This window comes from Bombus pascuorum, chromosome 8 (genome assembly GCF_905332965.1).
Source record: "Bombus pascuorum chromosome 8, iyBomPasc1.1, whole genome shotgun sequence".
In the NCBI taxonomy this organism is placed as follows: domain Eukaryota; kingdom Metazoa; phylum Arthropoda; class Insecta; order Hymenoptera; family Apidae; genus Bombus; species Bombus pascuorum.
In genome coordinates, this window is record NC_083495.1 from 16297335 (window position 1) to 16407544 (window position 110210).

At 33.5% G+C, this 110210-nt stretch overlaps 7 protein-coding genes and 1 long non-coding RNA gene across 15 annotated transcripts; 5 read left to right on the forward strand and 3 right to left on the reverse strand.

The window, feature by feature from the left end:
• Window positions 1-28565: 28565 nt before the first annotated feature.
• On the reverse strand, window positions 28566-40416 carry LOC132910168 (uncharacterized). Of its 3 annotated transcripts, none has more exons than XM_060965679.1 (4): window positions 40283-40416; window positions 32152-32674; window positions 29952-30257; window positions 28566-29566 (listed from the first exon to the last, which is right to left on the reverse strand). In XM_060965679.1, exons 2-4 carry the CDS (start codon window positions 32671-32673, stop codon window positions 29165-29167), a joined length of 1230 nt encoding a protein of 409 aa, XP_060821662.1. In that variant the 5' UTR covers window position 32674; window positions 40283-40416; the 3' UTR covers window positions 28566-29164. The 3 variants fall into 3 exon arrangements, with proteins under 3 accessions (XP_060821662.1, XP_060821661.1, XP_060821660.1); XM_060965678.1 differs by lacking the exon at window positions 40283-40416 and adding an exon at window positions 34386-34393; XM_060965677.1 differs by lacking the exon at window positions 40283-40416 and adding an exon at window positions 33176-33299.
• Window positions 40417-48533: 8117 nt separating this feature from the next.
• Window positions 48534-49957, forward strand: LOC132910084 (peroxiredoxin-5, mitochondrial-like). Its single transcript, XM_060965526.1, has 4 exons — window positions 48534-48818; window positions 48970-49104; window positions 49428-49559; window positions 49640-49957. Exons 1-4 carry the CDS (start codon window positions 48717-48719, stop codon window positions 49829-49831), a joined length of 561 nt encoding a protein of 186 aa, XP_060821509.1. The 5' UTR covers window positions 48534-48716; the 3' UTR covers window positions 49832-49957.
• A 416-nt stretch (window positions 49958-50373) lies between these two features.
• LOC132910083 (structural maintenance of chromosomes protein 1A) lies at window positions 50374-58607 on the forward strand. The gene is made up of 20 exons (XM_060965525.1): window positions 50374-50600; window positions 50687-50807; window positions 52219-52318; window positions 52403-52581; window positions 53049-53187; window positions 53296-53760; window positions 53958-54386; window positions 54504-54715; window positions 54920-55088; window positions 55156-55278; window positions 55364-55495; window positions 55603-55668; window positions 55742-55899; window positions 56084-56181; window positions 56289-56593; window positions 56679-56954; window positions 57364-57543; window positions 57604-57782; window positions 57940-58117; window positions 58188-58607. The coding sequence occupies exons 1-20, from the start codon at window positions 50489-50491 to the stop codon at window positions 58254-58256; spliced, it is 3690 nt and encodes a 1229-aa protein (XP_060821508.1). The 5' UTR covers window positions 50374-50488; the 3' UTR covers window positions 58257-58607.
• Window positions 58608-58818: 211 nt separating this feature from the next.
• On the forward strand, window positions 58819-61930 carry LOC132910085 (uncharacterized). The gene is made up of 2 exons (XR_009658681.1): window positions 58819-59940; window positions 60283-61930. It is a non-coding gene; the product is annotated as an uncharacterized LOC132910085 (long non-coding RNA).
• Window positions 61931-63857: 1927 nt separating this feature from the next.
• On the forward strand, window positions 63858-75700 carry LOC132909869 (collagen alpha-1(I) chain-like). Its single transcript, XM_060965022.1, has 28 exons — window positions 63858-64463; window positions 66561-66617; window positions 66875-66973; window positions 67345-67394; window positions 67471-67536; window positions 67713-67826; window positions 68042-68180; window positions 68268-68392; window positions 68457-68663; window positions 68776-68874; window positions 69417-69525; window positions 69752-69939; window positions 70045-70261; window positions 70477-70565; window positions 70887-71048; window positions 71140-71301; window positions 71600-71797; window positions 71938-72082; window positions 72156-72416; window positions 72504-72637; window positions 72784-73053; window positions 73156-73371; window positions 73497-73586; window positions 73733-74114; window positions 74241-74459; window positions 74566-74738; window positions 74835-75056; window positions 75148-75700. The coding sequence occupies exons 1-28, from the start codon at window positions 64277-64279 to the stop codon at window positions 75292-75294; spliced, it is 4527 nt and encodes a 1508-aa protein (XP_060821005.1). The 5' UTR covers window positions 63858-64276; the 3' UTR covers window positions 75295-75700.
• A 1076-nt stretch (window positions 75701-76776) lies between these two features.
• Window positions 76777-92680, forward strand: LOC132909899 (sialin-like). Of its 4 annotated transcripts, XM_060965119.1 has the most exons (12): window positions 76777-77166; window positions 78339-78500; window positions 78594-78692; window positions 86039-86241; window positions 87748-87878; window positions 87989-88094; window positions 88962-89046; window positions 89117-89337; window positions 89465-89611; window positions 89687-89819; window positions 89898-90139; window positions 90277-92680. In XM_060965119.1, the coding sequence occupies exons 3-12, from the start codon at window positions 78668-78670 to the stop codon at window positions 90502-90504; spliced, it is 1521 nt and encodes a 506-aa protein (XP_060821102.1). In that variant the 5' UTR covers window positions 76777-77166; window positions 78339-78500; window positions 78594-78667; the 3' UTR covers window positions 90505-92680. The 4 variants fall into 4 exon arrangements, with proteins under 4 accessions (XP_060821102.1, XP_060821100.1, XP_060821099.1 ...); XM_060965117.1 differs by having other exon boundaries at window positions 76777-77169; window positions 78355-78692; XM_060965116.1 differs by having other exon boundaries at window positions 78339-78692.
• Window positions 92442-97263, reverse strand: LOC132909917 (uncharacterized). Its single transcript, XM_060965146.1, has 7 exons — window positions 96923-97263; window positions 96716-96816; window positions 95936-96347; window positions 94208-94996; window positions 93404-93841; window positions 93275-93337; window positions 92442-93195 (listed from the first exon to the last, which is right to left on the reverse strand). Exons 3-7 carry the CDS (start codon window positions 96345-96347, stop codon window positions 92762-92764), a joined length of 2136 nt encoding a protein of 711 aa, XP_060821129.1. The 5' UTR covers window positions 96716-96816; window positions 96923-97263; the 3' UTR covers window positions 92442-92761.
• A 400-nt stretch (window positions 97264-97663) lies between these two features.
• On the reverse strand, window positions 97664-108465 carry LOC132909872 (lysosomal alpha-mannosidase). 3 transcript variants are annotated; one of them, XM_060965033.1, is made up of 17 exons: window positions 108299-108465; window positions 106197-106303; window positions 105841-105918; window positions 105550-105735; window positions 105145-105350; window positions 104903-105039; window positions 103388-103521; window positions 102315-102528; window positions 101652-101848; window positions 101238-101434; window positions 100182-100378; window positions 99470-99683; window positions 99283-99400; window positions 98875-99151; window positions 98431-98676; window positions 98180-98329; window positions 97664-98040 (listed from the first exon to the last, which is right to left on the reverse strand). In XM_060965033.1, the coding sequence occupies exons 1-17, from the start codon at window positions 108404-108406 to the stop codon at window positions 97810-97812; spliced, it is 2997 nt and encodes a 998-aa protein (XP_060821016.1). In that variant the 5' UTR covers window positions 108407-108465; the 3' UTR covers window positions 97664-97809. The 3 variants fall into 3 exon arrangements, with proteins under 3 accessions (XP_060821016.1, XP_060821017.1, XP_060821018.1); XM_060965034.1 differs by lacking the exon at window positions 103388-103521 and adding an exon at window positions 103653-103786; XM_060965035.1 differs by lacking the exons at window positions 105841-105918; window positions 108299-108465 and having other exon boundaries at window positions 106201-106305.
• Window positions 108466-110210: the final 1745 nt, after the last annotated feature.

The window sequence follows — 110210 nt, forward strand, 5'->3', positions numbered from 1 at the left end:
CGTAACTTTTAACACTTTGACTGCTACGTCGGCCATATACGATCGGACACGGTTCTTCCTGTGACGTCACGGTGCTCATTGGTGACGTCACCGCCGCGCTTCAACTTCTTACGATTGTAAAAATTGTCTGAAAATTGACAGTTAGGGCATTTGGAATATAACCGATAAATAGAAGATACTTTAAAATAAAAAATGCCCCATTGAACGATTAAACATTTTTATTAGAACATCGATAAAAAAAACGAGAACGAATTTTGCATCTAACGGTGCACCGTGTTTGCATCCATATCTTCGAGGGGTAATCTACGAATATTATCGCGAACACAGCTTAGAAAATAATCGTGAATGCTGCTTTATAATCGTATAATTGAATTTAGAAGTGTGCACATACCTTACTATTATATATAGAATGAGCAAATACCGTTTATTAATATCTTCTACACGTTTCAACGATATATTCTGCACGTTTTGCTTGCGACGAAACAACGAACGCGAATGGTTTGTTGAAATAAACGAAGCCTCGTTTTAATATGTCGCTATCGACTGTTACCAAGGCGTCACGGTGGTCAGCCGTGACCACCAATAAGATAAACGGTCCATTGTGGAAGAACGTTGTCTTACATCATGGATTTATTATTATTTTGCCATTATATGCTTCGAATAATAAAAATACTCCCGTGGCGACCTCAGCGAAACATGTGATTTCGACGTGGCAGTCAAAGTGTTAACGTCGATAAAAATTCCCGTTTATGATTTTATTACAGCTTCTACGATATTTTTTGTACGATGATATTGATAATATTTTTGTACAAATACCATTATGTCACACTGATCTTCTTGCCTTGCGATTACGATTACATCTTCTACGTATATTCTGAAACGTTTGAGGAGAACTTCTGTACAACTATCTAATTGTATATCTTTAAAAGCAAGTAAATAATTTCTACATATATATATATATATATACGCATCCTTGCACGTTGAAGATGTCGAAATCGTTAATGTAACCAAGTCGGTACATAAATTTTTACACACGATAAAACTTCTGGACAGTGTTCGTTGATAAATACGTAAATTATCGCAAAGACAGGAACGATAAAACACGCATGTTTATTCGATATTTAGTAGAAAAATTTAGTAAACTGTGAAACCGGAGGCACTCCTATTGTAGTAACTAAAAATAAGTTTAGCAAATTCGTTCTAGTTTCAATACGTTTTGCCAAAGCTCGTCTCTAAGGAAATGATCGAATTACAGACAAAGATCCATTGTATTCGTAATATGAAGAAAAGCAGAACTGTATCTTCTGAGAGATATCATCTATCGTTTGTACATGCCGTATCGAATTACGAGGTTGTCTGGATTTTTTGGTAGTTAGTTACGAAAATACTATTTATATATCGATGCGACGGCCAACATTTTACATTCATTTCTCATTCAGCGATCATTTTAATCGGAAAGAATTTCAATCGTATAATAGGGTTGTTAGTAGTTGACTTCGAATAATTGTTCGCGTAAGTGTCTTTTCCTACTGTAACGAGACAGACGAAACTATCGAATTTAATCTTATAAATTTTACGTCACGATTATCAGCATACGCGATATCATGAATTTTTTTACAAGATACGCGAAAATATGAATTTCGTACGTCTTGTACCAAACGCGAAAGGAATTCTAACCACAAAGAAATCATTCTTTTCTAAGGTAGTCTAAATTCTTCGTCGTACTCGTTACGCTATCGAAGAATTCATGACCTTGAGGTTATCGTTAATGATAATTTCCCCATCTTATATAGCACAAGTACATATTACACGTGCTACGTGTCGAAGCTCACCTTCGTTTCTCGAAAAACGTAACAAGAAATAACAAATTCGAGCCCGCTACAAAATTCCCATTCGCCGCAAAAAGCGTTTAAGCTCTTCTCTCTCGCTCGCACCAAATGTTAGGTTGTCCGAAATGTGTCTTTCTTTTACAAACATGAAACCTAATCTGTCAAACGTTGTAATCTTCATCCTGATACAACAAAACTGATCGTAATTCAATAAAATAATACAAAACGAAAAATATTGTGCATTCGAGCCCGCTACAAAATTCCCATTCGCCGCAAAAAGCGTTTAAGCTCTTCTCTCTCGCTCGTACCAAATGTTAGGTTGTCCGAAAAGTGTCTTTCTTTTACAAACATGAAACCTAATCTGTCGAACGTTGTAATCTTCATCCTGATACAACAAAATTGATCGTAATTCGATAAAATAATACAAAACGAAAAATACTGTGCATTCGAGCCCGCTACAAAATTCCCATTCGCAACAAGAAGCGTTTAAGCTCTTCTCTCTCGTTCATACCAAATACTAGGTTGTCCGAAAAGTGTCTTTCTTTTACAAACATGAAACCTAATCTGTCGAACGTTGTAATCTTCATCCTGATACAACAAAATTGATCGTAATTCGATAAAGTAATACAAAACGAAAAATATTGTGCATTCGAGCCCGCTACAAAATTCCCATTCGCAACAAGAAGCGTTTAAGCTCTTCTCTCTCGCTCGTATCAAATACTAGATTGTCCGAAAAGTGTCTTTCCTTTACAAACATGAAACCTAATCTGTCGAACGTTGTAATTTTCATCCTGATACAACAAAATTGATCAGACGTAATTCGATAAAATAATACAAAACGAAAAATATTGTGCATCTATTATTTCCTTATAAAACGAAAGAAACTTTGCGAATGATCTAATACTTGTAATTTTGGAAAACAACGTTGATTCAATGTACCTACTGCAAATATCGTACGCGTATACCTACGTATATTTGCGACTCGATAAATAGCATCCGTGTGACCAACCAATTTTTCGATCACGCGATAATTTATCGGGTTAGAAATTTGGTCTCACAAACGTAATAGCTCAAAGACTACCGATAGATCAGCCAAGTGGTAAATAAAACTACATTCACGCTATTCCGTCGAAGGAAAATTGGATTAAATTGTCAATAAAGCAACGTTTTCCTGTAACTCGTGCACAAAGGAGGGCATTCAGATGAGGATTAAGAGAAAGTCAACTGTATAGGTCATCTGTATACTGTATACTATATAGGTCAACCGTGTAACTGTCATCAATTGCATAGGAAGTAGAATGTAACATCTATAAAACAGCTGTAACATCTATAACAATACGTATTTTACAATGTAGTTGAAAATGATTCGTCGTTATTTCCTTTCTTACCATACTCGTCGCGTGATAAGTCGAAAATAAAACGAATTATGTTCGGATTTAGCGTCTACTATGGAGTAACACTTTGAAATTAGGCAGTCGCTTTACGAGCGCATTCTCTTGCGCTGTTCCCATTAGGCGAACGGCTACGGAATAGATCGGAGAAGTCGTGGAAAGAAGGGCATGTCATCGAAAGAATATACATACTTGCAGAGGCGTGAATACCGAGATGATTGGATAAAGAGGAAGCGTCCGCTAAGGTTTTTGTACGAGTCTCGGCTTCTGAAGTTACCGAACGAGCCGCCACAATGACCCACTCGGCGAATACATTGGATACACACGCGCCCTGCTGCGGATTTTACGAAAAAGAGACGCGGTCGCGCGTCTTTTTCAGCTAGAATAGCCGGCTCGCTTTCAATAGGAAATCGAGTAACCTCGTGGACAGCAATGGAAATGACAACCGAAGATGAAGTCGTTAAATTCGTAGCTGACGCGCGTGTACGGAACTCCCTCCCTGTTTCGACCCCATGGGTGTCCGGAGCAGGAAGCGGTCGCCACAACAGCAAAAGTCGTTCGATTTTATTCTTCACTCTTTTGTTAGTCGTAGCGCGAATAATCTTCTAGGAACGTCTGTTTTAATACATCTTTCTAACAAATGTGTTTCCTTTAGGAACAGAACGTAAACTTTCCTCTACATTCGGCATTTCACCGAAATCTATCTATTTTCTATCGTTATACGCGCATTACTTTTGTAGATTTCAATTAGAGCGTTGATTTTATCGATATAACTTTCTCTCTACAAAAGGGGATAATGAAAAAGTGGCAAGTTTGTACCTCTCCGTCCTACAATTCGCCCAGTTTTATCGTTATTAATTAACAATTTGCGCGATATGTTTTTACATGTTACACATAGAAGCATAGATTTCCTTTTACGAAATAGCCTCTGAATTTGCACATCACGCGCATTCATTTCCAAGTTACGATCATTCGTGAGAAAGTCATCGAGCGACAAAGTTTCAATTCGCTTCGTAGCGCACCGTCGATTTCGTCTACGTTTCTTACAACTTCCGTGTCGTATTTACTATAAACGGTTGCTGCTTAAAACCTCTAGGACAAGCCTTATAAGAACTTGAAGTACCCGAAGGAATGCAAATATTACACCATCCCCCTTTCAATCGCACCATAATAAATCGATATATTTTTTTGACAAGATGCGTTTGACAAAATTACACGAACAAATAGTAACTGGTATAAAGAAATTACTTTCCACGCTTTTTACATTTCCGACAAATATAATTTTTCAAATCAAAATTACACGTTTACGAAATGCGATGAAAATTAATCTTTTCGCGAATTTAGATGTTTTTCAAATAATATAAAACTTTTAATAGCAGGATACGTATTATCGCGGAATCGCTTTTATCGCGTTACGTACGGTACAAGTTTTGATAGTCGGCAACGATACTTGCTTCTTTCTGTTTATAAATGTTCCCTGGTAATAGGATAATGAATGGATGAATCAACTAATCATCTCGTGAACGCATCACTCCATTTGCAACTCCAGTTCTAATCTCGTTAAACAAGATTTACGTCCGTCGACTCGGCAGTTCTACGAAATCTGCTTCAAGTAACAATCGGAGACTATCATTTTACGGGCTAGGGTACTTTAAAGCAACAACGTGTAAATAAACCATAGACACTGGTTTATTTGATCAAACGTTTTGCTTACAAGAAACTAAATGGAATGGTTAGCGTCGTTTCGAAGGGACGCTTGCTAAAGCATTTATGTATCGTTAATCGAGTAGTTTTTCCTACGTAAACAGCGTTGTAAGTATCCGTTGGTGGCTACATTTTCCAGGTTTCGAAAATTTTTTCCTCAAAACTACAAATTTTACGATGGACGTAAAACTACAAATTTTACGATAGACTGCAATTTTGTCCTATAGCCTGATGGATCTTCTCTCTTAATCCAGCGTTCGTGTAAACGTTTTACTATTCGAACGGTATCAAATTACTACTTCAAAATGAAACTACCAAACAAGTATCGAAATACTTGATATTAACGAATAAAAACATGCTTCTCGAATTCGCTATGTATGTTTTGCCAGCGTGCAACTTTAGTTTGCAAACGTTAAACTATCGAAGTTACACAAGCGGCAGAAATGTCGCAATAAATGAGAAATGATCGATTCGATCGATAAGATATTTCGATCAGACGAGTAGAAAGCGACAACAAAAAAGAAAAAAACGACCAAAATTGCGAGATATTTCCCCAACTGTCTAAACGTTATTATTAGGTTGTCCGAGAAGTTTCTTTCGTTTTATCAGGAAATAATAGACACACGACGTTTTTTGTTTTATATTATTTCGTCTAACTACGATCCATTTTGTTCTGTCGAGATAAACACCGCGACATTTCACAGACTTACGTTACATTAGACTCAGCTAGAATCAATAATTTACTTATAATTTACTTATAATTCTCAATGAGAATTTATTGTAAAAAGTCTACAAAATAAAAATAAAAGAAATTCTTCAACGATTCCAATCAAAAACTCTAAGGGCCTTGATAGATGCACCTTGGAATGTTGGCAACGAAACGATACATCACGACCTTAAGATACTTATAGTTAAAGAAAAAATATCCAAATTCAGTAACAGATATAACATCAGAATTAACAATCACCAAAACCCACTAGTTACTCGATTACTTGACGCGACGAATCAGATCCGCAGACTAAAAAGACTTGTACCCTGTAGATTTAAACCAAACATACGATAATCATTTATTATTCGCGTTATAGTACCACAAGAATAATTTACTTATAATTTTCAGTGAGAATTGGTCGTAAAAAGTCTACCAAATAAAAATAAAAGTAAGAAATTCTTCAACGATTCCAATCAAAAACTCTAAGATCCTTGATAAATGGTATGTTGGCAACGAAACAATACATCGCGACCTTAAAATACTTATAGTTAAAGAAAAAATATTCAAATTCAGTAACAAATATAACATCAGAATTAACAACCACCAAAACCCACTAGTTACTCGATTACTTGACGCGACGAATCAGATCCGCAGACTAAAAAGACTTGTACCCTGTAGATTTAAACATACGATAATCATTTATTATTCGCGTTATAGTACCACAAGAATAATTTACTTATAATTCTCAATGAGAATTGATCGTAAAAAGTCTACAAAATAAAAATAAAAGAAATTCTTCAACGATTCCAATCGAAAACTCCAAGATCCTTGATAGATGCTCTTTGGTATGTTGGCAACGAAACGATACATAGCGACCTTAAGAGACCTATAATTAAAGAAAAATGTTCAAATTCAGTAACAGATATAACATCAGAATTAACAACCACCAAAACCCACTAGTTACTCGATTACTTGACGCGACGAATCAGATCCGCAGACTAAAAAGACCTGTACCCTGTAGATTTAAACCAAACATACGATAATCATTTATTATTCGCGTTATAGTACCACAAGAATAATTTACTTATAATTCTCAATGAGAATTTATTGTAAAAAGTCTACAAAATAAAAATAAAAGAAATTCTTCAACGATTCCAATCAAAAACTCTAAGATCCTTGATAGATGCACCTTGGTACGTTACCAATGAAACGATACATCGCGACCTTAAGACACCTATAATTAAAGAAAAAATATCCAAATTCAGTAACAGACATAACATAAGAGTTAACAACCACCAAAACCCATTAGTTGGCAGGCTATCATAAAAAGACATCACCCTGTAGATTTAAACGTTAGATTCAGCTAGAACCAAACATACGATAATCATTTATTGTTCACGTTATAGTACCATGCCAGAATTATTTACTTATAATTGTCAATGAGAATTGATCGTAAAAAGTCAATCAAATAAAAAAGAAAAAGGAAATTCTTCAACGATTCCAATCGAAAACTCCGAGATCCTTGATAGATGCACCTTGGAATGTTGGCAACGAAACGATACATCGCGACCTTAAAATACTTATAGTTAAAGAAAAAATATTCAAATTCAGTAAGAAATATAACATCAGAATTAACAACCACCAAAACCCACTAGTTACTCGATTACTTGACGCGACGAATCAGATCCGCAGACTAAAAAGACTTGGACCCTGTAGATTTAAACCAAACATACGATAATCATTTATTATTCGCGCTATAGTACCACGCCAGAATAATTAATTTACTTATAATTCTCGATGAGAATTGATTGTAAACTACTTCCAAATAAAAAAAAATTTGAAAGTTTCACACTGTTGTAAAAGACACGTTTGCGAAAAAAAGACACTTTCCGGACAACCTAATATTAACGCGTCGTGTCAATCGATTCCTAATTCGCTAAAATAAACGCGCACAGAAATATTATCCCCAATGATAATAACTCTATTGGTGGATGTTCTCCTTGTATAAATTGATCTAAAAGCATGATCGATCGAAGAAGTGTAAAAAAAAAGGAGCGAAGGGGAGAAGGGAGACCGGCAACAGAAGCTTATTTGTCTGTGGAATCTCGCGCACAGACAAGCGAGGGAAAACGTTGAGAAGGGCGATCTCGCGCACTCGAGACACAGTATACCGAAAAAATGTTCTCAACGAAGAAGAGACGAGAAGGTTTATATTGGTGGTTCGCGGTTGGTGGCGGTGCTTCAAAGCGATCGCGTGTTTTGCTAACATCTCCGAAAACAAAGTGTAAACTAACTAGACGTCCACTTGATGTTTACTCAGCACCGAGAATCCCGCCGCGGGAGAGCCGAGTCGTTCTCCATGCAATAACAACCGTGCTTGCATCTTTTTATCGTGACTCGTGGAACGTCTCGCCGCCGAACGTCACCGTGTCCTCCGAATTTCTTAACCTGTCGTGTAATACGATCCTACTTGTCGACTTTCGAGCCGTAACGAGCACTCGAAAATAACTTGTCGCCATTTTAATTGTCTTTTTCAACTTATCCAGTAGATATCGTTGAAATATTCTAACGAGAAATTCACGCATATTTCATCGGCTACCTATATCGAGATGCAAATAAATTTCGTTGATTTTATTTTAATAATACCTGATACATTGACTTTATTTTATATCATTTGGTTAAATAAAATTTGCTACGTATTCTTTAGACGCGAGTACGTTTGCCTGGTTAACTGGTGATCATACGTTAACGTAGTGATTTAGACGTGATATTCTTCTTTCGTTTAGCCAATTCTCACGATGGTTATGAAAGGCAATTCTAAGAAAATTCCCTAATTTCTTCATCGCAAGTTTTCTTCCTTCGCACAGATGCTACAATCTTACGAAGTACGAAGAAATTTTCGCATTCATAGCACTACTGCATACACTTCCCTTGAACCATGGAGACATCTTATTAGATTAAATTTTCGTACAACTTTACCCTTTTATATTAGGTCGTTGGAAAAGTTTCTTTCGTTTTATAAGGAAATAATGCATGCACAAGGCTTTCCGTTTTATATTATTTTATCGAATTACGTACGATTCAATTCGTTCTATCAAGATAAAGATATCAACGTTGGACAAATTAGGTTTCATGTTTGTATAAAGATAAAACGACGTGTCCGTAAAAGGAAGCTTTTCGGACAACCTAATTTAATTATAAGAACGCATCTGGTTTATCAACTAAGAGAATGCAATGGTCATTCTGCGTGTAAGTTTTGAACGTAAGCGATAAAACGTTCTCGAATGCCGGTAATGTTTCAGCCGGAAGATTTAGAATGGAAACATCTACGAAATGTACGATTTAAAGCTAAACGAAAATACTTAGAAGTTTGGAGGAAAAAACACGACAAAGCTCCCCCGGAAGAGGAGGGCTGGTGCGTGTCAGTTGGTAGGCCGATCAGAGAGGCGAACAGCTTCTAGGAAACTCGACCAGCGCTATTGGATCGGATGAATTCTTGACAAGAAAAAAGGAAATGATCGAGCAGGCCGCACAACCGCCACGCCGACGATAAACAAACTACTTCGAGGGGGCAGCTTCTCTGAATCTTTGAAGATCCGCCGTTGATTAATTCCAGTAGGCAAGAGCAACCAGTCGAGTCGTCGATATCCGCTTTGAAACACAATTAGAACGAGAATCAATTCCAGGGATACGTATTAACACCGACTACTCTGTCCTCGTGCAAATTCCATCATTTTTCGTTAAATACTTTTTCTTATAGAAGCTCCCATACGGGATTTCTTCCTCGAATTTTAATATTTGACATAGAATTGAGGTTGTATAGAAATTCTTACTTATTTTGTACACAACGGTGGATAAATGTACCTAAATAACAAATAATGGGATAGGTATTTAAGATATTTAAGATAAATAAGTTTAATGAATGTGGTACTATTGATACGTATTTCAGATTCACTTATCGTATATCCTTATTTCTATTTGTCCAAAACCAATATTTACATCTTTGTAGAAGGTAACCAGATTTAACGAAGCTTCGTCATTAAATCCACATTACATAAAAGATATAACTTAGAAAAAACGAAGCTGGCACCCCGCTGGGGGTAGCCACCCACATGCTATATTTATTTTTTATTTTTTTTTTATTTTATTTTTTTTTTCTTCGCCAACAAGATATAACACTTTACCAAATGTCCATAAGGACAAATTGTAAAATAACCAAAATAAAAAAAAAAAAAAAAAAAAATCCACATTCACATTTGCTCCCAGATTACTCTCGATAAACTTAACTACGTTTGCATATAACCGAAATAGTAAACAAACACTTTATAGATAGTAACGATCCATGATCCGAAAAATTTATCAGAATTATTTCTAATCCTTGGTAATCTATCATAATTTCTTTTATTTCTGTGAAAATTCTGTGAAAATTAAGAAAAATGAGAAACGAACGAAAAATACGATATACCTACTCGCTGAAGGTATAAACGTGAACGAAGATGTTTTTAAGCAAGAATTACGCTATGCCAGAATGTAATAATATCATCGGTTCCATGAAAGAATTTCGAAAGCTCGGCTCAAAGTTATCATCGATCGGTCGTTCCGCAGCAATTTCTGGTAATAGAGCGGCCAATTGTGCCGAAGAAGGAGGATCACGCTGTGCGACATCACCAGGATCTCTCGAGCATTGTCCCGGCGACACGCTCTCTTAACACGGCCACGTTTTCCGTGTCCGTTTTGGTCAAACGATGAATCTTCTTTTGCTATTTCGAGCGACGCCGTTGACCATTGCTTCTGATTCTTCGTCCATTATCCTTTGGGACACTTTGCTGTTTCGTAAAGGGACACAGAAATGTCGCGTAAGGTCTGCTAACGGTGCAGTAATTACAAATACGCGTAAATTCCTCGTACGACTACCGCGGATTCTATGACTCGAAACGAAATCATGAAAAATGAAACAGTTGCGTGGGAAATTTTGGAAAAAATCGAGTTTCAAAACTTATCGGTATATATATTTTGGTTCATTGTTTACTGGAAACAAACGAAAAATGGGCAACGAGTCATTCTTTGTTTAGAGCTTAGCTTTTGAAAAAATATAACAGTATATGTACACTAATATAAATCTTTTAAGTATAGAACTTAAATTGTCATTATAGGATTTTCACCAAATATTAATGACACATTTCAAATAAATTCGATATTTACTGATTTTAATTAATACTGTGGGGAATTGACCTTTACATTCACATCAAAGGCATTGTTTAGCGTCCTCAGTGTAGCTACTTCCAAGAAGGTACAGAGAAAGAGTAGCAACACGTTCGAACCGACTAGCAGCGGAAACGAACAACGCAACAAACATTGTAAGAAGACTAAAAAGGAAACACCCAAAAGATATAACCTAGCATTAGTGTAGCTAACGTAAATCGAAATAAAAATGCCATTATATCGTAGAGCAATGTATTACACAGTTGCCCGTAAACGTTTCTTTCGTTAATAGCGTTAAAATTACGGCGAACTCTGAATTTGGGCCATGGGTGTTCCGCTGCGAATAAAGATTTCTGACCTTGTCGATTTTCGCTTGGTCTCTCAGCAGGAAAAGGGAACAGGGTGCAACTAACGCAGAAACGTTTAGGATGGTTATTGTAGGTTGGCGCGAGAGCGCTCATGTACCCTGAAATCGCATATAACACGAAGTCCGGAGATTGACCATTTTTTCGCTTGCTTTACGAGCAGCGGTCTTGGTCCCCACAGCTTCTGGCACAGCAGGATCGCGTAGGACGAGCGACTAGCTGAGATACGAACGCCCCTTCTTGTCGACAGCTTGATCATAGCACTTTGACACGTGCTTCCTGTTTTGTTCTTTCGATCTAATTAATTATCCGATTAAATAAACTCGTTTAATTAAATAAATCGTAAAAAGGTACTGTTTAACGACGATGCTAAATATTAAATACTTTTAACTTAATGAAATAACAAAGAAAGGATGATAATGTGCGTGTACGAATGTAATTATTATTTGAAAAGTAGAATGAGAAGGAAAATACAATAGAAACGTCGTAGATTAAAATATAACTACCGTAGTATCGTATTGTAGTTATCGTGCGAATTATAAACAAGCGGTTTTTTGAGCATGTGCGTGGTGGGGCTAAGACAAAAGACAAGGGGTTGCAAGGGACATAAACGAATTAACAGCAGTATGAGTCGAAAAGCCAGAGAGTGTGGATTATGTTGTCGAGATAGTGTTGTTAGCGTTATCTTAATTATCTTAATTATAATACGTTGTTGTGATTAATTCGTGTTTAATAACCATCGTTTCCTGTTTCATCCGTTTATTATAAATAAACTAATCGTAATAGTACACAATACTACATTACCATTATACGGATCTAGGATATACAAAAATATAATAACAATGCGTATAAATTGTATGAAAAGGTATGCGGTTTTTCCTCGTACGATCAATCTCGTCTGCAAAAATGAAAAGAATGAAATTTGTTCGAAAGAGAGCAGCCTGAAAATTTGTAGCGTAAAGTCGACTGTATACGTGACGATATTTCGAAAATGTCACCGGTAGCAAGAGAATCTTCCCAGGGAGGATATTCTTCGATTCAAAGGCAATCACATAGTATTCACGGTAGAGTCGCATGCAAATCACTCTCACAAAGTCTTTTCTCTCCTTCGCGATGTCCCTTCCAGTCTTCTATGCGTCATTCGATGATCCATCATTTTGTATCCAGGAAGCTTCAGAGTCGCGTTCTCGTGACCGAAATTTGCTTCCCACAGTTCCGCTTCCAATTTCACTTTTTTGATATTTCACGTTATTCCATTGCAATACGCGTACGTAATTCTTTTGCCATAAAAAGTACCATATTTTAAGTTAAATTTTTAATTCTATTTGTAACCAATTTGACATTTATTCTTTAAACGGACCTATCGTACGACAAATGGTAAAAGCTACCGAACATGTTACGTTCTGTGACATGGGTAACAAGATTCACGACGAACAAAATTCGACCTAACGTTGAGAGTAAGTTGAACCGGAACCGATATATAACAAGCGCTTCTCAAATGTGCTTCACATTTCGTCGGCAACTCGACAAATCCCTCAGATGTACGACTGAGTCGTAACTGGGACATTTTCCACCTTGTACGAAAAACGAAACGCCCGCTTGCTTCCACGCAAGTTTTTACAAATAACCTTCCTAGCAGACGGTTATACATCAAGACGGTTAATCCTTCCAGGAGGAACGCATGGCCACAGTTTCCCTTTCTAGAATTTCCCTAACTCTTCCCTCTAAATCCCCAATTTCCTATTATTAGATCCCGTACTATCGTAATGCAATTGTTTCCCAAAATTATATCACTTTCCAAGGTTACTTTTAGAATACAAGCTTACTTTTCTCGTTTCGTTATACAGTTTCACTTCGTCATACGATAGCACGATACTAATTAACTCGTTAAGCACGAATAAAGATTTCGTTAAGACAACATTTCGTTACGATTCCTTTCCAGTCAATCAACGCGTTTGAATAGTATTCGTTAACGCTGTGTTAATTAAGAAAAAATCTTGGAATTCTTAAAGAAAAAAAATCTTTACTCGTTTACTTTGCTTCTCTTTTCATTTAAATCCTACGATTTCTTGCAAAGAATAAGTCGAATTTATAGACTCGTGGCACGACGATGGAAAATTCTTTTGTATCTCTGATTCGCATAGCCTCTGTAATGCGTTTAGTGTTCTAGTGTATTTTCTTTACGTTGGCGAAACAATATGTAAATGATCTTATTTACATCCTTCGATAATGTATAACGTTATCGTATTGCCTTGTTCCTAGTTACGAAGAATAAGATCATGCTAATAGGATACTAGGTAGAATTTCTGGAAGCTATCACGCTGCACTTTTAAAAATCAAATAAAACATTACGATGAATGTGTCATATTCGTGTTATTATATGTTACGCTGCATGTTATATAACCAACATGTTACAAGATTATTGCAAAACTTTAAAGAGCTCATTGAATTTAAAAGATCACGTAAAATGGTAACGAACGCGTCACGAGGTATACATATGTACGTTATACATATCGCACACATATCAATCATTAGACCGCGAATGTTTATATATCTATAGTAAAGATATTTTTATTTTACTTTTTAATGTCTCTTACATATCATACCATCGTAATAAATCGAACTAATTTCGAAAGGTGAAAGCAAGGTAACTTCGACCTTAAGAAGCAAGATACGCGTGCATATACGTAACTGCTACGTAACAGAAGTTTCGAAGGCAAAGATCCTATTAATTTTTACATACTCGTGACAGTTACCAAATATCTGTTATTGTATCCCATTGTCTCGTATCTTTGTATTAAGATTTTTCGTCGATTTGCAAATAATCTCAAACCACTTGATACTTAACGACACCCATTGTAATTTTAAAATCATAAAAAACGCTCATCTTGCGAAAAGCTTATCTTCCTTTACTGTATATAAATATTTTGATATCGATAATTTTTATTTTAGATACGAGCTATTCGTACCGTTCGTAAGCGAACTAAACGTTCCAATCGAGATAGCAAAAATTGTATTAACTTCTGCGTGACACGTAAATGCCATTTTACATAAATAACGTCATGGCCTTGCTTCTACAAAACGCAAAAAGAAAGAGAAAACTAACAAGAAGGAAGGCGAACCTGACTCGTTTCACGCGTGTGTTTCGATATAACTATTCCAACCTTTGACAAAACACCTATAATTAGTTTATACAAGTCAGTTCCAATGAACAGAAACGTATCATGCGACGCGTCGTTCAATGCGTTCGCTTACATATTTTTTTTCGCTTAATTACCATATGACATCAATCTCCAAAAACGATCTCGTTTGTTAACTCGTTTTGCCCAGAGCACATTTATCGCGTTACACGTTCATACGACCTACAGTATACGTTTGAAGTATCCCCATTACGTACCGAAGCTACCGATGTTGAAATAAATTGAAAATATACAAGGTGTCCCATTTTAATTCATCCACCCAATCATCTGCAAAAGTATTCGCTATATTTCAAACAGAATTTATTCTGCTTTGATATACGTAAATTTTATCTACGTAGAGACGCGTCCTTGGTTCCCAAGGTGACCTTTGTTTGTTTTTTTTTAGATGAAACTACGTTTTCGTTTGATCTTTTTCCGAGATGAATTCGTTAAGCTGTTAATACGTTGATTTACGAAAATCGTTCATTGCCATTCAAAACTTGCTTTCGTTAAACGTTCTTGAAATTATTCTTATCTCCGTGTAGTCGAAAAGACTCCGATATCGAAGATATACTTAATATGATGGTTGTTAGCGCAGATCAGGAGCAATATCGTATAACGTACACGTTTTCAGACAATTTTCGGACAACCGTTCCGTGGTACAAAATTGGGAAGAAAAGGAAATTTGATTTCATTGTTAATTAGAGCACTATTTTTTTTTTTTTTTTTTTTTTATTTTATTTTGGTTATTTTACAATTTGTCCTTGCGGACATTTGGTAAAGTGTTATATCTTGTTGGTGAAGAAAAAAAAAATATAAATAAAAAATAATATAGCATGTGGGTGGCTACCCCCAGCGGGGTGCCAGCTTCGTTTTTTTCTAAGTTATATCTTTTATGATTTAGAGCACTATGTCCGAACTTTTGAATTCTACTCTTGTCGTTTTATGTTCGTTCTGAAGGCATTTGGTAAACGCAATTCTGTTTGCAAAATTTGTTTCATAAATGAGAACCTTAAGCGCGCCGTTTTCCGTTTAGTCGGTGTAAAAGGCGTGGAATATGAAAAGAGCAAAAATTGCAAGTTACAGTGAAACCGAAGGTTTCCTTTCAAGTATGGAAAAAAAACGTAAACCCATAAGGGCGAAGGAGAGCCATTGAAACGGTGTTTTTGAGAAAGTTGGAGAAATAACGACTCGGTGGTCGGTGTTGGTGTCGCGTGCTCGCGTTTCTCGTGCAGACCACGCGTTGAGCTTACACCCTCGCCGCATAATGCAAGCATCGGCCTCGTTAGGGGGATCTGCAGCGACGTATTGTCGACGCTAACAAGCGCTAAATAGAGTACCGGGTGAAATCGTGTGGACACTTGGTACCTTCGTACCTCCGCATACAGATATCTATGAATTGTCGCCAGACAAACGACGAATTTAACGGGCAACTCTTTACAAGCACCAAATACTGTACTTCTGTGCACGTAGCACCGCAAGAAACATTTGGACATTCGAGTCTTATTATGAATTAGAATGGAATATGCGTTTGCCGTGTAAAGCTTATTAAATAGGAAGTAACACACGGAGTGCAATTGACAAAAACCACCAACGTGTCTCCACGAAGGATTGTAAGAAACATGAGTCTCGTCTATCTTTCTCTTTTAATTCAGAGAAGTGAGATTCCTGTTGAATATGTTTCCATTTCTTAAAATAATATATTATATTCGTTGTACCATCTCATTTCTATGAGTATATCTGTAATTGTACCGCAGGAAAATTTCATCCGATTAAATCACGAAGTTGTGACGAAAAGTTTTTGTAGAACAAATTGATCTTCGCTATACAACAAGTCAGAATACAGTATTAGGTTGTCCGAAAAGATCCTTTCGTTTTATGAGGAAATAATAGACGCACAACGTCTTTTGTTTTATATTATTTCGTCGAATTACGTAGGATTCATTTTGCTCTGTTGAGATAAACACCGTGACATTTCACACACTTGATTTCACGTTTGCATGAAAAAAAAAAAAAAAAAAAAAAAAAAAAAAAAAAAACGTTTGCATGAAGGTGCGCTGTTGTAAGAAACACGTCTGCGAAAGAAAGACACTTTTCGGACATCGATACTTTGCGAATCTTTTGTTCTTCTTAATATTATATAATATTAATATAATATTTTTATTATAATATTAATATTTTTGGAAACCTAAGTGGTTCGCAAAAATTGGATGTACCTAAATAATAAAACTTACAAGTAGTTGTTTATGATTCATTCCGACTATGTTTACCCGAAATTCGTGACAATGGGCTTGGGCTCGAAGTGACACAACTGGTCGCTGAACGTAGCCACGATCACGGAATGGACGTTTTTACCTAACACAGGTATGGAGCAGTTTGTACAGTTCTGCTTAGAAAATATAGTTGTAGCCGTACATGGGCTCGAGGACAAATCAAGCCATGTGCGGTTTACCTCAGAAGTGCCAATATTATGAGACAAACGTTGTATTAACAATCAAACCCCGGGCAGAAACAAAGACGCAGGACTGCCTGACAATCCTGGTATCTTCGACCAATAAACAACAAACGAACGCGGTCGTAAAGAGAGGAAAGTTTTCATCAAACGTTACTTTGTGGTTTAAAAATGTTCTACGTTTAACAAAGAGTTACCTCGTTGACCGTAGATTCGTTATTGAACCTGTCATTGTCATTAACACCTCGAGTGTCTAATTACCACGGTTATTTGTCAAATTCTGTAAATATCACATTAATGCCAGTAAATCTCTATTGTAATCTCTATTGTACAACAACGATGTCTAGTTCAAATAAAGATTCGTTACACGCCCTTAATCCTAACTCAACATAAATATATGTAAACTCCTTAGAATTCACGCGTAATAGGGACTCTCTCTGTTTACCAATACCACGACTTTCTTTGTTTTACGGACAAACATTTTGAGAGAAACTCATTTCCCAAACGGGAGCATTTCCCATAGAGCAACATCAGACAAGATGACAGAATAATTATTTGAAACATTAAAGATTGACGAAGAAAGATCGGTAGCTCAGGATTCTCGATTTTCAGGTAGACATTGCACAGAACTTGTTATTTATTGTTCACTGTTATAGATTGTATTAATTGCTCTTTACTCCTGTATTTCGTTTAAGCATTTTCACGATAAACTCGATTTTCAGACTTCAGAACCGATCGCCTGAATGATCCCGAGATTTACGACATTACATATATATACATATACATGCATGCTTCCGATACATTTACACGTTTCTCCTATCAACCTACTTTTGCATTAATCTGGCAATTAGCCTAGCTATTATTCTTGCTACTAGTTGTTTAACTCCTAATGTTTAACTGTCATCTAACCAAACAATGAAATATTATATCCAATAGCAAAAGAAAATTGACGAGATGAACGATTTAATTTAATTAGACCGTTACCATTACGCGATTTAATGGCTTTTCGAAGAAACGTTTCGCTTCTCCTCCAGTGTGTGATCAACAATACGTTTACTCGTTAATTTATCACACATCTGTTCCTCGTACGAATATAGCGAATGTAGAAATTGATATAGAGGCAACGAGGACTGACAGTACGCGTGAAAAAGGTCGAAAGAGACCTTTGGTAGGTCCAGAAAGTCACGTACGATCGACTCGCCGAAAATGATATTCTCCGCGTGGAAGGACGGTCGTTTCAAAGGCTCGTTAACGATGGGTTTACCGATGGGGGTTGTTGTCGGACGGGCAGGTGAAAAACTTCCATGCAGCCGGTGTAAAAGTCCGTTTGTTACAGATCGCTCAAAGCCCGAACAGATTTGCGTTACCTTCGTATAATGGGGCGTGCGTTCGCGCGTCCATTCTTACAACCCTCCCACCGTCGTTGCTCCTTTCCTCTCTTCTCTTCCTCTCTTCATCTTTCTTACGAAGCGTGCCCGCTATTGCCCGTTGCCTCGAATAGAAAACGCAAAGGATCAGCAGGAAGTTTTTAACACCATTCGGCAAACGACGTCTTAATAAACGGAACCAGGTGATGCGCTTTTCGCGTCTCTTTCAATCTTGTTCGACCATTTCCTTTAGGCAACGATCTTTACAAATTCAAGTATCTATCTAAGAGTTATGTGAGTCTATTTAAAAACGTTTAAATTACTGATCCTGATACAGGTAATACAGGTAAATTCATTTACTCCGAGATTTATATAAACAAATAAACGCGAAAATGAAACGTCCCCAAAAACGGACACCTTTTGCAGCTGAAACGATGTAAAATCTTGATCTCTGCTTATAGCGGTATAACGAGAAATAGAACGCGAAAGGAAGTAGTTCCAATCTTCGATTTGTTAAACTTATAATCGAGAAGTTGTACGCGTCCTGTGCACCGATTACGAGGATCGCCTGGATAAGGTGAAACTAAATTTCGAAATGTGAAAATACAAACGTATGGAGGGGTGAAGTTGGGTATTTAGACGGTGAATTCACGTGGCGAGGCATCTGTCGGACAACTTAACAACCACCCTCCCTTTGTCAACCCTCCTTCCATCCCCCTTTTATACTGTAGCTCTGCGGGATGATACACGCCTGAGACGCCCCGTGGCTTTTTCTTTTGCTTTTTCTCGCTTTATACTTCTCTTTTTGCCGACAAATAAGGGCTACTGTACGAGTATATTATGCGCGTAACGAGCAGTACACACACGACGCAATTAGATAACATGGAAATTGTACGATTCCGTTCGAAACTGTGCGAAACTATACCACCATCAACAATCTCTCCCTAAACGTATATTACCATCGATCTTATAAATATATAAATATTATGCCATGATTTTAGACGCAAGTTACACGAAGTAATAACATTCAAAGAGATTAAAGTTATTTCTTGAAAAATATTGTTTTCCACGATTTCTTCCAGAGGAAAAGGGAGAAGAATTGCCTTTGATACTATTCTTTGGAATAGTGAAAATCTTATAACACTGCGTAAGTAGGGCGACGTAACGCTTATACCGCTATAAGAAGAGGAATAAAGAAGTTGAATTTCGTGACACACGTTTCGTTTTGTGGGCTTCCGCGAACATGACGACCGTTTTCGAATTTTGGATCAAATTTTACGATCGATTTCCTGCTACGTTAAAACCAACTGGTCCGATGTTGATTCATCGCAGTCGTAGGACTGCTTAAAATAGCTCGTAAATGACCAAGAAAGTCATAGAAAACAAGTCGTAAATGGTGAAAGATTGACACATTGTGCTTTGCTGCTCGTATTTCTTAGTAAACGTGTAAATGTCTCGTGAATTTTTACATCTTCCTAAGGAATTATTTACGAATTTGGCGACGGTTTGATAAAAATTAATCCAAACGTTCATAAACATCGTATACATTTATTTGTATTATAATATAACTATACGTGTATCTTTTATGTGTATTCATTTACAAACAATTCGTATCTCTGTCGCAGCGTTTGACGTCTTAGCACGCGGATAAATATTAGAAGAATCGGTTATAAATACAATATTTATTCCACACTCTGTAGGATATTTTCATAATATACTCTCATTGTATATTTATGAAACGATAGTACGCCATAAACGATGCAGGTTCACAAATTTTTCCGAACGATCTTGAAGGGTTAATAAAATAAGAGACCGTTTCACGCTCTACTTAAGTTAAAAAGTCGTTCGAAATGAGCTATAAAATTCCCATTTAAATGTGTCTATTATCAAAGACTGGTCGAGCGAACGATCGTAAAAGTAACCCGAGAAAATCTCCGTATATCTTACGTCGGACAAACTTGGAAATTTTCTAACGTCGACAGGTTTTAGTCGCGTTTCCTCAACGACGATGCTTACAAACAGTTCTGTTTCTTTAGTCGCGACCATAAAAATGTCAGTCTGCATAAAAATTCGTATTCTATCGACGAGTATCGATAACATACGCGCTATATTAAAATCAAAGACAAGCAAATTTCACGTCTAGTACTATTTTTTCCAGAACAATTAACAGGATTATCGTCATGGTTTGTCGGACCGTGATAAAGGAAAGTGTGTAAGCCGGATGGGATTGTTTTTAATACAAAAATAAGGGGGTACTGTTGGACGCTAACGACTTGGACAAGCACGCATCATTAGCTCGCATCCTCCACCCGTGCTACTTGGTTTGTCTACCTATTTTAACCGATGTAAGAGCCGCGTGTCTCTCGTCCATCTTTTTACTGTTTTAACCACGGGGGACCGGAACGTTCCTACGTCGGGCACGTGTCACCTTTTTCAAATTAATACCGCTGAAACATTGCTGACCGATTGGCAACAACAAATTTGATTTGCTGAATCACGCTTCGCAAAATCCAATTTTACAAAAGCTTAGAAACAGTCGGAACAAATGGTCCGTCGATCGTTAGTGGTTGTATATTTAGGTATCTTTATCGAAAGCCTCAGTACGATATAAATTCGAATTTTATTCGAAGAGTGAAACGATGACATTTACTTGATTACAAAGTAAAACGTAATCACGTTGAATTCTGCTATCTTAACATTTTCATCTTAAATCGTACGACTTGCAAGTGACATGGAGCGGCACGTTGAAAAGATATCCTGGCAACGTTGAAGAAAATCGTTTATGAAAATGAAACATTTTTAATCTTAAATGTAGAGGGACATGTATCGGTAGATACTTATGTACCTTGTTTTCTTATTCGCGTGATTCATCCTTTTCTCAAAACTTTGTAGAATCCTATCTCTCTGTCTCTCTCTGTCTCTCTCTCTTTCTCTTTCTCACTCTACCATGTATCTACATCGATAACGTAAGATGGGTCGTCGGATGAAATTTTATTTTTGCGCCGCAAATGTATGACATTTCGAGAAGATACGTCGCGAAAATCACGGTTTTCATATAGCGATAGTTTACGGCGAGAGCTGCAACAAGTTAAACTATTTTATCGCGGTTTCTTTTACTTTGAACCAGACAGATTTCCAATACGTAATTTGAGATATCGTTTGAGACGCAATTTACTACGAGATTGTAACGATAGAGAAATAATAGTCACGCGCAGCGTAAGAGAAAATAGCGTGGCGCGATAGAAAAGGTAACGGAAGTAAATTTCGTAGTATGGCAGGCGTGGATACATCAAAATAAAGGAGAGGGAGAAACTTCTCCTGACATTCACGTGTCCAACGTGGACGCCGACGATGTCATTAAACTCCTCGTTACGGGGAGCCGAAGCTAAACCAACTCGTACCGGGTGTAGCTGAACTAACGCCGGGGGTACGCGACCCAACACGGACCCGGTACCAGCTTTATAGCCAGACAGATTCACCTCGGTGATTGGTTACATTACCGATACGCGCGTCTCTCATCACGGCGATGCTGTTACAGCAATCGCGGTGAAACTCTCTGCCATGTCCTTTCCTCGGCGAAAACAACGTCATAGAAACCGTCTACAAGGAACGCTGTGTCCTTCTTCTTTCCTTCGTTCTTTCTTCCTCTTCCTCTTTATTCGTCTTCTGATATTTTTATCCTCCGTGCGCTTCTTACTTATCACAGAATAGACGGAGAAGATTATAAATATTCTTTTTTATTTAAAAAAAAAAAGTACTACGCGTGTAATATCGTTGACATGCTTGTTGCGAGTCGTTTGGAAAGTAAATTCTGTAAATATAGTCGAGAAAGGTAAATATAATACAAGTAAAAGCACGAAAGCATAACGCGCATAACGATTAAAATTGGAACGTATTTTATAAGAGTTGATATAAGTCTACAACGTATTTCAACCAATCAAACGCCGGTTCTACGCGTGAAGCAACAAAATTTCGTACAAGCATGTGTTAGATATAAATTGTAAAACTTGTTCGATGATGCTAGGGTCGCCTTGCCGTCGTATATTTGCTACGTCACTGTAATACGTCTATGTTGTTATATATATTCGTATTTTTATACGACAGAAATTCGCTGCTGATTTGGATTCCGCCTCGAGAAGATACGTAAAGTTGCGCTATGAAAAATGGAGAAATGAGAACTCTGCGGGGGGTAAATGGGTTAGACCATGTCCTCGGAAATCTTGGGAATTGATCAGTCCGGATGTCACATTTTGTCCGTGCGGCATGTTCTCACCCTTGTTGTTGGGGTTTCGTGCCCCGTTTGCACCCGATACACGCGTAACAGACGCACGTGCGTCAAACATACACAGTTCCCTTTCCAGCACCCCATCTTCCAACCTCCTCTCTTTCCCTTCAATTTTCTCTGCTCTCCTATGGATTTCGACTCTGTTTCATCGAGCCATTCGTCATTCGCCTCTGCGGTTTTCTATTCAAAGTTACGACTTCATCCGCGTACGTATAATCGCCGCTTCTCATCTACCGCCATACTTCGATATCGACGAAGACGACTCGCTTGCATTTACGATGATATCGTAATATCGTCAATCGAATATTTTAAATAACTTTTGATAGATCAAAGTTTAGACGCTGGATAAGAATAATAAAAGAGGAAGCGTGTTGGTTAACGCGTGTGAGGTAACGCGTAGCGCGTAGAGCTATCGTAATTCACTGCGCTTTACTGTAAAGTTTATTAAAAATGATCGTTTTCGAAGCATATGTAAATGATAGGTGGTAGGTTGCTCGTGTTTACGCGTATCAACCGGCACAGCTCTGCGGTAATTCTTTCGAGAGGTAGTCGGAGTAATAGTCAGAGAATTTTTGTTCAGCCAGAATCTGAACGGACCGAGCCAAGAGTTCCTCGATCGCAGCTTTTGTGAAACAGCTGTTTCTACGGTTGTCGCGCCTCGTTACCGGCCTTTTTTCTCCTCCCTGAAACAAGAAGCTGGCATCAGGACGTCGTTATAACGCGAGGCGTCCACTTTTCCACGCTCCTATATGGGCTTCATCCTCTTACCCACCCCGTCACCCTCGAGCCGTCGCTGTCGTTCGTGGTCCTTGTGTGCTGCAAATAAAGCTCTCCTCGAAACAAACAGGGACAAACTGGACTTCCACCGGACAAATTGACACCCCTAACAGACACGTATGTACGACGTCAGGGACTCTCCTGTTTTCACGATTCGACCGTGTTGATCCACTTTGTACGCTTGTTTAAGGACCAAATAGTATACGCTACAACTGTTGTACTTCGCACAACGTATGGCAACTTTTGTCCGGACTATTTAATTCGCGAACCATCATTAGCGTAATAAATGTGAACGCCGAAGAGGATGAAAATTGCCCTGCTTACATCGAAATACCGAAAAAGAAGATGAGCTATCGAGCGAGTTCGACGGAAACTCGACGTTCAGCATGCCGCTTACTGAACGTTGTGCGATAGATATATTTATAAAGTGATAGTCACGTGGCAGACAGTGATACAATATCAGGATACGATTCGCCACGTGTCGCTCAACGTGAGTTCTATAACAGCACTTTCGCTTTATTATAATACACCCCTGTCCGTGTCCCCGGTGATCATAATCGCATTTGGCTTCTGCCTTTCGCACAGAAATCACGTCCAAACAGACATCATGTTATGTACTCGTTTCTACATGATAGAGCGGTATAACAGAGTCTGTTAGAAAGGACACTGTTCGTAATTATTTCCATCGTTGTTGTTCTATCGTTATTCGATTTCAATAAATTACAAAGTGGCCGTATTTTCAATAATATCAAAGAGTAGTTTATTGTGCCACTAATATTGGTGCGAACCTTATTTTTTCAATGGAATTATTTAAAGAAGAGTAAACGTAAATGTTAGCACAAGGCTTTCTAAACAATTTACGAGAGGCTTTTGTGGAATATGGTTCTTGGATCGTTGAGGCGAAAATGTAGTGACAGGGATGTGAAAGAAGAACCAGCGAGAAGAAAGTGTCGAATGGCTAGCTATACCTTTCAGCCGCACAAAACTCACCCATAAATCTGTTACATGATTTATAGTCCTTACAAACAAACCGGACGAATATTTGACGGGAATACTCGTCAACGTTCAATGTTAATGTGGTCGCAGATTTTCAAAACATCGTAGAACCAAATTGACGTAGCGTCGATATTCGTTTAAATATATAGCAAGTTTACGGTCGGACTCTTACGGTTACTTCCACCAGTCGTCATAAAGTTTTGCTAATTTTAACCAAACCTTTACGACGATCTTGCTACACCGTTCAATCGATTCCTGCGCAAGGACACAAACTTCTCTGTTTATAAATATTCGATATAAAAATAAACACACTGTATACTATTAATAATAAATGTAATGACATTTAACGAGAAGAAAATACATCTGATCGATTTGGCTATTCCGAGACACCCGTACCCCTTTTGACGACAAAACAAAAGCATCGATAGCTAATATTCCCTTTCCACTTTCTTTCGTTTCGTAAAGCTTGCGATAAATTGTTTTTCAATCTCAAACGTTACTTCATATTGTATCCGCGATATAATATGATTATCGCGACACCATATCTCGCCTGTAATATAAAAGAAACGATTAAACTTTTAAATTAGCAACAATGGAATAAAATGTTCTTATTCCTTAAAATTTTCAACAAGTCATTACCACGTCTATATTACGAATACCTATTTTGTAAATTGACATTTTCGATGTTTTACTTTCCTATCGTTCTTCGATGCGTGCAATGCGAAGCAAAAATTATACTTTTTAGGCTCGTTGAGGAATTCGTTTAGAGGCAGCTGCGACGAAGAGACATCGAAAAATGCTGCAAACAGGAAAAGAAAAAGGTTGTTCGTTCAACGTACGAGAAACGTTGATACAATTTTTATAAGAATGTTCACTGTTTGTTTTGCTCGTCGATGATTAAGAAGATTCTGTTCCACATTCTAGTATTTCGAAAGGGTCGTCGCCGCCGAAAGATCCCACGACCACCCGAACGAGGCCCGCATCTTGACATCCGCTGGTACACCATTTAGCGATAATTTACTCGACGTCGCGTCGTCACGGAACACCATCGAAAAATTCAGAATAGTGTGGTCGTTGACACCGGGGATCAAGCTTTGGATCCCACGGGTATATTGTTGTCCAATGACACGTCTGTATTTACACGTCGTATGCCAAAATTGCATGCCCCGACAGTGTAAATACGCCCCTATGAATCTCGAAATTCAGGGATAATATTGATAAGTAGATTTTCTCTTTTTATCGTCCTTCGTACAATCTCATTCGTATCCGTATAAATACTTTTCATTGAATAAACGTTTCATCGAATAAGACCGTGTTTGCTTCTTGGTTCGATAGATCAAATTTGCATCCCCTGCAAAGGAATCACTTTTGGAAAATAAATCCATTTTTTCTATACAATTTGAATATTTTTATATTTAACGCGTTATGAAGATATACATATCTAGATATACATTGACAAATTATAATATTTTTGGTAATTACGATAGTATTCTTCGTAGATAAACAGAATTTTCTTCGGCCATCTTCAATGAAACGAAACTATCTTTATAAAAGCGTCGGGTTATTAAAAAATGCATACGTAAGAAGCATATGTGTAAACTCCCTAGAGTTCACGAGTGTTACAGACTCTCTCTGTTTACGGACAGCACGACTTTCTTTGTTTCACAGACAAAGCGATTTTCTTTTGTTTTACGGACAACTATTTTGAGAGACACTCATTTCCCAAACGGACGTACAGAGAGCAACATCAGAGATAGACAAGATGACAGGACAATTACTTAAAACATTGAAGATTGATGGAGAAAGATCGGTAGCTCAGGACGATGTCAAACATTGCACAGAACTTGTTATTTATTGTTCACTGTTATAGATTGGTATTAATTGTTGTTTACTCCTATATTTCATTTAAGTATTCTCACGATAAGCTCGATCTTCAGAGATTAGTATCGATCACCTGAATTACTCCGAGATTTACGACATTACATATATATATATATATAGTGCATAATTAAAATATACGAAATTTGTTTATATTATTAATAATATTTCTTAACTAGATTTGAACATTTTTCAAAGAGGTGCGAAAACGAAGGTCGCATGATGATGTAATAATAGAAGGATTAGGCGGTAGATGTTAAGAGGATCAATATTCTCCGTTCGACTGTGTTATTCAATACCGTCAAAAGATTTTTTTCCATTTCTTCCCTCTTTTCCTTTCCATTTTTTAAGAGTATTAAACCCTTTGTGTCGATGGAAAATCACATTTATCTCGTTGCACAATTCGGGCTTCTAAAAAAATTTTTAAGTTCGAAATTCATCAATCGCGGCTCACAAATTCCAAAGGTATTCCCAGGGTTGACACCATTTTCTTTTACAAGACAAATAAGAAACAGGCGTTATTCAGGAAAGGGACGTTGACAAATCAGTTGTCCGACGCGTAGTTAAATGGAACACCTGAAAAATTGGGGGATTAGTAACCCACGAGAATTTCGAGCGATTTCTTATATCCTTTCAGACTAACACCTTTTATCGTCGCCGCGTGGTGTTTTATCTTACGGTTAGAATAATCGATAACAATTGTAATTTAGGATCGCAATAACGTGATAATTTTTTTTCATCCAGACACAACGCAAATTCGATAGGAAAAAGTTTCACGGAGAATTCGATGTAAGTCGATATAAAAATCGCGTTATAGGCACATAAGTACCTTTGTTCACAAGATCTTTCTTTTCGAGCAAGATAAGTTTGCAAATTTATCACGCACGTGTACCAGGTAAGCTCTTAACTAAACAACTTCAGACTCTGTTTACCTGAAAATAAGGACCCACAGTTTGCTTTGATTTACATATTTCGCGTGTAGAATAACGTTGATAATTTAGTCGTACCTAGTCGTTGATCGGTGAAGGTTAAGCATACCTGCCTGATTAATTGCTAAACGCGATCTTCTCGAAACCGAATGCATATGTTCGACTTGTTTTTATCGCGAAGAATCGCCCTATCGCGCCTATTGTACCACGAAAGAGACAATTATCGAAATTATAATTTTTCCGCAATTTATTTTACTTTTTGGATAAACAGGGAAACTCCCGACAAGATTCCCTCGATAATAAACTTTCGCACGGTATTTACGAAGTAAGATACTTTTTTGTGCCAAGTCGAGATCGACCGGAAAATGCGAAAGTAAGAAGATCGCAAAGTTTCTACTGTAACGTAATTCCCGAACCGATTCGGAACTAATCGCGGCCAGCTACCGGAATTTTCTGCCACTGACGACCGAATAACCTGAATACCTCACGGGCGTCTAGTTTTTCCATTATGTCTTATTTTCACCCTCTGCGCTGCATCTTCGCTCCAACTTTCTCATACCTCGTGCGGAGAACCGAAAATCGACTACCGATTTTTCCAATTCGCCTTTCCACTATGATTTACGAATGTCTCGAGGCTCTCGGTCCACTGCGTACATTTTTCAGGTCAATACAAACAAGAAAGGTAGACAGGTCGTTGGCCAACTAGACTAAAAAGGAGAAACAATGACGAATGTTGCAAAAAGACCTCTCTCGTGCAGATGACTTCTGTTCCATCGCGGATTTCTCTTTCTTGCACGGTAGTGCAGATTCTGCTCGAGTCAAAGGCCACCCCATCGAGGCTTGCCACAACAATTTCTCTGTTCACGATGTAGGTTACCAAGACGATGCTTTCAGAGACCTTTTAGCCTACTGCTTTACTGCCCTACAATAAATCAATTGCTACCGGCTGACCGCCAAGGTCGCACGCTTGCCCTCCAAGAATCTTTTCGAAAGTACATCGAGTGTGTCCAATGGTTGGTGCAATTTTTTCTTCGCTGGATCTCGTGACGAATTTGCAGCCTGGATCTACACTGGCCATTATCTTCTTCATTGATCGAGATTTACCATTTCAACCCTTTTAATCGTTAATCGAAGAAACTGATCGTCTTTCGATGGTTCTATGAAAAATGGAAGGGAAAAATGGTTCCGAGCAACGAGATGCGATGCGATATTTCGTAGATATTCGGTTAAAAGCGTTTAGGGATTTCATTTATTATCGGGGATTACACGTCTATGTTTTAATGTCGTGTATTTAATTATTCTCGTACAAATTTCATATACATCGATATTCTCCTGGAGATTACAATTCTTATTCAATTTCTTCAACGTTGAAGATAAACTTGATATACTCGACTTCGAGCAGCGTTATATGGTATATTGAAAGTTCCTGACTTTACTTTTAACATAATAATAATATATTGCAGGATTACAAGAACGAAAAAAGAATTAATTTAGTAAAAATGTTGGAATTTTATAGCATGTTTTATTCTTATGTACGATAGTAGCTGAGAAAAATATTCGAACTCTCCTAGGAATCATTCCCTATCTTTTATTTCTTTATTATACAAAACATTTTGAAATCTCGCTAGCACTGTAACTACCTGAGACTATTGCCATTACGCATACTGGTAAAGCTCGAAACGAATCTTTAAACGTAAATAGAAGTTAAGGGTACTGTCACAGACAGTAACAAAGTAGATACTTGAGTATTCTATTATTCGTTATCTTAATAAGCTACAATATGTAGCGAGAGCATCTTTGCGTCGTTCAACGTACATTTCAGATTTCTATCCACGCTGTATACTTATTTTTCGCAAAGTGTATGTTTACAACGAACGAGCCGTGTCATTGCGGACAGAATTTCAAAATGTTTTCTATAATGCACGTAATATATTCATATAAGAGATTACGTGATAAATAATTTCGCGGGACACTGTATTTCTAACCACGTTTTACAAGATACGACGACAAAATATATACGCATAATAACGTTACGAAATAACGCTGAATGCGATCGAAAATAAATAATATTCCCTTATTCTAATAACTAAAACAAATTGTTTTAGTCGAAGTAACCTCTTTCGTTCATAATTGGGATCATTTTACGCGCCAGTTTCACCGCGTCTGGATTTCTGAAAACGTCCATTTTAGTTTCACCTAACAACTTGGTCAATAATTCCTCGAAATCTTCGGTATCCTCTTTACTTCCCATCATTCGTAAATAAAGCACGACTCCAGAAAAAACAGCGTATATTCTTCTTTTATGTAGCGCTTCTTTTAACTGTTCCATAGTGGGTGGCTTTCTCTTGCAAGCGATATTTTTCATAGTTTCTTCCAAAGTATGCAAATAAAGTTTTAGAAAATCATCATCGTTATCGTACTTTACGTCAAATTCTGGACAAATGTTCAAAAAGTATAACAGATCGATAACTGGAGACGTGTAAACAGCCATCTGATAATCCACCTGGAAAATACTTTATGGTAAAACCAAAGGAAAACAAAGAACGTGATCCGGTGGCTTAGTTTTCATACGATAGAAGATCGTTTATCTTAAAATATTCTAAAATATTTATTTTCCAAATTTCTATATCGACTTGACTATGACTAAGATAAGACGAACGTGTCATATAAAACGCCACAGAAATTTTCATCGTCGCCCTCTTAATTTTTCCCGATACATTTTTTTTATAATAGATTTATTTATCGTTAGTTGATAACTAAATAAAACGTATCGGCAACTTCTCGATCCTACGTTTCTTATATGTTTTATATCTCCGTCGTAACTATGCTAGAATCCCATTTTTTTACAAGAGAGTATAACACTGTATATGTAAAAGAACGCGTATTACCAATAAGACTTCGATAGGTTGGCCTGTCTCGTTTTCTCGAAACATCAGATTATTTATCCAACAATCTCCGTGATTTAGTACGCAGAATTCATCCAGGTCGTAATTATACGCTTCGATACAACGGATTCCGATAGTTTGTGACAACTTAATCAGCTTATTCGCCGCACTCGCGTATTTTTCGCTCGGCCACTTTTGTATTTCGTTAGCTATTCGCAAAAGGCTTACTTCCATCATTCGTATAAAAGCTTTCGGACATTTGGTCGATACAATGCCGGTATCTATAAAAGATTCGATTATCTGTGGATCCTGAAAAATTAATTCGAATTAATATCACTTAAAAATTTACAAGATTTCGGACATACAGGAGAAACAACTTATCAAAGATGTAATCATTAGTTACGATAAGTAACTGAGGAGAGTAATAACAAAATATACTAATTTACTGCTATTGACGGTTAAAATAAAATTATTTCGCGTGATCCACCCTGAAGTTAAACGGCGGACGATTTTTGTACGTAGCTACCAGGAATAGTTATAAACGCGAAGACTTGTAATTTTAAATGGCGGTAGAAATATGATCTAACGTAACAGATAATACTAATCGCCTCGCTTAAGAATTTGAAATACGATAAACAAATTTAAGAAGTCTAATTGGATTAAACTGAAAGTTTAGTAGGAGCGCGTTGGTCCTTTCCTCCCTCGCTCTTTCTTTGTTCGCATGATCGAAGATATTTCCATATAACTGGATTTTGCTATTCGTTTGTTTGAATACAAGGTTTCGGTAAAACTAACGAGAGAAGCTTCAAAGAAACATTAGCAGAACATAAACAAACAAGTCTTTCCTTGCCCTTTATACCATAAGTTCAACAACGTTAAAATTGAAATATCATTGATATTATCTTATCTTCAAAATTGATTGTTCATAGATAGAACTACAGATATGTTTATTTCGCATATAAAGCAACCGCCACGTTAAATTTCATTGAAATCCGCGAGTCATAGAAGATATAACTTAGAAAACACGAAGTTGGCACACCGCTGGGGGTAGCCACTCACATGCTATATTTATTTTTTTATTACCAATGAGATATAACACTTTACCACATGTCCTTCAGGACAAATTGTAAAAACCAAAACAAACTATAAAAAAAAAAAAGAATCCGCGAGAACCAGGTCTGAAGCTTCCTTTGTAAGTTCAACGAGCTGAGATTTGTAAAGACTAAGCCGAAAACGTTAATTCGTACGAGCGTTGTTAGGTCACACGTATAAAGTAGAATTGGCTAATAGGCGTTCAGGAACGCACAGATTGTCGGTAAACTATAATACTGTAATGACATTAGTTAGGATCAACGAGGTTCTACCGTTTTCCATGTATGTAAAAAGATGTGTATAAAAAGTAAATATAAAAAACACCGTAGCCTGACTCTACACCTGCGGGTCGGTGGGGATTCGTAAAAAGAAGTTCGTGGAAAGTTGCTCTCGAACGTTATAACTTCAATGTCACATTTCTTTCTATTCATCGTGTCGTAAACTACTCATCGCGAGAATAAAAAGTCTCAAAGGAACAAAGTCGACTCCGTACCAATTGACGTAAAGAAGAACAAGCTAATTATAGTTTCTACTCTCCTGCCTATTCAACACTGTCGGAGTAACATAAAAATAGTTCGCTGCAACGCGCTTGTTGAAACGTGTGTTATTTACAAGTGGAAGCGGTTTCTCGAGTAGTATCATCCTCGATCGACGAAATAACGGAATTTGAGCTGTCAGAAGTCCGCAAGAGAGATTTGATAGAAGAGGCTCGGCAATTAACGCGTGGGCAGGAATTACTGGAAACCATATCACCGGCCTCGTTTATTTGCTTACGCCGATAACAAGTGCAACGCATTTACAATTTTTACGCTCTCGTCTCTCAGACGAAATTAATGATGCGTAAATTCCATCTCACCATAGTCGGCCGAATCGCCAATTTTTGAATCTTGGATCACCGTGAATAGGACGCGGATGAGCTCCGCACACGTGACGCCAGTGAATGTAGAAAATTTTAATAACCTTGTAAATCATGCTCGAAGCGAATCGCGCACGAACATTTCTGTACGGATCTCCATAGATCCAGATACCCGGAATCACGCTACGGTGATCTTTACGCTTAATCTATACGCAACGTTTAGATATATCTCAAAATATAATGTGCGATTCGTACCTTTTCGAGAACTGCGACAGATCCAGCGTGTAATCTCGCAAGTTGTTCTATAACTAAGCGACAGTGTTCAAACGACAATCCTTTCTGACGATCCTTCATAACGAATCCTCTGTTTATTAAGTTTTCCATAATAAGAATGCGAGGATCGTCAAAACTGCATAACAAATTTGGACCGAGTTGATGATAAACAAATTCCTTCATCTTGGGTAGAACGTCGCGCAGAACTTTCAATTCGATCAAAAACAGATTTTGTTGACGAACGATGTCGCGTGACAGTTTCCTCAGAGGTTCGGCTTTAATAACCAAACTGATTGATCTTTCCGACTTCGTTTCCTCTTTCTTTTTGGTAGAAGAAGCTGTATATCTGATGTGCGCTTTATACAGATCACTAAGGAAGTTTAATCCTTTTTCCGACATACAGTTTAGCTGAATCTCCAAAACTCTGACAGTTTCATCCGATAACTTGTTTCGAAGGGCTTTCTCGATGATGGTTTCATCGATTTTCAACTGACTTACTTCCATTCTGAAAATATTTTTATAATATATTATACAATATATATATTTCTTCTCGAATGTACTGTTGAATTCAATAAAATGCTACGTCAATACCGGGCTACCTGCGTTTTACTTTTGTAAAATACCAAATAACGTTTATCGCGACACTATCGAAATTATATTTGCTATTGCATCTGATACAATATTTAGAAGAGATTTCCGCGATCTTATTTACTTTACTTATCTTTTTATTATGTTCCTCCTGCATTTATCGCGTGTCTTTGAAACGCTACGTTATACGATGCTCCCTTCTCTACACTCTACAATCTCCTTTCTCTTTAACGAGAGACACAATCATCGCAAGCGTATCGTTCACAAGCGTCGTGTTTTCCACGACTCAGGCATCGCTTACCATCTCTATTACAATTAATAATCGTACAAAACTCTTAATTTAACTTTGTAAAGATGTACCGAACCCATCGCCTTTTACTATTTTTACTTTTTTATTATAAAATACAACTCGACATACCTGGCGTTATATTAAGAACTCTTTCTACGAAGCTTTTCTTAATATTTCTTATGGTGTAGTAACAGAAACTATATCATCGAGATATCAGTCAAAGAACCAATGATAAATATAAACAAAAAAAAAAAAAATACAATTTCAAATAAAGAGGAGACACTGTAAGAACGCAGGTTACTCAGAAACTAAACAGCTGCAGAAGAGAGCTGATACTTTTATACCTAAAAGGAATGGAGTGTATGCCAACGCTTGTGTCTGTGTATATGTTTAATAATGAGAAATGAGATATACATATAGGTTGAAGTCAATAATGTATGCCAGTGACGAGTTTGGAAATCAAATCATCTGCTAAGAGGCGAACAAAAGATCGCTTGAAGTTCATGTATAGCGAGCAATAAAAAATATTCGAGCAGTAGTTTGTTTCTCTTGCTGACGCACAATTTTTCCACGAACCTCTACCATGGATATTATTTATCCATAAAATTCTTTGACATATTTGCGCAAGTATCTTTTTTTTTTTGTTAAATTTCGTAGCAACTATCTTCAGTTTCTATCGAATCTTATCGAGTTTGTTAGTTTCTGTCGAATCTTGTCGAGTTCGGTGGCGATTCTTGGCTATTTAACCGTACAAGGAATGGCAAATATCAATAAAAATCGGATCTATCGGAAATTTAATAAAATATGCGTCGAGTTTTTCGATAGAAACTATTAAAGATGAAATACCGTGTCAGATGTAAGAGCACATAATCGCACAAAACTCGCGCTCGATGCCGAACAATCGTTCCTTTTATGTTCGCATAAACCTTCTTACACCAACTTCTAACCTTTCGTCTCGTTATTTCTGCACTGTATATTTTTTATTTTCTGCGAGTATTTTGGTTTAATGTTACCTTAAGTTTATAAACATTCGGTACACTTTCGCTCCATGTTTACTGTTTCATATAGAATTATTCTCCTCGAACAAATACTTTACACCGTTTGTTATAAAAATACACATGTAACTTACATGTAGGAACATAGTATTCGACCGAATTATTCACTTTGAAAAGAAGTTGCAAAATGTTCTTGTAACGTTAACGAAATACCAAGCACGAAAACACCAATGAAAGATTAATTAACACCTTCTAACGATCCTTGTTTGTTTTTTCAAATTTAAAATACACTTTACGTTAACTCGACGTTACAAATTTTTGTTTTTTAACTATTCTCTCTGGACAGCGACGTTCCAAAGCGAAAGCAATTGCTGAATCGCAACAGCGACTGTCTAATACGTAGCTTTCAAGTCCTTGAACTGCAATAATGGCCAACACTCTACGTTTGATCTCTTGTAGGTTCAACGTACGAATGATACGTACACGTTACAAATATGACATAGCTACCATTTTTCTCCAATCGCCCACGATCATCAAGAATGATACGACAGCTTGAAACTATGTACGAATTTAATTATCTACATACACATAGAGTTTCCACCAATTCACGCTGTATAAAAGTGTAGGAATTAGTTGCTTATTAAATGATTCTTTATGACTCAACAGGGCAAAGGCCATACTTAAACGATCATAAGTGATTGATATTCGACCTGCTGCGCTTTATTTGTTCTAATACGAAAGTACAGTAGGATGCTGCATAGCGCGATTTTGGAAGTAATAACGAAAGTGAAACCTCTTGAGGAAACAGTATCGAAGAAAGCATTTGCAATCGAAGAACGTACAAATTCTGAGATTGAAAGAATTCAACAGAGAAAGAAATTGTATCGGTTCCCGAAAAACAATTCGCCGACACTTAATTTTTAGCCATTGTAAAATGTATACGTTTTACGTTAATTTATGTTTCTCCACTGTACAATCGAATCGCGTTTAACTATAACGATTTTTTAAGCTACATATTCGCTTATTGCGTATCCTTGTGTCGTAACTGATGTAAATTCGTATCCTATGTCAGCAGTTTTTATTTTATATATACAAATTGATATTACACGCTCTTTTTATACCTCTACACATTTTTAGGTGGAGAAAGAATTAATTCTGGAAACTATTACATACTCTTTCCTTTTTACGGAAGACGAAGGAACGAAGGAAAAACTATGGTTAGGTCCGATCAGAGCAGCTTCACAAATCATTCTCAATGCCAAATCTTTCAAACCTTGCAGCAGTTCAGGTCCTATCGTATAACTTTTATAGAGGGCCACAAAACAGCTACCGTATCTCTCATCCTGCCATCGCTTTTTTTCTTTTTCCTTCGTTTCCATCAAATTTTTGGGAACCCAAAACTTTTATGGCACATGCGGTAAGCCAAGAATTGTTTCCTTGGTTACCGCATTTCTACGGCCAGAAAACTTTTCCATATACCTCGAAAAATTTGGAAACCTCTACAAAAATAATAAATCATTTTCACTTCTTTTTTTCGTACCTTGTTTTCATTTTTTACGAGCGTCTACACCGTTCAAACAACCACCAGCCGGTTATGACTTCAAATCGGAACCAAACCTCCGAGGATGCAGTATATGTTGAAAAAGTCAACATTTTTCGTTCTCTTTCAACATTTTCTTTTATCTTATTTGCTTTTATTTGTCGTTTATTTGCTTGCTATCGCACGTTTGTTTGGATATTCTTCCAAACGTCGCGTCGATTTGTTTACTCTCTCATTAATATGTATATTATTATAGTATGTAACCTTTTCCTCGTTAAACATTGAAAAAATAACGATATAATTAACAAGAGCGAAAAAGTAAAATAGGTGTAAGAAATATGTTTTATAAAGTACACTTGCGACGTACTGGAAACGAAATTATAAGTATAATAATAAATAAGCGTAGCGTAGCGGGTGCACGAACGTTTCAAGTTTTACGTATATATTAAATAGCGTATACGTGAGTATTCGTGAAAAACACGCGTTGAAAGATCATTCATTTTTAAAAGATAATTGTCGATCGAAAGTCTTACAGAACAAAATCGTGTTTCATGTAACACCAAAGGTAGTTTCATACCTATTGTACACATATTTCGCGTCGTCCTCTATGAACGAATGTGGTAGCCAACAGAAGTTCGAAGAAACGATAATACCTTGCTCGTATTATAAATTTATTTCATTTAAATAAATTTCTCTTATACTAATAACGTCTCGTTCGATCGAATGTTTCTTCTGTTGGATATTGATACGTTCGTTATTTTTATCTGTTTTCAGTTATTCGAATAACATTTTTTCCAAAGAGCTAAAGTAAAGTAAGAGTCAAAGCGAAGTAAGAGCCGAAGAACCAGCCTGATGGGAAAAGCGTTTTCACCGGTGTCATCGATTACTATCGCCTACTAATAGCGATATACAGTAGAAGAGTATGGAGATGCGAAGTTGTCAAACTTTCACCAATGGTGGTGGCAAAGCAATAGACAGAAACGAAGGGAAGAAAAGAAGAGAAAGGAGGAAAAGGGAAGAGAGAATAAGATGCGCGTTCGTGGCATGCTGTGAGGCAGTACGAGGTAGTCCAGCGCGATGCTGTTGGCGTGGTGCGACGCGATATGGCACGGCGCGGAGTGGCATGGCATGCGCGCTCGCGCGCGCGTCCTACCCCCTGTGACTTGGTGGCACCCCTACCTCGCGAGGACCGTTTGTTCGGTTCGGTTCGAGTTTACGATCCTGCTGGGCCACAAAATTTACGGTTCCCTCTTAAAAACGATCCAAACACGTACCGGTTCATTCGGAATACCATTTAGAAATGTGGCATACTTTGCCACGCGTATTGCCTCCGTGATCTAGGCTACCCTTCGATTCTCTCTTCTTCTTCCTCAGCCTCTTTTGCCTTTATTTCCTTGCTACGCCTGTATTTTTCCCTTTTGTGAGGTATTTGTTCTCTGCCTCCAACGACAAGATCACGTTCATCTGTGTAAACTTGTACGTTTTCGATGAAACTTTATGTTACTTTTCTCAATCTAGCTGTCTCGAATAACAAAGAAAGAATTGCGAAAAATCATTGATCAAATAATGCGGTAAACCGTCGATCGAAACAATCGAATGAGAAATATATTAAATGAATTTTGTGAAAATCTTCTCTATCTCACTATCTATCTATCTATCTATCTATTTATCTATCTGGCACACGACGAAGAAGAATGTTATTCATTCTTGAAAGAAAAATAAAGATTTAATTAGACTCTTAAAAAATGTGTGCTCTGAATACAGCTTCGAAGCTCGAAGGGCGTTGTATTATTCAATCAGCTAGCGCGATGAGAGACCTCTCATGTGCCGAGCTTCTTGTGTGTAATCAAGTTAAAAATTTATATAAAACACTGCCGGATGATTGCGAACGATGCCTGGGTAGAGTGACATAAACTCGGTTACATAAAACAAATGCAGGAACACGCGAAAGGGAAGCCCCTTTTGTATCTCTGGAGCCAGTGTGCTACAGAAGAAACCCTTTCGAAGAATCTTTACATATGCATGGACCACCAATGATACCATAGAAAATCGTCACCCCCCTACGTCGTCCAGCACCGCTCATTATGCTTTTCGTATGTCATAACATGATAAAATTTAAAGGAATATCGAGCTAGCCGTTTTTTCTCTTATAAAATTGTATCTACGCGAAGCTATTAACATTAATTCAAACATTTAGCCCACGAATTAATCTCGTCCCTGTTTCTCCGATCACGTTACGTCCATAAAGAGATAGTATTTCAGGATTATAACAGAAATCTTTTGTAAACGACACTTATTTCGGAAATCTTTATCACGAAACTCATCAGGTCATGAAAATTTCCCACAAGTTTTGACAAACTGCGTAAACGCGCATAATAAAATCTAACGATTTCTGTAAACGTTTCGGCAAAAGGAAATATGACGAAGGACAGTAAACGGGAAAACGAAGGGCTTTCACCTTAAAAGTTTCTTGAAGAGGAACAACCTAATCTGTCCATAAGCCTGCGAAGAAACAAAATCAACGTGGAATTTATTGAATTTCCTGGATTTCCTTCGAGTAATGATGGTCGTTGTCTTTACGTACAAATAATCGCAAAACGAAACAAAGAAGCTAGCCTCAATATTTTGTTTGGAAACTACCATTGTTTCCTGTGGAAAGTGAAAATTTGCCACAATCACTCCTAAACTAACACCTCTTAACCTAACATCTCCTAACATAACATTTCCTAACCTTTTCTAACTTAACGCTATAACCACTCAGCAACATTGTATATTGTGAACCGAATCACGATATTTGTCGACAAACTATTCATCACGTTATATCGCATGGGTTTTCTATTAGTATGGGTAATACTAATTACGTTACAGTCGTAGAGCTTCTGCATATAAATATGGTATAATGATTACTTAAACATAATCACGGTTTGAAGTATTATATTGTAGCTTAATAGTGTAGCCATTGGATATGAGAAAGGATACAGACCATAAATTTCGTTCGTCTCTACACGTTTGTCAAAATCAATGTTCTATTTTCACTTATACTCGCAGTCGGCTTTAAATTTCGGCATATACAAGATGTTCCATTATGTTCCACGATCCATTTCAAAAGCGGCCAGGAAACGCAAAAACTACAAAGATCTTGTTTCAAAGTTATAGCCACTCTTGCGTTATAACAATCATCGACACCTTTAACTTCGTAGAAGACACTCGAAATGACCACTCTCGGTTTCTATACAAATTTGCAGTCATTGTGTTAAACGAATTTGCAATCTTTTCAGAATCTACTTAAATATCTAAATCTACTTCAAATACACTGCCTTCGTTGTCGACCCATGTTTTCCATTATACCCTTGCTCGCGTAAGAGTCAAGTGCGAAAAATTAGTCATCGACCAACCGTATGAGTTTGACTCGATACGTCCCAAAATCACTATGGTCGAATTTATGGAAAGAAATAAAAATTCTTCTTTTTAATCTTTTCTCGCGTAACTCTCCCTCGGTAGACTCTGACGAGAAATAAGTTAATTGATACACAACTTGAATATCTTATCGAGATACGTTGCACGATACAATTTCCTATAACGTATCTTGTCAACTATCTGTAATAGAGAATAGTGGGGTTTAGCTCACTCGCTAAAATTAGCTTCCATACGAACAACAAGGGCATCGAGACAATTCTCTTTATCTACATCGATCAGAAAACTCGTCAAAGTTAATACCGCTGTCACGAAAATAACGCCAGATAACGTGAAATCTTTTGCATGAATATAATAATTTCATTTTAGAAGGTAAAAATCATATGGAAAAAAAGAAACAAATGTAACGACGAAACGTAAGATTTTAATGTACGTGCCACGTGTGTAATATTCTCGACAGAAACCTTTTCATCCCTTCGACACTTGCGCATAGGGAGTTAAGTATACGTATTACATAATAAACGGGAGTAAAATCGCGATCATAATCTGTACGACTGAATAGCACAGTGGGTTTCTGGTACCCTTTAATAGACTCGTATTTGTATTCACTGTGCTTTATGCCAAGTAAACAAAAACTAAATGCTACAATGCCATATCTAATCGTTTTACCGATGATATTAGATTCGTGCATATGAAATGTTATGTTTCAATTCTGAAATTAACACGGATACGTGTTCTAAATTTTGTTACGTAATTGTCGCACATCACGTTAAATAAGAAGAAGCAAATTACGGTTATTCGACGCCACAGAACTTAATGGTTTTTATAGATGTAGAAAAATAAAATTGAATAATTTTTGGAAATAATAAAATCAACGTGCGTATATGTAGATACTAGCTTAATATCAAGATAATTAAGATCACGTTAAAATCATATTTCCAGATGTTTTTTAAAATATATAATTATCAAGCATTTTGGTTGTATCTTTATTAAAATACATCTGTTTCTAAACAGAAGCTTCGAATTTTATTTTAAATGAAAATCTTCTGCGAAAATTGGCAACCTTCGAAAGTTAAAAAAAAAGAGAAAATTTCTTATTTCCTCCATTCCAAAAAGCTAGAAGATCGTCGATTGCCGCGTTTGAACGAGGTTACCAGGCATTTTAAACAAATTATAATAAAAGGACAAAATTAAGAATTACAATAGAGAAATCGATGAAATTAAACTTCGATATCGGGTGGCTTAAAATTAATGTTTTAAAGGTAGGTTTTATAGTTTCATAAATACTTGTAAGAGCAGCGAGTAAACGTTGAAATCGTCGTTGAAGTTGAAACAGTGCAGTATCACGTGAAACTGTCAATTAGGAATCCGTCGGTCGATTTCAATATCTGCTGAATCGATCCTTTCCAGCCGTTCATAGGTTGTCACAAGTAATTGTTCCGAAATTTGCTTACCTGTACTTACGACAAACAATTTCTCTAAAACATACATTTATCAAATTATTACAGATACAACGAATAAATTGGAAAACTTATACATAAATCTTACGATATATAATTAGATTTATTGGACGTTATTTATTTTATCAACGCTTAATTTCGCGGTACCTACGAACAGTACGCTGTTTTAACAGTCTTTTTGCATACGAGACGATCAAACATCACTACGAACACATTTTTTTACGTTACTCTCAACAAACAACAATTTTACCTTTGATACGAGATAATAAAAATACAATGAAAAATATTTGTAGCGCGATTTAGAGCAAAATTCTGCCGGATACTCCTTATCATATTCTTTGTTGTACATACAGTCGGTCGTATTAAGAATAACATCTTTAGAAAAGAATTTCTTTAGATTTGTAGATTTTAGAAAGAAATTTTTACTTCATTTTTATTGGGATTGAATGGTAAAAAAGAAAAAGGTCTTTAGTTTGAAGTGTTTCGTTATTAGGTACTTTATTAGGTTCTTTCTAGAATTCTTATATTTTAAATTTGTTTTTATTAAAAAATTAGTAGCATACAAAGGACATATTCGGACACACTTTAAAACAAAAATAAGTTTTCTGAAATTGGACCTGACGAGTTTTCTCGAGCAGTTAGAGGATTAATTTACTAAATGTTAAATGTTAAGTTAATTTACTAATGAATTGTAAAGAAATTGTAATCGTTAGGAGTTGCGAAGGAAACAATAAACATCACCTCTTACAACTTTTTTATCCGAACTTGTAAGAACCTTTAAGAAGTTCTTTCAAAAAAAGCAATATCATTTATCCATAATAATAAATAATAATAATAATAAAATAAAATAAAATAATAATAATAAATAATAATAATAATAAAATAATAATAATAATAAAATAATAATAATAATAATAATAATAATAATAATAAAATAAAATAATAATAATAAATAAATCTATTCCGTAAATTAAAAATGACGAAGATACCGTAGCTTTTAATTTACCGGAAATAGGTTCTCGTAATTTCTCCGAAAATAACAATTCCTTCTCTGTTGTACAGCACTCGATACTGAAACTATACCAGAATCGGACGATATCGTTAGTAACAATACGCACTTGGGATGACTCAAACAATGCGGTTGTCGATGACAAGTCGTCAGAAATTTTGATACGAATGTCAAATCTGTCGTAAAATACAAGGATTTCGCGATGGATTGCGCCGTGTGTAACACCCTCGAGAGTTAACAATAAAGAGGAAACATTTCTGATGCGAGCTCTGTTATATGCCTCGTACAAGCGCATATCTAAGTTATTATATCAACGTCGGAAATCATAGAATTACGCCAACTGTAAATTGGTAGTAAGAGATATAGCTTTGTCAAGTTGAAACATTGCGCTACTACGTACATATTTAACTGTAAGATAATTAACATCGTGGAAAGAAAGGCAGATACAGCAATTATTTGTTTATAATCGATAAGCTAACTTCAACGGTCAAGTTTCAGCAGGAATAAATCTTTTTCTCTGTAATAAATATAAAAATTGTCTTATTAAATATTCTATGTATTATTAATGTAAAGAATATTCTCTATTTCAACAATTGTTTATCACAAATATGCTTGAGATCGATTCGAAAATTGAAACAAATAATACAATTTAACGATATCGGTAATACTCGAGACAAAATGAAAATAATGCTTTTTCTTATTAAAAAAAAATTTATTCAAAACTATATTCATCGACAGTATATATTCTTGTTAATACATAAGTACACGCATGTGAAAGTAGAGACAAGTAGAGTAATAAAGGGTAATATTAAGAGAAATTAAAATAACGAATATAAAATAATTAATCTATCTCATTGCGTTCCTCTCATAGTATAGTATTACGGTACAATAATAAAAAATAATAAAAAATTCTTTCCATTCTTATAAATAACTTCAATAAGTTTACTAGTCAACAAATCTATATTTATATTTTTCGTGGCATCTGTAATTTGATAAATCCGTTTTAAATCGACAGAGTACGTCGCTATCGGATATTAAATTTTACGAAATTTTCAAGATCTTTCCTGTTGCATCTGCTGTTGTATCCGTGTCGTAAATGGACTGGTATTTAAGCAGAATCGCATGCACGCAGATGAAATAAGAGATACTTTCGCAATCTTGTATCCGAGTAGCGATGATATTATTTAACAAACAAGCCGGATGGGAGACTTATCAGAGTAGTGTTACCGCTAATCTTTGCAACGACTTTAACATGTTGCACGCCTGCATGCAAACTTACTCTTTAGTAATTAAGAGATTAAACTCTGTTGTATGACGCTGACTTACAACGTTCTCCTCTTATCCCTTCGTTCCTTTTCAATTTGCACTTTTATTAGATTACATATTTATGTAAATGATAACGATCAATCTATCAAATTACGTATCTATTATCTCGTTCACCTTGCTCGTTTTATATTTTACGTAACGAAATACATTACTTACTTGTACTTGTAAGTTCACTACACGTTCGCTTTCTTCGGCTGTTATTTTCCTTTTTTTTTTTTGTTTCTAAATAATAATTCGAATAAACAGTAATCGATACTCGGAAGATTGAAAAAATTATTACAAAAGTACTTGACAATGCACGATCGCACAACTACATAAACGAGTGGGTTTTCCATCTGCTTAACGCTAAAACTGCCACAGCAGTCAAAATGATCGGTTCTACAATTTTATAAATTTTTCAAACCTCGTTTAGGGATCATAGTCCCAGATGGATTAATAATATCAAAAATGTATTGCGTAACATGGAATTCCTTCTCTAGGAAAGTAATGAATCAATAAATAAAAAAATATTCTATTACTACGTATTATTTAAAGATCGATCGTTTTGACCAGCTTTGGTGGAAATAGCTTCGTGTTAACTATCGGTAGTTCTAGTGTTAATAATTGCTAAGTCGTATCTCGTCGCTTTAGGTGATCTACGATTGTATCATGACGTTTACTATGAACGCTAGAATGTTGTCAGAGAAGTACGTCTCGAAACATGTATTGTCACGGATTCTATGTATACAATCGTAACGACATTTTCAAACAACGTTGCGACTGTTGTTCTTATTTTCTCGAAAGGCAGACAGAGAAATAAAGAGGAAGAAAAATAGAGGAGGAGAGAGAGGAGGAAAGAAATAATTGTTCAAAGTCCAGCAGGTCCAGCAATTCCGAAGGCGAACCATCGTGTCGGCTTCGTCTCGATTGGTACGGACATACGAGCACGCACGTATTCGCGGTACAAGACTGAAAGGACACGTCTCGAATATTTTACCCCGGGAGTTTTTCCTCTTTAATTGATTCAATCGGCGAAAAACACGGCAGGACCGCTTCACCCTCCGGGAATTTTCACCCGCCGCCTGCCTCACGCCACCTCCGCGTCATCCACGCTTTCAGCAACCAACCGCTGTAACGAGACGCTGGAACTAACCTTCCTTTTCGATGAAAACGCCAACTCCTCTTCGCGGTTACTCCCTTCCATATTCCCTCGTCCCTCCTTCCCGTCTCTTTGTCTTCCCTACAAACTTTATTTTCTCTTTATTATTATTTTCAGTTTCTCCGAATATAAATTTCTTTCTTATTTCTCTAATCCACCTTCGTAATTTTTCACTCGCCCCCTCCTACAGTTCCTTTCATCGACTTTATTTATATTCCTCTACTCGACACGGTACAGAGAATCCACATCTCCACCCTTTTTCCTATTGCCCTTCGTTTACGAATTTTTCGTCTCTCCTTTTCTCCTTTATTTACGCCAGCTGCATTTATATTCGTTGTACGTCGTTACGTTTTATAGACACTTCACGTAAGAACGGAATATCGATGTCTCTTACGTCGAGGTAATTCTACGAAATAATATGGAAACATTTATATACAGACACTAGAACCAAAGCGGTACCGCTATTTCCGTGGGGGTCGTTTGCCTGTAGCAAAGCGCGCCGGTGGGAGTACACTGGAAACAGAACTTTCCATAAATGATGGAAACTCGCAAATTTTCCGTTTGTTATTTTAATTAGAGCCTTCAGGCCATACTTAACGAGAATCTGGCTGTCTGCGTTTATATTGTGTACCTCTACAAAACGACAATGGAGCGTGGAGTATCGGTTTCTACATGACGCCCTGTAATCCGCGCCCCAATCGCGAAACAGAAAATTTCCACGCCGTGTATATTTCTTATTCGACTACTTTCTTCGCTTTGTAATTGTCCTCGCGAAAGATTATTAAGAATATTGCAATTTTTCTTTATCTCTTTATCTTGTTGCTAAAAATCTACGGTTACGTGATATTAAAATATCACGAGGGAACATACAGTGGCGAACAAAAGTATCGTCCCACGCTTTGAAACGGAATTAATTTTTCTTTTTTTTTAATTGAACCAAACGATTTGAATTTTTCTGCGAATGATGCGTAAAAAGTTTGTGAAAAAATTGCATTTTCCTTGTTTCCGCATCGATATATTTTGTGGAAATTTACCACTTAAATTTTCATTGGAAGCCTAAAAGAGGAAGGATAAAAAGATCGTAAAAAATTATCTTTACTATATCCTTCGCGACTCCGACCAACAGTGTTTCCGAAAATTTTTTACGTGCCACCGGGTAAATTGGTCCTGGTAATTCTTTAAAAAAATTCAAGCTGTTTGGTTCAATTCTAAAAAACAGTTATTCCGTTTTAAAAATTCTAACCATATTTTTGCTGCTGATTGTACACGTATATAAACGCAGGAAGTGACTAGTAAAACGGTACTGTTAAATTTATTTTCCGTAAAAAGGATTTTTAGTTCGAAAAGTGTCGCGATAGAAAGGAATGCCGTAAAGAAAAAAAAGTCTCGGTTATTTTTTATCATTCTTTTAGAGTCAGTCGTAAAAATTTTTAGTCAGTCTTACTGGCTAAAAGTGGCACAGTTTTTTTTTTCCGTTACTTCGAAAAGGATAGTGGAACTAGTTTTTTGCCGTTAGAAAGAACTGTTAAAAAAGCAGCGGAGAAATAATTTACAGTGGTAACTTTTTATACTTGGTCGCTTCAAGAAAGAAGATAAAACAGGAACCTTCCTGTCAGCCAAATTTGTTTGCCTATCATGTAAAAAATATACGCGACGATACAATCGTTTCAAACATTAAATTCAATGTTTTCTCGAAAACAGACGGCCCTGCTAGAAACTTGGAAAAATTCATTACTTAGGAAGCTGACTTTTCGACTTCCTTTTTTCTCCAAGTAACGTTTTTTGCTCTTTAAGAATACGCATGCAAACAATTTTTAAAAAGTGCTGCTAGAATTTACGACATTTTTTTACTTTAAAAACCTTAGTGGATTTTTTTCACGAAATACATCCTCTTGCTGAAAAAATACTTGCAATATTTTCCAACTTTTATGAACTCTATGTTATAACTTTGAATTCGTTCGTACTACTATACAATTACGATTATACCAAGTGATTCCATGTTTCTCGAAGTTGAAACTAATTCTCTAGGCTAATATGAAATATTACTCGTAAGTATATCTACCTATATCTTGCGGGTACTTTGCTTTCTATAAAATCTCAAATTATACCAATGTTCGTACTTCTTAGATAATCGTCGAAACGTCCTATTAACCTTACTTCTAAAAATAATATTACGCGATTGATGTTATCGACACTCGGTACAATGTCAATATATAAAATTTGTTGTATGATAATTAACTAATACAGGATCGAAAAATCTATTATAACGGTCGCAAAAAATAGGCCGACACAAAGCCCGAGCAAGACGCAGATGGAGCCAATATTGATTAAATAGTACGTGGAATATTTTGAAATCTGATATTTTAATTTGTAAATAGAGCATATTATTCCCAGTGCAATGCATTGTGATGGCGGTGTCTGTAGGGTTCAGAAGGACCGCTTTTAATGACCCGGACGTGCGTGTATAGTTCCACCTAGCACTGTCGTATTCGATTACAACCTCTATGCTGTATACTCCATGCTCTCCGTAAACTCAAAGTAATTCTCTTTCCAATTCTTCCACTCCTTTCACCCTTTTCAAGTTCGGATCACGTTACCATACCGATAGACTCGCGTTGATTTCTTCGATTACTCGCACGTATTTGCTCGCCTATGCTCCTTCAAATCACTTACCAATTATCCCGATGTACCGCTCGCGACTTTTTTTTCATCGTAACAAGTGCGTTTATTTCTCCAATTCTACCTACTGATATTCATAAATGTTGTATAATTATAATCTGCTATGTAATCCGTAACTATTATGGTGAAACGGTTATACGTTAATTCTCTGTTGTTGTTTTCATATGGATACACACCTGTTTCAATTAAAAATTAAAATCTCGAGTCATACGTTACGATTAGATCGCGGATTTTTATGGGAGATTCGAAGATACAAAAATACACAGAACGATTATTCTGCTATTAACACGGCACCGAAAAATTTCTTTACTATAATTATTATAGTACTTTTTTACCAACTGTTTCTTTCCGAAGATTTTCAGATCATATGCATTGATCCTCAAACTTTGTGGTAACTTGTCTGCCGAAGAAGTATCGTTGCTGTCTGTTCTGTAGCGGCACAGGAGTTAGCGGGAAATTCAAATCATGTTGTTGTTATGTATCGGAGTATCAAGATCGTTAGGAAACACGTGATGTAAGAATAAATAAACTCCGAGCAGAACAATGTCGCCGCTACGTGCAACCGTCAAACAAAGACTAATCGACACGACGACCCAATTATCATCAAAGGGATACGCTGCCACGGACAACGTACTATCTCGTCATTCAACCTCACCGACCAACCATCCTCTACACATAACCTCTACAAATTGATAACCCCGACGTGAGTTGAACACGACTATATCCTCTACAAAGAATCCTCTACATTGGTGACACCAACGTGCGAAAAGTGAACGTTTACAGTGACGATTAGCAACAAACGACTTCGTACAGAATTCGCAGACTCAAACGGTTCAAGACTGCACTGGGAGTTCGAGAACGAAGAAATGGGGGATAGAACGTCGTCTGAATTCTATATGGATCTGAGGAAATTTACCCCCTCGTCAGCCTTCGACGACTTAGTGCTGGCGACCTGAAAGAAACACCTCCCAGCGAATACTCAACATGTACTAACTGTGCTGAGGATAACGGAAACGAACGTCCTGATCAAGGTGGCCGATAACATCCAGGGAAGAACCCAGAAGCCGAAAGCACCCGAATCTCAACAGCCCGGTCTCTGTTACTTCCACACGACGTTCCAGGACCCAAACATCTCCTACACAGGTCCTCTACAGTTCTTTTAATATCGCAGTATCGTAATGTTCCTTCCCTAAACTAGCCGAAATATATTCCGAAACATACAGAAATAACTCATTAAGATATATTGTTATTCTTCTTTATTGGCATTGTAATTGAGCTTATATATATGTATAATGGCCTCATATGCTCATTTATTGCTCATACTCGTAGGTTGAATTACGGCCGTACGTACAAGTCATAAAACTTCCGCAGACGGGACCAAGCTCTTAACATCGGTCGGTAATTGTGTTTTTCTAGATTGGTTATCGTAGCAAGCTTGACCTCAGGCACTTCATGTGGTGGCAGCATTAGTCCAAGAACAACCCACTTTATAATTATAAGCACTCTTAATTTCTTTGTTATAACACGTTTGGAACGTATATTTATAGAAAGCGCTCTGAGTTGATGTTTACAGAAAAGTTCTTGCGTAAAATCAAAGCCTATGGCCCTCTGTTGGACGAGTGGAAAATGTCCCTACAAATTTAATAAGTTTTAATGCGGAAACATTTGAATTTTAAATAAATGAAATGTAATAATCAAGAATTTCATATAATTTATATATATGTATATCTTATTCGTGGTTTTCTGATATCAAGTCTGATAAAAATCATAAAATTTGGATAACTTTGTGTACATATTATTGATTCAATCAGGGAGTTTGACTAATTATCGATCGTTGTCTAAAATGATAAATTATTATCAAAATGTCTTACGTGGCAATGTTATCGATTAATTTTTACTACGTAAACTAGACGAGTATTAAAAATAAAAATATATAGCAAAAGGAAATGTTCATATTTATGTAATGAGTCGGAAAGGTTGCGCAATTACGTACGTTCATTCAATCCATAGTCAACCGTGCTCCGATTAAAGAAATTCTTTTACAATTTCATTCTCTTGAAAATAGTCGATTATTTGATTTACTTACAACGTTATCAATTATATATACAGATGAATCCACTTATAAGTCGCGTAATTTCCGTCACTGAACGACTGTCACTTGGTTATATCGTACGACAATTTCGAGTATCATCTCAAAACATGGTTATTGCTGTAAGTTTTGTTTCGTTAATTTTAGAGAATAATGACATAAATTACATGATATTATCACTACAATTATTGTATTTGATGTATAAATATATGAAAATACTATAATTCTTTTTGTAAAAATGAATTATACATATATGTTGATGTGCTTATATAGGCAGGACAAAAACTACCCACAATTGATCTTTTTGAAGATTCTCCTGTAAATAAGGTGAATCTTGCTAAGATTGCAAATGGAAAAAAAATTATAATTTTTGGAGTGCCAGGAGCTTTCACACCAGGATGTTCCAAGGTATATATTTTCATGTCTATTCAAAAATCGATTTAATGTATTCAATGTATTAATAACTATCCTTGCTTACTCAAAATAGATATAAATGCAACTGAATAAATAAAGGAACAAACAATATTAAGTTAGTGTTACGTAGCAAATGTTATAAGTATGTTAATATTTATTAAGTATTAAGATAGTAAAACTAATTTTTTTTTTTAACTATAAGAAAGTTATATTCTATGTATATAAAACAAAATATTTCTATAGTAAAAACATTTACTTTTGTATTTAAAAGAAATGGTATGATGAATATTATATTTAAAAATTTGATATTATTTTAGACACATCTTCCTGGTTATGTACAGAAAGCTAACGAATTAAAATCTAAAGGAGTTGCAGAAATTTTTTGTATTTCTGTAAATGATCCGTTTGTAATGGCAGCATGGGGTAAAGAACACGGAGCAGAAGGAAAAGTAAGATTATATTTTATTTATTTTATATATTTTGTATGTAACATCATTTTTATCAGTAAATTTTATACTTTCTCATACAGGTACGTATGCTAGCAGATCCAACAGCTCAATTTACAGATGCAATGGAACTATCGGTAGATTTACCAGTACTGGGTGGAAAAAGAAGTAAACGATATTCTATGCTCCTTGAAAATGGAGTAGTTAAGGAATTGAATGTTGAGCCTGATAATACAGGTCTTACTTGTTCCTTGGCTGAAAATATTAAACTTTAGAAAATACACTATTAAATATTACGTAGCAGTTCGTTATTTAGTAAATTATAAACAGATGCTTTGATTAATTTATAAATTCTGTTATATATGTACGTATATAATAAAATGATTATTCGTTACCCAGAATTATAATGTATCAAATAAATTATTCCTTGTGCCTTAATTTTATGTAATATACTTTATTTCATGTCCATTATTTCAAATATGTACTTCTGATACTTAAATATTATTGTTTATATTTATTTCATATTTTTGTTCGTATAACAATACAAGAAAAAATAATTTCACTCGATATGTATACATAAAATTATAATTAAAATATTTACTTAATCTTATAATGCTAAGAACTATTATATATAATTTGTAATTAATTAATTATATATTAATAACAAAATGTTATTATGTATATCTATAAAGCTATTATACACACACACGCACGCATACGTATATACATATGTAAAATAATATTTATATAAGTATCGTTTGTAAATTTGTACTTAATTGAAAGTGAAGTGTGTTGACAACATTTCGTCACTAGCTTCACTGCAGTTAGAAAACCAATTGTTGACGTATAATGCTTGTTTGTGTTGGAAACTTTATGGCGCCAATTATACCACTTTACTGTTAGCTATAAATTTTTTAAAATTGTTTTTAAAAATGCCGGCATTTTTGAAGCATATCGAAGTAGAAAACTTTAAGTCTTACAGAGGAAAGCTTATTATAGGACCTCTAAAATCCTTTACTGCTGTTGTTGGACCAAATGGATCCGGTAGGTTATGTTCTTTCATATTAGTATATGTAAAACTTCTAATAATTTCAGACCTATTATGCATTATATATTTGTTTTTAATATAGGAAAATCTAATTTTATGGACGCAATTAGTTTTGTTATGGGAGAAAAAACAAGTAGTCTCCGGGTAAAACGGTTTAGTGAGTTGATACATGGAGCTTCAATAGGAATGCCAGTTGCACGAAGGTATTTCTGGATCTTATAGACTAAACATTTTTTAAATTATTTTAACAGCATTTATACTTACTCGTACATACTTTAACCGCTTGCTTTAATATTATAAACTATATTTTCATATCTTCAAGTTCCAATTATTTTAGATATATAATTTTTGTTTTTATTTCTAAGCTAAATTATGCTTTTATTTCTACTCATAAAACACCAAACTTCTACATATTTCAGTTACATAAAAGAGTATTTTTTGAATTTGTTAAAATATTAAAAGAAAAGACTTATTATGACATACATTTATTGAAAGTTTTTATATAAATATCTTATTTGCTTAAATACACTGTAATTTTCTTTTTTCTTTTACATATTTTAAAGAAACAGTAATATCTAAAATTTGATAATTTTTGTTCTTTCTCTTTTACAACATGAGAAAAAGATTGTTTTAAAAACATCTAAAATAATTTTATTTAATTTTGTTTTTGAATATAACTTTATAATATATTATAAGATAAAGAAAAAGTGCAAGTATATAAATTTTTATACAGTTTGATTTAATAATTTTCAACAAACTAATTCAATTTTTAAATAAATTAACTTCTTTCTTTCTGAATGTATATAAATTTGTATTCAAAGGAAATAGAAATAATTTCTTCTTTTTAATTTTATTATTTAAAATTAAATCATGTACTTAATTAATATGTAATATGAGTGTTTTATTTAATAGGAAACAGTGAAATATCCCATAAGGGAACAAAGTTATAAAAAAATATTTTCAAAGAAATTGTTTAGTACATAGAAGGACATTAGGTGATATAAATAACATTTTTGTAAGTGTAGAAATAGAAGAGATATCAAAGTCAAGTCAATTTTTTAAAAATAGTAATATTATGTAAAGTATTCGTAATATGGTGGCATTTGTTGAGATACAAATAATAACATTCCATGTGACAAAACATCATAAATTAGATCCAAAGCAGTCAAATCAATGCAAATCATTAGCTGACACCTTTGAATGATGCCGACTATGATATGAACTATAAATAAAGATCAAGCTTCTTTTCTCTTTTTATATGTCTTAGATTCATATCTTTATATTCTAACAGTTAGTTTAAGAGGTGTCTTTATTGAGGCAAAAATTCAAAAGTGCGATTTAATCATTCTTCTAACCTTTATAACACTAGTTTCTTCGCTGTATGACACTTCTAGTATCCTGGAACAAGTCAATGCTGACAGCTCTGGTCTGTTGGGATACCGTCTATGAAATTCTTTACTAAATCTCATATGTCACTGTTTCCAGTTAAATAAAATACCCTATACGTATATGTGCATATATCTACATTTATAAACATAATATTTTTAAGCATAATCTGTGTATCAAATGTATTTACATATATCATACATCTTATGCAGTCATTATAAATTACAGTGCATCTGTAACCGCTGTGTTTGAACTAGAAGATGGAACCGAAAAAAGTTTTATACGTTCTGTACAAGGCTCTTCTTCGGAACACAGAATAAATAACAATGTAAGTTTTATATATTTTTTTAGTTAGTTTAGTTAGAAATTTAATTTGAATGGAAATTTACAAATTTTCATGTGTATTATGTAGGTAGTTACTAGCCAAGTATATCTCAATGAGTTAGAACAACTTGGTATTAATGTCAAAGCAAAAAATTTCCTTGTATTTCAAGGAGCTGTAGAATCAATAGCAATGAAAAATCCGAAAGAACGTACTGCACTTTTTGAAGAAATTAGTAATTCTGGAGCATTAAAGGCAGAATACGAAAGGTAATCTATATACATAAACTAGCATATATATTTTTTATGCAATATTATACACAGTCATATTGGTAATTTCAATATGTACATTATATGAATATAGAACAATAATTAAAGGAAAGTTTAATAATTAATTTTAACCTTTTCTACTTGAAAGTAAGGCAAGGAAAGGCATCATTCATTAAACATTAAATTTTGTTTCATTATTTCCTTTTGTAATATATATATTGTATTGTATATTATATATATAATTTATAATATAATATATATATAATTGTATATGTATATACATATAAGAGGATTATTAATAAAAATGTGTTTATCATTAACTAAGGGTAATCATTATTTTAACGTATTATATAACAGTTCAATATATCTAAAAGATAAATAACATACTGTATAATATTTCTTTTTTTTTTTTAAATTAGTTTCTGATAAACATGTTGCAATTATAGATAGATTTTTTACTTTTATAGATTAAGAACGGAAATGTTAAAAGCAGAAGAGGAAACTCAATTTTCATACCAGAAGAAGAAAGGTATTGCTGCTGAAAGGAAAGAAGCAAAACTAGAAAAAGAAGAAGCTGAGAAGTATCAACGTTTAAAGGAAGAATATGTAGGTCATTTATTTATTCATTAATTTCAAATTTAAACAAATTATATAATTTATAAATCCATTATTGAATCAATTTTAAATGACTTAATATTATCTATTTCATTATAGATAGAAAAACAAGTAGAGCTTCAATTATTTCGTTTATTTCATAATGAAAAGAGTACAGAGAATTTAGAAGTTTCACAGAAAAAGAAACAACATGAAATAGAAAAGATTGAGAAGAAAAAGGAAAAAGCAGAAGAATTATTAAAGGAGAAAAAGAAAGAAGCTGGAAAATTAGGGAGGGATCTTGCTAAAATCGAACAGGATATTAGAGAAGTAGAAGTTGAAATAACAAAGAAAAGACCCACATTCATCAAAGCAAAAGAACGTGTTGCACACATGCAAAAAAAAGTAGAATCTGCTCGGAAGTCACTGGCTCAAGCACGTATTGCAGATGAAGCTCATAAGAAAGATATACACGAACTTCAAGAAGAACTGCGACAAGTAGAAGATGCTAAAGCAGCTTATGAAACAAGTATTGCTGGACAATCACAATTACAAGGAAGAGATGTGCAACTTGAAGATGAACAGGTAAGAAAATTCAAGTGGGATTTATATATAAAAATATTTTTCAAAATATGTCATCTTAAAGTAAGATTATAAATCATTTTTCTAATATTATGTTATAATAATCCTATTTAATTAAAGCTACAATAATTATATACATCTTAAAATTTAAAGACCAAAATAGTCATTATTATAATCATTATATTAAATATTAATTTAAGGTGAGGGAGTATAATCGCCTGAAAGAGGAAGCAGGTAAACAATCAGCGAGATATTTACAACTTCTTGATTCTATTAATCGGGAGCAAAAATCTGATCAAGATAGACTTGATAATGAAGGAAGAAAAAAGACAGAAATAGAGAATAAACACAAACAAAAAGGTCATATGCGAGATGAAGCTCTTAAAAGAGTAGAAAAATTAGAAGAACATATAAGGACGTCAGAAGCTGCCTTAGAAGATCAAAAAAAGTTGCGGGCCGACTTACAATCTGATGTTGGTACATCAAAAGATAAAATACAAAATTTACAACGGGAATTAGAGAGCATCTCAGAGCAGCTAGGTGATGCAAAGGTTGATAAACATGAAGTATCAAGAACTAAAAAGAAAACTGAAATTGTAGAAAATTTTAAACGCCTCTTTCCTGGAGTAGTAAGTAACAGATTAGATTTAATATTTTATTTATAAATCATTTTCTTACAAATTATTATTTTACCAGTCTAACAATGTAATTGTCATGTAATTATTATTGTTATTATTATTTTTTAGTATGATCGCATGTACAATATGTGTGAACCTATTCATAAGAGGTACAATGTTGCAATTACAAAAGTTCTTGGCAAATATATGGAAGCTATAGTTGTTGATACTGAAAAAACAGCTAGACAATGTATCCAGTATCTTAAAGAGCAATATCTTGAACCAGAAACATTTCTGCCTCTTGATTACATCCAAACAAAGCCATTAAAAGAAAGACTTAGGTATGTAACGTAAACATAACTTTAGACATTAGCTGCATAATTTTTAAATATTTAGAAGAGTCATTATTTCTATTCTTAACAGTATCTTTGTATATTTTCTCAGTTCTCCCTTCATATTGCAAAGATTTTAGTAATTTCTAATTTCTAATTAGTTTTAATTTCTTCTGTTACGATTGATCCCTTCTTTCTCTCTTTTTGTTTTAGAAATATACAAGAGCCTAAAAATGTAAAATTGTTGTATGATGTGTTACATTTTTCACCTAAAGATATTGACAGAGCTGTGTTATTTGCTACAAATAATGCACTTGTATGTGAAACACCTGAAGATGCAAATAAAGTAGCTTATGAAATGGATAAAAAAGCAAGATATGATGTATGTATGTATAGAACAACTAATTTTTTAAAAAGTTACAATAATTAATATATACATGTAATTACAGTGTGTTGCATTAGATGGAACATTTTATCAGAAAGCAGGTATTATATCTGGTGGTAGTTTAGATCTTGCAAAGAAAGCGAAAAGATGGGATGAGAAACAAATGTCTCAATTAAAGGCACAGAAAGTAAGACATTCTATTTCCATATACAGTGTACTTGTATATTTTACTGTACAAAATTGTTCCACAGTATATTTTAAATATTTTGTAGGAAAAATTAACAGAAGAATTACGTGAATCTTTGAAAAAATCAAGAAAAGAATCTGAATTAAATACAGTTGAATCTCAAATACGAGGGTTGGAAACACGTTTAAAATATAATAAAAGCGATCTTACTGCTACGGTAAATAATATAATTTATAATGCTATAAAACTGCAATAATAATAATAATAACAGAATTTTAACATATCTTTTATATACTTGCTCATTGAAAATTATACGTATTACAGCAAAAACAAATTTCGGAACTTGAAACAGAATTAGATGCCCTTCAGAACGAATTAAATATGTTTGGTGTATGTAGATTTTTTATATTTTATTACACTTATGTAAGAATGCTTACTAAATTGATATATCGTTCGTATATAGCCAACAATAACTGTAATTGAAAAAACTATGGCTGAGAGAGATCAAGAAATACAGAATATCAAGGAAAAGATGAATAATGTTGAAGATGATGTATTTGCTAGTTTTTGTGAACAAATAGGTGTATCTAATATTCGACAATATGAAGAAAGAGAATTACGGTATGTGTACTTAAATTTGATAAATATGATATTAAGTTTAATAAATATAAATATTGCCATTTCAGTTTTTAGTATAACAAGAAACTTAGTGTTTCATTCTCATTAACAAATTTTTGTATATTAGGAAAAAATGGAGAAAATAATTTTTCTTACAATTGATTAGTTCTTATAATTATACTTCTAGATCACAACAAGAAAGAGCAAAGAAGAGGATGGAATTTGAAAATCAATGCAATCGCATTTATAATCAATTAGATTTTGAGAAACAACGTGATACAGAAAGTGAGTAGAATTTAACTTTATATGCGTACTTTTAAGGAATTTAATACTCGCTTTGTTAAATTAATATTTAATTGAGATAAATATAAATGAGAATATGTAAAATTTAGGTAACGTATTACGATGGGAACGTGCCGTTCAAGATGCAGAAGATAAACTTGAATCTGCCCGGCAGACTGAATCTAATCAAAAAGCAGAAATAGATCATGATGAAACTCAAATGGAGCAATTGAAGTCCGCGCGAAACGCAAAAAAGATGGAAGTTGATCAAAAAGAAGACGAAATAGGCAAAGCTAGACGTGAAGTTGGAGCAATAGCAAAAGATATACAAGCTGCTCAAAAACAATTAAATGGTATTGAAACCAAAATTGAACAAAAAAAAGCTGAACGTCATGCTATTCTAATGCAATGTAAGGTATGTTGTGAAACAAAATGAAATTAATCAATCTATTATTTAAGGATTTTATAGAAACAAGTATATGAATGTAATGTTATATTAGATGGAAGACATTGCAATTCCAATGCTTCACGGAAATATGGAAGATATAGCTAGTGAAACTACTGCAACTAATAATTCGGAAACTAATAATGACTCATCCTTGAGTACTCACCAACAATATGAACGTGAAAAACGAATAACTGTAGATTATGCCCTTCTTCCTGAAAATTTGAAGGATATAGAAGAGGAAGATATTAAGAAAACTACTGACAAACTAACGAAAACGATTAATGATCTACAGAGTACTATTCAACGTATTCAAGCACCAAATATGAAGGTAAGAACTATAATATTGCAAATAGAAAATTACAATTTAATTTTGTTTAAGATACTACATATAGTATACTCCAGATGAAGGGGTTTCGTGAGGTTACACTAACTCTTTTTGCTAACTCAGTGAAAACAGTAACAAGTAACTCTAAAATCTCACAGTAAAGATATGTAAAAATAATAATTTTAAATGTCCAATAATTCGGTTACTAATAGAAATTTATATTCTTATGTTTTCCTAGCTTTATGCAACTAACAAGAAGGAACTGATAATATATTTTAGTGACAACGAAAGCGATTGCATATTTAGTCTATTTCTCAGTCGATTACATGCATTGGAATATGTTAATTGTTTGAAAGAATATTTTCTTTTTCCTTCTTGAAAATCTTTCATTCATAATGTTGATCTTTTTAAGGCTATTCAAAAGTTATATCTTGCTAAGGAGAAATTACAAGAAACTAACGAAGAATTTGAACAGTCTCGTAAAAAAGCAAAAAAAGCAAAAACGCAATTTGAGAAAATCAAAAAAGAAAGACATGACAGATTTATGGCTTGTTTCGAGCATGTAGCTAATGAAATTGATCCAATTTATAAGGTTTGTATATGTTAAGTATATGAATTAAAAAAAGGTACATAAATATATCTATTATTTTAGAGTTTAGCAAAAAATCAATCTGCTCAAGCATTCCTTGGACCAGAAAATCCAGAAGAACCTTATTTGGATGGTATTAATTACAATTGTGTAGCGCCAGGAAAACGATTCCAACCAATGTCTAATTTATCTGGTGGAGAGAAAACTGTCGCGGCATTAGCCTTATTGTTTGCAATTCACAGGTATCTAGTTTCTAATTTAGGTTTTTAAATTTTTATTTTGAAATAAATTCAAATCAAAAATTAATCTATTTCTTATTCATAGTATATTTTACATTATATTAAATTATTATTAAATTATCTTATGTTATATTATAATCTAATTTTATGAAATCTATAGTTTTCAACCTGCGCCATTCTTTGTTTTGGATGAAATCGATGCTGCACTGGATAATACTAACATAGGAAAAGTTGCTAGTTACATACGCGATAAAACAAGCTCTTTACAAACTATTGTCATATCTTTGAAAGAAGAATTTTATTCCCATGCTGATGCATTAATTGGTATTTGCCCTGATGTGAGTATAACTGAAAATTTATATCATCCTAGCAAAATTGCATTACATGTATATATTTTTTTAATTACAGGTTGGAGAATGTTTGGAAAGTAAAGTATTAACTCTTGATTTAACTACATATCCCACGCACATTAATTGATAGGGTATATTTCGATTATAGTTATACATATTTCAGTTGTGTTTTATTTTGTCGTCTTATTTTTCGCACGTAATAGTTTTGTTTTACATACAAGACATTTTAACTCCTTCTTGTATCAGAATTTAGAAAAATATCCCATGAATGTCAAACAAATCAAACAAATTTCAAAAAGTATTCGAATAATTCAATTTTTTATTTCTAATCTTTTTCTCTTTTTGGAAATAGTACGGTAATACCACTATCGTATTTTAATTATTTTGAAAATTTTTATTTTTATTTAAACTAGATTTATATAAAAAATTGCCTTTAGTAATGTAAAGTTGTTTGGTAATAAATTATTTGTATAAGTAATAGATTATCTATTAAATTAAAATAATATGTCAATTTTTAAGTTAAGTATATAAAATGTTTAAAAAAATTATAATTTTTATATTGTAAGTCTGTAAACATGTACCTTTCTAGGATAAACAATTTTATTATAATATACTGTTTGTTAGTTTTTAAATGTCTATCCTTTGTACAAAATGTGAAGTAACGATATTTTATTAAGCTTTGAAAAATCAAGAATTAAAAGATTGCGTTTTTGGCTTTGTTTTTTAGTTACTGATAATTAAAAATTAGCCGAAGTATCCCTGTGCGCGAGCAAACCTCCTTACACGAATGAAGGTAGGTTAGTGTAAGCAACGGGGTGCACAGGGATCCTCAAATCGAACGATACATGGGCGGCAACTTACCTCGTACAAGACGTAGAAGAGAAGATTATGACATTCGGAATATTTGTTACTATGTTTGTCTAATTCGTTTCAGTGTTGGCTAAAAGATAGATGTAAGGAAACTTTACCTATTAAAAACTGAAGATGACTGAAAACTTGGAAAAGGAAGATGACAGAAGAAGTTTGCTATTTTATCACTTTAAAGCTCTCCTTGAATCATGTTATACCAGACAAAAAATTATCAATCCACCCACTAACAATGAAATAATCTAAGCTGAGCATGTTTCGTGGTTCACCCTGTACAAACATAAATATCAGTTGAAAAACATCAGTACGAATTTGACGAGTCCCAATATTATTTATTTAAGTTTATATTCTTTATATCGATCTTTTCATATTTTTAGACCAGCAGAGAATATCCAGAAAGTTTAGCATATTCATTTTCACTGGAAGAATATCCTACGTCGCACGAGAAATGAGAAAAAACTTCCTCATTTTATGCTTAAAGCACAACGTTACCATTAAATGAAAAATTCGGAATTCTGTTTTCATAAGTGTAATATTAATAATCATAACGCATATTTTAATTAATCTGTGAGGATATGATTTTTATTCTTTTATCGAATTATTTGAAAGTATTTGTTTTTAACGACTTCGTTATGTCCTACAGAAACAACTGTGTACATACAATGTGTAGTTTAATCGGAACACCAATGACGATGACACTGATGCAGATAACATTCCGAGATCTATACGTAGTTTCCATTAAAACAAGTATGTAACGTATTTATTCCTGTATGACAGCCATAGAAGGAATTATAAGATTTTAATAATTTGTTCGTTTTATTTCTACTGGTTCTGTTTCGCAGCTTTATCGAGTATTACTTAGAATTTATTGCTAAACTGACGATACAACTCATAAATATTCAAACATTAGACAATTTATAGCAACGATACTTACATACACGAATGTAAGTAAAATGTATCAATTAACGAGAATCTAATAGTCAAAAATAATGCCTATGATCTTCCTATAGAATCGACAAATAATACAATTTAATTATTTGCTTAAAAGTTGATCGACAGCGTATTGATTCGTATATCAATTGAAGCTTAGATGCTATCCCACAATTGTAGAATTTACCTCTGCTGTAATATTGTGATAGAATTCAGCAGAACTTTAAACATATCTTCTCTTCCTATATCATGTATATGTGTATAGTCTGTAAACTGTCAAACGCAACGTTTCTCTGTCTATGTGTGTGTTATCTTGCTACTCGAGAACCGTTGAACCGATTTTCTTTCCCATATAGGTACATCCTCGGTCAGGCTTTAAGCTATGTTTGGTTAAAATTGATTTTTATGGAGCTGAGCAGCGAAGATGAATGCGCGACAAGACGAGGAAAAAACAGGAAACACACAGGAAACTGAATGCGCTGTGACAACTACAAGGGATGATACATCAAGACTGTGTGTGAGGGATAAGTAGCTTTTTAAAATAGTTGTACAAAGGAGTCCGCGGCGATCGTATCGCCATCGCACAAAGAGAGTCTTATATTCTCTGGTGTGGGTATGTCAACAAGAGCTGGCGCGAACACACAAGCATTTTAAATGCGCTAAAACAGGTTATATTATTTGGAGAATTATATGGAGAATTTGGAGGTTCTCTTACAGCCATTATCTTCAAATGTGTGAATTCACGCCAGTTTTCATCGCGATACCTTTAATACGAGTACGTACAACCCTAAAATGCCTTGTACTTTATCAATTTAGATATGTTAAAAGTTAATAAACTTTTTTTGGGGATATGTTAGATTCTTAAATTGAAAATGAGCGTGCAGCAACTGCGTAACACGAAGATGAATTTATGTTGATGTATAGAAAGAATGACAAGACAGGTAATCACTTTGCTTACTTCTAATTTACAAATCAGATGCAAAGACGCTTAACAAAGATACTCGGGCTTGATAAATTCAACAATAGGAATTATCGCAAACGTTCATTGTGCAAGATTATGAAAACAACACAGACTAATATCACACTGGCCCAGTTATACTATTAGAAATAGTGGTAACTCTGATTTATAGTCGGACACAACGATACAGGGACTTGGGTCAATGTAGCCTATTACGGTTAACGCTTTGTAAAGTAAGTCGCGCTCCGGGAATGCGGCCAAAATAATGATTGTCGTTTAATAAACTTATTAAGTCGAAATGACGTGATCTGTATCGACAATAGTATCGTAACTGCAACCGATAAAAACTAGAAGATCACGAAGTATGTCAATCAACTGTTCGTGTAGTCGTATTTTTAGCGAAATAATGAATGAAATAGCTTCTTCTATCTAATGTATTCAATCGTGACCTAGGTTAAAGATTGAAAATTATACATTACATTTTACATAACCTCTTAATTAGTGTTCCTGGATACATGGCAAATCCATGAAATGTTTAAACACATGATATTAGTCACGATTATAATACGATTTCCTTTTTTTAACTAACATAGAAGCATACTTAGGTAAAGTATATGGAAGTACTGCAAATAATCTTTCTTTTTTATTTCTAAATAAATATTCTATTCGTTAAATTATACATCTATATAACAGAATTTCCATGTAGGTATTTTTGCTCAATTTATTACCGTTAAAAGTAGAACCGTAGAACCGTTTAAAATAAAAGTTACATTAAAAATAGTTTAATGGCAAGGAGAATGCCGATAGACTATGAGAAGATAATCGATTAATTTTTGGATAGAAATGAAACAAATTAAATTTATGGGTATTTATAACGTCTTATATCCTACGATTACGCTACTATTCATGCTTATTAGATTATAATGATGAAATAATATATCATTATTTTTCAAGGAATGTATTCAGAGATCTATATAATCAGTATATACATATATTAAAACAAATGTTTAAAAAAAGTTTTTAAATAAAATATCATCTTGACGTTACATTCACACTTAATATTAAGCCCTTTATGTCAAATTTAATCTTATGTACTTTAAGGTGTCTATTATGACACAATGTTATATATTATATATTCAAAAGATAAAAATATAAATATATTTAATTTACAAATACACGAATTACTTCTTTAGTTTAAATATATCGGGTTTTCTAATCTTCAAGTGGAAACATGAAAATAACGTCATTTTTCAAGTAATGTCACCTACGTCGATTGTCCTTTTCATTTCAACATACATAAGACATGTTAACTATATATTTAACTTATATCTAATTTTTATTAATGCAACAGTAGTTTAAATTTAACAAACGTTCAATTATATTCGCTAATGTTGCTTATTGTTAGAAGAAAATGAAATAAGCAGTGTTACATTTTCAAAAAAAATCCCCTTCAGAGCTGATTATCCCACTTGAATATTGAACGGGAACGCTATATTATTATAGCATGATACATCGCGTTTAATTTATGTTCTAATTCACGCTTTCGCAACATTCTGGCCGCAAATACATACATACATCTTATGTTAACAATGATTTAATATTCCGTATTTCAATTTAAAAGTGGATAATCGTTACACAAAGAAACAAGGTATTGAATTTATTATTTTTCATGCGTAAGACTTATTTTTCGCACACACGCAATATCCTATTACCCTAATACCCGCATTACCCTAACGCAATAATTTGATTTTCCCAGAATTAAAAGTATGAAATTTCCCAAAAGTTCTATGTATATTTAAAGCTGTAAAAATTTGTTTCTTTTCTAACATGATTTTCTATGTTTAAGAAAGATTAGTATTATAACGTATTAAATTTACGTAAAAAAGAATTGTTACAGGGTATTTGAACATCTTTAATCATTCTAAATACGCGTATAATATTTTTGAATCATTGTGCGAAGTACACGTAATAGGAGTGTAAAACAATTATTTAAATGCCATTAAATTGTCATTTATGTTAACGACAGGTTATTCTACTAGCTATTAGTTCTTATTACGGAAAAAATATGCGTTATTAATAAATAAAGGGTTTACGGAAAAAGGGGAGAATGCCAAGTTTTATTAAAATTTATTTTTCCATATACAATGTCACACCTTCGTATTTTTTTCAATTTATTTCACATCATTTTCAACTTTTATTTATAATTTTTTATTTTAAACGATATATAATGCATTAAACTGTAAAAAATGAATTGTACGCTTCAATTTCCTATGGCTGCTGCAAAACTCAGAAAATTTAAATTTAAATTAATACGACCAGTGTGATAAAGAGCACACGCTGCCCCCTTTTCTCCGTTGGCCCTCTAAAACTAAAATTCGTATTATTTTATTTACAATTTTGTCGCACGTACATATAGAATATAGCTGGCAAGATAATTATAAAAATTGTTGAAAGAATTATCTTTTTATTTTATAAGGCGTAAAAACTCTGTTTCTTTCTTATTGCCCTCGTTTTTATTATACGCGAAAGCACTGCGGATAAAATTAAAAGCATATTTAACAGAAGAAAATAAGTGGCGTGCGTACTCGATCATCGCAATAAAAGACACATGCAGTTTCTTAGTAAAGGGTGATGACCTCTCCATTTCGTAAAACGGATCTAGGATGAAATAGACATATACATACAAAAGAAGCGATATGTAACTACTGACTTTCCTTCGCAATCGTGTTGAAATAAGTGGTACGTCAATTTTGAATTACGTTTGCTGACATATTCTCTTTTTTCTTTCTACTTATTAATCGCAAATGTTAAAACAAGCTAAAAACAATATTTTCTCGTAATTCAGAAAATACAAAGATTTTCAAGTAACGGCATTAGGGTTGTATAATGGTGGTATTTCTATAAATCGTACGAATATTAAATTCAAACAAAAATGTCTTTGAAAATCAAAAAATGTCCTTTGTATACTTAAAAAATTCCAAAGTTACAAAACGTTTTAAGTTCGAATGAGCATGGATACGTGTATGTAAAGTTAATAATTAATTTAACGAACGTTGCTTGATTTCGTCATTCTTCGTGATAACGTTTCACCCCTGTGTGTTGGCGTGAATGTGGAGAAAAGAAGAGGATCGCGGTTTCCGATGAGAAACACAAGAGGATAGAAGAGAAAAATGACATCGAAGGAAAGGGATCAAAGAGAAGGGATGAGATCGAATCAAGACAGTGGGAGGACTGCATGTAGATCGTAAAACGGAGGATGATGACCTCCCCTGAGTTACAAAGCATCTGCTAAATAAATGATACGCCAGTTGTCGTAAGTCTAGTTGTCCTCAGCTTCAGACGAAGACGAGTTGGCTCTAGGATCACGTTACTGGCTATCGTCATAGTTGCTCATGGGGCCGAAGGCCCTTCGGTTAGCCGCGGCGTTCGCCGTCATCCAACTTCTTTTGCCGCAGGTTCATTCCATACGGACCAAACTCAGGAAACAACGGTCCAAGCCGCTGCAAGCTCAACAAGCCGCGAATGGTGATTACGATTACGACTATTACGAGGGTTACGATGACTACGATGATAGAAATGGTGAATATTATCTTACACTTATTTTTTCTACCCTTTTTATAATATATATGCAAATTATATTTGTAAGATAGAATCGTGCATCGAGCTATATCTATGTTAAGTTACAAATATTAACGCAATTTGTTCGAATTAATTTAATCTCTTTAGCAAGTGCAGTAACTGCATCGTGTGTACCACTTTTTAGTCATTAAATCAGAGAACATGTATTTTAATTGATCTGTTTTAACGGAGTTATTATCGTAGAACGTATATTTTGAAAAATGCTATGATTCTAAGAATACTATAAATGTGAAATTGATCTTTAGGTATGTTGTTCTAATTCCTTTCAGAGTTTTCTTCTCTATTATACGAAGTCGAACATCACGATGATTAAAATAAGAATATTATGGTGCGCGTAAGAGTCGGTGATCGCTTGCTTTTTAAGAAACATACGAGTAAATACGATTCACGGTGGATTCGACTTGCAATGATTTCATTTTGTTTCGAAATTATGTCTCACAAAATGAGCAACAAAGTTTTCTTTAGATAAAGAACTTATTCCCTGCAACAGATACGATTTGTTAATTTGATGTTAGCTATTATCTTTTATATTTATGAGTTTTATAAACGATCAACCTTAAGGAGGAAGACGATGCTATAGAAAAGAACGTGAAAGTTTACTCGTTTAATGTAATTCGTTACACTATTCGTTTCTTTAATTCTACCATTTTCAATTGTTCATTAACATTTGTAATAACACGTTAATAGTGAAATATAGAAAAATTGATTTTTTAATGATTTCTGTCGCTTGTTTTTAATATACGTACATACATGTATTGTAATTAATGTTAGAAGTGAGTCTTTCTATGTGATATTTATGGGGATGAAATTAACATCTGCATCGATATCTGACACCTACGAATCTTTGCTCGATGAATTCAAAGTGACGCTATAAAGCTACGTATAAAAGCTATATGCGTTCCTCGCACTGTCTGTATGTAGATTACGTAGTTAAAACTGCGAGGCACCTTTGATCTCGTCAAAAAACCGACAATCCTTAGCAGCCTCGCGAGTCTGCCTCACGCTGTCTCTATGTAGTTTAACCTCTAATCACCCGACAAGTCCATATGATTCTTTATTTGCCAGAGACTTACGTTTCATCTTCTACGTAAATTATTCCACTATCATGATCCTGAAAAGTAAAATCCGATTTATATGAACATGCAAATTCAAGCAAAATTAATGTATTTATATAGTTCATGATATACAATTCATAATAAAATGTAAATCATAATGTAGAGAAGTTCTTATGATTTTTCTCAAAAGCTAACGAACGAGGAGAATTTATTTTATATTTTTGATTTATTTTTATACATAAAATAAATTTCTGTCTCGTTGTAACAGCTACTTTATCATATCTTGCATAGTGAATTTGATAGAAAACCAGTAAAAAAAACCATTGTTCTAGCTGAAAATTTAATACATTTATACAATGATAAATGATTCCAAATTTTTAGGTTTGATAAGTGTAATAATTCTGTAAACTTCTTATATTAATTTCAATTCCCACGTGAGAACGTATAACACGTTCATTTCGTAGTATATAGAATACATACAGAAAACGACAATTGCCAATAGTGATGATTATTATGCTTTAGATATGCTATGAAATTACCTAACAGTTCTTCGTTATTGTAAGAGGTTATTTCCTATGTCGTTGCGAAGCAATTAAAGGAAGTATTAATAACCATGCAAGTAACACCGGAAGCTTTGGATCAGATGCTTGTTTTAGCGCTTCGCGTAATTCAATTAATCAATTACATTAACTGATAAAAATCAACAATTAAGATTTTTATCGTAGTCTATTAAGCGAAACGCATCTCGATGTATATTCCAGTCGTATTAGCTTTTTACTCGTTTAACAAGTATTATAGTAATATTTCCACTTACTGTCAAACTGTTCGAAAACATCGAGTTGTCCGAGCATTCGTATGTCACGAGTACCTGTTCGAGTCTATCTTATTCTTATTCTATAATTTTCTATTTTCTATTTTATAATATTAATATTTTATTATATACCTTATACAATATTTATATTTTAATAATATTTGTGTTTAGAAACTACAACTACAACTGCGCCATCACTACCTGTTACATCTAGCGTCAATACTGCAAGTACGTACAATATGTAAGAAAGCATCCGTAACGAAATACACGCAGAAATATGCGTTGTATAAAAGTAAATAAGAAAAGGAATCATATATGACTGAATTTTCATAGAAGAATAGGAAATTGTTTAAAATAGATAGCGACAAAATTGTGTATGATTATAAAAGGTAACAAATTAAATATCAACGAAAGATAACGATATAACGCCGATAAAAAATAGTGACAAAACGTTAACTACGTCATTTATATTATGTTATCTTAAGGTAGGGGTGAATTACCGACGGAGACATTGCAAACTTTCTACAGACCTGGACTGTCTACAGATGTACCAACGCAAGCGACAATTCGAACTTTCAGTCAAGGTATTTAGTACTTTAATATGCATATAATTTATCGACTGCAAGTTCATAATAAATATTATGTGCTGTCAAGTAATTATTATATTTTGTACTATCATTTTGTACGAAATGTTGGCATCTGTAAGAGTCAAAAATATGAATTTTCATAAGAATCCGCAAGCTATTGATAATTTTTATCGTACAGTACATGATTCGTTTGTAATAACTTTTTATGCGCTAACAAGCATTATGCTTTCAACATTTAACAAACAATGATGTATTGCGTCATTGGATATCAAACATATTTCTTATTATGTATCCATGATGGATGATTAAATAGATGTAATCATGTAGCTAATATTTTTCTAAACACTGATTCATTTGGAATGTCGTAGTCGGTATATTACCAAACGAAGTGCAAACAACACCAGAACAAAATCATGCAGTAAGTATGAAATTCAAAACATACTACGAAGTTGTGCATATATATAATAATAAATATAATTTATTTATATTGCTAGTCACCGACAGAGATTGTTCCTGGTGAAAGTAACGTGATTAGCGCGGTCGCTGTTCCTGGACCCAGGGTAAATATTATTACAAAAACATACATATTTTACATTTGTAACCGATATATCATCAATGGCACATATGTATATACTTTGTCATTAGAGTGTGAATTCTTCATAAAATCTTTTATGAAAAATGAGACATAACAATATGCTATGTTCCAATAATAATTTTTATCGTCTTCATAAATTAGGGGGAACCTGGTCGACCTGGAGATATGGGTCGTCCGGGAGATACTGGATTTCCAGGACATCCTGGATCTCCGGGAATTCCGGGACCTCCGGGGCCACCAGGGCCTATACCTGACGTAAGTAGCGTCATTAACATTTATTTCTATCTAAAATTTATTATTTGAATCTGATTATTATTAATGTATAAATTAATATAGATATAGTTTAATATAGATTATTAACAAAATGATGTTGAATATTACAACGTACACAGCAGTGAATTATCGCTGTTAGTGTTAACATTTGTAATACTCTAGCGAATATTAGATTTAAACTAAATTGTTATTAACAGGTATCAATGTATTATCAACAATTAGCTTTATCTCAAGCAAATCAAGATAAAGGACCGACGGGAGCAGCAGCACCTTTGTATGGTCCAGAAGCCTATTTACAAATGCAAACTGGTCCTATCGGACCGCGTGGTCCATCAGGTCATTATACTCGCTTTACTAATTATGTATTTCTATTTTTATTCTCAATTGTTAGGCGTCTATTCGATATTTTCCAAATTGTAATAGGTCCACCTGGACCACCCGGACCGCAGGGTTTTCAAGGAGTACGAGGAGAACCTGGTGAACCTGGTACTTTGGGTCCTCCAGGAGCGCCAGGTCCCAGAGGATTAGCTGGTTTACCGGGAAAGGATGTATGTATACATGTTAACTAAATTATTAATATTAGAGTTAGATAAAAGTATATGTTATTATTAGGGTAATACCGGTGAAGATGGAGAACCTGGTCCTCCAGGATCGGTTGGTCCAGTCGGACCAAGAGGTCTACCGGGGATGCCTGGTCTTCCTGGTGTAAAAGGACACCGAGGTTTTCCAGGGTTAGATGGTGCAAAAGGAGAACAAGGTGTATCTGGTGAAAAAGGATCCATGGGCGTACCTGGACCGATGGGACATCTAGGCCCGATGGTAAATATTAAATATTCATATTCACATAAATAAAACTACATTTTCTAAATTGTAATCATATATTTTAATGATATAAAAACAGTAATTTATTAGATATCTAATAATTAAATAGGGCCCTGCAGGTCCACGTGGTGAAAGAGGTAGAGAAGGTCCTCCTGGACCTCCGGGAATTAGAGGAGTGGATGGTATTGCTGGGCCCCCTGGTCAACCTGTAAGTAGAATAATAAAGATTACAAATATAGAGTGGTGCAAAAGAGTCGCGAAGGAGTTTGAAATAATAATAATTTGAAAAATATTTGATTTAAAATTTATTTCTTTCCAAGAAAGTAAAATATAATTCATGGAAATCTTTTTGAGCTACGTGTAAAAAACTACGATGCATAAATGCCTACCATTTTTAGCCTGTTTTAATAATATTTTGCATGATCTTTGTTAAAACATTTGGCATTAACTCCTGCATTTTGGTTTGAATGTTCTCCCCGGCTGCTCAATCATCCTTTGTTTATCTGCATGTACCTTCTTTTTGAGACTTCCCCAAAGGAAAAAATTAGGAGCTATCAAGCGATCGAAAGAACAATTTGAATCCCAAATTTCTGGAGATTAAATCCCGAAAATAAAACTCTATAATGTTGAAGATGTATTTTGCCAGATGTATTTTAGAAATTCTGGAAAGCGAAAAAAAAAGAAAAGGGAAAAAGAGAATATCATCTGTATGGTATCGACCATGTATTAACAAATATGTAACTTTTATAGGGTACGGTAGGTAAACCAGGTTCTCCTGGATTTCCAGGTAGTCCAGGTGTAAAAGGAGATCAAGGAGCACAAGGACCAAAAGGAAGCCAAGGCATACAAGGCCCCCGAGGTATATTTTCTTATTTTAGATATTATTTACCATGATCAAGTGACTTGAGATAATCAACAAACTTTTAGCACCATAAATAAAAATATCGTATAGTATTGTATAATTTGAAAGTAAACAACAAAATATCCTAATATTACTTGTATACACTTGATAAGTGAGATCTTAGGAAACCATTTTCGAAGTTACATATTTCAAAGAACATATTTCAATTCTCTTTCCTACGTAGGTGAAACTGGTCGTCCTGGTCAACCTGGTGAATCAGGACCACAGGGTCCCCAGGGAAAAGATGGAATACCTGGAGAAAAGGGAAGTACAGGAGCACCTGGTTTAGTTGGTGCTCCAGGTTTCCCTGGAGCTCGCGGACAACCTGGAATACCTGGCAATCCTGGTGTTCCAGGAGCGAAAGGCATGCCTGTAAATATTGTTTTTGTATTCCTATTTTCTCATCTCTTAAAGTTTTAAATTGTGTGCTTCATCTTTCTTATTGCATTATATGTACCAAAATATTATAATTCACAGGGACTTTCAGGTGAAAGAGGATTCAAAGGTGATAGTGGAGCTAAAGGTGATTCAGGAACTCCAGGGCCACGTGGTTTGCCTGGTCCTCCTGGGAACGAGGGTAAACGAGGAAAAAGAGGAATGCGCGGACCAATTGGTACATCCGGTCCTGCCGGAGAACGTGGAGCACCAGGCGCACCAGGTCTTCCGGGACCTGATGGTCCCATGGGACCCAAAGGTATGTCGTCATAAACATCATAATGACTTGTCAAAATTATTATCAAAGACGTATTTTTGAAGAACATACATTCTTAATTCTTTTTCAATTTCTGGACATGATCTTTTAAGTCTTATTTAAAACTTTTAACGGTAAAACAGTCTATATAATGATGTATTAATAATTAATGTTAACATATTTATGTCAATAAAAATAATTTATATAATTATTTCCAGGTCAGTCTGGGGATCGTGGACCAATTGGACCAATGGGGCTCAGAGGAGCTAACGGAGATCCTGGTCGCCCAGGATCTCCCGGTTTACAGGTTTCTGTCCATAATTATTTTAAAAATACAGGAAAATAACATTTAATTAAAATGTTAAATATGAGTTTAATATTTATTTTTTGAGGAACTAAAAGATATAATATTTTTTCTAATGATCCACACTTAGTTAATTATATGTGCTAGTACTACAATTTTACTTTGTACTTATGCTTTATATTTTAAGAAACATATATTAGAATATCTAACTACCTTTTGTAATTTTCCAAATATTAGCATTTATAGTATTACTATCCTAACTAGTATTCTAATAAATAATTTAAATTATACAGAGAGAGAAATAGTTGAAATAAAATATTACAGGGTACACGTGGTTTAATGGGTCGCCCTGGTGCTCCCGGGAAACCAGGAAACCCAGGAGACCGAGGAATTCAAGGTGCTGATGGAAAACCAGGTGAACAAGGTCCAGCTGGATTACAAGGTTTACCTGGTCCAATAGGTCTCCCAGGAGAAAAGGGATATCCGGTATCAATATTTGTATTTTTGTTGTTTTTAATATAATAATAATATAAGTATGCGAAATTAATGTTTTTACGGAAAATGTACTCGTTAAAAGGGTGAACCAGGAAAAGCTGGTGAGCCAGGAAATCCTGGACCACCTGGTCCTAGAGGTGATACGGGAAAGGAAGGAGCACCAGGACCTCAAGGTTCACCTGGACCATCAGGAATAGATGGTGAACGGGGACCTCCAGGATCTCCAGGTCCTAGAGGTTTTCAGGTATATCTTAAACGTTCGAAAATATGTAATAAACACAGAGTTATATGTTCTGAAGTTCATGTATCGGTCATTATTGCTTTATTCGATTCTATTGATAAAGATACGTATAAAATGAAGAAAAATACACGTAGACCTACAATCAGACTTGCATATTCCACTCTTTCCGCTACCCAATCTTTCAACAATGAATATTGGTTTTGAAAATAATTGCTTTAAATGTAAAACATATTTATAAAATGGGCGTAAAAATAATAAAGAGGCAGTATAATTTTATTACATAATTTGATTATGTAATTAGGGTTTTCCGGGCGTTACTGGTAATCCAGGAACACCAGGAAAAGATGGAGAATCAGGTGTTCAAGGACCACCTGGTCCACCAGGTATTCCTGGAAATAGAGGTGAACGAGGATTTCCTGGTGAAAGAGGTACACCAGGAGGACCAGGATTAACAGGACCAAGAGGAGAACCAGGTGCACAAGGATTAGATGGACCGCCCGTAAGCGTTTTTAGATATTGTATATGTTAATTTTAAATCTATTCAACATAAACTACTAGAAATTACTTTTCGCATAAAAAGTTCTTAATTTTTAACACATTATTTGTTTATATGATTTTACATAAAGTGTTATATTTCAGGGATTACCTGGAGCAAAAGGAGATCGAGGAATTTCAGGACCACCTGGATTAGTAGGATTGCCTGGCTTACGAGGAGCTACGGGAGAGTCAGGTCCAAAAGGAGAAAGAGGATCTAGCGGACCGCCTGGCCCTGAAGGACCTCCAGGTTGTACATTACAAAAAAATTAATATACTTATTACCTTAAAAAGATATATAACGTAGACATATTCTGTTATAGGACGGATTGGAGAGCGTGGACCACAAGGTCAAATTGGCTCACCGGGACCGCCGGGTGAACCAGCAGAACGAGGCGATCCTGGATTACCTGGACCTCCAGGAGAGGTAGGTGCTCCTGGCAATCCAGGAGAAAGAGGACCCCAAGGATTACAAGGACTGCAAGGCTTCCCAGGACCACAAGGACTCATTGGTTTACCAGGATTAAAGGGTGACCGTGGTTATCCAGGTTTAAAAGGAGATCAAGGAAATCCTGGTCTAGCTGGTAATAATTAACATGTACTAAATGAAATAAAAACATATCAAATTTGACATCTTTTGTAAATATATGCTTCTAACATAAATTTTACAGGTAGCCCAGGTGAAACTGGACCACAAGGTCTAGTTGGTTTGACGGGAGCTAAAGGAGTACGAGGAGAACCAGGTGCTAGAGGAGAGCCTGGTATTATGGGACCACCAGGAGTACCAGGAATCGTTGGTGCAACGGTATGTTTCATTTTATTATCGAGGAATATTGTTTAAATTATCATAAATATTAGAGAATATTTACTTACTAATATATTACACTATTTTGTTACAGACAAAGCGTAAAATATTAATATAATTGAACTAATAATCTTAAATCTGTATAGGGCCCGCCAGGGGCAATAGGACCATCAGGACCGCCTGGGTTACCAGGTAGTAAAGGTAATATCGGAGAAACAGGACGAGCCGGAAATCCCGGACCTATTGGGAATCCAGGTTCACCTGGTGCAGATGGGAATAAAGGCGAGAGTGGTTCTCAAGGACCACCAGGTACTCCTGGCCCTCAAGGTCCTCAAGGCTCTCCTGGTGAAAGAGGATTACCTGGTTTACCAGGCCCGTCTGGACCAATAGGCGCTAGAGGAATACGAGGAGCACCTGTAAGTTCAACTATCTCTTTATCTTGTGAAATGTACATAAATCTACTTATATTAAATTATGAATTGCAAATAATTTATACTTTATTTAATGTAATATAACAGGGTGAATCTGGTGTATCTGGGAAACCTGGACCAGAAGGTCCACCTGGACCTCCTGGACAAGTTGGACCAATTGGACCACATGGACCATCAGGAGAAATTGGAGCAGAAGGGCCCAGTGGTAAACCTGGACCACCTGGAATAGCAGGTCGTCCTGGAGATAAAGGACCACCGGGAGCGGTAGGACAAACGGGATTGCCCGGCTCTCCTGGTTTACCCGTAAGATATGACTATAGTGTATTTTTTATAAATTACAATAAAAAGACTTAAATATAAAATATTAATAATGTAAAACAGTTATGTATATAGCTATATATGAGCATCATGTACACTTTGGTAACTAGGGACCACCTGGCCAAGCAGGTGCTCCAGGATCAACTGGAGAAAGAGGACCAAAGGGCGAAACAGGACCACAAGGTGTAGAAGGACAGCAAGTTAGTTTCATCATTCATATTATTTATGTATACATGATACATGATAATAATTTATAATAGTTATAATTAAAATTGGTATGTATTTTTATTGTGACTTTAAAATAACTGAAATAAAAAAAGTCAAATAATACTATTTCTACAATTAGGGACCTAGAGGGAAACCAGGGCCTATAGGATTGGAAGGTCCTAAAGGTGATCGCGGAGAAGAAGGCCAGAAGGGTGCGAAAGGCCATCGAGGATTTACTGGTTTACAAGGTTTACCTGGGCCTACTGGTCTACCAGGGGAGAAAGGAATACCTGGACTTCCTGGGCTACCTGGGAAAGATGGCGAATCTGGACCTAGAGGTAGTCCTGGACGAGATGGCAGCCCTGGGCCAATTGGATTAACTGGCAATCCAGGACCAAAAGGTCCTTCAGGTGAAGAAGGTCGCCATGGACCACCAGGTCCTCCTGGTCCTCCAGGGCCTCCAGGTCCACCCGGTGAACTTGGATTAGGATATGATGCTGCTTCTTTAGCTGCACTTTTAGGTGATTATTATAATTTTTCTAAACCATGAAATTACTTTATAATTTTATATTATACTCACTATTATTATTAAATATTATTAAATATTGTTCCATATCATGGAATTAATCATATTATTATATGAATAGGGCAAGGTCAAACTAAAGGACCAGATCCATTAGTTGGTGATGAACCACCTAGAATGTTTAGTCAAGACATGACAGAAGAAGAAAGGAAAGAACTCATTTTGAAAGCATATAAACAATTGAAATCATCATTCCAGAAATTTGTAAAACCAGATGGTGGAAAAAGTTCACCAGCCAAAACTTGCAGGGACCTTTATACTGCTTATCCAGATAAACTTTCTGGTCAGTTTATAAGTAGAGAAATAATGTTTAATACTGCAACTATTTCTTTCAGTAATTCATTTTAGGAAATATGAATTTATTTACTGAAAATATTATCCTATCATAGGAGAATATTGGATTGATCCTAATGAAGGTGATACAAGAGATGCAATTTTAGTGTACTGCGATGCTAAGAAACGTGCAACATGTTTATTGCCTAATCCTGTACGTTCCCCAGAAATTAACTATATTACTGATCAACCAGAAACTTGGTTAAGCGAAATAGAAAATGGAATGAAGGTAACAATTTTTTACTGTTGTTGCGTAATAGTATACATGTTCAATATGATGAATCAATTTATTGTTCTATACATTTTTAATATCCATAATATATAGATTACATATAAAGCAGATAGTAATCAAATTGGCTTTTTGCAACTTCTATCGAGACATGCATACCAAAATATAATATATCACTGTAAAAATAGCATAGGCTATTTTGATTCTGAGCGAAAGACGTATAGAAAAGGTATGAAATTTTTAACCTGGAATGATGTAGAATTAACACCACGTGGAAATCAACGTCTAAGATATGAAATGATAACTGATGAATGTAGAGTAAGTTTTGTATTATTTAAATGATGATTTGTTAACCTTGCAAAATATTTAACATTAAAACATTATAACATTTATGACAATATCTTTACAGACATATAATGGACAATGGGGTAAAACAGTAATTTCATATGAAACTGATAAGCCTGTAAGACTACCTATAATAGATGTGGCCTTACGAGATATTGGAAAACCAGATCAAAGCTTTTCTATTGAAATCGGTACTGTTTGTTATGAATAATAAATTGAAATTATATAAATACATTTTTATATTATCATTACATAATTGAAATATTTTCTTTACTCAAACATTTCCACGTATATGTACATATATAGTATATGAAAATTTGAATTTTTTAACAGTTCAAATATTGTAGTATGTATATTAGTTACTAGTTTTTTATTTTTTCATAAATTACATAAATAAAATATTATTATAATTTGTATGTATTAACACAGATATAACTTCATGTACTAAATATGTCAATAGTCATTTAATAATTTAGATGTTTAAAATAATTAGTCCTAGATAATATATATATATCCCCTTTTTCCATACTATCAAACTACTCTTGTTATAAGCAAAACTATTTTACATATTAGTCTTGATGACAAATTAAAATATTGCTACATTTTCATGAAATAAAATAATGCGAATAATTACTGATTTAAAACATAAGTTTAATTAAATTCTTTATATAAAAGCCTGAAAATTATAACATATCTATTTAATAAAAATTTTAACCTTCTAATCTAATTTTAATTTTAACCTTTATGTTATATTAGTATTACAATCATTATTTTAACTCTTTTTTATAAGATGTCTTATATTAGCTTAAACTTTTTACATGTATTTTGTACTATTAAATTAAATACTACCTATTGCTTTCATATATTTTAAGATTATTAAAATATCATCTAATCTTATTTTTTGTGGATTTATAAATCAGTTTACAAAATAATTTATATTCAGTGTGATCGTACATTAAAATAATACAATCTTAAGTAATATTATTTCCCAAATCCTAGTATTTAAAGAAATCCTGCGTTATTATAAAATGAGCTACGCTGACATATGTGTATATAAAAGTTGATTTAACTAATTATAAAATATTTATGAATATAGAAAAATTAAAAGTCAGTTATTAAAGCCTAATAAATTATTTTCTTAAATTGATTTATTCATTTTTATTTAACTTTCTGTAATTTTAAAAGTAGTTTCTTTTTCCATAATACTTTATATTTAATAATAATTGTGTTACATAGATATACTAAATATGCACATACTCAATTAAATATCTCACAAATTATATTTAAAAAATGTGTAGAATTTCGTTTACTTATTTCTTCTAAGTACAAACAAGGCTTGTTGTGGTTACCTATAATTGATAAAAATAATATTCCAAAATAAATATGTAGATATTACCAGATATTTATTACATATCGTATTAAAATAGTTGATATTAATTCTATACTTTTCATTTTATAATTGTATGAAGATAATATCTATGTTAATATTAATTAAAGCTATTTCATACGTACAAATAGAAGGATAATAGTGTGAAATTTCAGTTAAGAAATGGTTATCCTTATCCATTATATGTAATTCATTCATCTATGCAGAGAATGCAGTATACATACACACACATTCAACAGGTGATTGTGGTAGGAGAAAAGAAGCGCGAATTGGGGACTAAAAAAAGGTAGCGCCTCGCCGTTCAGTAAGAATTAGTGACGACGACGGGAATGACTGAATGTCTTTCAGTCACGTAGTCACGTTTGTCATGGCGTATGTGTAACAGTTCCTTTGATCGGCGTGTAGTGTTGCGTTTTATTGTGATTTAACAATATTAGTAAAATAAATATTACAATTCTTTATACAAGGTTTATTATGTGTGTATGGGAATAGATTAAACGGAAAGCAATTTTTTATTTTAACATGAAAAATCGTATTAACAAAGAGTAACATAGCTTTGTGAATATTGATCGACAAATTGGCGGGATATTATTGTGCGTTTTACGATCTTAGAAAAGATACGACTGAAATAGGTTAGTCTCATTGTGCCATCATGCAATAAATGAAACGCGTGATGTATGTAAGTGATTTATACTAGTTGTAAGTACAATTATTTATTTTGTTATTTAATGTTAATATTTATTCGAGTTTTATTATTATTTGAATATATTGAATGAAAATATGAATTTTTAAGTGTATTTTAATGTACTAAAATGTTAAAAGTTATATTCTACTTTAATTATAATTCAATACTTACACGAAATTATACTTTTATCAATTAATCAACATATAATATTGACTTGTTTTAAAATTCGAAATATTTAACAAATTTTTTAATTATTCAATGTTTTTGGAATATGTAATATATCTACAATGTACATACAATCCTATAATCCTATTCCAACAAAGTACATAAAATATGATGCAATACAGAAACAGAACAATATGCGAACAGAATAATATATATATATATATATTATTCGGATAATCGTATGCTGCCCTTCTTAATTATTAGACTGATGCACTATGTGACATCGTGCGAAATAAAAATATAAAGATAGATTAGTTAAGAAAAAAAATTGGAAAATATATATTAGAAAATAATAACTTGTAACATTAAAAAATTTGATTTCCAATTCAAATAACTAGTTAATCTTATGTGACATAAAATAGTAAAATTTTTATAAATTTGTAATTTCATAAAATTTCGTTTAAAATTGAGTTACAATAATGTCATATGTTAGTTTTTAATTTCAGCTTTTAAAGTTATTAAATTTCATCTTCGTGTATTATTCATAGCTTTCTTTTTTAATTAAAATGTAATATTCTTACATTTAAAGGATCAGTAGAAAATAATACAATAATATAATCTATTATAGTATCCGATGAATTTCTAATAAATATTTCAGTTTCTTATATATTTAGTTAAATAACTTTATCAAATGCTTGAAAGTACACATTTAATGTAAATGTATATATATATATATATATATATAATATGACAATTACAACATTAATATCATATAATTCACTGAATTTAAGTGGTATTAACTTTATCAATAACGTAAAAAGCGAATGTACATTGTAGATTATCTTCATGTCAATCTTGCTAATCAGATTACATACAGACATACGTATTTGGCGGCATATTTTTAAATATTCTTTGTGTTTGTTCTCAATCTTAGTTTCTCTACATATAATATCTGATATTACATAACTCTGAGTAATTCTATTATGATTAAATATAGAATTCAGATATATAGCGATAGTGGTGTTTTTTTTCAGCATCTCCGTGAAAACTTATGATTTCGAAGTCCAGAAGAAGAGTAAAAAGAATCGCTGTTACTAATATCTGACATTTGCGTGAACATGATGTAATACAAGTGAACCAATAGTTTACAAAATTGATTAAATTGATGATATCCTCCAGAGTAATTTGACGCGAAAATTTCTTGCTTGTTATTACAAAATTGTTATTGATAGCGATTAAAAGCATTATTAATAACCGCCAATTGCAAATACAGATACGGTTTATAATTTAAAAAACTAAAAACATCGAATTGTCGTTCATATATCAGTGACCAATTCTACAAACAAAATGGGTCTATTCCGGAAGGTCAATGGTAAGTACTTTGCAATTTTAAAATTCTTAAAAATCTAAAAATCTTAAAATTTCACAGTCTTGTACATTGGAAATGTTTATTCGTATTTCTTGTTATTCCCTTCCCGATTTAATTTTTCATTGATTTTTCAGTAGGATTAATCAATTTATTTTCGTATTTACATAATAAACAATTAATTATATATGTGTATATATACATATTACATAAAGTTTATATACAGGGTGCTTACGCTATTAGTTCGCAGCGATAAACGATAAACATGAGGAAAAAACGAAAAGAAAAAGATAAACCATTCAAAGTGAACTACATATTTTTTTACATATATTTTTTTGCATACACTGAATCCTCTCAACATTCTACGAAAAAAGGTATTGGTGTAACATGGCCGAAAACTGGTTAATTTTAACCTATTTTAACCTATTTCTTAATAGGTTAACCTATTTTAACTTTAATTAATTAATTATTCTAACTTTTGTAGAGTATCATGAAAAATAAGGAAAGATGTAACGCAGTACTTTCCTATTTATGTTTCCTTTGTCCTACATGTGATAAATTCTACAAAATTGAAATTAAACTTAAAATATCCTTGAAACTATCTCGCTTATGTTACTGTGAAATGCATATGCATTTTTATACATGTGAAAAATATATTATCGCGAATATGTAATTCACTTTGAATCATTCATTCCTTCCCTGTTGCATTGTTTCCCATATTTATAGAAGAACGCTGAGAACTAGTAGCGTGAAAGTGAACACCCTGTATATAACCAAATATATATACGTATATATAAACTTTTTGTTTGTGTTTAAAAAGGGTCATTATATCTTGCTTCTTCTTTGTGCATATAACATAATGTGAAAATACAATTCATAGAATAATAATTAGACTGTAAAATAAACACTGAAAAGAATGTTATTAAATAATAATTAACTACGTAAGTAGTATTGTTAGGCACTTTTAGGGAAAATTAAATTTTGACGTACGAAATTACACTTTTTCGAGAAAGTACTGGCTTTTTATTAATCTTTTATTATTTTATTCTTTATTTAAAATAATAATAATTATTTTTTATTTTATCTTTGATTACTTCACTTAGTTTCGAACAAAGTTCTTAAATTCTTTCAAATAAGAATATGTAATCTGAAAATATGATATTTCTGTATCAAAATAAATTATTAACCATAAATTTATCGCACATTGATTGTTATAGTCGGTTAATTTGTAACGATATAGAAACATATGTACGTGCATAATTATATAACAATTATGTTATGCAGTAGATACTATTTTAGTGAAGTCAATGTGCACGATATGTATTTGTTACCGTCCAGAGAACCAAACAAGTGTTGATGATAACATTATTCTTATACAGAGAAGCTGATCGTATTTTGTATTTCATTAAATGCAATTTTCATCTGTTAGAAGTACCGGTGTTATTCTTAGGTATATTTTTTTCTATACAAACTGTATATTGTGATATGATATGATGAGGCTTTTTGTAAACATATGTCTCAAATACAAATATTACAAGAAATTAAAGCACGCACGTATTTTAGTTATACATATATGCATATATAATATTTCTTTCAAACGCAGAGTAAACTGATCGACAGCGATCAACTTATAGCCATAACTATTTAAATATCTTTAATCTCTACAAATTTATCACAATTTACATCGTTGTTTAGTTAATTTTTGAGCCGTTAATTTGTGTGTTTCGGTGGTAATACATATCAGCCGAACTGGAAGTTAAACGTTAATAGTGTGACACGTATCGCAAATAATGCATTGTCCATTATTTTCTATGTGCAGAGTTATAGCTTTATTGCAAATCAATAATTTCCTTTTATACATGGGACTTATTCACAAATATTGTCTTTACCTTTCAACTCATATATTTTTAATGCTATTGATATGTATACTTATAAATTTTATAAATTAAATTATTTAAGAAAAGTGTTGTTCTAGTGCTATAACAATTAACATGTTAATAATCTAATTAGCAAATTAATATTTTTAGTTCTTAAATTAGTTTCGCCATTGTGAAATTGAAAATAATTGCGATAGCTGTTGTCTTGATATAATTTAAATCTAAGCGTTACTAATTTATAGATTGGATAATTATCTGAAAAAAAAATCCTCATCGATATCACTCTGAGATATGTCATTAGGATTATATATCTGTACGTCATTCAATTTTAATTTCGCAAATATGTACACGTATGCAAGGATATATTTTGAATAACATATATCATGCTTGTGAGATTTCAAATAGGATTGAGATATGTTTGGGATATGTTGGAGGTAGATTTGGGTTAGGTTTGTGTCAGGTTTGGAAAAGCGAAAATATAACATAAGACGAGTTATTATGGGAGCATAAATTTTTGGTCGAACCAGTATCGAACATTTATGTCATTGTTGTTGAGTCATTTCTTAATAGAACGTCTATAACTTTGCTTCAAGCCATCCGCAAATGGATCAAACGCAATACCACGCGATAAATAACAGAATTTCCTATTGTTGGAAATTTTATAATAATTTAAATAAAGAACTCAGTCGATCATAGAATAAATTACGTTAGTGCGGACACTAATGCATACACCCAAAATATAGAACGTGTTTAATGCAAAGAAAGCAAATATTCTACGATATATGTACTCGTAAACAACTCTATACATAACCTCATACTTTGATAATCGAATATGTAATTGCTGATCTTCCTATCGTGGCTAAAATATTTCCAATTTCTGTTAACGATGATATAATATGAAATTTTGTATGAATTGTACTCAAACTTAACGAAACCTAATTGAAATTTACATATATGCATCTATGCATATAGTATTGACGACATTTTTGAATGTATCTATGAAAATAAAGCCAAACTATAAAGATCAGAAAAAGAAAATAAAGGCAGTTATATACATAGATAAGTAATCATGTACACATACTTGGAACATTAATTTTGATAACATATCTTAATTCTGTTAGTAAATTAAAACATATATGTTATTGTTATTTAAGTTATTATTACTATATTTTGAAATTCGTTCTGATGCTTTTATTATATTATTTATGATCGTAAATAATGTTAAATAAAATATGTAAATGATTAATTGAGAATTTATCTAAACTATGAATCATACAAATACGGTTGTCGTCAATGAGCAACGTTATGTATCGATAATTGCTATAACCTGCTATCGATAATGCTATATATGCTATAATATGCTATCGATAATGCAGTATCGATAACTGTATTTGTCATGTTTTAATAATTTCACAATATATAGGGTGTCCTAAAGTATGTGGAAGTTAGTTATAAAATCGATTCTAGACACGAAGACAATGAATATTCGTGCTCATGAATATTATTTTTCAACTCATAAACGATTCAGTTTTACGTTAGAGATATGTACATATACTGACAATCGCAGTTGACGGACTTTTCTTTCTACTTCACTCGTTCTTTGTGTTTCTCTCTCTTTTTAAAAAAACAGCGACGATAAAATTTTCACCATTACTGATTATTATTAAAATTTCATTTATTTGGCTCAGAGCGAGTGAAACAAAAAAGAAAGATTCGTCGGTTAATTTATTGACCTATGGTAGCTTTAATTTATTTATATAATTCTTTTTCATCGTTTTAACGTCTAGAATCAACGCTATAGATATTTACTTAGGCTCATAGATATATACTTAGACAACTTGTGCATAGACATGGGAAACGTACTTTAAAAATAATAGTTGTGTATTATTAGATATATATAGATAAATATATACATACGTAACTTAAAACTTTTATCAAATGCTATAACATACCGTTATCTTTTTACGTAGTAAACAAATTGATATTTATGTTTCATCCGATATTTATTATTGTTGTTGACCTTCGCATTTTCGTTATTTCTGGCAGCATAAGAACATCTACAGGAAGAAGTTGTTTGATTTTACTTGAAGAATATCGCGATGGAACATTTTTATCTCCAAGGTTATCCTTTTCAAATTTGTACAATTATCGAAATGCGTTAACAATAATGTTATTTTATTGTCATATTATTATCATTTATAAAGAAAACAAAATCTATATTAGGTATGTACCAGTGATTCTGAAACTGGCCTATTTAGATTACAATAATCTAAAATCATCTTTGCAAAGTAATAGATATTCAACCATTGGATTGAGTTGATTGTTGCATGGTTAAGTAGAATTCAGTTCATGCTTCGAACGGAACGCTTTAAATACCTCGAAACGAAAAATAAATAACATATGTCATTTTCATGATCACCGGCACATCATTAGTATATCAGCCTTCAAATGATCTTAGACAACGACAATCGTTTTATACGATGAAAAAATAGTTTTGAAGTTTATGTCGGTATAAAAATATGTAATTTAAGAGATGTACGATTATTATTAATTTCCACGTATCTTTGAACAATAAACAAATAACTATTTCATACTATAAATAAATATCAAATTTAATATGATGCATATACATTGAAATTTTCTTTGTACGCTTTTTCATATTATGAAGATGTAATCACAAACTTAATCTTTTCACCACCTTCTAAAATAAATATATTTACACAACTATCTATACTATATTACGAATGCCATTCATTTCTTCTACTTAGACGTGGAAGTAAATGTGTTATAATTAATTTGGATCTCAGTGATAAGTAATTATGAAAAGGAATGATGTTGAATGTCAAACTTTTTTGTTTGCAATACATCTTATATAAAACCAAATAATTTATTCTTCGTAACTCTCCTTCGTGTTGCCAAAATAGCGAAAGTATGTAAGCGAACAAGGATGAGCGAAATACTTCGTACATGTACATGGAAGTTATTAATATCATTACACATGGTGTTCCACTCGAAATAGATGATTTAATTACTCGCTTTAATCGCGATGAAATTAACTCGATGAATTGCAAGAAACCGTGGCAGTTTCCTATTTCCTTCCATGTAAAAGTACATATTTCCTTTTATGTAGAAACTTTCCCTATTTCCATAATATACACTTATATAGTATTTTATATATATATATTTTTTTTTTTTATATAAACAGATTATTGATTACTGAAGGTTTTCCAGATTATAGTATTTTAAGTATTCTCGTATAATATGTTGCCCAAAATCCAGCATTTTTTCTTTTGATGCAGTTACTTCTTCTTTTCTCTGGAAATTTGGCATATGCATATTTATATTTGTCGTTTATTGTACGTAAATACTACATATTTAAAATTTATTTCTGTTTGTTAAAATACTTCCAAACTCCTATAAGAGATAGAAGAAGACTCGCAAGAAATCTGGTTCGAATATTTGATCTTCGATATTCATTTTTATCTTCTTGCTTTTTTAGATGTCGCGCATTATAAAAAAAAATATTGGAAGCTACAAATGCGTATAAGAAATGGAATAGGATTCGAAACTTCAGCTTGTTCAATAATTTGTTTCTTATTATGACTGGAATTTGTTGATATGTAGGATTAATCTCTTATCTTTTGATGACAGAGTTTCCCCTTGTACTATCTTGCTACATGCGAGCAATATTTTCTTGTTGCTTTAAAAATCGCTCTTGTTTATACCTCGAGCAATGATGGGAGCTTGACACCAATCAATTGAATGGCAATTAGAAACAGAGATATGACTCAACTACGACCTTAAAGAACGTGCGCTACAGAGAAATTTATCGCGTTAATAGAATACTACTGAAAAATTGTCAAATTTCAAAGACTCGTAATTTTATTAATATTCATTCGAATTTGACGCAATAGTAAGGCGATTAAAGCTGAAACTACTTGAATTTTAATCAACTTCTTAGAATTACGGAACCTAACTATCCTTGCGATTCCGCATCAAGTTCCTTCGCAAATTATCGAAGGTGATTTTACGCGATGTTCGTCCACGACCCTATAACCTGATTGTTGAATCAAGTTCATCCGATTCTTATAGCTGCCTGGTTTTTATATTCGTATGTTTCTAACCTTCTTGGCACTTTTCCAATTCGTGCCGAATTTATCTGTGTATTTTATAACCTCTGACCAACTCCTTAACTACGAACTGAATTCATTTCGAAATTTTTTTTATTTCATCTTGTTGACATCTGGATATTTCACAAAGTCTTTGCAAAAGTTTCATTCCCCGGCTACTTTCCTCATTAATATCAAGTTTGTCTGCACATAAGTATGTAATTCCATTCTAGCGTCTCTTTGATTTCGCATCAGGTTTTATCCTCGTTTTTATATAATACTTCAAAGAACTACGTGACTCTCGTCATGTTTGTCGGTGTGTATTACTAAGAAACTGATGAACCTCTTGCGTTGCTTACCGAAGGAAAACCTTCTTATTCATCAAAGTACTAATATTCACAGTTTCTCTTAAACTAGCTTATGAATATCGTCTTTATATACGTACGTTACAACTTTGGAAATTGAAAGACTTCTCCAATATTTTTTATTTGTAAATTATTTATAACGTAACGACCGTTTAGGCGTGAAAAGATAACGTATACGATGGATTATTACTAAAATTATTGCTGCGAATATTTTACGTACTTACATCACCTACTGTAATCACGAAGTCTTTATAAGAAAACAGCCAGTGATATTGATGAGCCAGAATGACGGAGACATCCCTGTTCCTATCTACATGATACTGAAAGATCGCATATTGTACACGCATATTGTACACTTCTTATATATTCTTCTACCTTTTCCGATGAGAATTCCACGAATTACTACCTCTTTCTAAGCTCAGATAGATATCTGCATATCAATCAAATGAAAAACAGAGAGACTACTTTTCACTTTCTGGGAACAAACTTCCAGAGCCTATATGTAGATTCCCATTGAGAAATGAAGATGGTGTTGAACGTCAAGAATTGAGAATCAAGATTACGCGAAGACGTGGTAGTATAGGTCACTGGATTGATCTTAATCTCAGCTATAACGCTGTGATGATAAAAGCATACATATAGTCCTATTTGAAAAAAGAAACATCGATGATCGTAAAATGTAGAAGAAAAACGACCTTAAAAAGATGTCACGTCTGCCATCATTGTTTGCTTCTGACGTTTTTTTTATTATCGATAGTAAATGAGATATTTGTGGTGCTCGAGTTATATGGAACGTATCGAGTTATCGTTCTGTATATCTCGATTACGCACCAATCGATAATAATATAGATATCTCGTTATTGTATATTTAAAATACTAAGCAGCCTGAATAGAAATTCCATTATAGCATTTAATTCATTCATAACATTTAAATTGTAAATAAAATTTCCTAACTCTGACGTTTTTATCAAACAAAATATACATATGTACATATATTTCAGACAGAATACCGAGGAGAGCGATTTTAGGTGCGATGATGTTCTTAGCTTGTATGTTTTCATACATGATTCGTACAAATTTGTCCATTACCATTGTTGCTATGGTAAATGCAACTAGTAAAAGTGGAGCAAGTGGTCCAGCATGTTCTGCTCCCATCGCCATTAATAGCAGTAATAGTACTTACAAACCTACTGTACTTCCAGACGTAAGTACTTTTTTAATTACACATACAACAAAATATTTAGCATATTCCATAGCCAGAACAGCTTTTATATTGTGCATTGTATGACAAATTATTTTATACGAGAAGCGCATGGTATACATAGTACGTTATTATCAAATATTTAGATATAAGTAAAATCATTTTTTCTGCTTCATCGTCAAGTAAACTAAACTTAAAGATGTTTTAAATTTACTGAATATACTTGTACAGTTCTTTATTGTTATCAACGTTAAAAGCGTGGAAAATTTAATCTTATCTATACACCCGTTAGCGGTTATTTTGTTTACACAAACAATTAGATACATTTTCTTTTTTTTATGGACGTGTTTGGTAAACATTACTATTACATACTGCTTTCTTGAGTCATATGCAATAACATTTTTATAACCAATTAATTATGTTTTATCAAAGTGTTGACTTCTTATAAAAATGTAAAGAATGAAAATCAATCATTTTACACATGCACAATTTTCAAAGGAATTAATTAACTTTCTAGATTTATGACAGTTACTATATATATATGCCAAAAATATCGTGGAAATCGCTTGAGGCAAAAACAAGCAACAACCATTGAAAGATGTTAATTTTCAACATTTTCCAACATTTTTAACCATTTGCAGCTCATAGTAATGTTAGCCGATCCCGGCAAAACTTTCAATATATATATAACTGATATAAATGTACAAAACGTATTGTTTAAATTTTTATTACAGGCTCAGATAAAAACGTTGTAAAAGATGACCTTTACCGTCTTTTTCGCGATTCCGATCAACTACAATCTTTTCAAAATCTTTTTCACGCATCATTTAATAAACTAATTCTTCTAATTTTTCAAAGAAATTCAAGTAGTTTAGTTTTAGTTCTAGTTTTAGTTAGGTTTAGTTTTAGAGAGTACCCACGCTTTATATAAATGTCAACACACAAATGTCTTCACGCAAATTAGGATTCTTACATGTATGTACGATCTTGTTATAATTTTTCAAAAAGGTATGAACACAAATGTGAAATTTTCTATGCATAGTTCAACAAAAATACAAAAGATCATCGAATTCTAAGACACAGGGTGCTAAAATAACGAAGAAAAGAATGTAATGTTGAACGATAAAATAGAGAGATTAACTATGTCTGGTCTTAACTGTTTTTCATATTATGTTGATTGGATGTAAATGAATGAATTGCACTGGTAGAAAATGCGTAAAAAAGAAGAGATACTAAAAAAAGGATAGCGTAATGGTTTAAAGTGTAAAACGTAAAGGATTGCATCTATGGAAAATTCTTTCTGTTGTTATGAACTATTAGTTTTAGGATTAATTATGTTTAATATGTGTATTTTTATTTAGAAATTTGTATTCTTGTTTTGCGTAATACTTTTGTTTAGAATTGCTAACTACTAATCAAAATTTTGTAAAATAAGAATATAACGGTAATTTCATTAAATTGTTTGTTATTTGCTATCCACTAGATCAATACCATATTTTCATCTTACAGTATGGTGAACGATATGAGTGGAATCAGCATATACAAGGTCTTTTACTTTCTGGCTATTTTTACGGAGTTATCCCAGCAAGTGTACCTGCTGGTCTTTTAGCTGAAAGATACGGAGGTTCGAAAGTAGTAGCGTAAGTATAGTTTCCAATTATATGTATATTTACGATATATGTACGTATACTTTATTATTTCGCGTTAGATTTTATAATTCTTTTATTTTTTGTGTAACCTTTTAATATAGATTTGCAACGCTAATACCTGCAGTACTAAACCTTTTGATGCCTTGGGCTTCTGGTATACATTATGGTTTAGTGTTTACACTTCGTTTTTTGATGGGCTTCTTTGGAGTAAGTCACTCACTAAATTATTTATCATTTATAAATTACTGTTTTTCCATTTTCATTAAATTTATTACTAAATAAGATAGTTTTATAGAAGCGTACATAAAATTTTTATTACGAAGATATTTCATCTATACTTTATCACCTGAAATATTTTGCTCTATTTAACATTTCATGAAAAGCCTCCCCACAAATGTTGAATATGTAGTTTTATTTATGAAATTCAACATAGATAGTATTCGAATGCTACAAAATATTCATGTTTCTTTATAAATACATTTTAACATTGAATGTATAAGAATATGAATAAGAAATATGTAATATTCAATTCTTGAACTCTTGACTTGGACATCTTAAAGACGCTTCTAAGGCGTCGAGTTTTATCTTTGAAAAGTCTGCTATACATTATAATACAAAACAGTACGATTATCGACGTCATGTGAACGTCTATTCACTATTAAAATATTACTTAAATAAAATGGCTTTGTGTTGTATGAATAATGCATATATCAATAATTTAGAGATTTAAACTAGACAGAAAATTTTGTTCATACGAGCTTTGACAACTGAAGACTGGCTATTATTAGATAGGCAGTCTAGACAGTTTTCTATATAAAAAAACAGAGTTTAAATCTTATTAACTCTACTAACCGATTAGAGCTACGTTTAATATATACTGGTTTCTATAGAACTATGGAATTTTTGTAGAAAACATTTTTTATGAAATTTTAATTGTAGCAAAGATATTTTAGGTGATAAATCCTTTGTATATTCAGCTGATCATAAAAGATTTCATTGTGTGTTTATTATTATTATTAATCACGTGCAATAATGTAATCAAGATAATTTTTTACTATTAAACTAAATTCATAGGCAGCTGTTTATCCTGCTCTTCATGCAATGATTGCAAGATGGGTTCCTCCTAGCGAGAAGGGTATATTTGTATGGACGATGCAAGGTATTTACATAAAAGTTAAATACAAAAGTAATAAATTCAACATAATATAATACGAGATATCGTTTTTCAGGTGGACCTTTTGGAACTGTAGTCACGTTTACATTATGTGGCCAAATAATTAGTGCTTTTGGTTGGAAAGCTGCATATTATGTTACGAGTGTTCTTATACTGATTTTTTATGCTTTATGGGTTTTTCTTATATATGATACTCCTGATCTTCATCCAAATATCACAGAAAGTGAAAAAGCTCACATCAAAGAACAAATAGGTACTTCTGTATCTAAACAGAAAGTAAGTATAAATTAAAAAATTTTAAATTAAGTTATTATATTCGGTTATTATATTTTTTTTTCTATACAATATTAGTGCTATATATATTTTATTATATATATAATTAAATATTCATGTCGAACTACAGGTAAAATTACCAGTGAGAGCTGTTGCTACATCAGTACCGTTCATAGTTCTGTTATGGGCTCATTTTGCAAACATGTGGGGTATATACTTCATCGCTACAAACGGGCCAAAGTATACATTGGAAGTTCTTGGTTTTAATATGAAATCGGTATACTCTCTTGTTTATGTATTGTTTAAAATGATTTTGTATAACTTGAATTAAAGTTAATTTAATTATATCTAGGGAGGGTCAATTACAGGATTACCTTATATAGCAAGACTTGGCGCTGGTGTATTGTTTGCTGCAGCTGGTGATTATGTTCGAAAGAAAAATATTCTTACTTTAAAATGGATTAGAAAAATATTTATGATTTTCTGTAAGTAAATTTAGATGGAAATTGCTTTGATAAATTTTATATAATAACGATAAATAAATAAAATTTCTTGTTTAATAGCACATATGGGTCCTGCGTTTGCTTTGATTATAATGACGTACGTTGGTTGTGATGCAATAACTGCAATCGTTATGTTAATAGTAGCACTAACTTTTAATGGAGCTGCATGCCAGACCAGTTTACAAAATCATCAAGATCTCGCACCGAATTTTGCTGGTTCTTTGTATGGTATTATGAATACTTTTGGCAGTTTTGCTGGATTTATTATTCCACCAGTTATTGGCGTTTTAACAAATGAAAGGGTATGGATAAATCAAATATAAAATTTTTAATACTTCATTATAGTCGAACAAGTTATATTTGAATAGTTAAGAAAATTTCTAAATTTAAATCTAAATTCTAAATGTAAAATTTCTTATTTACTATTTCTTTTTAATAGAATGGAGTAGAAGAATGGCGTGTTATGTTCTGGATTTCGTCAGCAGTTTTTACATCTGCAACAATACTCTTTTGGTTATTTGGTTCGGCAGAAATTCAACCATGGAATGATTTAAGTCAGCAGAAAGTACCGACGATTCCTGATGAAGAAACACGAATGACTGAAATACCGACTAAAGAATCACGCATGGAAGAAGAAGAAGACAATGAATATAAAGCATCATTATAATTAAAAAATTGTATCTTTAAAGAAGATAATACTATATTCATTTTTATTAATTTATTTAATACAACATGAACTGCATTAATATATCTGATCATTTCATAAGCAGTATGAATATTACGTTTTCTGAAAAGGATAGGTCAGCGATTATTAGTAATCAATACACTGTCATTTGCTTGTCAATTTGTTGATCTCTCTTTTAATCATTTTTTATTGTATTATTACCAACTTTTTGTAAAATACTCGATTATTCCTTCAATGCTCTAATAATACATTGAAAGTATGCATACTTGACCAAATAAATGCTTATAATATAAATCTTAACAATAAGCGTATTAAAACTATACAATTTAATGTGATTCATATGCATATATATTTATGTGAAAAATTTATATAGCATTATCTACTTATATACGATATTGTCAATTTATATTACAAATCTTTGTAACATATTAGCGACGCTAATATTTTCTGGAACATTATAAATTTATATGAATACCTTTAAAGAATTTTTACTGTAATTAGTTAAAGAAGTTGATTCTTCCAAAATTGAGATAAATTATTAGTTAAAAATGTTAAGATCTAAGTACTTGCAGTCACTTGTATCAAGGAAAATGGCTAATTGTTCAAATATTCGTCAAAGATTCGGAGCTTCCAAGGATAGGTGCCATGCGTTCCTCACGAGTTGTTTTGCCAGAAGATATTCTCGTTTTTCTCATATCATGGCTAATTCCTTAGAAAAAAAGTGACTAACTAGCGATTATTTGACTTCGTTGTTTCAACATTGCTTCTTTAACTTATTGTAACGAATTAATGATATGTGAGAAGTACAAAGCTCTCTGTCCTGAGTGTACAGTAAATAATTTTATATCCTAATTATCCCAAAAGTGATGTCATTTTAAATACAAAAATAGTTAAAAATATTGGATTTTTTACATTAGTAGAATATTCAAACATCGTACTAGACTATCTATTAAAACTTAAGAAATACTCGACTACATTTCTTAATTTCGTGCCAAATCGAATTAGTTTTAATGTAAGTCATAGTATGTACTTATCGTGAATACAACAGTATCATAATCTTAATACTATTTCCAGCGTTTTGAATGCATTGCATGAATGAAATTTTATTAATACTAACGTACAACTTGTTATGTCACGTACACTATATATTATTCCTAAACCATTTATATATCTACATGTTTGTGAACTTAATATCATTCACATTGATCCTATTCTGTTGGTCGTGCTCCCCATCTATCCGTCGCTTCCTGTACCTCTTTTTCATATATCATCGATATATTCGCAGACCTTAACATTGAGATTTTTTAACATCTCTGATTTCTCTTCCTCTACTCTTTTCGCCTTTATCGTGCCAATAGTATTATTCTTTTGCCGTTTCTCGTCGATGTTTTCTCTTCTATCGATCATTTATAAATAGATTAAACTTGACGTTAAAAACTCTTCCGTTAGTCCTTACTACGAGTTGACTATCATTACCGTTCTATATACATATATATTCTTCTTATGTATAAATGCTTATCTCATCTTATGCACATCTTTTTCCTCTTCAGTTTATTGTTTATCAACGCGTTGAGTACGAAGATATGATCCCTCGTTCCTGTTTTCGTTGGAAAAGCCGCTTGATTCTCTCTCAAGATCCTGCTTCTCTCTATTCACTTTCTTAGCCTCGTATTCAGCACTGTTCCCAAGCGCTTATAACACACACATTATAAATATTGTTTATAAAACCACAAATATAAAATGTACAGCTGTAAATAAAAGCATGAATGTGTTAGCACCATGAGAACTGCCAATATCAATATACAGAAGTATATATGACTTGACTTTATACAAAAAAACGTAGCACGAGCAATATATTTATATAATATTTAATTTATATATAGTCTACAATGTGCGATATTGAAAATTATAGAAATAGATCTTTTTACACATGTGTGTATTTCATTATAATTAATTTAAAAATCATATACAAGATATAGCTATACGTAATTTGTATAATTATCTTTGTGTTAGGTTTATGTTACAATATCATGCAATTACTGAATGTATTATATTATATGTATATAATTGTATTGTGATGTGCATAGCTTGCCCTGAGGATACTTTAATAATAGTGTATGCGCATTTATTTTTGTCAAATAAACGTTCTAAAAGTGTATTAATTATTGTAACGTATGTATATACATTTAATTGTTATCATGGGAATATGCGGTAATTATTTTGTTAATTGTTGCAATTATCAGGTACGAGTGTCTTGAGAGAGATATATAGGAACAATTTTTAAACCGTCTCCATGTGATTTCATAGGAATGCGTGAAGAGGTGTGGTTGATATAAGTATTTGTATCGGGGAGATGTAACTTTGAAAAAGTTTTATAGGTTTGTTGCGTGCAAGAGATATTTTGTCCGGTCATTTTATTACTTATGTTATTTATACTTAAACATGCATTGCAAGTTGATTTAGTACACGCGTCTTCGTTCCTCGTAAACGAATAATTTTTCAAAGTCTGTTGCGAGGAAGTAATATAGTTTTCTTGGGTACAAAATGTATTTTTTAATATTTGTAAGGCGTTTGCTGCTTGGGAAGTTAATGTACTATGGTTGCTGGAAGAAGGCGGGCAAATTGGTTGATCTAGCAAAGTTACAATTGTCTGACTCGAGCTACTCACAGATTCTGCAAAGTATAACGTAATATATAGTCAGTCTTGAGAAGGCAGATAAAAATAAGTAAAATAAAATTATGATAGCTTTACCTTTTATCGAACATGCTTTCATCATCGTGGCATCCGTTACATAAGACCATTCATTAACAGATTCTAAACGATAATAAATATATAAATGCAAATAAACATATATTTTGTACGAAATATTGTAATATTTACCTTGAGGTCTAATCTCTTTGTCACCTTGTAAGAATACACAGATTGTATGACGAGATTCTCCGCACGAACCTATCGGGGGAAGTTGTAGGCGAGGTTTGAGCTTTGTTTTTGAAGGGCAAGGTGGTTGAAGATTTTCATCTTTTTCAGTCATTTTAGTCACGATATAACAGGGTTTATACGCTAGCAATATATCTTGTGTACGAAGTATCTTAATTTCCTCTTTTGGAACACTTTCTACTTCTTGATCATTCAAACACCATTGACACATCGATTGTCTTCTACAGACAGAACATAGAACTTCCTTCGATTTTTTTATTTTCTTGACTTCCGAAATTGCAGCTATACTTGTTTGCGTAGAAATTGTTTCCGTTTCTTTCTTTGTCATCGACTCAAGAATTTTCTTCTTTCTTGTAGCCAATATTTGATCTATCGACTTACCTGAAACGCATTGTCGAAATGTTATTAATCACGAGCAATGAGGTACACGATCGAGTTAAATAAATGCTTTTAATATTTTGCACATTCTTATATCTTAAATGTAAACCTATCGATGTTCGGATAATAGCGTGCCTATCTTATTTCAATATAAGATATCTTTTTACAACCTTATAGAGGGTGTTTCAAATTTTAATGATCAAACTTCACCAGTATGTTCTATGAGTAGAAATATTAGGGGGTCTACCTACGTTTGTATTAGGACATAGGAAAATAGTACTATCTATTTTCTTAATTACGCTCTCAAAAATATTAATTTTCATAAAAATCTGCAATCTAATAATAAAACCTTCCAAGTTTGATACTAACGCTGTGCTTGCTTCTGCAGTTCCATAAGTTTTACGATAATAATCATTGCTCGCTGAAGAATTCCCTTCAAAATGATTTTAACGGTATGAATGGCATTTTCAGATACAATGTTGCAGGTCATTTCCAACAAATTGTCCATCAGAGGTATGACGATAATCGATGCTTCTAGGGGGTCCACTACCATATCGAGTTTCAATTTTCTCAACACGTCTTCCTCTTTCTCATCGTCTAACTTGTACGTAGCTATGGTTTGTATAATTTGTTCCTTCATGGGATACCTAATCCTTCCGGCACACTTGTCAACGATTTCATCTATTATATCGTCTATTATGATCCTAACGTCGATTCCTTTGGAAATACAATCGTCTAAGTAACTTGAAATCATTTTCTTCGTTTCCCAATAATCCGTTAAAAGCATCGTGTTAGATTGTTTCGGTTCGCAACTCAAACCTGTCTGTACTTCACTATCTATGACGAAGATTTTCGTACGATTGTTATATTTGATATAAGTTTGCGTCGCTTTATCAGACGTCTCGGCTTGTGCTTGACTCGTCGGATCGTCTATCCAAAATGCACGCGCTAGTAGAAAATTTAAAATCTCAGTAATTTCCACTTCTGTTTCCTCTTCGGCGCTAACTTTGGACTCGAACACCTCGCGTTCTTCATCCGTGACGTCCATGGACAGTTGTTCCATCACAACATCATGCGGTGTTTCGGGATGGAAGCTAAGAATAGTTGCTGCCACATTGCTTCTCTTTAATTCGGGCATGGGGCCTTCCTTCATTGACGCTGCATACACAAAATGTCTCTTAACAGTTACAATTCAGAAAATGTCCATCTCTTTGTTTAATGCGTATATGAAGATATTTCCTTCATTAACGCTGCATACACAAAATGTCTCTTAACAGTTACAATTGAGAAAATGTTCATCTCTTTGTTTAATGCGTATATGAAGATATTTCCCCCGTGATGAATAGTATCATAATTATTGCAATTACTTTGCGCGAATAGTAAATTAAATATACAGGGTGTCCCATTTTACTTGACCCATACAAATATCTGCTAAACCATACGTGAAAGTGTATCGAATGGAACTTGTTCTATTTCAAGAGAGACGTCTTATGACGACTACCGGATTTGCCTAGGTGGAGCGTTTTGGGGAGGGGCACAAGATGCGTCCCTCGAAACAAAGTAAGTTTTATTTGAAACACTTTTTCGAATAAAACTGTATTGTTTAGGAAATAGTTACGTGGGTCGATTAAATTTAAACACCCGGTACATCGTTAAGCTTCAATGGAACAATAACATTAGATTCTAATTTATTTTTTTATCCGAATATATAAGAAAAGTTATGTAGTTGCAACCAAGAGCCTATACCTAGATTTCGCATTAAAATTAAACAGCACCTCAATATCTTCTTGCTGTTGATGAACACGCGAAGAGAAGAATTTAGTAATCGTATTTTCTAAATATGATCTAACTCGTTTAGATAATTAATTTCATTTGCTTCGAATACCTTGCGGTATCTGATAAGGTTAATCACGATAATAATGACGTAATTTTTCAAATAGCAAGAAGAAATTACTCAAAGATACAAATTTTTCTGTAAAATTAAAATAAAGATCGTCTTCGTCTTTTTAAATTAAATACTGAAATTTTTTATTTTTACGGTATTCAAGGTATGAAAGAAATGTCAAACGAATAATAATAGAGAGCAGCGAGACATACTCATAATATCCTTAAAGTATTTTAAAGGCGGACATGGCGTGCTCATGTATATCGTTTGCGAGGCTTCGTCCCGATATTCGATAGAAATGTGCACAACTGGTATTCCTTGTAGATACGTTTGACTTTCTGCATCCTCTTTCGACCTCTCTTTAATACGGACCTTTGGTTCTTCCGGTTCTTCTATTTCTTCCGATTCTTCTGGTTCTCCTGGCTCTTCGTCTTTCGTTTTTTTAGAATCTACAAATTGTTTGTGAGTAAACGATCTATATACAATATTATCAGGATCAAGGACTAAGTGTTTGTCCGGTGTTGACGACACGGTCGCTGTATCCAAAATTTCCCTTAACGTCGCATCGTCTTCTGGGGTTACCGTGATAAGAGTTTGAGCCCAAGCATCATCTTCCGAAGTCATCTAATATATGAGAATACGAAAAGACATCGATCATCTAGTTGATAAAATTTCAAGAAAAAAGTAGAAGTCTTTACGTACTTAATCTTGCCAATGTTTGGGAATTTCTCGATTTTATATTAATAGCTCGATTTTTCTATCGCGTTAACAAAAAAGACAAATCTTTTATGCACATTAACAATGACTCTTTCATATCCTTGTCAAAGGTACGATTGGGTCGAAAGTAGTCAGAATAGAATATTTTACGTTAATTTTATTGACAATTTAGACACTTAATTAAGAAATGAATTATGAAAATTATGTGAAATTAAAATTACGAAGAGATGTAATAGTTGATATTTCCGAAAATATTACAAGTGTGCAGTACTTACTCTGATAAGAAATTAAATTACTATTATCTCCAATGTAATTTGGTGTCAACGAACAAATACACTTATTAGTCCGAGATGTCATCTCAGATTTCCGATAAAAACTATCCGAGGGTTAAATAAGTTATTTGAAAATGTTGTTATTGGAATTTTGCATATTAAAAGGTTATACAGATCCTGTGATATGTAAAAAAAACAATGATATTCAACCTGAGATAGTATACAATATGTATAAGATACATACACAGTGATAATAGAAAAACCTAATTTGACAGAAAAAGGAAGTTATTTTGTTGAAAATGACAACGTGAGTTCGCGCTCGCCATCCATATGCATATGCGCTAGTTACAATAAATAGTAACTAGAACATAGTTCTATATATAATCGATAGATTTAATCGATAGGTTTAAGATGTTCTTTTGCGTTTATCCCTAGTCCATGTAAGAAACTGCAATAAAGGTTTTTCGGCTCAGAACGATGTGATAGATTTATCCAAAGAATAAAATAATAGCTACTGTGATCCTACCTCTGAATACAGAAATAACAACACATTTTTTATGCAAGAAAATGAATAAAAACATTTATCATTAACATTTAACATTTATCATAAACATTTATTTATTTATTTACACTATCAAGCGAAAAGATAGGTAACCGCATGTCTCAGTCAACGCTTCTATTCTGATTCTTAATGGAACGAAAAACCGTAAATAGCGAGGGATATCAACAAACTATCGTGCGAATGATTTTATTGCTGGCTTGTCGCATAATGTATTCTATTTGCTTGAAATAAAAATATTAAATCTCTATTAACATCATATATAGATGGGATAGGTCTTTGATCTTGGTAAAAATAACTCGTTCGTGTCTAGAACAAGTCATATAAGTATAATTATAAAAATAATTGTGGTTTTAAGAGGCAGGAATTTGTTCGAGATAGGTATACATAAATTGAAAGATGAAAAATTTGTATTTGTTATATTTTTTTTCAATACAATTATAATTACGTGACCACCATTGTATTATACGTTGTATTTAACGAATTTAAATGTTCTTAATGCTTAATGGTAATAAATTGTTAATAAGTTGTTTTCAACTTATAGATACCGTGGTACTATTTCAAGGATAAATGTTCGTATCTCAAATGGTTGTAAAAGTACATTTATCACACCTTCTTTAATTTCAACAGGATGAGAAAAGTGTTCTTCTCTTTGGAGAACATCGTTTGTTTCGGATTCCCATTTTAAACGATTCATATCGTCGATCCATTGATTACCACCTAATGTAGTCTCCTTGATGGATACAATCGTGAAAGTTGTAAATAGATCCTGTTGTAACAGACCGATAATAGATATGAATAAATTGACCACACTGACAATACGAGTATACTAATATATAAGTGACACTATATCGTGTCCGATCGAATAATATGCACAGGGTGTGTAAAATTTGTAAATTTGTAAATACCTGAATATTAACTTCCACAGGCTTCGATAATCTGGCAGTTTCACCTAATTCGAAAATGTGTTCCAACCTCAGTAAAACAGAGCCGTTTTTCCATGGTTCCAAAGTTAAGATCTGAACATTTTGTGGTAATGATTTAGCAAGACCTGTACCCTAGAAACAAAAGATATTTTAATATTGTTAATGACTTTTGATTTATCCTATATAATTTTTAACTCTGCATTCGTCGCATACTGATATAGAATGATACTTACTTGGGAGTTAGGTGCATGCGGTGTGGGTGCTGAAGAATTCTTTTCAATAGATTGAATAAAGGACCACGGACGAAGCAATAGTTGACGCGCCAGAGTTTTCTCTTTTACTGCAAGTTCATCTAGATTTTGTATGCTACCTCCGATAATGTAATGGGAACCTCTGACTACCAAACCTTCGCCAAATGCAGATTCATTGAGAGCTTCCCCTACACCGAACGCGTCGTCTCTTAAAAGTCTTCTATGAATCTATGACATATCCACATGCAAATGCATAAATGTTTATTAGTTTACATAACACGTATATGTAACGTAGCACGTCTGTCTACGTTTTCAACGTACAACGACGTTTGAATTTTGTATTTGCATAGAATAACGCTATAACATTCTACGGACAATAATTTATTAGCATTCTCTTGTTTTAAAATATGAAGTAATTAATATTACCATCATTTCGATTTCTCCATCCCTCATACTAGTTCCACCTTCTGCTCGATCTGTTAGTAAGCTAAGTTTGAGAAGCTTCTCATCGTCTTTCAAGGAAATTTTCGAGGTAATGGGGTAATAGTTGCCAGATACTGGCTCTTCTAGTTCCAGATTCCACGTTGGCCGGTAATCTCTCTTCCGTTTCAACATTTCGCGACCATTACTGTCGGTATAAAATTCTCCGGAAGAATTTAAGTTACTGTAATATCTCGTCACTACCTCTTTGCCGATCTTATCCCTAAAATCGTATTCCATTGTTATTACCTATTTTTGAAATTAAAAAAGCTTACGCTAGATAATATTTATCTAGCCGAATTCGATATGCCGAATATTTTTCAGTATCTCTTCGCACATTTACGATTTACTTACTTAACAGGTATTGGTCCAATGAGCCAGTCAAATTCAACGTATTCCATTGCACTATAAACTCGGATTACCTGACATATCCAATCAGTGATACACTGATGAATTTCTTCCACTAATGCACCTATAAGGAAAACGAATCTGATTTGTCAATCATATTTCAGTCTTCCAACGCATTCCAAAGCATCATTACCTGTGTGTACTTCGTAAGAAGCAAATTTCATGAAATTTCTAGCGGATGCGTTCTTTGGTCTGAATATGTATGCGCCCGAAGATCTATTTTTAAATTCCTCGTTATTTCCCTCCATTGCTTCGTAATAATGGAACGATTGAGTCAGTTCCATATCTTTTTGTTTTTTCCACTCTACCACAACATGACCGTACTCATCGACGGATACGTTATAAAACTAAAAAAAATATTTACCATCTTATAATCATTTCTATTAGAACGAATCAAATGGTTTCAAATGCAACGTGTTCTCTTGATTAATCAACGAATGGAATTCCCTTGAAAATTATTAACGCAACTTCGATATACATCGAGAGGCAAGAACATTCATATAGTGCTATTACTTAGCGAATGAGTTATAGTCAGCGTTACAGGGACTTCTCTTTTCGACAGATAACTGTCTGCAATTTACCGAGCGTGGATAATATAGGCTTCGATCAAAATCTGTATAATCTGTACAATTACATATATTTGAATATATTTGACAATATAGAAAATATTTTATTTCTACAATAAATCAATTCTATAAATTCTTTCGTCTCCCATTGTACCAGAATACCGGTGATAATGAAACGATTGATAAACGTGAAGATGAATTTTGAGCCTTGATGCGCTAATACGTCGTTCGTTGCAAATGAGTTAAATATCAGTCTCGTAAATTCTCATAAATTAATACCTCGTTACCAATAGAGTTTGCTGTGGCCACTTGTGGACTTATATTTTCTGAACTTCTTTTGACCGTGTAAGTCTTGTAGCCCAAAGGTGGTAACGATGCAAAGAATACGAGCTCGTGCGTTGAAGTACTTTTTCTTCCCGGTATATCACGTACGAAATTAGGGATAGGAACTATTTGCGAAGCAAGTTCTCTTCCATCTTGAAAGAAAATTAAACATTGTGTAATATTTAATTTCGAATTTTCATTGCAACAATTTAAAATCATAAATATTACGTTTAACGTTTTTGTTAACTGCAGGTAACCCAATTTTAGCGTTCTTTATTTATCAAAAATTAACGAATACGTATATATCGAATCTTTTAATCTTCTGTAGCCGAAATATTACTGGTTTACGAGAAACTAAACGCGTGACTGTATTAAAATAACGATATAATAATAATAGCGTGTGATAATATCGTTGCAAGCAAATAAAATAGTATATTACAGATGCAGTATGAAAGTTAATTTGTATCTCTCTTTGTGAAAAAATTTTTGATACGCAATGTAGATACCCCGCAGCAATTATATAACTTAGCAATTCCTTGAGACGCTGCATGTGAAATTACTGACACGCAGCCAATAATTTGACTATTGCGCGATTATCAAAGATCGAAGATAATCATTAGAAGATTTGGAAAAATTCGTACTTGAAAAAAACTATTTGAAGATGATAATATCGCCGTGCTTACAACTCTTAGATAGTTGATCGATTGATAGTTTTGATAGTGTTCATTTGGAATATGTTGTAATGAGTCGACCGCCAATATTAAAGTCATAATAATCAATTAATCGGTAGTAACGGATTATCAATTACTAAGTTTTCACTTTCAATTCCTAATCTCTGCTCTTGAGATAATCAAATCAATGAAGAAGTTCCTAATACAAAACGATTTATGAGAAAGTTTTAGATAATTCTTCATCTAGCAATCATTCTAGTAATAGTTTTATGTTTGTAAACTCTGTGGGTCAGAAAATATACAGAACTTTCCGGCGAACCTGATATTATAAAATGCGTACCTGTAAGATCAATGACATGGTATGTGCCATTCTGAACGGGAACACGGATCGGTGATAACACTTTCTGGCTCAAGGGATTGTAAATTGCTAGGACAAAGTCTTTGTCTTCTGTGTACAAGCACGTACTAATATTCAATTGCATGCACGTGTGCATTTGTTCTGGTGCAAAATTTGAATTTCCGCTTGATCTCCATTTTCTGTGGAACGAACAATCATAGAAAAAAGATACTTAATTATTTTATTTAATTATACATAATATGAGTATGAATGAATTCAATCCGGGCTATGCATACAGATGTGTGATTATCGACCAGCATTATCAAGAAAACGCTTAACCCGAGAAACGATGGATATCGTACTCACGTAAGTAATAATCCAAAAAGCAATGAAAAATCGTTAAAAGAGACGCATTACCTTATGGCGTCAGCAGCAATGTTCGTTCCTTGTTGCATACCATCGTACAATATACGTGCGTAATCATAGGCAACTAGTTGTTTTTCCGTTCCAGTAATGGCATCATGATGTTGCATTACACCCATAGCTTCTCTAAAATGTTCCAATTGCTTCTCGTAGCCCTCCAAGCTTGTCAATACGGATAACTGTTTGGATATCTGGAATCGAAATATAATATTTTTTAGATTCCATTTCTTCCTAAGCGAAGCTTCCAAACACAATTTCGTTATTCTCGATTTTTCATTTTGCTACGAGTCATAGAATCTGCTTGAGTTTACCTGTACCACGAATTTAGGTTCACAGCGAACGTAAATAAAATTCACGAACCTTAGATCTTGCATGAATATTTGGTAGAAAGTTAATGTGGGTTCGTTCTCTATTCAACGCTGTTCTATCACGGAAATCGCACAAAATAAATTAGTAGGATAAGACAGTGAAAACAAAAATTGATATCGATTTAAAGGGAAGTAACGAACGAGTGGGTTCTACGATCAGAGTCGTCGAGATCTTGAAAATGTCGTGGTTTCGCAAGGTCATTCTACGTACTCGTATAGTAAGATTTGGTAGTCTCGAATGTGTGCGAAGGTATTACTGCAGATTCTTTGAGACGATCGCAATTTTTACCTGCAACAGATTGTTTCCCATTCTTTCGAAGAATTTGATCGCCGGTCTGGAGGAGAAGTAGCCGGTCCAATATGAATGCGGATCACTCGCGTAAGGGAAGAAGTCATCGCTTTTCGTCGACCACTGAAGTTTTGCATCGTTTACTGCTTTCAAATAACACGATGGCGTCGAATAAAATATATTCACTTCGGATCCTTTTTCTTCTTTTACGTATCTACGAAATACGAAACGGCAAAAGTAGTGGAATATTGCAAATATTGAGAGTATTAAAATGATTTGGTTGTCGTAACTGTCGTTACAAGTGTTTACTTAACTCTGGTCTCGATAATGTTATCCACATTTGTAAAGAAAAATAATAAGATCAATAAAATATCTCGTTTAAAAGTATCGTAAATCGTAATTTCTATCACGTGTATCAGGATGTTCCATAAATATTACGCGAAATCATATTAATTTCAAAGTTTAATTTTTTAAGGTACTTAAGTGAGAAAGATGCTAATGTAGCACGCAATGTTCAAATTAGTTTGAAATATTAGGAAATACCGTTTTTGTTACACGTTAAATCAATTTCGTTAAATTTTTGTTAAAAAGAATTATTTCATTATTTCTATATTATTTCATCAAATTTCTCTAATCAATCCTTCGAAACGACGTACATAACTCGTGAGTATGTACATGAAATATGTACGTAAAAAAAGTTGGCATAAACTTATGTTGAAAAATTTGTATCAGTTCTTTTGGCAATTATAACAAATGTTCGAAATTTCTTCCTTCTGCAGGCAAATTCTTTCGAATATTCCAGCTATTGTAGAAATACGTAGCAGTAAATAAATTTGTGTCTGTTTGCGATTCTGTACGAGTCTTAAGAACAACTCTACCGGAAATCTTTCAGCTCTTATAATTCTTCGACATAGTATTCTCCGACATAAGTTTATATTATCTTCTTTTACCTATTTCACCTCATTAATATGTAGTATATGTTTTCTGCCGATCTATTTGGACACCCTGTATATAAATACATTATAACAGAATATTTTCAAAGCAAGCGTCGAACGTTATCGATTATATTTTACCTGATCAACCTATCCAAATTAGTGAACCACATTTCAGCGTGTTGATAATTAAAATCTTCGCCCATCGTAAAGATAACGTTATTAGTGTTGTAGGACATTGCTTGGAGATGCGCGTAACGCACTAATTGTTCAACCTGTTAATATCGCAATGTACTTTACTTACCAACATAATACATTAAAAATGATTAGGATTATAAGACCTTCCCTATCCTTTTCCTTCTATACTCTTTGTGTACGCGAAACGAAAATAATAGTTTAAAGCTACCTTATTAGTTTGTCCATATTAGCGAAGTACATCTCCGCTTGCTGATAAGTGAAATCTCCGCCCATGGTTAATATGACGTTATTTGTACGATATACTTCAGCTTGGTGAGCCACGTATTGCAAAAATATATCGATCTGTTTTACAAGAGACACTGATATCAGTCAAAAACGAGTCAATGCTTTTCGTTCGAAATACGATCGAAAAGTAACGACCTCGGATCGAACGATAACACGCTATTAAAATATGCCTTAAGGACGTTGACGGAACAAGCAATTCGCTAAAATTACAACTTTAGCGTTGTTGTTAGCAACAAGAAACGTATGTATATTAAAAGTCTAAAGTTTATTTTCACAGAGTTAGTAGAAAGGAAGGAAGTACAAGGTCGATGTACGTACGTGTTTTCTGGATTTTCGAATCATTTCTTGTAAATTGTTCTTTTAAATGAGAAAAAATAATCTTCTTAAATCGTTCATCGTTGATTATTTGCATTTCTAAACAGGCAAAGTGACCTTTACAGTGCACATGACGTTATAAACGTTATAAAAATTTGTACAACTTCCTGTATGGTATTTTTAAGCTACTTGGTGCGACAGCAATCTCAAATACGTTTTCTATAAGCAGAAATCCACTCTCATTCGCACATACTTCTGAATAATATGAAAGAGATATTTGATGTGGCCTACAATCAGGGGCCATAAGAAATGACAATAAATATCATAGGCTTATCGATAATTAGTAGATAAATAATACAGGCTTTTGCAAGCAAGCTGCGTTATTTTATAGCAACGAAGGTAATTGTCTTAGAAACTATAAAAGCTATAGAATGGAAGCTATAGAATAGAAAAAAACCTAAGCCCAACCTAACCCCAATTCCTTGCATACCACGATATTAATAGGAAGCATGCGAATAATAAACTTAACGAAACGCATAAATGGATTAATTTTTACTTTGAACTCGACTTTAAGCGTTAGTTTACAAAGAATGATTCGAAAATGAGTTATAAATCCTGGATTCCCAATCTTCGGGTCGCGACTTCCAAAGACGTTCCTCGCTTTGAAGATTTTCTGCACTTGTCAATTACAATATGGTTGGTCAAGTTGTTAAATATATTTTTAACGCGTTCTTTAACCTACTAGAAATGCTTTTCTGCGTCAATCCGAGTGGATGAGGTTACAGGTTATTTAAATGGCTAAAAGAGGAAGTCGCGACTCGGAGAAGGTTGAAAAACACCGCTACAAATGACACGTACCCTCTCTTTGACGTTGTAATCCGGACTATCAGGATCATCGATTATTGGTTCGTCGTTGCACAAAATATCGTAACAAAAACCAGGTGGTGGAGAATACGTGTTGTACAACGCAACCGTGAACAAGTTTGCACGAGCTCCTGTAACAACGCGTAAGCGTTGAATTTATGTCTTCGAGCGACTATCACACGTGTTATCGCTAAAAGTATGTTTCCTAAATTTTAAATTGACGTTCCAGTCATTACCTAGATTTGGACTTCCTTCCCAAATGAATTCCATCGTCTTGTTCTTGAGTCGTTTGATCTTGTCTTGATAATCGAGACGACCGAAGAACATCCCATCGAATCCCAATTGGGCGAACAAAGATGCTTGTTCTCTGGAATGGCCGAAAGGATCTATCTGCCATCCTATACGTGGCGTGGCACATGTTCCAAAGGTATCGTTAAGACGTCTAGACAGGTTAGAAAAATTGGAGAACTTAAAAACGATAGCAATCGAGCCGAATAACGTAACAAAGGGTGCACTTGCCGGAAAGGCACTTTGTCTTGTCGTTAATTTCGTGGGACTTGTTTAACTTGTTCGTTTCGTTTGTACATATAAACTACGAGAAGAGGAATAAAAATTAACGCTCGGACTCTGAGTCAAGTTACCTGAAACCCCAAGTATATTGATCGACAAGGGAATGATAGTGAGTGACTGCCTCGTCGTTCATGCTCCATCCACCACCGATAATCTCTAATCTGCCTTGATTGATTAAACTTCGCACATCTTCTTTCACCTTGTCGTTTTGATGCAACCACCATTTCCACAAGAAAGAAGTCTCCACATAAATAAACCTGATAAAATAAGTACATACGAGATTTTATCAATAATTGACGAATAATTTATGTAGTAATTAATTGTCGTTCAACAAATTAACGTAGTAAAACTGTGGTAATTACTTTCTTTCAGGATTAGCCAGCAACGCTTGAATAACGCTGTCTAGAATATACTGTACTCCTGCCTTCTGAATTCTTGATCTACCTTTGTTTAAGAAAAATAAACAAAAAGATAACATTCGATGGCTCGCTTAATAAATACCCTATAACGATAATTAATCGTAACGCGATGGTTTTTTTTACAATTTGTCCTGAAGGACATTTGGTAAAGTGTTATATCTTATTGGTGAAAAAAAAAAAATAAAAAATAAAAATAAATATCGCATGTGGGTGGCTACCCCCAGCGGGGTGCCAGCTTTGTTTTTTCTAAGTTATATCTTTAATGCAACGCGATGGTGCGCTGATCTTTTTCAAAGTACTTACTTCCAAAGTAATACTGGTCGACTGTTTTCAACCAACCAACGTCGTCATGAGTATGAGCAACCAGATGAATATTTAATTTATTTGGATCTGCCACAGGACACGCCTGTAACGAACACGAATCTGAATTATGTTATACCGTTGTATCTTATTCTTTGAACGATATCTCAATGTAATAATAATAATCTTATGCAACTATAGAAAGCTTACTACTGCCTCTCCTTTCCATCTAGAGATATGTCACGATAAAATACGTTCCGAAGTATCAAATCCTTAATGAAAATCTTTAATAAGATACAAGTAATTAAAGATTAAATATAGCGTGCTTATCGAACGTCCTAAGTATATTTTTTCTGACAACGTGTTTAATGAATAGCTTTCAAAGTGTTTGCATAATTTGATAAAGTACTTGCACATATCATATTAGATAAAGAATATTTTATTTTAGTGATTTCAATTGGAAAATTAAACTTCGATAAGACTACTATCATCGATCAATGGAAATATTCAATTTAGATAAAACATTTTGCAAAATCATTTTTTACCAATTAATCAAAACCAATCGAATTTTTTCGAATAAGTAGTATAAAAATATTCAGAAAATTCTCTTTCTCCATTCGTAAAACTAAAACTAACAACAATCTGATATTTTGTTTTCACATAATTAGATTACCGAACAGAGCATATAACATATTAAAAGATATAGCACACGCCTACAGAGTTTCAGTTTTCAGCCAAATATTAATACAATATCCTGTCATACATATAAATAACCACTACATTATCGTAATATCTATGGATTTCGGATTTATTTCTACCGAGAATATTGGACACCTCTTTGCAATATGTTTCTTCTTCGTCGGATTTTAATATCAATCCCTGTTTCGATTTTTATGATTCTAAATTGTTTCACATTTTCAGCTTTTACGTTTCGATAAGTGTACGTAATTGTAACACGAAACAGAGTGTACGATGTCTTGCGTACCTTACATTACGCATATACCTAACTTTACCTGTAATTCGAATGGGTTACTATACAAAGTGGGATACCGAACGAAATTCATTCAAGTTGAAAGATGCCAAGCTTACAAATTACTATATATAAATTAATGAACATAATAGTCAAAATAAAGTGACGTTTATTCGACGTTGATATACGGTGTATCCCACGAATTCTATACATCTGGTAATAATGGTTTCTTGACAAGTGAGTTCGTAGAAGAAATAGAGATCAATTTTTTTTTTTTTTTTTTTTTTTATGAACGAAGGTGCGTTTATCCCGAAATTGACCGTTTCTGAGATAGTTGATTTTGTTCATCCTATTACCTTCGTCATGAAACGCGTTGGAAAATGTACATAGTACGGTCTTCTAATATTTCAAACATAAATAAAAGATACAAAAAGCAAACAATAACGCTATTCCATTCCTTCTATTCGTTTCTAAGATTCTTTTATTAAAACTTCACGCTGTTCGATTCTTATACGAAGGAATACACTGTACCTGTTAAACTGCTCGAGGGGCAGTTTGTTATTTATTCTTACACTGGGAACGATAGTTATTTTTTAAGCTGATCGTAAACACAAAGTACGAGATAGTAACGTGACAGTTCGTTGCGATCGGTTTCTTGAAACGTAACAACCGCTTTAAATTAAAAACTGTACAATTTCATAGACGTTACGTTCCCATAGGAAAATTTATAATTATTTCTTCAAATACGATAATAACTTACATATAACATAATCTAACAGGATTCTTAAATATTCTTGTATGACACGTGCAGAATTATTTTATCGCGGTTATGTACGTTCCTGAAACTCGAACGAGTCCGCTCTCCGGTTAATTGGTATTCTTTATGTGGTAATATACTGTAGACATGATGTTATACGCATAGTTAATCATAATATTGCAGGAAGAACGTGTAACGAGTGGTTAAGGTATTTGTACGTTTCTCTAGATTCAACCGATGCTTTTAATATAAATTCGAGATAGTGTAAGATAAAATTTCTCTCAACGTTCGAAAAGAAAGACTGAGAAACCGAATAGACCATTGTTCTATCGGCTCGAAGAGAACTTGAAATAAAGAATTCGTTTCGTGTGTACCTCGTAACCGCAGGTTTCGGTAACTGTTCTCGGAATCCTAGCTGCATCGCCGTGGATGCACAATAACAAGAGCGAGATCAGTGGTAGCAAAAATTCGGACCACGACATAATCGACACGCCGCTGGATGCTTGCAGTCAGAACTAATGAAATAATCGTCCTCTCTTCTTCTATTTATATCGTTTCTCTACGCTGCCGTTACTGCGATTGCGTCAAACATACGAGATACAGTCTGCTACTGCCGATCGTTCGCCGGCTTCTACACACATATAAAACAACGAAAATATCCAACGAGTCTCAGCTTTTCCAGCTACTATCTGTGTTACGTTTACGTAGCAATAAATAAATGATGCAGGAGCGCAATACAGTTCTATATCAATGTAATATAAAATAAACTTTGTTCACAGTTGGATCGATTCACGGAATGAAAGATCCGTTCAAGTGCTATTTCTATATGCTTTATTACGTTAAGAAAGTACAATGTAATCGTTTATTGTAATAGAAATGTTGCAAGGCAACTTGTTGCTAGTGTTTAACACGTATTGAAAGAAGAAATCTCTTTTACCATTCAAGCGTACAAATACCGTAAGTACTTGTTTGATTCGCACAATGAGTTGCTTGTCTAGTGCATGAGTGTACCACGAGTGGTGCTACGAGTGCATAAATATCGAAGTACGCGTAATTTTAGATTGAAAAGAACATTTCCAAGTTGTGGTTTCTAGAATTTTCTTTTCGGTTATCCATAAATTATTTTCCTGTAATCGCGTAACCTCTTAAACGATACTTTTCACTATATCCGTAAATATAACGCGGCATATTTAGTATCCGTTGTTGGATATTTTAGTTCTACGTTGTCTTATCCCCATAAAGGAATACTATATAGCTACTATGAAAAAAGTGAAGTACAAATAATCTATTATGTAAAACTCGCGGATGCTTCAAGTGTTTACTAGCTAAACAACTAGATAAACAGAATATTTTCGTTCTCGATTAAGATCGATATCTTGATATGTGTTTCGCGTCTTCGTTTGAAAATTATAGATTCGCATCGCGCATACATATCATATCGTGTTTCGTTATCTAACAATATTTAATGTAATAACGATCAACAGGCCTAATCTACGAGGATAAAGATAAACATAAATATAATATATAATAAAGTGTCCCGCACTACAATATATTATTTCGAGTTTTAATATTGAATATCACGGATTTGTCAACCTTTAGTAGCTTACTCCTTTTTGCAAATTTAATTAAAACTTGAAAACTTTGCTTCGTTCATTACCATTAGCGTACAATTATGTAAATGTACTAGAAACAACTTACCGTATGTGGATCAGCGAGATAAAAGGGGGACAAAAATTGTAAAGTTACCATAGTAAGCAGTAACAACACGATCTAGAAAAGCTGAGTGGAAATGGTACTATATACGTACATATTTATTACTATATACGTATATGAGTTTACGCTTCAAATTTAGTCAATTTTGATGTTCTGTTTCCTCATCTTGTCATATTTTTCGGTATTTTTTAACTTTTATAAAATTTACCGCATTAAGAATAAATAATTTTATACGTGTATAGGAATAAATTTAAATGTATCGCTATACGTGTATCTTATCTTTCAGATACATGCATGCTGTCAATAATAAATGTTATAAATAGTATTATAATTAATTGCAGCGTTACCAGTAACGTTCGTTCCAATTGTACTTATGCAAAAATCAGCGTAGCTATCGTTACAACGAGCATACGATTCTATCATACACTGTGTATGCGTTATAAGTGATATCGATAAAAATTACAAGACGTTATATACTTAAACAAGAAAATCAGAATGTCATAACATTAAATAACAACAAGTACTTGAAATTTTATTATAGATGTAAACGCGACTGTCAAATGTTTGGTATTT

Excerpts from the sequence above, each read along its gene's own strand:
- LOC132909869 (XM_060965022.1), top strand. The coding sequence starts at position 64,277 with ATGGGGCCGAAGGCCCTTCGGTTAGCCGCGGCGTTCGCCGTCATCCAA. Across the intron at positions 67,827-68,041 it reads CACCAGGGCCTATACCTGAC|GTATCAATGTATTATCAACA; the intron begins GTAAGTAGCGTC and ends TGTTATTAACAG. Across the intron at positions 74,115-74,240 it reads TTCTTTAGCTGCACTTTTAG|GGCAAGGTCAAACTAAAGGA; the intron begins GTGATTATTATA and ends TTATATGAATAG.
- LOC132909917 (XM_060965146.1), bottom strand. The coding sequence starts at position 96,347 with ATGACTTCGGAAGATGATGCTTGGGCTCAAACTCTTATCACGGTAACC. Across the intron at positions 94,997-95,935 it reads ATACTTTAAGGATATTATGA|CGTCAATGAAGGAAGGCCCC; the intron begins GTATGTCTCGCT and ends TTGTGTATGCAG. Across the intron at positions 93,842-94,207 it reads ACTGCAGAAGCAAGCACAGC|GTAAGTCGATAGATCAAATA; the intron begins GTTAGTATCAAA and ends AATGCGTTTCAG.
- LOC132910083 (XM_060965525.1), top strand. The coding sequence starts at position 50,489 with ATGCCGGCATTTTTGAAGCATATCGAAGTAGAAAACTTTAAGTCTTAC. Across the intron at positions 55,279-55,363 it reads CTCAATTAAAGGCACAGAAA|GAAAAATTAACAGAAGAATT; the intron begins GTAAGACATTCT and ends AATATTTTGTAG. Across the intron at positions 57,544-57,603 it reads AAATTGATCCAATTTATAAG|AGTTTAGCAAAAAATCAATC; the intron begins GTTTGTATATGT and ends CTATTATTTTAG.
- LOC132909899 (XM_060965117.1), top strand. The coding sequence starts at position 78,668 with ATGGGTCTATTCCGGAAGGTCAATG. Across the intron at positions 78,693-86,038 it reads TCTATTCCGGAAGGTCAATG|ACAGAATACCGAGGAGAGCG; the intron begins GTAAGTACTTTG and ends CATATATTTCAG. Across the intron at positions 89,338-89,464 it reads CTTCTGTATCTAAACAGAAA|GTAAAATTACCAGTGAGAGC; the intron begins GTAAGTATAAAT and ends GTCGAACTACAG.
- LOC132910084 (XM_060965526.1), top strand. The coding sequence starts at position 48,717 with ATGAATCCACTTATAAGTCGCGTAATTTCCGTCACTGAACGACTGTCA. Across the intron at positions 49,105-49,427 it reads TCACACCAGGATGTTCCAAG|ACACATCTTCCTGGTTATGT; the intron begins GTATATATTTTC and ends ATATTATTTTAG. Across the intron at positions 49,560-49,639 it reads AACACGGAGCAGAAGGAAAA|GTACGTATGCTAGCAGATCC; the intron begins GTAAGATTATAT and ends TTTCTCATACAG.
- LOC132909872 (XM_060965033.1), bottom strand. The coding sequence starts at position 108,406 with ATGTCGTGGTCCGAATTTTTGCTACCACTGATCTCGCTCTTGTTATTG. Across the intron at positions 105,919-106,196 it reads CAGTATTACTTTGGAAGTAA|ATCAAGAATTCAGAAGGCAG; the intron begins GTACTTTGAAAA and ends AAACAAAGGTAG. Across the intron at positions 103,522-104,902 it reads ATTACAACGTCAAAGAGAGG|GTTGAACAATTAGTGCGTTA; the intron begins GTACGTGTCATT and ends CGATATTAACAG.
- LOC132910168 (XM_060965679.1), bottom strand. The coding sequence starts at position 32,673 with ATGGAAGTAAGTCAGTTGAAAATCGATGAAACCATCATCGAGAAAGCC. Across the intron at positions 30,258-32,151 it reads CTGTCGCAGTTCTCGAAAAG|GATCCACAGATAATCGAATC; the intron begins GTACGAATCGCA and ends TTAATTTTTCAG. Across the intron at positions 29,567-29,951 it reads AACCTATCGAAGTCTTATTG|GTGGATTATCAGATGGCTGT; the intron begins GTAATACGCGTT and ends AGTATTTTCCAG.